This window comes from Leuciscus leuciscus, assembly GCF_965113295.1.
Source record: "Leuciscus leuciscus genome assembly, chromosome: 6".
Taxonomy (NCBI): Eukaryota; Metazoa; Chordata; class Actinopteri; order Cypriniformes; family Leuciscidae; genus Leuciscus; species Leuciscus leuciscus.
The window spans coordinates 16,092,724-16,236,902 of record NC_138730.1 but is presented as its reverse complement, the minus strand read 5'-3'; the positions used below and the strand labels follow the sequence as shown (position 1 = coordinate 16,236,902).

The 144,179-nt window shown below is 38.1% G+C and overlaps 3 protein-coding genes and 1 long non-coding RNA gene across 6 annotated transcripts in view; 2 read left to right on the top strand and 2 right to left on the bottom strand.

Moving 5' to 3' along the window:
- The window catches only part of egfra (epidermal growth factor receptor a (erythroblastic leukemia viral (v-erb-b) oncogene homolog, avian)), a 66,340-nt gene extending 21,726 nt beyond the window's left edge, over window positions 1-44,614 (top strand). The window contains exons 2-28 of one of the 2 annotated variants that reach the window (XM_082173925.1): window positions 10,508-10,659; window positions 10,883-11,069; window positions 11,332-11,466; window positions 11,577-11,645; window positions 13,226-13,344; window positions 14,263-14,404; window positions 14,776-14,892; window positions 15,866-15,992; window positions 17,238-17,311; window positions 17,415-17,505; window positions 20,737-20,936; window positions 22,305-22,437; window positions 24,565-24,655; window positions 24,872-25,029; window positions 25,145-25,186; window positions 27,467-27,608; window positions 27,962-28,084; window positions 29,150-29,248; window positions 32,440-32,625; window positions 34,935-35,090; window positions 36,896-36,971; window positions 37,253-37,399; window positions 37,707-37,804; window positions 37,882-38,046; window positions 40,660-40,698; window positions 41,303-41,396; window positions 42,497-44,614. In XM_082173925.1, the coding sequence (XP_082030051.1) occupies window positions 10,508-10,659; window positions 10,883-11,069; window positions 11,332-11,466; window positions 11,577-11,645; window positions 13,226-13,344; window positions 14,263-14,404; window positions 14,776-14,892; window positions 15,866-15,992; window positions 17,238-17,311; window positions 17,415-17,505; window positions 20,737-20,936; window positions 22,305-22,437; window positions 24,565-24,655; window positions 24,872-25,029; window positions 25,145-25,186; window positions 27,467-27,608; window positions 27,962-28,084; window positions 29,150-29,248; window positions 32,440-32,625; window positions 34,935-35,090; window positions 36,896-36,971; window positions 37,253-37,399; window positions 37,707-37,804; window positions 37,882-38,046; window positions 40,660-40,698; window positions 41,303-41,396; window positions 42,497-42,855 (3,521 nt within the window). In that variant the 3' untranslated portion in view covers window positions 42,856-44,614. Of the gene's footprint in view, window positions 1-10,507; window positions 10,660-10,882; window positions 11,070-11,331; window positions 11,467-11,576; window positions 11,646-13,225; window positions 13,345-14,262; window positions 14,405-14,775; window positions 14,893-15,865; window positions 15,993-17,237; window positions 17,312-17,414; window positions 17,506-20,736; window positions 20,937-22,304; window positions 22,438-24,564; window positions 24,656-24,871; window positions 25,030-25,144; window positions 25,187-27,466; window positions 27,609-27,961; window positions 28,085-29,149; window positions 29,249-32,439; window positions 32,626-34,934; window positions 35,091-36,895; window positions 36,972-37,252; window positions 37,400-37,706; window positions 37,805-37,881; window positions 38,047-40,659; window positions 40,699-41,302; window positions 41,406-42,496 lie in introns of both variants that reach the window. The other variant, XM_082173924.1, reaches the window with a different exon arrangement.
- Window positions 19,111-20,729, bottom strand: LOC309501878. The gene is made up of 2 exons (XR_014207026.1): window positions 20,266-20,729; window positions 19,111-20,193 (listed from the first exon to the last, which is right to left on the bottom strand). It is a non-coding gene; the product is annotated as an uncharacterized lncRNA (long non-coding RNA).
- Window positions 44,615-52,385: 7,771 nt separating the features above from the next.
- On the top strand, window positions 52,386-78,999 carry npc1 (Niemann-Pick disease, type C1). The gene is made up of 25 exons (XM_082173923.1): window positions 52,386-52,544; window positions 56,782-56,910; window positions 58,374-58,480; window positions 58,679-58,842; window positions 61,906-62,073; window positions 62,278-62,527; window positions 63,200-63,285; window positions 63,768-64,135; window positions 65,165-65,391; window positions 65,968-66,068; window positions 66,783-66,885; window positions 67,030-67,219; window positions 68,245-68,427; window positions 68,640-68,754; window positions 68,865-68,992; window positions 70,486-70,620; window positions 70,800-70,889; window positions 70,994-71,184; window positions 71,569-71,684; window positions 72,423-72,552; window positions 73,065-73,265; window positions 75,900-76,131; window positions 76,502-76,615; window positions 76,708-76,870; window positions 77,706-78,999. Exons 1-25 carry the CDS (start codon window positions 52,437-52,439, stop codon window positions 77,783-77,785), a joined length of 3,879 nt encoding a protein of 1,292 aa, XP_082030049.1. The 5' UTR covers window positions 52,386-52,436; the 3' UTR covers window positions 77,786-78,999.
- A 9,891-nt stretch (window positions 79,000-88,890) lies between these two features.
- On the bottom strand, window positions 88,891-120,220 carry cables1 (Cdk5 and Abl enzyme substrate 1). 2 transcript variants are annotated; one of them, XM_082174017.1, is made up of 11 exons: window positions 117,624-120,219; window positions 105,802-105,873; window positions 104,943-105,035; window positions 103,636-103,713; window positions 100,166-100,271; window positions 99,050-99,203; window positions 98,607-98,710; window positions 96,291-96,397; window positions 91,648-91,852; window positions 89,489-91,403; window positions 88,891-89,231 (listed from the first exon to the last, which is right to left on the bottom strand). In XM_082174017.1, exons 1-10 carry the CDS (start codon window positions 118,148-118,150, stop codon window positions 91,263-91,265), a joined length of 1,587 nt encoding a protein of 528 aa, XP_082030143.1. In that variant the 5' UTR covers window positions 118,151-120,219; the 3' UTR covers window positions 88,891-89,231; window positions 89,489-91,262. The 2 variants fall into 2 exon arrangements, with proteins under 2 accessions (XP_082030143.1, XP_082030144.1); XM_082174018.1 differs by lacking the exon at window positions 103,636-103,713 and having other exon boundaries at window positions 117,624-120,220.
- Between the last annotated feature and the right edge of the window lie 23,959 nt (window positions 120,221-144,179).

Here is a 144,179-nt window from a genome sequence, read left to right as displayed (position 1 = left end):
ATGTGAAATGCAGAATGCTACAATGAGTAAATGATGAGTAACGGTTGGGAGCAGCACACAGGAAGCTCATCCCTGTGCTCTCCAATACACTCTCACTCTTTAAATCAGAGCTCCGGCCCCTCGGTCACTCACACACTCCTAATCAAAAACATCACATCTTGTTCTGTATGCCTGAACATCTGTTATAATGATACAAAAATCTAGGTTGTTAGGGCAGCTGAATAAACATATTCATACAAATACATATTGATGTTCATACATATGCCTGATAAGGGCGTTGTTTCATGTTTTTGTCCTAAAGATACATCTGTAGTTTGTGGTTAGCTGTCACCTCTCAGATTCATTGTGTGCTGCTCTGTAGTTTGTGGAAAAGGTTCAGGGCAACAGGGGATTCCCGAAATGCTGCTGCCTCTTTCCGGTTGGAATGATGTGTGAAATGTGTGGGTTATCCAGCAAATGGTGTAGTAGACTCTTTTATTGCAGAGTAGGGCTAGGGGGAAATGGCAAAGTGACCACAATTTTGCCCATGTTGCCCACTCGTTTTCTCTCAGCTCTCGTAACCTTCTTTCCTGTAATGATAAAATGTATTGTAGTGTAAAAGGTATGTGTGTGAAAATTGCTGAGGGCTTAGAGCTGATGTAATAGCAGATATTCCACTTCTCCCGGAAGAGATCGGGAGTCTACTGCATATTGATAGCGGATCCCTGAGGCCCTCAAATTATTTACAATATCCCGGAAATCGAGCGAGACGCCCTATTTACACATGGTATTATGACGCGTCTTCGATGATCCGATCACAAGTGGCCAGCCAAAACACATTACCATTATACCTCGTATTATCAATGGTGATTAAAGATCGTTTCAGTGATGTTCAGATTTCGTTGAGACCCTCACCTCTTATTTCGCCACACTTCGACATCACTTTCCCTTTTGCTGCATGAATACTACTGAATGAGCGAACCTGTGTTACGCAGCTTACACACACACACACACACACACACACACACACACACACACACACATATATATATATATATATAGTGGACCCATGTAGACCCTTATGACTTAGTGTTAAAGGTGCAGTAAGCGATTTCTGAAAAATGTTGAAAGGGGATTGGACCAAGCACCAAAACAAACTTGTAGCCAATCAGCAGTAAGGGGCGGACACACTCATTAGGAGGGAGGTGCCTGTGTTGCATAGCGTGTTCATGAATTTGGGGGTGGAGCTATCAAGATAGGGGTGTGATCCTTTTGGGTAGGGGCGTGTTTACTCTGGTGATTTCAAATATCAACAGCGTTTCTCAGAAATCTCTTACTGCACATTTAAGGTCATTAGGACAAAAGAATTCTACGTAACAATGTGAATGCAAATGTAAATGCTTCTCCGCTCGATTTCACATATTGTTGCATTTGGAAAATGTTCATTATGCGTTGCTTTTTCAGTGTTTCCGCAAAGGGTGCTGCAGCAAACATTAATATAAACTAAAGTCTTCTTCTGTGGTCAGTTTTTTTTTCTTCAGATTAATTACTGTAGAACCAGTGCAAATGTTTGAAACTGTTGCTCTGTTTATAGTTCAGCTACTGGAATAATAGCACATTTTGCTTAATGGCACAAACAATTGAAGGTCCAATAATACCACAATAACTTAAGAACAGGACTGTGCTCTTCTTTTCACTTTCACAGAGTGTTTTGGAATAATAAGTAAACTCGTAAGTTTAAGTTTTAGCACATTCATTAGCCAGCATTGCCTCACACTCAAGAAATAGGGACAAAAGCTAGCCAGGGATTTTGACTCATAAAACAGTTTTCTTCACTTACTTGACATGACACATTTTCTGGAAGTTCACTTTTAAGTTTTCAAAACCCTACTGACCTCACTGGCTCCCTGGTTGCTGTATTAAAATATAATGTCCTTCTCAACTTTGCCTAGTCATCTGATGTTCTAGGGTTATGACAGACTTGATGGCATAATTACGGCCTTGCGGACACTAATGTTGGGTTTCATACACTATTGGGAATGAACTGGCTGGATTTGGGATGGAACATTGTTTTAACTCATATCCAGCCATACACAGCAACAAAAGAGGTTGTACATAATGTTGTTAGTCAGTAAGTGATCTTAACTTGACGCTGATGAGAACAGTGCATCTTTGTTACTATAAAAACACAGATGCAGTGTTTACTTCTTGAGAAGAAAGAGACACAAATCAAATCTGTGGACAGAAAGAAGACAACCAATGAATCAGCTCTTGGCTCCCTCTGGTTCTTCCAAAATTGAATAAAGCCCACGACTGTGTAAGCACCAGTGATCCCATTAGCAACTCAATGGGTAACGGATCTGAGTATCATGAATGGGCACGTTTTGTTCACACGGTCAACATAAGATGAATGTTCTCCAGTTTTGTATCTTTCCAATAGATTAATATGGGTCATTCTGACAATTTGGTGCCATTTAGGTTCCTAATATCTACAAGTTATAATGTTCTACTGATTAAGCCCAAAAGCCACCAAGTTAGGAATGACCTACAGTTGCATGAAATCCTGCAGACGTGATCTCACCGCAACTTGATCACAAGTCCACAAGGAAGATGTGAAATGCTAGCGTGCTAATGTTTCGCTAATGTTACAACTAGGTGCTCAAAAGTCCCTTTCTCCAGCATTCCAGCCCTGGGCCTCAGGATAAACAAAGTCAAAGATTTGCAAAGTGTAACTGGAGATGTACACCGAGTTGTTAGGGAGCGCTTTCCAAGAGAGATAAACATTTGCCTCAGTTTAGGTCCTTATTTGTCTCTCTCAGGAGTTTTCATAGAAAAAAGTGTGATGCTTTGCGAGATGAATGACCTTAAATTGATTATCCATACAGTTATCTCTACAAAACCAATATCTAAGAACACAGTGTCCATCAGATTCAATTTGTATCTCCTGTGTAGATGAAAAAGAGTGGGCAAAATGTTATTTTCTAATGGAGACATTTTGCTAAAATGTTTTGCTAAAATGTTTTTGTTTGAACTCACCATTATGGTGATGAGTGTTCCCTATGGTTGGGCACTTGGAACTTCAATTATATTATTGTAATTTTCCTCGTATTGATGCAGCGATGCAACAATAAATCACAGTTTTATGGTTTTAAAAGAAGGAAAGTAATAAATAGGTTGCTTTTAAGATCTGATCAAATCAATAACTAGTCTATTTTTCATGTCAAATAATGATCTTGCAATTGACCATGCTTGAGTCACAAACAGCATTCATTCATGCATGCCAAACACAACAATGGTAGCTATACTAAATCAAGAGTAAATCTAAAGTAAAGAACTCTTGTGTAAGTAACTACACATTTGTCAGTACAAAATACCATTCCTATGTCACTTTACTTCGTTTTTTACGTCAATTCACAATTGGTTTGCATGCTTTTTTTTAAGTAAGTCTAACTAGATTTTACAGTGTAGCGTTGTTACGTTTGTTACTCCCAACACTGAAGCCTACGTACTCGTGTGCAACAGAGGAAGAAGCTTTACAGCGAGTGAAATGAAATCAACACAGTATCACTTTCTGGTAATAAAGCCAATAATGCATTTAAAGTACACTCTGTGAAATAAAATACATGGCTCTTCTGTGGGTGTTTTGCATCTGGCTCGGTTCAAACACGTGTCTTTCTTCCCAGTTCTCTCAATTCCGCCCTTTCCATCCCTCTTTCTTGCTCCCTCAGCCCTCCCCGGAGGCCACTATAGCATCTGGGTTTGGAGTAACGCAATGACCGACCCCATACAAGGAACTTCCTGAAATGTCAGAAGGGCCATTTTTTTTGGTTTCTCTGCTTTATTGCCATCCACTTTTTTCAAATGGTAGTGGTGTTGATTTTTTGAGTGTGTGAGTGTGTCTCTGTTTGTTCCATCTTCTTCCTGTGTGTTCTTCAAGTCCCTGATCTGGAACACCCCCACATCTCCACAGTTTTGAGTCTATATCCCACTCATTGGATCCACTCCCAGATGGAATCCAGAATTTAGCTTCAAAGACACAGAATATATTATCGTCATCTACACCCTGAGAAACTTTCATTGTGTTTTGATGCTATCTTTGTTTACATTGCGCCATATGTAGCGGAATACACCTCCTCTCCTTAGCCTCAAACAATTCTGTCCTAGCAGGAGAGGGAAGTGTGGGCTTAATGCACAGGAAGACCTGAGGAAATGCTTTATTTTCCTCATTAAAACTGGAAGTGGTCCTGAGAGGTTTAAACTGCTCTTGAAACCTAAAGCCTTGAGCTCTAGATCCAAGAAGGATGATTCAGAGACGTCAAAATTACTTTACAAAAACATCTGCCTTTATTCTTGAAAGAAAAATAATACGCATGTGTTCATTTTTGTGCAATCCGTCTTCCAGATGGACAAATGAAACTTTCAACCAAAGTGGGGAAAAACTTGGGGTCACATGTAATGAAATTGGGGAAATAATCATCTAAATGAATGTTATCGTAATATGTTATTTTATACAGGGAGTTCCTAATTTAACCTGTTAATTTGCCTAATTTAACCTGTAAAATGCAATAAAAATATATTTTAAAAATGAATACATTTTATTATAAAACAATTATCATATTTGTGCAATTTTTGTTTTCTCACCTTCGTGTGATTAATTGTAATTAGTTGTATTCATAAATTGGCATATCATGTAAATTAATAAATAAAAAAATGACTTATACCGACTCGACTGTATGTATGTTCAGTTGAATGCCACACTAAAAAAGCCACACTGAATAAAATACACCGTTTTAATTTAATGTTACAGGTGCCTCCAAAGAATAAATAATGACTTATATAATTGCATTATAAATCATCTATCATTGCTGTTTCCTCATAACAGTGGATTTATTTTCGTGTAACTCAATTACATGATTTGAACAGCTAATGCCATTCCAGGTAATGACACTGCATCAACGGAAAATGATCTGTTCCATTTAGTCTATTTTATGTTGTCTTGGATTGTCTGTCTATTTTGCCTTAAAGATGCATTCAGTAGTTTGGTGCAAATTTTTTATGGAATATTGCAGTATTGATTATAAATGATTTATCCATACACGTCAAAAAAAGAAAATCATGTTCTCTCGTAATCTTGATTCAAAATTACTTCCCCTCCCTCTTGCAGCTCATCTCTTCCCTTCTTTGATGATGTGTTTACTGGCATGAGGGCGGGGCAACCTGTCACTCACATAAGATCGACCAATAGCAAACCACAACCATCCAATCAATTTCCCATGGACAAAATCAAGTCCCGCCCAACATTTTTTCTTGTTCAAGAAGCCGTTTTACGCCGATATACCTCACGACAGGAAAGAAAACACTATCGCAGCTTTTATTTCATGCCACCTACTTCCAACGAGATTCTGAAGTGTACATCTGATTGACACTTTACTATTCTAGGTCACTATTAGTAGGTCACATGACTGTAACAACATGGTGGATATACAGTAGTACGTTCAAATTTCATTCATACTAACCAAATGTAGTACCTATGCGATTTCAATATGTTTTTAATCAGCCATTGAGGAAGAGGGCTAGAATCTCAGATGACCATTTTTAAGCAGGAATTGTGTCATACTAACCACCCAAACAAGCCTTTTTTGAAGAATTTTGTAGTAACATGCTAAAGAAACAAAACACGCTCACACCCTCTTCAAGAAAGATCGTTTATAATGCGTGAGTAGACAGTAAATTACATTTTCTTCCGTATATTGCAACAAAATGTACATGACTAATGTTCTTCTTGGTTTTAACCCTGTAGTATGGATGCATGGGAACACTTAACACACATAATGAAGGACGTCCAGCACACCTACAGCCAGAGGCAAAAAGTAACACTCAAACAGTTACGTCATATGCAGAGAGGAACAGTATACCTACTGAAGTTTAGCCAGCCTAGGTAAAGCCTCACCTTAATATGGCACTGGGCCAGAAGGATTGCGAGAAGGAAGTGAGCTAACTCAATCTTTAACAACAAAACAAGTGACGTTACCTCTGGTCATAATTTCTTCATCACATGATAAAGTATCATCTATGTTAATGGAAAAACATCCTACTGTCTCATAGAGTCATGTGTTTTATGCAACATCCAGTGAAACCAACCAAAGTCATCTGTTCTAGAAGGCCTTCATTCTGCCTGGGACTGACACAGGAAATGAGTAACTCCATATCGGCCATCCTAGATAACACTGTTAAAGACACTGTTTATGAATTTATCTTGTCCGGTGTGTAGGCGATGGGTTGATGGCTTCACTCTGCGCTATGAAATGCACTGTTGCACTCATTGCAATGAGAGTATAGCAGAGCACAGGGAACCTGTTGTCTCACCCTCAGTTTTTCCTACTGAACTGTTTCTTATAACAGAGGCCCTCTTCTGTTCTTCAGAACTACTTGCCTTTCGCCCTTTTGCAACATTATAAAAGTCTTTACTGTCAGCATCCTTGCTGTCTGTATTAATGAATGAATGCTTGCAAAATCTTGATGGGAGCATCCCTATAAATAATGCTACATGATAAAAAGTATCTGCCGATACTGCTTCTTATCGGTATCAGCCGATGCTGCTTCCTGTGATTGGTCTCAGCCGATACTGGTTCTTATCAGTATCAGCCGATACTGCTTCTTATCAGTATCAGCCGATACTGTTTCCTGTGATTGGTATCAGCCGATACTGCTTCTTATCGGTATCAGCCGATACTGCTTCTTATCGGTATCAGCTGATACTGCTTCCTGTGATTGGTCTCAGCCGATACTGCTTCTTATCGGTATCTGCCGATACTGCTTCTTATCGGTATCAGCCGATACTGCTTCCTGTGATTGGTCTCAGCCGATACTGCTTCTTATCGGTATCAGCCGATACTGCTTCTTATCGGTATCAGCCGATACTGCTTCCTGTGATTGGTCTCAGCCGATACTGCTTCTTAGCGGTATCAGCCGATACTGCTTCTTATCGGTATCAGCCGATACTGCTTCTTATCGGTATCAGCCGATACTGCTTCCTGTGATTGGTCTCAGCCGATACTGCTTCTTATCGGTATCAGCCGATACTGCTTCCTGTGATTGGTCTCAGTCGATACTGCTTCTTATCGGTATCAGCCGATACTGCTTCTTATCGGTATCAGCCGATACTGCTTCCTGTGATTGGTCTCAGCCGATACTGCTTCTTATCGGTATCAGCCGATACTGCTTCCTGTGATTGGTCTCAGCCGATACTGCTTCTTATCGGTATCAGCCGATACTGGTTCTTATCGGTATCAGCCGATACTGCTTCTTGTGATTGGTATCAGCCGATACTGCATCCTGTGATCGTTATTGGCTCCAAAAATCCTCTTTGGAGCATCCTTAGAATTTTTTTTGTCCATACCATCAAAGCCAAAGGGTTCCAATGTTGTTTTGGACCCCACTTACTTTCATTGTATGGTCAAACATTCTTTTAAAAACATTTCTTCTGTCTGTGTTCTGCAGAAGAAAGAATGACATGAGGTTGAGTGAATTACAACAGAATTTTTATGCTTGGGTGAACTTTCACTTTTAAATCCTTTTTAAGCAAGATGAAATGTGAGACTTTTGTCGTTCAGTTGTTTACAAGCTTTAGCTTTTCCTTCAAGAACAGACACGTTAAAGAATGCGCCCCAACAACCCAACAATAGCGAGTATCCTCCGTGATAAATCTCACCTGCTACGTCAACACCTCATCTCACGGTACAATACTAGTTTTGCTAAGAAGACTTGGAGGAGGGGTTTCTGTAAATGTGTTGTGCAGTTCATCCATTCAGTGTTTATAGAGAGAGGCTTTTTGCACTTGTGTGACTATAAAGCTCCATTCTTCAGCTCCTGGTCTCCTTGTCTCAAGCTGGCTCCTATAAACTGTCTCAACATACATTTATCTTGAAAGTGGAGTCTAGCTTATCCTAAAACTAGAAACAACTTTGACCTGAGGCTAGTTGAGTTGTTTGGCCTCTCTGTTATCTAAGCCTATTAAAGAACTGAATTGCCACCCACACAACAACCCTTTCTACCACTGACATTGCACCATATATGCCTAACTAATGCAGTGGTTCTCAACTGGTTTGACCATGAACATGTGGTGACCCAGCACAGCACCAAAAGGTCTTTCAAATCCACATCGAAAGTATTAAAATCACCATGAACTTCACATAATAATGTGAATAATAATATGTTTTAATCACATTTTGATTTGTTTTTTTTCCCCCATCAAATCATGAAGCTATGGTCTAAGCTGTATTTTATTTCACCTTTTGTTCACAGTTTTACCCTGCAGTTATTCCTTAAAGGGATAGTTCACCCAGAAATGAATTCTAAAAGTAATTTACTTAGCCTCCCTCAATTATGAATTTCTTTCTTCTGCTCAACACAAAAGAAGATATTTTGAAGAATGTCGGTAACCAGACAGTTGACGGGCCCCATAGTATTTTATTTCCATACTATGGAAGTCAATGGGGTACATCAACTGTCTGGTTACATTCTTCAAAATATCTTCTTTTGTGTCCAGCAGAAGAAATACATTCATGCTTGATTAAAAAGGAAAATTTTCCACCACCACCACAGTTGAAGACCACTGCAATTTAGTATTGTATAGTGATGGAAATATTGAGGATAAAGTAATGAAAGAATTAAGGAGGAAGAAGAGAAAGGACTGTAGTAGAACATACCAGAAGCCATGAACACATCACTGTTGATTCATTGTTTTGTATTTGTATTGAGGTTACTTTTTTCTGTTATATTTGTCTTATCTAACGTTTTGAATGATAATTTCTTTCCAATGAGTGGGAATTCCCATCACCCTTTCCTAATCAAGATGTCTTAGAAAGTCACTTTTGAAATGACTGGATCTGTCTTCTGTTGCACAATAACTTAATTATTACTTATGCAGTAATGCAATTATTCACAATTTTACAGTCTGATGCATCTATTAGTGGAAACTGCCAAGATGTTGGTCTCATAGGGGATATCTTGTGGTGCAAAATAGGGGTTGTTGATACAAATTTTGTCATTAATCATTGATGCCTCACAGTTTTATCAGTTTTGATTGCTGCTTTTTTCATAATGGTGTCTCTGCAGCAATATAGACCAAATGAGGAAATGTAGTAGTTATTTTTTCCCAGATGAGTGTGTGAGAAAGAGTAAGTTCTCGTAGCATTCATACGAGCTCTCTCTTTGCCACAAGCACTATTTTTCTTGGCCCACCGCATAGTATTTCCTTTGCCGCTCAGAGCACTTAAAACAAACGCCCACCTACACTGAATTCTGATTGGTTCATTAGCTGCAAAAGACACCTACATGCCTCAGATTGGCTCTGGCTCTAGCATTTGCATTCACAGATGATTTATTACAATCATTTTAGTCTTTTATTTGTATTTAATAAAGATTTTGGAAATGGCTTGGCCAGAGCCTAGACCTAAATTCAAGTGAAAACCTGTGGTTTGACCTGCAAATTGCAGTCTACAGACACACTCCATCTAATTTGTGTAATTGGAACAAATTTGCATTGCAAAATGGGCTAAAATTCCACAAATGTGAAATAAACAAGAAGGCTGTGTACAGTATAAAGCTTTTTATTCTCAACCAAGACTTACAAAAAAAAAATACAGGAAAAACAGTAATATTGTGAAATATTATTACAAGCAAAAGAACTGTTTTTGACAGTTTAATGTTTTTAAAAATATATATATACTTAATTCCTTTGATGGCAAAGCTGATCATCCTTCAGAAATCATTTTAACATCTCGATTTGGTGCTCAAGAATATGTATCATATACATAATTCACCTGCTATATTGCTAAATATACCTTATTTTCCATATAAACAGACAGATATACCAGTATGGCTTCTCTTGAGACTCCTCTGCTTCAGAGCGGGGTCATAGTTAATGATATGCTAAAGCTCGTCCTGTACGATGTGAAGAAACATTGGAGATTTCAAACCTCATTTTTGAGACCGTCTTTGGTTCACTGCAGTTTTAAAGAGAAAATACTCAGCAATAGTGTTGACTTATGAATTTACACATGGTTTGTCTTAATTCATATTAAAAACGTCACAGACATATAATCAATCAACATTAAAAACTTTGATATATTTGAGGAAACTGTAATTTGTTTAAAGAATTCTTTGATAAATAGAAAGTTAAAAAAACAACAATATTTATTTTGAAATAGAAATATTTTGTAACATAGCCTAATAAAAATCACTTGTGATCAATTTAATGCATCTTTTCTCAATAAAATTATTTTAATTTAATTTAAAATATCTTACTGACCCCATGTCTTACTGTATTATTGAATGAATAAAACTGATTCCAATGTGTTTCAAAGTATGTTCAAAAATAATTTGGTTGGGAGGTTTAATGGATAAACAAATTGCAAAAAGAAACCAAAAGCATTTTTGCTTCTATTGGAATTTGAGTTTTATTATTATGCTTTTTTCCATGAAGGCCTCAGTGGATTGAATTGTTCTTTCTCTCTGTGTGTTTAAGTGTGTCAGGGAGCGAACAACAAACTGACCCTTCTGGGAACAGTGGATGACCATTATCAGATCCTGGTGAAAATGTACAGCAACTGCACCGTGGTTCTGGAAAACCTGGAAATCACATATATGACAGAAAAACACGACTTGTCTTTTCTCAGGGTATGATATATATATGTGTGTTTACAAACACTACGTTCAGTGCTATTTTAGTGTTATCTTACTGTTTGGTTATTGTAAGTCATCTATATACCAATGTTTTATTATATTTTGTATTTTACGACAGATGCCTCAACAATATTTAAATCATGCAGTATAACAACTCTTTATATAGTATTAGTGTTGGATGTTAGTGAGCTTTATGTTTAATGTTTCTGATTTTTAGAGCATCCAAGAAGTTGGTGGGTATGTTCTTATTGGGATCAACTCTGCTCCCAGCATTCCCCTTGAGAATCTGCGCATCATTCGTGGCCACTCCCTTTATGATGAAAAATTTGCCTTGGCCGTCCTACTAAATTCCAACATCAGCATCGGACAAGGCGTGAACCAGTTACCACTGACTAGCTTAACTGGTATGTGGTTATATAAAAGTGTTCTTTGTCCTAGTTTTTTTTTTTCTTCCAAATGAGAATAACACATGCTTCTACTAACTGACCTGTGTGTCTTTTGCACATTTGTTTTGTAGAGGGAATAACATTCATTAATCTCCATGCCTAGTGCTGAAAGTTATATTTGGAAAACAATAATAGACCTAAATTTCAACTGTCACTCTAAGTGAAGTTCGTCACACAGTACATTAATGCATTGTTCAAACACTGTAATTTTCCCTCCTAGAAATACTGAAGGGTGGAATAAAATTTACCAGTAACAGTCATTTATGTAATGTGGAGACCATCCAGTGGACTGATATTCTGAACATGAAGAGCCAGCCTACAATCATAGAGCCGAAACCAAACTTGGCTAGATACTGTAAGTCCCTCAAGATTATTATTATTCTTTTTAAAATATATACACACATATTAAATGGTACTAATTAATTTTGCACGTTGATTAAGAATGTTCTACTCTTCCTCCCGCAGGTGAGAAGTGTGACCCAATCTGTCACAATGGTTCCTGTTGGGGCCCTGGCCCTCAAAACTGCCAAACAAGTAAGTGGTCCTAAACTACTCGAGTATCTGAATTTGAATGTTTTTCCTACTTTCAGGCTTTTTAGTAAATTAGTGAAAACATTCTTTGTAGAAGTGTTTAAAAAAAAAAAGAAACCTTTTAAAAGCTAGCAACTGGGAACACATATACTTACTACATACACACTACTATTCTAAAGTTTGGTTCTGAAAACAGTTTATTTGAAGATTCAATCTCTCTAAACACTGCCTTTCTGATATCCTACTCTGCTCTGATTGGTCAGATGGCTCAGTCTGTTGTGATTGGTCTACTTTGCTCTGATTGGTCAGATGGCCCAGTCTGTTGTGATTGGTCTACTCTGCTCTGATTGTTCAGATGACCCAGTCTGTTGTGATTGGTCTACTCTGCTCTGATTGGTCAGATGACCCAGTCTGTTGTGATTGGTCTACTCTGCTCTGATCGGTCAGATGACCCAGTCTGTTGTGATTGGTCTACTCTGCTCTGATTGGTCAGATGACCCAGTCTGTTGTGATTGGTCTACTCTGCTCTGATTGGTCAGATGACCCAGTCTGTTGTGATTGGTCACTGCTTACAGCTCATGTCAGAAACAAATTGTTTTTGTTTTTTTTGCTCATTATCATATCTGAATTTCATCTCTGGAGGCTTCCTAAACGCTTGATAAACAGTTGTGTGAACAGGAACAATGGAATCCGTTTTTCCGTTTCATCCTTTTTTGGATTTGCTTTTGCAGCGCAGAAAGCAGAAAACTTTTTGACATAATTAACTACATGAAATACAGGGAGTAGACGTTGTTCACGGGCATCCAATGAAGACCATAGACTGGCGTTATTCAAATTTGCTACATTGTTATGTGGGTATGTAACAGGAAGTGAGACAGGAATTGCTGACAACTCGTTTCAGCAGCTCAGAATCGATTGTTGTTTTTATAGGAGACAATAACTTTATTTGTCGTGCACTGTGCTCTTTAAAACTTTGCAGACCTTTTACTGTTGTCACCCTGGGTTATTGCAAGGAACACATACGACAAAGGAGATTAGAACAGGGAACAGACTTTAATGATAAATCCACAAACGCATAGCTTCAACATTTACGTAAACGAGATTGCACGAGTAACTGAAAAAAACAGGGAGTATAATAATTCATATATATGTATATCTATATACAGTACACACATTCACCCAAAATGTTGCATGGTTGAAGCATTTAAAAAAATACAACAAAATCAAAAACAGGAAACTTTTATTAGGCAAGTTATTTAGGCAAGTTATTTAGGCAACTAGAAACACTTTGTGGTTCTTAGACTTTAAATTGTTAACCCAGCACAACATTTAACCCTTGGTTATCTTAAACCTGGGTTATCTTGTTTCATGCTGTACTGGTTAGTAATGCACAATGACACTGCAAAATGCAGTTAATTGACAGTTTTGGGATTTCTGTAAGGATTTCTGCTTTTTGAGTATTTGTTTTTTAAATGCTCCTCTTTAGTTTGTTTAGTTGATCCTTGACTTATATTTCACGACTGCCGAAGAACACTACTTGACCCCTACTTGTCAGTTAGCATTTCTTCTCTCTCTGAATCTAGTGACTAAGGTGATCTGTGCGGAGCAGTGCTCGGGCAGGTGTAAGGGACTCAAACCTATGGACTGCTGCAATGAACATTGTGCTGCTGGCTGCACTGGACCCAAACCAACCGACTGCCTGGTGAGAAACACACGTGTGCAGATGCGTTAGATTCATTTCCCAACCATTTATTGTTTGCTCATTTATCATTTACCACATACTGTATGCTATATGTGAGCGGAAATACAGTTAGTTAATTATTGGTATTTATGAACTGAACTAGTGTGAATAATAATAGCAGTATGACTCAACATGTGAGAAATTCACAGCCACTTGAATGTGTTAATAAAAACTAAAGTAACTGTTTTCTATTTGAATATATATTAAAATGCATTTTATTCCTGTGATCAAAGCTGACTTTTCGGCATCATTTCTCCAGTCTTCAGTGTCACATGATCCTTCAGAAATCATTCAAATATGATGATTTGCTGCTTAAGAAATATTTCTTATAATTATCAATGTTGAAAAAGTTGTGCTGCTATATATTTTTTTAGAAACCGTGATACTTTTGTTGAATAGATATTTAAAGGAGCAGCATTTTTTTTTTTTATAGAAATCTATAGAAATCTTTGTTACAGTCCTGTTTCGCATGTACATACTATGTACTTATTATAGCAATAACTATAACTGGGTTTAACTATAGGTACTAACCTTGAACCTTCCCCTAAACCTAACCTTAACCCATGTAGTTACCTTAAATTACCAGTACTTTCATTTTAAATCTTGTTACTGTCACTTTTGATCAATTTAAAGCATCCTTGCTGAATAATCAAAGTATTCATTTTTTTTTGTTAAAAACTTTTTAACTATAGTGTACTATAACGTATATAAGCCTTTGAAAAAATACAAGAAACCTTTTAGAAGTTATTTAGCGGCTGGAAACATTTGTTACAGTGAAACATTTATTACAGATGAAGTGCACAGCTGCAGTAAATGTAACCTCAAGGGCAATGATTTCGGACTAGTTGCCTCATGGGAAATGCTGTTTGTTTTCTGCAGGCCTGTAAGGACTTCCAGGATGAAGGGACATGCAAGGACGCATGTCCACGGCTCATGCTCTACGACCCCAACACCCACCAGCTCGCTCTCAACCCCCACGGGAAGTACAGCTTTGGGGCAACTTGTATCAACAAATGCCCACGTAAGGCCAGGCTGAAGTCAGAATGAGACACGAATCTTCACTCTGTTATTTATTTAATTTTTTTCACTTGAAACACACAACCAGATTCTAATTATATCTTTCATGCAAATTCAAAGCTGTTAGGTCTTGAATTCTTGCATTCTGGAGATTAATGTTTTAGGTGTTCAGGGTTAAAATATAAACAACACAATCCAGGTAAAGAGAATCACTCTCGTGTGGAGCGTGAGCCTGCAACTCAAACTCTGGTTTCTGAATAACATCTCAGAAAGCAGGATAACTATGACAGAATGATTTGACGCATTAGGATTGTGTTTGCTGGTTGGTTGTGGGTAACGACTCTGGAATGACTGATGGTTTGATGTTTTTCTCAGATAACTATGTCGTGACAGACCATGGGGCATGTGTGAGAACATGCAGCCCTGGCACCTATGAGGTGGATGAGGGTGGAGTTCGGAAATGTAAGAAGTGTGATGGCCTGTGTCCAAAAGGTACAGTTGAGACTGCCGGTCAGGTTCGACAACAAGATGGGTTTTTTTAAGTGGAAAGATTGTTTGTCTGTTTGTTTTCTCTCTCTCTTTTTTTTTTTTTTTTTTAGTTTGACAAACACATTAGTCTTGTTTTAGTTGCATTTACAACTGTATTCTAATATAATTTAAAATATATAATTAAAACTATGTAGAAGGAATAAAAACGACAATCCATTGCAGTGTCTGTTAGTGATCTGTCCTTCCGTAGTATTGCATGCCAACTATTGTAACTAAGCTTTTCCAACAATACAGTCAACATATAGCCATGATGTGTTGTATTTCAATCAAATTAAATAAAAAACACACGTGTGTGTGTGTGTGTACAATATCGTTCAAAGGTTTGGTGTTCTTTTAATGAAAGAAGTCTCTTATGCTTAGCAAGGCTGCATTTATTTAATCAAAAATATTATTACAAGGTAAAACTTATTTAACTTGTAAATCATTTATTCCTATGATGTCAAAGCTGAATTTTCAGCACTATTCCAGTCTTCATGATGTCGCACGAAACATTTATTATCATTATCAGTTTTTAATACAGTTGCACTGCGTAATGTTTTTGTGGAAACGGTACATTTTGTTCAGGATTCTTTGATGAATAGAAAGTTCATGAAAGTTTATGAGAACAGCATTTATTTAAAATATTAATATTTAGTAATTTTATAAATGTCAATTTTAATCAATTTAATATGACCTTGCTAAATAAAAGTTTTATACTGGCTCAACATATTTAATTATTTAATTTCTTTAAATTAAATGTTACCCCAAACCATTTAAACTTGTCATAATTCGATTTTTAAGATAATTCAAAGCATAAATTCAGTCAAGTTTTTACTGGTAGCATAAGTACTGAATTTAGTTTTGCCTTTAGGGCTAGTTATTCACCTAAGAAAGGAGTTGCAGTTAATTTTTAATGTGTGTTCTAACAACCCTTTAGTTTGCAATGGGCTTGGAATGGGGCCTTTGTCCAATGTCCTGTCAATCAATGCCACCAACATCGACTCCTTTGAGAACTGCACAAAAATCAGCGGAGGTGTTGCAATCCTCACCACAACATTCAAAGGGTGAGAATGATATTTTACATTCTCTGATAACAAAGAATGGACTGCACAATGCTGAGTGCCATTGTATGTTGCTTAAAGACATCCTTCAAATATTTTTGGTTACACTTTATTTCGATAGTCCACTTTAGACATTCCTCTAACTATTAGTAACTTTTCAACTACATGTCATCTAAATCTCATTAGAGTATTAGACTGTTAGTTTGGGGATTGAGCTAGTAGAATAAGTTGACATGTAGTTTATAGTTATTGACAAGTTATTTATAGTCAGTAGAATATCTGTAAGGGAGCATTTAGTGTCAGCAGATATTAAGCAGACAGTCTACTAATACTAACTAAATACTAATACTCTAATGACAGGTCTACTTGACAAGTAGTTGCAAAGTTACTTATAGCTAGAGTTGGGTATCATTTGAATATTAGCGATTCTGGTTACTGATTCCGATTCTTAATGATTCTCATTTCGATTAAAATTACAAAAATATTCATTCAAGATCAGTTAGTGATTTTCTTTTTCTTTTGTTCTTTGATTAACATTAATGGCACAGACAGCAGCAGGAATATTAGGCTGCTGTTACTTTAAGAGCTGCATGGATCCATTATGCTGATATTATACAATATACTGTTTTCTTTCTCAACCGTTTATGTTTACAAAAGACAAAACCGACGAAGATATTTTAACATAATTTTGAGTGTATTTGTCTGTTCAAGCGAAAGAAGATGGGAAATAGAACTCAATTCAGTATTCGCACACTGTATGAGAGGCGGGTGCCTGCGCTTTGGATGCGTAACAGCGCACAAGTGCTGAATTGAGTTTCTTTCGCGTCTTCTAGTGCTTGAATGGTTTGAAATCACATTAAAATTTGCACACAGAAATCGATAAGCGGAATCGAAATGCGTGTCTTATTGAATCCCCGGTTCTTGGAAACTTGGTATCGGTTCTCGATATCCAACCCTACTTATAGTCAGTAAAATGTCTGTTGAGGACCATCAGACAGTCTACTAATATTCTAATGAGAGTTAGTTGACATGTAGTTGCAAAGTTTTATTTAGTAGAATGTCTAAAGTGGAAATCGAAATAATGTTACAATATTTTTTTGCCATTTGCTTAGCATTTCGATTGTGTGATTGAGGCAAATTTTCCACAAACTCTTTGATATCAATCTGCTTATGGTGACGTTAGGATTTGACAATCATTTTGTTTTTGATTACCAGAAAGAAAGTAATTTTTATTTTTTATTATTGCAGTGACCAGCATACTAAAACTCCAGGACTGGACCCAGCCAAGCTCAACGTGTTCAGAACTGTAAAAGAAATCACTGGTGAGAATGCAGTGGTTTAATATTGGACATTATAATGGTTAAAATGGTGTATCATGTAGGGGACCTTGAGTGTTCATAAACTTCCTCTTCACCCAACTCAAAGGCTACCTGGTGATTCAGCAGTGGCCGAAAAACATGTCATCCCTCAGCGCCTTTGAAAACCTTGAGGTCATCCGTGGACGGACAAAACAGCAGTAAGTCAATAAAAAATACTGTAGTCCTCAAAAGGGGCTTTCGCACCGGGTAGTTCAAGGTACTTATTTATATGAACTAGCCACCAGGGTGGTTCCCCGAGAACTAATGGTTCCGCTAGGGTCATTTTCCTGGTTGCATTCGCAACGCCCGTAGGCAGTGCCGTCGCAGGTGGGGTGCGAGGCCCTGTGCGAACTTGAAATGCGAGGCCCTGCTCTTTGATGTGTGGATGCACAATTGCGCATGAATAACAGTCACACGGACTTAGCTGTTGTTCTAGTTCTATTGCACGCATAATCTCGCTGCAATACGTTTTTATCAAGTAGAATAATACAGCATAATCATGCACATAGTCTCAGCTATGACTATTATTTATTTCATTGTGCTATTTATTTATAACTGTGCAACGAGTGGCTTTAAATCAAGTCAGCTCGAGAATTTGTGTGAATTCATACATAGATCCGCTTACGACACAGATATCTTAATGGTCCAGGCGTAGAACTTTCGCCAAGCGTGTCAGAGGTTCTGGGTTCAAATCCGCTCTCGTATAGTTTTTTTTTATTTTTTATTTTATTTTTATTCTTTTTTGTTTTTTATCAAAACCGATTATGTTCATCAGTGGTTGTATCAAGCAGGGACACGAGTATCCGCAACGGATTGAAGCGCGCGTCCAAATGAAGACAGTGCGGCGTGTGCGCGAGCCACACGAGAAAACACTGTATCAGCGCCACTGATCGCAGCTGCAACGAGCACTTTGATCACTTAAAAAAACACATTTCAGCGATAGATTTTCTCTTATTTAAAAAAAAACGAACGAAATGAATGCTCTTCCAGTTAACTGGAGATGTTTTATTTATTTGTAGAATTGTTACATTCGTGCCGCGAGATGTTTTAAAAAGTGGTGAGAAAAAAAAGAAAGAAAAAAAAAACCAGCAGGATTGCGAGGTCCCCTATTGGCGCGAGGCCCTGTGCGGTTGCACAGTTCGCACAGTCTATGCGACGGCCCTGCCCGTAGGAACTCTGAAGTGACGTAAGCCGCGCTTGTTGTTGTGACTTTTATTTTGACTGCACTGAGAACGCCAGAGCCTGAGCAAACAGCACTCCCATTCTCCGTCTTCATTAGTTTACGATCAGTTTAACAGTCCTGTCTAATATGTTATTAGATAGATCTGTTATACAAAGAAAGTAGACAGTATATGAAAAAGTATTAGCGTTTGCTGTGTGGTTGATGTCACTAGCTGAGCAGAAATACATAATCATGTTTCACTTGGTCACTTGCGTTGGATTTTCTCCTTAGCGTAAAGGTTGAGAGCTCCATGTTTTCCATGTTCGTAGAGTTAGTTTCTGGAGTAAATATATAGGCTAAAATCTTTGTTTACAAAGCTTTTTTTTAAATGGCAGGTCCTGGTGTTTCACGTGCGTTTGGCCAATCAGCGTACATTTTCATTTACATTTACATTTATTCATTTAGCAGACGCTTTTATCCAAAGCGACTTACAAATGAGAACAAATAGAAGCAGTTAAACTAACAATAGGACAACAATATGCAAGTGCTATGACCCTTCCCAGTTTAATCTAACGCAGTATACAGTATGTACTTAAAAAAAAAAAAAAATAGATATAGAATAGAAGATAAAGTGTTAGTACTAATGGATTGAGTGTTGCCGAAAAAGATGCGTCTTCAGCCGTTTCTTGAAAATGGCCATGGACTCAGCTGCTCTGGTTGAGTTGGGCAGGTCATTCCACCAGCAGGGAATAGACCAGGTAAAGGTCAGAGAAAGAGATTTTGTGCCTCTTTGAAATGGCACCACAAGACGACGTTCACTTGCAGAGCGCAAGTTTCTGGATAGCACGTAAGTCTGAAGTAATGAGTTTAGGTAAAAGGGAGCAAAGCCAGTGGTTGTTCTGTAGGCAAACATCAGTGACTTGAATTTGATGCGAGCGGCAACTGGCAACCAGTGCAATTTTGTGAGGAGAGGAGTGACGTGTGCTCTCTTCGGCTTGTTAAAGACCACTCTAGCTGCAGCATTCTGGATCAGTTGCAGAGGTTTGACAGTGCAAGCTGGAAGACCAGCCAGGAGAGCATTACAATAGTCCAGTCTGGATAGAACAAGCGCTTGGACAAGGAGTTGTGTAGCATGCTCTGATAGGAAGGGCCTGATCCTCCTAATGTTGTATAAGGCAAATCTGCAGGATCGGGCAGTTCTAGCAGTGTGGTCTGTAAAGTTCAATTGATCAACAATCACAACTCCAAGGTTCCTGACTGACCTTGATGGAGTTATGGTTGACGAACCCAGCTGAATGGAGAAGTTGTGGTGTAGTGTTGGGTTGGCCGGTACCACAAGCAGTTCTGTCTTCGCAAGGTTAGTTGAAGGTGGTGGTCCTTCATCCAGCCAGAAATGTCTGTCAGGCAGGCTGATATGCGAGCAGCAACCGTCGGATCATCAGGCTGGAATGAGAGGTAGAGTGTCATCAGCGTAGCAGTGATAGGAAAAGCCATGTTTCTGAATCACAGATCCTAGTTATGACATGTAGATGGAGAAGAGAAGTGGTCCAAGCACTGAGCCCTGAGGCACCCCAGTAGCTAGATGTTGGGTCTTAGACACCTCACCCCTCCACCACACCCTAAAGGACCTACCTGAGAGGTAAGACTTGAACCATTGGAGTGTGGTTCCCGAGATGCCCTTCGTCTTTAGGATTGACAGGAGGATCTGGTGGTTAACTGTGTCATAGGCAGCAGACAGATCCAGCAGGATGAGAACTGAGGATTTGGAAGAGCTTCAATTACCGAGAGCAAGGCAGTCTCAGTTGAGTGTCCGCTTTTGAAACCAGACTGGTTGTTGTCCTGGAAGTTGTTCTGTGTAAGAAAGGAAGATATATGGTTGAAAACAACGTACACGTCACTAACGTCACTGGTAGTTCCTATAGTGCTGGGTTTGACCCAGTAGTAGGAGCTAATTTAGTTCCCCCTAATAAGGCATTCCTAGAACTAAAATCATTCCCAGTTCCTGTGGTGCGAACATGCCAAAAAGCAGTCACTTCCGCCATTAGTTCTAGGAACTACGAAACAGTTCCTCCGGTGCGAAAGCCGAAAGCTTAAATATGTTGGCAGTCTCAGATAATTTTGACGGATTACGACAACTTACATATTAGCCAGCTGCTCCTAAATTAATCACTTTTTTGAGTCTGTTTTGCATATACAGAACCTCCATCTTTCTCTCCTGCTCCCACAGAGGTACATTCAGCTTGGCTGTCACCAAAACTAAAATCACACACATCGGCCTGCGGTCTCTGAGGGAGATCAGTGATGGTGACGTGCATATCTCTACGAATAAGAATCTCTGCTACACCGGCCCTGACCAGTGGGAACGCCTCTTCAAATCTGAATCCCAGACTGCCAAAATATCAGGAAATGCTGATGCTGCCATCTGCGGTAAATTAATTATCACAATAACACCTGTCAAAGAATTTCAGTTTAGTTCACCCCAAAAAATTACAATTCTGTTGAAAGTATACTCACCCTTGTGTCATTCCAAGCTTGCACTGTATGTGGCTGTCTTTATCAGTGAAGCACAAAAAGAGAATTTTTAAAGAATATTCACACAATCCTTTTCCAAATGCTGTTCATACTGATTTGTCAAGCTCAAAAAAGCACACAAAACATAAAAGCAGTCCAGTCAACTTCTGCATTTTATTTTATTCCAAGTCTTCCCTTGTGAAAAACAAGTGCACTTAATTGTATAGATCATACAGAATTAACAAAAATGTGCTTAACATCAAATAATTAATTATGCTATTGATTAATATTGCCATGAATTTCAAAGGCCCAACAATAAACAAATGACATGGAAATAGAATAGAAATAGAAAATGTTGTATTCATATTAGCCAAACCCTTGTGCAAAATAAGTGTGCTTAATTGTATTAAATGTAAATAAAACGTGTGTGGGTGTATGTGTGTGTATATATATATATATATATATATATATATATATATATATATATATATATATATATATATATATATACATATATATATATGCAAAAACTTTTCATTGAAGTAAAATAATTGAAAGTGGGGGGCAAATCACATTATGCTTTCTCCAAAACACGCTGGCCATAATTATTGGCTCTTTTTGCCACCTCTTTTTGCCAGTTTTCTTTTATAATGCCTGATGAGTTTGGAGAACTCCTGACAAGAGATCAGACACCATTACTTCATACAGAATCTCTTTCACATGTTGGTGCTTCTTCTCTTCAGTTCACCCCACTCATTTTCTATAGGGTTCAGTTTAGGGGACTGGGACGGTCATGGCAGAAGCTTCATTTTGTGCTCAGTTACCCATTTTTGTGTTGATTTTGATGTTTGTTTTGGACCGTTGTCCTGATGGAAGATCCAACCATGGCCCATTATAAGATTGGAAATAGGTTCCAAGGTGCAAGCCCTGAAATTTTTTTTTTTTTTTTATCTCTGGTCAAGCTTTAAAAACGCAAACCTGTGAAAACGCTGACGGCGTGCACATGTGTATTACGCATTCAGTCTATAGGTATGCGCGTTTGAAGTGCAGGCGTGTAGTCTTTCTTTACAACTTGACCTCAACAAATGACTTAAAAATGTATGTTATGAAAAAACATATTAAAAAGTACTTTCAAATAATACAATAGTAATTAAATAAAAGGTCACTTAATTGAGTACAATTTCATTACTGGTACTTAACACACTTAAGTACAATTTTAAAAAGTGCACTTTGTAAATGTCAAATCAAGGTACATTTGATATCTTATTTGAATGTGTGTTACAGCGAATCAGAGCAGCACATGTGATGAGATGTGCACGACTGATGGCTGCTGGGGTCCTGGTCCCACTATGTGCTTCATCTGTAAGCATTACAGCCGTAGAAAACACTGTGTGGCTTCCTGTAACCTCCTGGCTGGGTGAGTGAGACTATTATGCCTTCTCAGTTGATACTAGGGGTTGAACGACTTCAGATTTTTTGAAGTCGACTGTTATGACATCAAAGTCGAGTCGACGTTGACTAGTCACTCACGTCATTCATAAAAACACAAGAGATGGGACTGCTTTGCAACATGCCCCAATTTGCTATTTATTAGCAGAAAATGATACAGATGCTGACAGACAGTTCATAATATGTTGCAACTTAACGGTAACAATGCAACAATAACTCCCGTTTTAGTGCAAAATTTTTTTAGTGATGCATTATGCCATTTATGCAAGATGGGCTGTAAGTAAGCTGTCACAGTCCTGCTCATTCACAGTTTTTACTTTTCGATCATGGTTTGCATGTTTAGTGAAGTTTCTAATTGACCGTTCGCAAATACCCTCCCCGTTACTGTTGCTATGTCCGACACAGTGAAATATACATCGCGGAGCAGAGAGGACACTGACGTGCTGACAGACAGGACAGAGCAGGTTACTTTTAATATGTAAACAAAGTCTCAACTTTCATATTTGGTCATTTTATAAAGAAATTTAAACAATAAATACCGTTTTGTGGCTCTTTAATGTGTCTGACAGATCGCTGTAGAACCTCTTAAAGCTGCTCGTGAACCGATCATCTCTTCCTTCTAGTTAATTTATAGCATCAAATAAACATGAATATACATAAGAAGGAATGTTGTTTTAACTTCAGAAAGACGTCAGTATACTCCGTTATTCAAGTTCAAATCCTCCAACGTTAATCTACTAACTCTCCTGACTGCTTTGTCGGACAGAAATGGCGGATTATGATTGGTCAGATCGCCTGTCAATCAAACTCCCTGCAAAGGGTAAATTTACTGCTGTCGAAATGATTTGCATTCCTCACTTAACATTAGCGGATGCCTTTTCAGATGAGTGTGCATTGCACTTGTACTTTTGTTGTACTTCAGGACAGACTTACTTTCCAAGTGACATTTTTACAAGCTTCATCTTTAGTTATTTCCACACACTTGATGGTGACAATCATAGTGTCACATGATCAACGCGACTAGTCGACGTCAAGCTTAAAGGGCATTGCATTAAGGTCGACTAGTCGACTAATCGACTAGTCGGTTCAACCCCTAGTTGATACATGTTCAAACTCGAAATAACAAGTGACCAGGTCTCTTAAAGTCCCCCTGTAGTCTATAATTTATCCCTTAAAACTCATCTTTGATCAACAAAATTACATATTTAAATGCTTGTTCCTTGAGTTTTTTTTATTTATTCATGCCTTAAAATAGCTTGACTGTAACTCTACACCCTTTCCTCATTTAGTATATGCGGTTCTATGAATATGCAAATTAGTCCCGCCTCCACTCACTCACACCAGCTCGGAGATCCACGATCACACGTTGACCTGATTGGTTACAAGGTAGTTTGTGACGTCAGAAACACCAGCGATTTCAAACCGCGTTTTTGAGACTGTCTTTGGTTCACTGCAGTTTTAAGGAGAAAATACTCAACAATGATGTTGACCTATGTACTTGCACATGGTTTGTCTTAAAGCATATTAAAAACACCACATAGACATATAAACAACATTAAAAACATGATTTTCACCAAAGGGGGACTTTAATGCAAACACCTAATTAAAATTCTCTCATCATCTGACATTCCAGATGCGTATTACTTTCCTTCTTCTGCTGAACACAAAGAAAGAGAGAGAAATATTTACACTGTCACAATGCAAGTGAATAGTGACCGAAAATGTGAAGGTCCAAAAATAACATTAAGGCAGCATAAAAGTGTTGTGATTTGTGTGGACGGACAGATAATATAAAAATCTCTATAAAATGATCAACTCAAATCAGGATTGATTAATTGATGGATGGATGGATGGATGGATGGATGGATGGATGGATGGATGGATGGATGGATGGATGATCGATTGTGGCCAGCTTTCTTTTTTTTTGGTCTATTATTGAGAGGATATTATATTTATTGAGAGGAATGTAGAAATAGGACAGGAAATGTTGGGAGAGTATCTGAAAAACTATTTAGTGTATTTGAACTTTTGGTGTTAAGTGATTATTTGGATATATCAATGATGATTTAAACTTAGCACATTTTTGTCAATATAGTGATCCTCGTGAATATGAGGTCAACAAAACGTGTATGGATTGTGACCCTGAATGTCTGGTCAAGAACGAAACTCGGACCTGCACCGGCCCTGTAAGTATCAAACCAAACCTACAGCACCACATGTTCTGCTAGATGCCCGTGAACAGTGTTTATTCTTATATTTGAAATAGCTGATGGCAGCATACCAGTCTCTCAAACCAGTGTTTTGTGTCCCAGTAGTGTCCTGGAGACACATCATTAAATTCACATCACTAGAAGACTGTGGAAAAGTTGCTTGTTTCCATCTAATTTCCAACTTTTGTCCAGGGACCCGACAAATGTACATTCTGTGCCAACTACAAAGATGGGCCGCACTGTGTCCCACGCTGCCCGCAAGGCGTACCTGGAGAGAAAGACATACTCATTTGGAAATATGCTGACGAGAATCGCGTGTGCCAGTCCTGTCATGAGAACTGCACACAGGGGTGAGAGAGGCTTCATATACGATGCTTTCATTTGAATGTAATGACATGAAACGATCATTTGGGACTGCAGAATGTACTAGTTGTGATTTGTTGGATTTTATGTTTTGCATTGCAGATGTACTGGGCCTGATCTGAAAGACTGCAAAGATTTCAAAAGGTAAGATGTAAATCCATCCTATAATGCTTTGGGATATTTCAGAAATGCGTTCATCCGGTAACACATTATTTGGTGGTCCACTTTAGACATTCTACTAACTATAAGTAACTTTGCAACTAAATGTCAACTAACTTAAGGCTGGCCCACACTAAAAGATTTTTTAAATCTTACCAGATTTTCAAAATGTGAGAGACAATAAAAAAATCTGATTTAACAGCTTTGTTCCTGTAGCACCTTATTATACACTTGTCGCAATGCAGCGCCAGGCGCGACGCAAGTGTTTTTGGCTAGTTTCAGCCCGACGCAGTTTTCATTTTCACGTCCTGCGCCATGTTGTTTAAATAGCAAATGCATTTGCGCCCATGGGCGTGCTGGTCTGAAAACGAGGTGTGTTCAGGCGCATTGTTGGCGCGTTGACTTTTTTTGTTATTTAAACAGCGCGTTTGTAATGTGCGCCTATAGGCGGGTGCACAACACACGTACACTTTGTCCCATAGATGGTCTGCTCTTTAACCTCGCGCACAAGCAGATCTGTTTCCTCTCTGGAGAAGCGTTCAGTTTATTCGCTTGCAAATTCCGCCATGTAAATAGCGAATCCGCCATGACGCGAGCGCAACTGTCTTTTAAAGGGTATGGGAGATGAGACTCTAATTGGTTTATTGCATGTTACGTCCAAAACACACCCATTACTCATTAAGAGAATGGGGACAACCCTTTTAGACCAGGCACCGCGTCGTTAAACTAGCAAAAGTCGATTCGGACACAACCTAAGTGCACTTGCGCCCTGCAGTTTAGTCCATGCTCTTAGATCGTTAATAGGGCCCCTAGTGTGTGGAGTGCCACGATGTGACTAAAACATCATATCACACCCTAACAGATTACATTTACAAACAACCAGAGTCCCGACTGTGAACACAGAAAATTGGGTAAAAATTCTTGCGACCAAACGTGACTTAAGAGTAAGCAAACATGGCAGACGATGGGCAAGAAGAAATGGCGATAATAGTGTTTGGACTGTTTTTTACAGAAAATGAAAGAAAAAAAGAAAAAGGTTTGAATGAAGTCATGGAGATGGCGTTAACATGGACTTTATATGTTACAGCGCGAGCTGGAGGTGAGCTCGCTTTCTGATTGGGTATCGTTTCGTTTCACGTGACAATCTACAGAGTGCGTGCGCGTTTGGTTGTTTCTGATCGTTAATGTTCAACACGTTGGATATTTATGATTTGAGATTGGTATAGCTCCGGCATTCTTCCGTGCAGATTCAGTCACCCTTAACACATCTCACACCACAGGAAAATCTGATAAGATAATCTGTAGAACCGTCAAGATTATCGGGACTTTACCTAGGATTGTCGGAAAGGGAGAATTGGGCCCAAAATCACTCCAAATATCTTTCTGTGTGTAACCAGCTTTAGTTGACATGTATAGTTGCAAAGTTTGTAGAGTAGACTGCTTAATATCTGCCCCAACAGACATTCTACTTACTATAAGTAACTTTGCAACTACTTGTCAACTAACTCTCATTAATTTGCAACTACAGTACATGTCAACTACCATGTCAACTACCAGTTAATATACATTAGTAATATCTGCTAACACTTTATATTGATAGTCCACTTAAGACATTCTAATGACTATACGTAACTTTGTAACTACATGTCAACTTATTCTACTAACCCGAAACCTAAAACCTAACCTTAACCCAACATTCTACTAACAGTCTATTACAGTCTAATAATACTCTAATGAGAGTTAGTTGACTTGTAGTTGCAAAGTTACTAATAGTGAGTAGAATGTCTTAAGTGCGCCAGCGAAATAGTTTATGTTGAAAAATAATGAGGCAATACAGAAAAAAAGGGATTCTGAGTTAATTACGTTAAAAAATTGTAGCGTGTTAAACTGAAAAAAAAAAATTACGCCAAGGGTCTAAAATATCATTCATTATTTCAAAAAAAAAACTATTTTACCCTTCACATCTAAATGAATTAATTTAAATACTTAAAATAGACATAAATGTTTTAATGTCCGACATAAAGTAAATCATTTTTATCCAATGACAAAAAAAATATATATTAAACTCAAAACTGTTCAAATGGAATAAATCTCACAAATGCTGATGTTCTAAAGAAAGTTTAGATAAATAAACATCATTAATAAGAGCACAACCACTCAATAAATGTGTTAAGATTTAGTATCCTTGGTCAAGAGAGAAATTGGGGACCATCTTCAACTACATGCATAAGGTCTGTTACTCAATAATGTTCCTTTGGTCTGTAGTTCTGGTTTGCCCATGATTGCCGCTGGTGTGGTTGGAGGTCTGCTGGCGTTTGTAATCCTGGCTCTAGGAGTGGCTGTTCTTTTCCGCAGACGCCACATCAGAAGGAAGAGAACCCTGCGACGACTCCTGCAAGAAAGAGAGGTCAGACCACAAGACAACCAGGATATAAATATTCTGAATATCTACTGTTAAACATCCAAACACTCACAGAAAGCAGAGAGTTGGCAGAGTTTGATGTCTGCGGGAAAGAGCTGAATGATTTATAGCTTCAGAATAGAGTCAGATATAGTAACTTCAGACAAGCTGAAAGAATGTGAGATCAATGCAATAAAGCCGGTTTGCAGCTGTAATGTCAACAGTCTAGTACGAAATCAGTCATTGAGGCAATAGTGTTCGTGAATACAGGCAGATCCGTGTCACCCCGTGCTTGTTGGAGGACAGGATGTGTGTTTGAGTGTGGAGGGGAGGTTTCCTGACTCTGTTTGTCTCTACAGCTAGTGGAGCCTCTGACCCCCAGCGGCGAAGCCCCCAACCAGGCCTTGCTGCGAATCCTCAAAGAGACGGAGTTCAAGAAGATCAAAGTGCTTGGGTCCGGAGCTTTCGGCACTGTGTATAAGGTGACTGACCTCCCTTTAGGGTTGCATATGTGTATGTAAATACTTTTTTGTGTGTTTCCTCTTCTAATGCCTTCTCAGTTTTCTGTACAAAATAAGACCTTAATCGCGCCTTGTTTAATTTTTGACCGTAATGAAAACAAGGCTGTGAGTGATAGAAGTACAATGTATAGCACTGTTGTTTAACAAAATACCGATTGTTCAGCTGATAAAACGTCTTTTCGAAAAAACTTGTGAGTTGTGAAAATTACATAATCTAGGACTTTTATACAGTGCTTGCCATTGTAAAGACTCTAAGTCTTGTTTTCATGTGCTAAATTCATTATGGTGTCTAACCTGACTAAAGCCGGGTCCATGACTGCACGATATCAGACGATTTTTGCACGATCCGTTTGACTTAAGGTGTCGTGGTGGTGATTCGTAAACGACAATTCTTGCGTTGGGATCAAGCGGCAACCTTCCGGTCTCTCTTGATTCCAACACGGAAGTGACTTAAACTGCAATTCATCGACTGGCCGCTAGAGACGGGCTCCAAAAGAGAGTCAATCCCATAAGTCCCCAAAGCTAAAATGCCCAACTTTACAGCAGAAATATTTGGGGGAAATATTTTTTTATAACTCATCCATATAAATTATATTAAGCCTTAAAGTTCTGCATAATTAAGGGCGTGGCCACTTGATTGACAGGTGGATTGTCGCTGATGTCACCTACTAGCCGTTTGTCTGCTGTCTGTTAGCCGTCACGTCACCTCAGCTAATCCCGCCTCTTAGTGTCGCTTGTTCCGCCTTCTCGATGACATCACGCTTGTTGTTAAAGATGCGATGTGTAGTCTGACTTTCTTGTCCACAACAACAATTTAGGAGTGAAAAATCGCATAACCTAAAACACTGACTATCGTAGAAGTCAAAAATATGATGTAGTCTGAAACCGGCATCTAGGTCTATTTGTTGTTGATTTGTAGACATAAACATTATAACTTCATCTCAGGATGATTTCAGCTTTGAAAAGTTGGTTACAAAACACTGGGTGTTACTCATGAAATATTAAGACAAATATACGTTGCTGCAGGGTTTGTGGGTTCCAGAGGGAGAGAGTGTGAAGATCCCCGTCGCCATTAAGGTCTTACGAGAAGCCACGTCTCCCAAAGCAAACAAGGAGATCTTGGACGTGAGTATTAGAGTGTGAATTGAGGTGTTTATGTCATATCTGTTTTTTTCATTGTGACTCATTGTCAGTTTACTGCTGTCAATACTGAATTGATTATTAAAGCCAAATATCTTAATGTCAGCATGAAACGGAAGTTGCGATAGTCTTTTCTTTCCTATCCGATTAAAACGGCTTCTCGAATAAGAAAACATTTAGGGCTGGACTTGATTTTGTCCATTGGGAATTGATTGGATGGTCGTGGTTTGCTATTGGTCAATCTCATGTGATTGACAGGTTGCCCCGCCCTCACGCTAGTAAACACGTCATCAGAGAAGAGAAGAGATGAGCTGCAAGAGGGAGGGGGAGTTATTTTGATTCAAGATTACGAGAGAACATGAATAAAAAAAATAATAATGATGTGCACACCCTAGTAAAAATACAAATAATTAAAATACATTTATTTCATACTAAGTATACTACAATCCATTAACATATTTACTGACTTGTACACTTGAGGCTTACTGAAATAAATATTATAATTAAACTTTATTTGGAGTACTTCTTTATTGCAGAATGCACATTTCTTAATATTAAGCCTAACGTGTTTAATATCACTATTATGATCTCTGTATAATATCAGTGTTTAAATACAAGATATTTAAAGTGTACCTAAAGTATACTTGCAATAGTTCCACTTTAGCGCAATCAAATATATTTAAGTATATCTTTAGTTGGACCTCAGCACTATTTCTGGATAACTAAAGTACATTAAGTACAAAATTTGTTTTTCCAATTTAACAGACTTTATGTATACTAATTTAGTATGCTAAAAGTACAATTGCAGGGTATTTAAGTACATAAATATGTAAATGTATTTTTAGTATACTTAGCATAAAATAAATGTATTTCAAATACATTTTGGTATATTTGTTTTTCACTAGGGCAGATTAATAATTTAATACTGCAATATTCCATTAAAATCAAGAATTGTTAGTTTTGATTGTTATGGTGACTTTAAGGCTGGCTGAAATTGCGCAACAAATGAAAAAGTTGACTGTTTGATTTAGTGTTCAGAAACAAATCTTTGTCACACTGACCCGACAAAACACAACGGGCCCTATTTTAACGATCTGAAACGCAAGTGTCAAAGCGCAAAGCGCAAGTAACTTTGTGGGCGGGTCTCGGCGCTGTTGCTATTTTCCCGGCGGGATAAATGACTCTTGCGCCAGGCGCAAATCTAAAATGGGTTGGTCTGAAGTAGCTTCATTATTCATAGGTGTGGTTTGGGCGTAACGTGAAATAAACCAATCAGAGCGTCATCTCACATTCCCTTTAAGAGCAGATGCGCTTTTTCCATAGCGGATTGCTATTGTAACGGCGGATTTGCCAGGCGCGCGCCAGCAGCGGTTCACAGCCAAGGAGAGCAACGTTCTCGTCACGGCCGTAAAAGAGAGAAGTTACATTGAAATGGAGAAACCCACCCAAATTAACTTCGGTTAATTTGGGTAAATGTGTAAGCTAGATGTATGCTTTTATAATAAATTGTTTATCTATCTATCTATCTATCTATCTATCTATCTATCTATCTATCTATCGTAATAATGTATGATTTGCAAAAATGAAAACTGCTGCTTCTGTGTAGATGAGAGAATCAAAGTGCGCGTTGTGCACACGCTACATTGATTATGGCCAAGCATGCGCCCTTAAAATAGCATATGAATAACATGCGCAACGCGCCACTGACTTTAAACTATTTTTTCCTGGTTAGTGGCGCAATTGTTTTCTAAACCTGCAAAATAGCAAGAAGGAACGTTTGCGCCGGAACACGCCTCCTCTTTGCGCTGAACCGCCCCCGGGAGCGCAAGTGTATTTCTTAGTTAACCGACGTGCTTCTGTGGAGGGAAAAGTCCGCTTTGCGCGGGTGCAAAATAGGAATGATACATGCGTCGGTGTACAAAGTCACTTGCGCTGGGTGCAAGATAGGGCCCAACATCTGCAGGAATTTGTTGTTTGTGAACTAGTGAACAGATAGTTAACCAGAAATTGAATTCTGCCACTTTAAATGTCAAAGTATTATATCAAATACTAATTAATAACCAAATAGTATATAGGCTATAAAAAAAAAAAAAAAAAAAAAAAATAATAATATACTGTTAATGTTTAAATTGAAAAGAAGAATGATTTTTAATCACTTTATGTTTGTCAAATGTTAAAGTCTATACCAGCAATGAACTGACTTCATGCAAAAACATTTTTGGAAATGTTTTATTGTATATTGTTGTATGTGCTAATAATTACTCCTAATTAAGCCTGCTTTAGCTAGTGAATGAAAACATTCTGTAAATTTTATTAACTCTTGACAACATTTGAAAGTTGGCTATGTATTTCACTAAAATCAAACCCTTTTTTCCACACACTCTGCTTATACTGTGATAGTTCATGCATCTGCACTGTGTGATCCAGTTACAGTAATTATCTCAGTAAACACAGACAGTGAAATCTGTTTTGTCATTCTAGTTAAGATAATGATTGTGCAGAAAAGGCCTCAGTCTCCAGTGACAAGCGCAGCTGAAATCTATATAACATAACCTTGAGGGTTGTGTGGAGTTGATACAGAACAGAAAACTTCAACCAGGAGGAGTGTAGCAATGGAGGAATTCCTGCTTTTTGCATTCACCCAGACTCAGAAAGGGTCTTGTTTTTCTGTTTCGAACAGAAAGAATGTAATTTCCTCCAGGATTCTGTTTGGTTTGTGAGGATGTGGCTGAACAGGCCACTTCTCAAGGACACTTTAAAGATAACTCATCTATGGAAACACACAGTATAACCTTTTGAACGTCTGCAGAAACCGAATCCTAACAGATCTGCAGTAGTTTTAATGTTAGAAAAAAATTGAAATAGATATCAGTCACTCCCTCATTATTTGAAAGAAAATGGTTGTTGGGATTGGCAGCTTTAAATCACCTAGGGAAAGCCCTGTGTATTGCCCAGGGTTTGATTTGTTATGTTCCTAGGTTTTTATTTTCCTAAAGCACTTTTCTTCTGAACTCCAGGCCTCCACTCCTGCAAATATTTTCGAATGCGCCCAAGGCACCTCATTTGTTAGTTCTACGGCTTTAGGGACTGTAAACAGCCGCAGGATTTGTCAGTGTTGCTGTATACCATATACAGTGTGTTGCATGGGTTCTGACCTCATTTGTTTGTATCTATAGGAGGCCTATGTGATGGCCAGCGTGGAGCATCCTCACGTGTGTCGTCTGCTCGGCATCTGCCTGACCTCCACCATCCAACTGATCACCCAGTTGATGCCCTACGGCTGTTTGCTGGACTACGTCAGGGAAAACAAGGACAACATCGGCTCACAACACCTGCTCAACTGGTGTGTGCAGATTGCTAAGGTGAATGGATTGTGTCTTTCATTGTTTTTTGAATCACTTCCATTGTGATAACCAATGAGTCATTTCATTTGATGATGAACAGATGGTTTGGGATGTCAGTTCATTGTGTTCAGTACAATTAAATATTACAAATAATTATTTAAATGTATTATTATTATTATTATTTTGAATAATATTTATTATATATATTTGAATAATAAATGAATTATTATTATTTTTAAAAAAGCGCCCACAAAACCTCGCACAATACAACTTTAACATCATAGGATGTCCTGTTACTTTATCCTCTACAGTAAAAGACCTGGGTGTTATACTCGATTGCAACCTGTCTTTTGAAAATCATATTTCATTTGATTCCGATTTTTCCATCACTGCATTGGTTACCTATAAAGTTCCGTATTAATTACAAGGTATTGCTACTGACTTATAAAGCCCTAAACGGCTTAGCTCCAGTCTATTTAACGGATCTTCTATCGCCCTATAATCCATCGCGCTCTTTAAGATCACTAAATTCAAGGCTTTTGGTCATACCTAGGATATCCAGAACCACCAAAGGAGGGAGAGCATTTTCACATTTGGCTCCAAAACTCTGGAATAGTCTTCCTGATACTGTTCGTTGCTCAGACTCGCTCTCCCAGTTTAAAACTAGATTAAAGTCGCATCTCTTCAGCCAGGCATTCATATAATCCTACAGATCAAACTACAATCCGGCCTCTAGCTCATAAATGCCAGAGGAGAACTGGCCCCCGACTGAGCCTGGGTTCTCCCAAGGTTTTTTTTCTCCATTAGGTCACCTGATGGAGTTTTAGGACACCATTAGGTCACTTGATGGAGTTTTTCGGTTCCTTGCCACTGTTGCCTTTGGCTTGCTCAGTTGGGGATATTTTGGGGATATTTAATTTAATTTTATCAATCAATAAATTCCTCTTGAAACAAACTTTGTTGTATTATTTTATTTAATACTGTGAAGCTGCTTTGATACAATCTGTATTGTGAAAAGCGCTATACAAATAAACTTGACTTGACTTGACTTATTTTAATTGTAATAATTTATTTTATTTTAATTTATTGTTTAAGATAAAATTATTAATTAGGCCTACAATTATTTGCAATTCATTTTATTTGTGATTAATTATTAAGTGATGGGGCACCCTCGTTTAATTATTAACATGTTCCACCTCTCTTAATTTCATTTTCATTTCACAACTGTCCTAATATAATAAAAGGAAAATGGGATTTGTTTAATACATCGTGTTTAAAGCGAAACTAGAAGGTATAAGGAGACATTTTTAGATCTGGAATAAATTGATATGCCCATTCAAGCTTCTCTCTGGTGATATTAAACCAAGAATAGGTAATACCACTCACAGATCTGTACCACTTGAAAATATTCAAAATGTGAAGTCATGTCTCTTTTCTGAAGTGCAAATCAGTTACTGTGATGATTTTTTAAGCAGACAGGACTTTTTTTGGTCCTCGCTGCTGAGGGAAGAACATTTCTTTTTTGAGAGAAACTTTGATCCGAATATGACTTGAAAATGTAGTGATATGATGATTGAACATTCTGAGAAAAGCTTGAACAAATATGTTTTCATCTTCTTGAATCCTGACTTTCTTTTTGTTTGAATATCATCAGTTCTCACAGTCATTCTTTCCATATCGGTTGTGTTTCCTATTATTCCCTAATGATCTACACAGTATTTTCCCCTTATCTGTGCACTTTTTTCCATCTGTGTCTCTCATCCATGACTCTGTATGCTGACGTAGTTCTGTTTGGATGTTAAAGTGTCCGTAGGTGGCTCGTAAACACTTTACACTTAGTCTTTTTATGATCGCATTACTATTCAATCACAAAAACTTTAATATGTGTAAAAAAAAAACCTCTATCATTACATTTTCAGAAGCTTTTTGGATGATATAGACATGAAGCCCATATTTATGAGGTTCCATTTTTGCCAAAAATAAGTTGACTTTGTGCTTAGCATTTGTCCTGGTCTACAGTTATTACCTACTAAAACTTAATAAATTATGTTGATGTGTATATTTATATTGTCTTTCTCTGTCCTTACTGTAGTCTAGTTCTGTCATCCTCTTGTTCTCATATGAAAAGAACAGTGACAGACCACATGTGTCTCTGAAAAAGACTGTATTCAGAGAAGTTTTGATGGCATATTACCTCAGTATGAGGACGGCATATTAATGAATTTTCTTTCAACACAGAATTTTCGTTCCAGCTTGAATGAGGACATCGTTATATTAACTCAAGTGGACTAAAATCTTTTGCATCTCTCTCTCCCTGGCTTTATTAGGGAATGAATTACCTGGAAGAGCGCCATCTTGTGCACAGAGACTTGGCTGCTCGTAATGTGCTAGTGAAAACCCCTCAACATGTGAAGATCACCGATTTTGGCCTGGCCAAGCTGTTAAACGCAGACGAGAAGGAGTATCACGCAGATGGCGGAAAGGTCTGTTATTTCTCTTTTGTGAGAAAGTGGATGTTGATAACAGAGTTTTAGCAGTTTTTGATTTTACTAGATGAATAACTGTTCCTAAACTGTCCTAAAAACAAATTAAGTGATGAAAGTGGCCTTATTAGCAGGTAATGCATTATAAGTAATGCGAGTTACGTAATCAGATTACTTTAAGTAACTAGTACTTTAAGTAACTAGTAAAGTAACACATTACTTTTACAGTTAAATATTTTAGTTACTTTTTTCAAATAAGTAACGCTAAATAATTAGTTTTCCCATTTATTGACTGACACCTCTCCTGTCAGTATTCCTCAAAATGAATAAAAACAGTGAAATGCAAAACTCAGAATATTACACAAACCTGTTCTAATTACATGTTAAATTACACAAATATACTTTATGTATTTAAGCTCACTTTATTAACCAATGTCTTTGCTGCTGACCTTCGACGATCCAATTCAACCATACTAATATGCAAAAATGACTTTAGACGTTTGCTGTATCCCAATTTGCATACTATCTGTCCTAAATAGTGTTCAAAATTAGAATTGTTTTGTCCCAAATCATAGTATATTTTATTCCAAAGATACCCGAAAGGATGGTCTACTTTTTCTGGTTAGAATCTGAAGTGCAGATCTGTTCACACACTGGGGATTCGATTAGAACTACAAACGCAAATAAAATGTGTTAAAAAACTACAAACATGGCAGATGTGCGAGTCCTATGGTTAAGTACAGAGTCAAGTCACCTTCAATATAGATTGTTTCAAAGCTGCTTTACAGTGATAATAGGAAATTAAAGGAACAGAGATTGTTTTGGCTTTACAGCAGCTCTAGAATAAAGTTATTAACAGTATGTTTTTGATTGATTCACTTAGTTGTAAAAATCATTAACTTAGGGGCCGCTTACACGACACCGTTTTAATTGAAAACAGAAAACATTTAATGCATTCTGACAACGGTGTTTGGTGGCTCCAGAACGCAAAGGTTTAGATAAAGGGGTTTGAGTGATTAATAATCAGTTTCTAACCTGATGAAAATATATTTATTCAAATTTATCCACATTATATTTCATCTGTAACAGCATTGTGAACTTTTGCAATGATACGTTTGGTCATTAACTTTTAAATGCATCATTATGCAAATTGCAAACGCACAAGGAGAGTTCTCCGAATGAAAGACCCACGACTGGCAGATCAACTACATTTCTCTCCGAAACGCTAGGAAATTAAATGGAATTGAATGTTGAGGATTTCTACTGTGAAAAGATGATTGACAGGGCAGTTTAAACAGTGACAGGATGCATAAATAAGTGACAGAGCTGTCCGTTAAAGACGCAATTATGATTTCATGAATTATGAAGTAGTAGGCCTATGTCCCAAAGCCTGTACAGCCGTGAATTTGCATTTCCTTCAACCTGAGGCATATTCATTTAACTTTTGGTGTGAAAGGGCCTTTACATTTGACAAAAAAATGTAACTTAAAAATAAAAGAATAAAAAAACAAGCAAGCCCAGCCAAGATGAGAAAAGGTAACACAAAAGTAATGTAATGCTTTATCATCCATGTAAAGTAACTAAGGAACACAATTGGTTACTTTTTAGGAGTAACTCAATGTTGTAATGCATTACTTTTCATAGTAACTTTCCCCAACACTGCTTATTAGTGTCCTAATTATACAAGACTAATATTTCTAGCAATCAGAAGTTCATCTTTAGAATGCGTCAAATGTGTTCACTTCCCATTTTGGCACTTAAAATAGAGATTTGATGTTGCCTTGTCCATCTATATCCTTCAACAGGTGCCCATAAAATGGATGGCGCTCGAATCCATCCTCCACAGGACATACACCCACCAGAGTGACGTCTGGAGTTATGGTTAGTAACAGTTCACTGATGGCAGAAGTAAACGCTATTGCTTATTTCAGAAATTAAACTTTTGAAGTCAGTTTTACTTCCATGGACTTCAGTGTGAAAACGAAAATTCAGCAAGAATTTTATAGCAGGATTTATCCATAGGGAATTGCTTGGATCTGGAAAAGTTTTCTTTGGAAAAACATGCCCTAATGAACATGACCAGGAATGTGAATGTAGAAAATGAATTTCTCTCAGTATTACATGAAATTGGCTGTTTTTCAATGAATGATGCACTTCTCTAGGTGTGACAGTCTGGGAGCTGATGACATTTGGAACAAAGCCATACGATGGTATTCCTGCTAGAGAAATCGCCGAAGTTCTCGAGAAAGGAGAAAGACTTCCTCAGCCTCCTATCTGCACCATTGATGTGTACATGATCATGGTCAAATGTAAGTTTGAGTCAAATAGGGTGGGAGTGGCGCAATGGATAAGACACATGCCTTTGGTGTGAGAGACCCGGGTTCGAATCCACTGTGAGACACCAATGTGTCCCTGAGCAAGACACTTAATCCCTAGTTGCTCCAGAGGCGTGCGACCTCTGACATATATAGCAATTGTAAGTCGCTTTGTATAAAAGCGTCAGCTAAATGAATAAATGTAAATGTAAATGAGTCATTGCTGTATTATGAAGTGGACAAGTTCTGAAACTTGAATTCTTTGTCATCATCGCCTTTATCCTTATGTTTTCATATTAAGGTTGGATGATCGATTCGGAGAGCAGACCTCGCTTCAGGGAGCTCATTGCTGAGTTCACCAAAATGGCACGTGACCCGTCACGCTATCTGGTCATTCAGGTGAGAGAAGCAGAACTCTGATTTGTGAAGGCTCACTGGAGCATTGCTCACATCTGATCACTGTCACTGTTTTCCAGGGTGATGATCGGATGCATTTACCCAGTCCTTCCGACTCCAAGTTCTACCGCAGTCTGATGAGCGGAGAGCTGGATGAAGCCGTGGATGCCGACGAGTATTTAGTGCCCAATCAGGGCTTCTTCAGCAGCCCCAGCACGTCCCGTACGCAGCTGCTGCACTCTGTGGTAATGCACACACAAACTCACATTACTGCTGCCACTGACTGCGTATACAGCGCATGAGACCCCTTCCTAACATCCGGGTGGTCATTTAACAACTCATTTATAATGTGCAGGTTCGATCTTATTATAAAAATATATATATAAAATATATATTTTCTCAATTAAAAAGAACTACTTAAAAACATGACATCATCAAACGTGACCGTTAAGATTTTTACATTGTTACAAATATCTATAATTTAATTTGTATTTTTTTTATTCTATTCAACAAAGAATCCTGTAAAAATGCATCATGGTTTCCAAAAATAAAATGAAAAATATAAAAATCTATATATATATAATTTCTTTTAAAATGTTATGTATACATAAATTATTTTTATATAATAATTTTTTGTATACACACACACACACACACACACACATATATTTTTATTTATACAGTATAAAAATCATTATGTCTATGGAAAGTCCCCATAAAACGTAAAAACACAACGTGTGTGTGTGTGTGTGTGTGTGTGTGTGTGTGTGTGTGTGTGTGTGTGTGTGTGTGTGTGTGTGTGTGTGTGTGTGTGTGTGTGTGTGTGTAAAACACTAAAATCTGAAATCCAAAGTTAGAAATTTAGTTCATTTAGGCATCACAACTTCATTAAATACAGTTTGAAAATAAATTACATTTAACATTTTTACATAACATTTTACATTTAAAGAGCATGCACAATTAAATATCCAACACTGGCCAATAATACACTATTATACAACATTGTATTTTGTAATTAAATTACTAGTAGTAATTATTATATTATTTATATTATATATTATTTATATATTGGAGTGGTTTTTGTTTTTAATGACCCTATAAATTAGATTAAACCACCAAAATATTTATAGCATTAATTACGAGGAAAGAACAAAACACTAAACTTGGTTAAGGTGTTTATCGGGCAAAATTATTTGGCAAAAAAGGTAAACTACAGCTACATGTTTTTATTTTAATTTGCAAAAAAAAAAAAAAAGCTCACAGGAAAAAGCATTCATTGACTACAGCGAAATCAGTTATTAATATTTAGTTGGTTCTCTCTTTTTTTTTCTTTTTTTATGTGTTTTATGACAGCCTGGCCAAAAATGATGTCCGTGTTTGGACTGTTTCACTGCGTTATCACAAATAAAACAATTGACTCAACTATTAATTGCACATCTAGGCCAGCTGAGCGCTCCCTGCGGTCCCAGTATCAGATCTGATGACAGTGTTGTGTGCTTGCACTCAGAAGGACACAGAGTTCACGTTGCAGAGGCGTATGTACCTGGCCTGATTCTGGTGGTCTTCTGGCCTGGCCTCCTTCACCCACTTCCCGTTCCTCTGTCCTCCTCCTCTTCTCCCTCGCTTCCTCCTGATTAATGACCGTTCCTCAGCATGAGGACTCGCCAGGCCTCAGCGTTCAGAGCGTGTCCTGGCCGCGCGCCTATACCTCGCTCTAAGTGTGTGCAAAGCTCCTTCAGCGTTTCAAGTCTGATTGCTTTCTCGGGCAACACTTGTTAAAATTTTTTTGGCAGAACGAAGGCCTTGAGCTCAGACGGAGTCTTACATAACACAGGCGCTGAAGCATAGCCATTTAAGGCTGTAGTTTCTCTGGCAGATGGTAGCTTATTTTAGCTTATGTTTCTTTTCGTCGTTCCTTGTGTTTTATGAACGTGTTTTGCAAAAGAAAACATGCGACATGCTTGCGTGAACTGCTGACTGGGGTTTGTTATGGAGCCTTAATTCGTTCAGGCCTGGTTTGGTCACGGTGATTGGTGGTGAATACAAAGATTAATGCAGTCCTCAGTCATCTTCTTTACATGTCAGTTGAATGGATTAACCATTGTACAACAATCAAATAATAAAAAAAAAGTTACAAAAAATATTAAAAAAATCTACACATGTTTTTTTGAAAGAACAAAAGTTCACATAAATGTTTCATTGCCCCTCCCACATTAAAATTGTTCTGTAAAATAAATTAAAGTGCCCCTATTATGCTATTTTAAAGGCTGCTTATTTTGTTTTGGAGGTCTTCTACTATAGTTTTACTTGCATCCAAGGTCAAACTATTTTTTTTCATAATATACATTGCAGCATCACCTCTTTTCTCACAGTGTCTGAAACGGTTCTATTAAGGATTCAGTCTCTCTAAACTCTGCTCTGATTGGTCAGATGGTCCAGTCTGTTGTGATTGGTCTACTGTACTCTGCTCTGATTGGTCAGATGACCCATTCTGATGGATGAGGCCCAATAACTTGTGCACTTTGATCTTTGAAACTTTACATTCACAATCAGCTATATTACACACTGCATGAAAGGTAATATCTGAAAAAGCATAATAGGAGCACTGTCAAACATAATGTAAAATGTAAAGTTTGATGATTTTGTGTATATATATATGCATGTTATTATAGGTTGAGTTTGTAATGATGCTACTCTTAGAATTGCATTGTTAGAATCACCAGTACAATTCAATCAGGAAAATACTCATTTTCACTGCAAAGACAGTTTGTTTGATTAAACTATTTGGTTTGTTACAAATATATACTTTCTTTTTAGGAGTTGATACTAAACATATGACTGCTTTTATTTTGTTTCAGAGTCTCAACAGCAGTATTGGGAACTGTCACAGAAACGGGGTAAGTTACTCATGTCAGACATCAAGACACTGTATCATATTGCTAGCTTGCACCATCAAAAGAAAAATATAAATAGAGAATGTATTTAATAGATTTTAAGATTGCAGTAGCAGTTCACAGTGATTATAACATGTGCATTTCAATTTTAATTTTAATAAACCGTCCTGTTAACTATGGACACTTTTGCCCATCTGGACTTTTGGAACATATATTTCAACCAAAGAATGTTCACAATGGATCTTTTGAGATGTCCTGGAAATCAGATTTGTTTAGAAATGATGCCAACACTGAGGGCAGTCATTTGAGCGAAAATATCAATAAATAAATTATCATAGTTTTAAAACTTAGTGTGTTTATGATTTATTTTCATATTTGGGATTGAAAAACAATGGCATTTTTAATAAAAAATCAACCCATGGAACATTAAAGTTTGCAAGAAACACCTGCAAAATAAAAATGAAATGCAGAACAAAAGGTCCACTTATTACGCAACTGTCCACAGCTGTGCTTTTGCAGTCTTCTATAAGCAGTCACCTATTGTTAATTACAGGAAATGAAACCGGTTTAATCATAATAACACTAATACACGTTTACTTTCTCTCAGAATGGTTTGCCGGCAAGGGAGAACAGCGTGGTTCTGCGTTACATCCCAGACCCGACAGAACGGTTCCACGAGGGAGACTTCCAGCCCGCCCCAGGTTGGAATGGTCAGTCTCTTAAAATTAAATGCTGAATGAGGACCAAAATGACCAAACTTTTTAATTTATGGTGAAATGAGCACCTCTGTTGGTCAGTCTTGGTCTTACATTATTGTGGTATACTCTGATGTTGTACTCTTAAAGGAACAGTTCACCCAAAAATGAATATTCTATAATTTATTCACCCTCATGTAGTTCTAAGGCTGTATGCTTTTTTTTTTTTTTGCACAAAAGGATATATTTTGAAAAATATTCACACTGCTTTTTTCCTATAGAATAAAATTCACATAGTAGGTCACACTACTTGTGGGCTGTATTCCAAGTCTGTGCTTTAGGAACAGCTTGAAATTTAAGTCTCTTTTCAATAAAATGACCTCCAGTAAAGCTTTCAAATCTCAGCGTATTCAAATTGTTCCATTGTAAACAGTTGCGGATCAAACATTTTTCCAAATATCTCCTTTTTTTTCATGGAAGAAAGGAAGTCATACAGGTTTATATGGAGCCTCTACAGTGACATGGTGATGGAAAAAATATGAGATGGGATTTTAATGTTTTAAACGCATCCGTTAGGACATTTTGCATTTGTTCCTAAAAGTTTTGTGTTCCCCCGAGAAAATCCGCATTCATTCGTAAAAGTTTTACGCTTGCCCAAGAAACTTTGTGTTCATTCTCAAAAGTTGTGTGTTGCTGGAGAAACTTTGTGTTCGTTCTTAAAAGTTCTGCGTTCCCCTGAGAAACTTTGAGTCAAATTCTCAAATGTTTTGCGTTCCCCCGAGAAACTTTGCGTACGTTTGCAAATGTTTTGCGTTCCCCTGAGAAACTTTGCATTTATTCACAAAAGTTGCGGAAACATTTTGCAAGAGAGAATGCAAAAGCCTAGGAAAACAAAACTCATATTATTTCTCATCACCATGTCCCTAAAGGGGCTCCATAGGTTTGGAACATCATGGGGTTAAGCATTGCTTTCATAGATGCTAATACCCTTAAGGTATTTTGTATGTAGATGCAGATTTACATCTTAATAAACTGAGAGAATAATTTAAATTTAAATAATTGGCAGAATAAAATGTTTATTTAACCCATGTTGTCCTCTTTCCCAGAATATATGAACCAGAACAACTCACTGATGTCCAACATGAACAAACCGATTTACCAACACCCAGGACCCCCCCGCACGCTTCCGAACACTTCATCAGCGCTCGACGAAACTGAGGAAGAGTACCTCAACTGCTTTAAAAGCCCTGCTCCTGCTGCCGCCCCACCGGAGTATCTGAACACGTCCCACACGCAGCTCCTCTCAAGCCAGCCCTTCTTCAGCATTCGGGGCTTCAACCCCCAGAACAGCATTAACAACCCAGACTACCAGCAGGACTTCTGCCCGCTGGAGCTCAAAACACACACCAACGGCCACTTGCCGGCTGCGGAAAACGCAGAATACATGGGGCTGGAAGTGCACTAGCACATTCTGGAGAAGAGAAACTGTTAAAATGAGCCACTTTTCATTCGGTAAAAGATGGAAGGACATCTATTTATAGTGGATACACAGGCAAACATATCGCTGAATCAAGGACAGAACAAGCTTTTCATAACCTTGAAAAAGCTACCTTTCAAATGTGCTTATTTCGTTCTGAGCTGGACTTGATCGACCGTGGCTCTCTCCAAATCTCACAAGAGACTATGAACGACAACAGGACTTGAATCTATGGATGCCAGTAGAAACATGCTGGTGTGCTGAAATGGCATATCATGGAACAAGCTTGTCGACACACATGCTAAGACTGCTTTTAAGTAATCTGGTTTCAGGCTAGTCGATAATGTTTTTAATGAGCAAACAAATTACCGGGCTCAATAATGTCTGTAATCATAAAACTTGGCAGTGGCCCCAGAAAGTGTTTGAACACTGAAGTCACATGTCTGAATTTCATTGCATTATAGATAGAAAATACCAAACCAAGCAAACAAAAAAACTGAACGTGAGCTAAGTTTGACCACCAGAAAGTATCCAATACTTTTTGTCCTTATTTTGAATAACATACACACACTATTGTTCAAAGGTTTGGGGTCAGTGAGATTTTTTATTAAACAAATACATTTTTCTATTCAGCAAGGATGCATTAAAAATTATAAAAATCTTACATCGTTTCTAAACATTTGTTTCAGATCAATGCTGTTCTTTTGAACTTTCTATTCATCAGAAACCTTAAAAGAATGCAGAATATATATATATATATATGAAATGTTTCTTGTGCAGCAAATCAGCATATTAGAATGATTTCTGAAGGATCATGTGACACTGAAGACTGATGCTGAAGTTTCAGCTTTTATCACATGAATAAACTACAGTCTAAAATATATACAAATAGAAAACAGTACATTTTAAATTGTAATACTATTTCACAATATTGATGGTTTTACTGTATTTTGATCAAATAAATACAGACTTCTGTTAAAAACATTTTAAAAAATCTTACCAGCTCCAAACCCACTCCTTTATATTTGAAAAACCTGTATTTGCGATATATTTATTTAAATGTCCCTTGTTTTGATATTATGCTGTATAGGCTAATGCATAATTTTTTTTAACAGTGATTCAAGTGTGCAGATACTTTCTGTTGGACACTGTGTGTAAGCTGAACTCAGAGGCGGTTTAATGCCTCTCTGCTGTGAATGAAAGTCAAAATAGAGTTAAATTGTAGATTTAACTGTTATGTTTTGCTGGAAACGTTGGCTGTGTGGACAGGGCTACGACGATGATCTGTGTATGGACAGAATCAGCCTCGTCTGAAGGCCCAAAATATGACTGGTACATGTACAGAACTGTAATATAAGGCTGACATTTGCATTATTGTATCTAATAGAGTATTTTATCCATTGTCATAAAAAAACACTCATATGCGGTCACTCATATATTCCATTTCTGTTTGTTCGTCCATGTGTTTTCACCCTCCTGTACCCCGCTTGGCTTTAGTAATATTAACTAATTGAATCTCATATCTCACAGTCAGAACATATCATGATCTTTATGATGTTGCACAAATCAAAGAAAAGTGGTTGGATATCTTAAAGTCACTGTCCTTTTAGCTTTGATCATTCTTTTGAAAACATTTGCTTTTGCTCTCAAAATATGGTGACAACGTCCTTTTTCCTTTTTCCTCTTGGCTTTTGTTATATAAGAAGTAAATTCAATAAAGACTTCTTTTTATAATAGGTGATCTGTACATGATGCAATCAGGTGTGTTTTTCTTGCCATCTAATCAGGGCTAATTCAATCAAAGCTGTTTTAATCATTAATTCTAATCATTTAAAGGGCACCTCTTATGACTCTTTTCACAAGATGTAAAATAAGTATCTGATGTCCCCAGAGTATGTATGTAAAGTTTTAGCTCAAAATACCCAACAGATCATTTTTTACAGCATGTTTAAATTGTAATTTTTTGGGGCTCAGAAAAACGCGCTGTTTTAGTGTGTATCCCTTTAAATGCAAATGAACTGCTGCTGCCGGCACAGGGGGCGGAGCCTCACGAGCTCCCGCTCAGAACCAGGACAATCTCATCTGATAGTATCAGAACAGAAACTCTCAGTTGCGGTGTTCATTTCGACTCGGAGTCGGACAATAATGCCCATAGAGCCAGAGAATATATGTTGTATGGAGATAGAACAGGTATAGTTTCGTTTAATTATGGTTATAACTTATTTGTCATCTGCTTTTATCCACTATATTAATACAAGCCTGCTGTAGCAGACCTCGTCCGAATGATGACCAAAATATACTGATGAGTTCAGTGAAGTTTATTGTACATCACACAAAAGATGAAGCGTTAGTTTTACTCCAGAGAATCACAGTAAGAGCTGAATAAACACAGTATAAGATGTGAGCATTAAAGTCTTATCCATAAACACTCTCTCTCTCTCTCCCTTTCGTTATCAACAACATACACAGCGAAGTACACAAAACGTACTCGGTTACTAACGTAACCTCGGTTCTCTCTAGAAGAGGGAACGAGTACTGCGTAAGATATCTTACGCTAGGGGAAAATCCTTTTTCCGCGAGATATTGAAGCCAAAAATTATCCTTAATTTTGTAATAATGCAAAACGCGTTGCGGCAGCATGCAGACATAGGCGAGGCAGCTCGCGCGCCTATTGGCTGCTCTGCGGCAACTGCAGCAGCCTATTGAGCGAGGCCCGCCGAAATGGGCGTGGTCTAGGCCTATAAATACCGCTCGCAGGCAGCTATTATCTGGTTTTTCATCATCGAAGCAACCAGAGCGTGTGCATGCACGGCAAGATACGCAGTACTCGTTCCCTCTTCTAGAGAGAACCGAGGTTACGTTAGTAACCGAGTACATTCTCTTACGAGAGGTCTCTCGTACTGCGTAAGATATCTTACGCTAGGGGACCCAATGCAAAACGCCGTGCATGCTGAGATCTGACACCAAAGACCCAAGGGCGAAAACCCGGGGTTCATATAGTGCACAATCACTCAGGGAACTCACAGGGAGTCCGGGAAGAGGGAGGGGCGAAGCCGCACTCTTCCACATATGGCAGCGTCGATTAGACGCGAATTTCATCATACAGACAGGGCGGGGTACGGCCTGAACTGATGGGGAAATGTGGGTCTTACACAGTTTGCCCAGGCACATCTCGTGCTGCTGCTTTTCACTGTCGATCATCGAGCTGTGCTCAGTAGACGCAGCATTCTGAGCTGACAGCATCAGGTCAGATAATACTGGTTAACTTAGACCGACAGCAGCCTGGCCTGCAGGGCGGGAACCTCTAGGTTGATGTAGAACCTTATAAATGTAGACGGGGAGGCCCAGCCTGCCGCCGTACAAATATCTTGCAAGGCAATCCCACTCGACCAGGCCCACGAAGAGGCCATGCCTCTCGTGGAGTGCGCTCTAACACCCAACGGGCACTGCATGCCCTTGGAGGCGTATGCCAGCGCTATAGAATCAACTATCCATCTGGATAGGCTCTGTTTCGACGCGGCTAGTCCCTTAGAACGCCCGCTAAACGAAACAAAGAGCTGCTCCGTCTGTCTGAAAACAGACGAGCGAGGCACATAAGCTCGTAATGCCCTGACTGGGCAAAGGAGGCCTGCGTCTCTTTCCTCATCAGGGACCGGTAGGGCTGACAGGGAGATAACCTGCGCCCTAAACGGTGTGTTGAGGGATTTTGGAACATAACCGTGCTTAGGTTTGAGTATAACTTTCGAGTCATTAGGCCCAAACTCCATGGACGTCGCGCTCACAGAGAGCGCGTGTAAGTCCCCTATGCGCTTCACTGAAGCGAGAGCCAGCAGAAACACAGTCTTGAAAGACAGATGTTTCAAATCAATTGACTGTAAAGGCTCGAATGGCGCACCTTTCATGGCTTCCAGAACCGTAGAAAGGTCCCATACGGGGACTGCGGGAGGTCTGGGAGGATCCAGTCTCTTAGCCCCTCTAAGGAAGCGGATGACTAAATCGTTCCTTCCTATTGACTGACCAAGCGTTGTTCCTGAGAACGCTGCTATAGCCGCCACATAAACTTTGAGCGTGGAGGGGCCCTGCCCTTGTCCAACAGCTCTTGTAGGAAGGAAAACACCTCCGTCACTCCACAGTCTGTGGGTGACACGCCACGGGCTGTGCACCAGCCCGAAAACACTGACCATTTCGAGGAGTAGAGCCGTCTCGTAGACGGAGCTCTAGCCTGCGTGATCGTGTTTAATACTCCTTTAGGGAGTCCAACATGTACCCGTTGATGGCCCAGACATGAAGGGACCATAATTCCGGGTGAGGATGCCAGAATGAGCCGTGGGCCTGTGAGAGGAGGTCTCTCCTCACTGGTACTGGCCACGGGGCAGTACTTGCTAACTGCATCACGACTGGGAACCAAGGTTGGTTTTCCCAGAACGGTGCTACCAGCAATACTGAGCATCCTTCTTCCCTGATCCGCTCTATCACTTGAGGCAGGAGAGAGACGGGGGGAAAAGCATAGAGCGGGCGGCGGGGCCACACATGGGCCAGCGCGTCCCTGCTCTTGGAGAAAAATTCCGGACAGTGAGCGTTTTCTTGAGACGCAAACAGGTCTACTTCCGCTCTGCCGAATTTCTTCCAAAGCAGTTGGACTGTCTGTGGGTGTAGAGACCATTCGCCTGCCGGAACATTGTTCCTGGACAGTCTGTCTGGTCCTATATTCAGGAGCCCTGGCACGTGCGCTGCTCTGAGCGAGCGCAGGTTGCGCTGAGCCCATACCAGGAGGCGTTCTGCTAGCCTGTACAGGTTTCTTGGACCTGAGGCCGCCCTGGCGATTTATGTAGGACACCACAGACATGTTGTCCGAACGGACCAGGACGTGGCGTCCTTTTATTTGGGGACAAAAACGCGTCAGCGTGTTGTTTACTGCCAGCATTTCGAGGCAGTTTATGTGCAGGAGCTTCTCCCGTTCCGACCACTGGCCGAAGAATGGTCTGCCCTCGAGCAGCGCTCCCCATCCCGAGGTGGACGTGTCCGTGGACACCACTTTCACCCTCGAGGAAGTCCCCAGGCTTACACCTGACTGGTACCAGTCGTTCGCTCTCCAAGGTTTCAGAGCTGTGACGCACTTCTGATTGACCCTGAGGCGAAGCAAACCGGATGCCCACGCTCGGCGTGGGACTCGCGCTTTCAGCCAAAACTGCAGCGGGCGCATGCGGAGCAGGCCCAGCTGGAGCACTGATGATGCTGAGGCCATGAGACCCAGCATCTTCTGAAAATTTCTTGAGCGGGACAGACGCGCCGCAGCGGAACGAGTTCGCTGTGCGTTGAATGTCTACCGCGCGCTGTGGTGATAGTCGCGCTATCATGGACAGCGAGTCCAATTCTGTGCCCAGGAAAGATATCGAGTAAAACGGTCGTGTGTTCTATGAGCACTGAGCGAGATTGCGCTAGAATCAGCCAATCATCCAAATAGTTCAGTACTCGCATGCCTCTCATTCTGAGGGGTGCGAGTGCCGGATCCATGCACTTCGTAAACGTACGGGGTGCCAGGGACAAACCGAACGGCAGGACTGTGTACTGATATGCCTGGCCCTCGAAGGCGAATCTCAAATATCGCCTGTGACGTGACGCTATCTGTATTTGAAAATACGCGTCTTTCAGATCTATTGACACAAACCAATCTCCTTGGCGAATCTGCACGGGGATTTGTCTGGTCGTGAGCATCCTGAACTGTCGCTTCACAAGCACTCTGTTCAGTTGCCTCAGATCTAGTATGGGTCTGAGACCCCCGTCTTTTTTCGGTACCAGGAAGTATCTGCTGTATAGCCCTCCTTCGCTCTGAACTTGAGAGAGAGGCTCTATGGCCCCTTTGTTCAATAGTTTCGCCACTTCGGCTCGAAGTAAATGTGCTACTTCTGCTTTTACCGTGGTCTCGACGCGCGCCGCATAGCGGCGAGGGCGTCGGCGAAACTGTAGCGAATAGCCTCTTTTTATAATGTCCAGCACCCACTTCGAAACCCCGCAGCTTTGCCCATGCGTCTGCATGAATAGCTAGGGGTTGAATACGAAGCGCGCTCCGCTCGCTCAGCGATGGAGAAGCTTCGGCGTGCTGTAACACAAGCGTCGCGCTCGTGACATTTGAGGCATGGGGCGCGCTGATAACAGCGGGCAGATTGCCCGCGCTCGACTCCTCTGCGGTGGTCAACCGCGAGGGGGAGGGCTGGGCGGTTCCCGTAGGAACTGTCATGTCTATGTGTGGATGTGGGCGCGGGATAGCGGGCACATTTATCACACCGAAAGCATCGTTCGCTTGAGTGAAGCGAATGCACATTGGTTTCGTTTTTACAGAAACCGTGAGACATGCATAACGTGGTGTTAGTGGGCACTGGGTAGTGGGCACATTCACCATGTTTGAAGCGCAATCGATCTGAGTCGATTCATGTGCGCGAGCCCTGTGTGACGGGCTGTGCTTGTGTGTAGAGATGGGCACTGGGCAGTGGGCATTCTTTCTACACATAAAACACCATCGGCCGTGGCCGGGACACCAGAAAATTCACACTTATGGGATTTATCTGGGTAGCCGTAAAAGCGGCGTTTGTGTGCAGGCAAGCGTGCTGCGTCGCCGACTTGTTTACTGCAGAATACACTGGAACAGTCACATTTACTGGAACTGAACGAGCGAGAAGTTGCCATAGAAACAGAGAGCGTCAACATGCTGGCGTTTATTGCAGGCCTGCGTGCATTACAACAGGCTCGTTCACTGCAATATTGACATTTCCAGTCGCCTGAATTTCAGAGGGGAATGGGAAATGTATAGCAAAAAGGAGGTCGGTCCGTCCGCAGCGGGACCAGAAAACTCCCTTTTTTCCTTACGCCAGTGACGCACGGAACACCATAGAAACGGTGTTTGGGTGCAGGCGAGCGGGTTGTACAACGCGCTCGTTGGCTGCAAAATACACATCTGCAGTCGCCTTTTCAGGGAACTGACAGAGCGAGCATTGACGGCATAATTTTATCTGCCAGTAGACCCGGGATCGAACGCGGGTCTCTCGCGCGCAAAAACCTGAGAGTCTGCCACTGGGGGAGACACATTGTAACTCAGTTAGCACGAGTATTATCAGAGAGCGTCAACGTGCTGGCGTTTGTTTGCAGGCATGCGTGTATTACAACAGGGTTGCTCACTGCAATACTGACATTTCCAATCGCCCGAACTTCAGAGGGGAATGAGAAATGTACGAGAAAGAGGAGGTCGGTCCGTCCGCGGCGGGACCAGAAACACTCTCTTTTCTCCTTTCGCCAGTGACGCACGGAAACCATAGAAACGGTGTTTGGGTGCAGGCGAGCGGGTTTTACAACGCGCTCGTTGGCTGCAAAATGCACATCTGCAGTCGCTTTTTAGGGAACTGACAGAGCAAAGCATTGGCGGCATAATTTTAACTGCAGTCTCGGAGAAGGATGCCAGGTGAGTCCTCAGAGTCACCATAGGCAGTAACTAGCTCGCAGTGAGGGCAGTCACCGTCAGCAAGCGCGAGAGCTGCGTGATCAGGAAAAGGGGCGTCTTCAAAAAGACGCCCAGCTCTTTTAGTGCAATGAGAGTGTGTGTCGCGGCGGCGAGCACACACACACATACATAAACACAGTAGCAGAGAAAGGATATAACGCCGGATAGCGCAGCAGGAAGGCAAGGAAGGCGGCGCGGCCAGCGACTTCAGTGACTCGTCCCGCTGAAGGTGCTCTCTTTCAGACGGCGCGGCTTCTTCTCCAGCTCCAGCGATGCGAGTGCTTCGCTTGAAGGATGAAAAATCAGATAATAGCTGCCTGCGAGCGGTATTTATAGGCCTAGACCACGCCCATTTCGGCGGGACGTGACGCAGCGGGCGCGAAGTGCCCTGATTGGGTCTGGCGTCACGCCAGGCCTCGCTCGATAGGCTGCTGCAGTTGCCGCAGAGCAGCCAATAGGCGCGCGAGCTGCCTCGCCTATGTCTGCATGCTGCCGCAACGCGTTTTGCATTATTACAAAATTAAGGATAATTTTTGGCTTCAATATCTCGCGGAAAAAGGATTTTCCCCTAGCGTAAGATATCTTACGCAGTACGAGAGACCTCTCGTAAGAGAACACTCGTTACAACTAACAGCAAACAAATATATACACACTTTTTCGTGCTTAATAAACTGGTAAACCTTATATCCGTAAAATGACTCGATGAGCTGTCATAAAGAGTGCGCTCGTGGTCAGTAACGTTAGGCCTGTCGCTCCGGAGACTGTAAGCTGGATCACGAACAGTACTGATCCATCCATCCACTGATCCTTCAGAGTAAATGAAGACTGCTATGTTCATTCTTACATCCAACAACAAAACACCTCAATCGCTTAGGAGACTTTCTTGTCTACAGTTGCTCAAGCATCCAAACAATGGTGGACTGTGTTTAGCTCACTCAGGGTGGGTCTATGCTCAAACTGTAGTGTCAATCAACAGTCGTGGGAGGGGCCTGTGCAAAGTGGCGTCACATTGCCCCGAATCTGAGAACAGCTTGTTCTGAGACAGTGCTTATGATTTATGGGGATTATAAAAAAAGCACTGGGCGGATTTTTATCATTATAGGGTGGTTGTGTACACACACTGCCAACACACATTTATGTTCAAACACCATGTAAAAGTGATTTTTGCATAATAGGTGCCCTTTAAAAGGTAATGCTTGAACTAAACAGAGACAGTATGCAAATCACCTACTTTTATGATTACAAATGTGTGAACAAGTTAAATGGTTTAGTTCAGCAAAAAAATGAAAAATCTGTCATAATTTAATCACCCTCTAGTTGTTCCAAACATGTATGATTTTTTTCTTCTGCTGAGCACAAAAGAAGATATTTTGAAGAATGTATGACCAAACAGTTGACGGTAGCAATTGATTTCCATAGTATGGGGGGGAAATACTATGGAAGTAGGCTAAATAAGGCCCATCAACTGTTCAAAATATATTATTTTGTGTTCAACAGAAGAAAGAAATGCATACAGGTTTGGAGCACAATGACAGAATTTTCATTTTTGGGTGAAGTGTCCCTTTAAGAGAATAAAATTTTTTTGTGGCTGAGTTGAAAGAAGCAAGTTCATCATGTGACCGTTTGACTGACATTGTGAAAAAGAGAAAGAAAGAAAGAAAAAGTAAAAGTAACCTCAGAAAGCAAAGCACAATTTATTATGATACCTAAAAGAATAAGAAAAAATTATGTAAAGTCAACTAGCAATTTACTTCAGTTATTACATTTTAATTTTAAGGGTGCATACACTCAACCTCTATTTGTCGCCAGTTCATGAATATTAATATGGTCAAGCTCACGCGTTCAGTCGTCACGTTTACCTTTCAGCCAATCAACTTGACGAGCGTCACGTAACTAATGAATATTCATGAGCCACGTCGTCGTCACAACATGAACACGCCCAGCCTTTGTGCTGTGTTACACACTCTCGGCCGGCAGGGGGCAGCAACACTAAACCCCGCGCGCACATACACACACTCAGAGGAAGGCGTTTGATAACAGGAAGGAAATAAGAAAGATTGAGCTTTCAGCCCAACAGATGAGAGTTACTCTAGAGAAGAGCTCTGGAGTCAGAGGAGCAATGCCTCTGCCTGGGGGAAAACAGATTTTCTGTCTTTTATGGGCCATAATTTTATTATCACAGTGGGTAAGTGTGACGACGCGCTGTTTGTTTATGTTATTGTGGTTGTAACTTGTGTACGTAATTTGTAGCCTAGCACAAACTTCAAATAGCCAGACAGTTTCCAAGAGTTGGCAGATCACGTCTGGTCAAATCCCAGAAAGAAATGATGCGTATTGTTGAAGTCAAAAGCCCTGGTTTTACTAGTAGGAAATGTCTTTGTGTCGTTGGAAGAACGAAACGGGCTGTTTTCATCTAGTTAAACTCCATTCTATGGACAGAGGAAATATGATTTGTCTGCATCATAAGAATCATCTGTCAGTCCTTTCAGATTTACACAAGAGCACATGATGATCTAACCTGCAAGATCAGCGTTTAGTTGACTAGAAACGCGGTTATGCTGTTTTTAAAGGAAGGGAAGAGAGCTGTTAAGCTGATTGATGAGTTTGCGTTACGACACACTGGATGATGATGATGATGATGGATGTGTCCCAAAACCTAGAGAGTCACCTGTGTAGGCGGCATTGTTTTGGCCTTCGGATTTACTATATATATCCTGTGATACACGAAAATGCTGTCTAGGTGGGTAGCTCACTAGGTTTTGAGATACAACCTCTCTTTCACGTCGACTAGAAATAGATGCAGAAAGGGGATTACCTGTCTAAGTCCCAAGTTCAAGTGCTCTTGCTTTCATTTAGCATTTCCTTCAAAGAAACATGGGCATTTATTTTCATTTCGAGCTCCCTGCTTGTGTGTTTGTTGGGATGTAGTCCAAAACAACTGTCTAATCTCATGTTGGTTCAAAGGTCGCATTCTCTAGCATGTGCAGCCACTGCTTGTTTTACACAATTCATGTTTCACACCAAATCTGAAACATTCAAATCAACTTTCAAGACTTTTTTTCTTCTTCTTCTTCTTATATCGGATCATTTGACTCATTGACAGTGAGTCAGAAAATAATTTCTCCTTTAGCAACCTGAGACAAACATCACGAGTGTTTGGTAACCAAGTGATCCTAGTTGAGCTCATTTGTCCTATTTCCTAATTCTAATTTTAGGATTTCAATGGTAGGAACACTACATATTACATACATTACATATGCTCTGAGTATTGATTTTGTTTCAAATAATTTTCAGTAAACTGATCATATTCATTCATATTCATGTAGAATACTCAAATAGTGACGTCCTTGTTTCCTTCTGTCTAAATATCAAATATTATCTACTTTCTAGTTGTTTCTCAGTTTGTACAGCTTCAAAGCCAACAGTTTGTGTAACTTCTTCATTCTGACACTTTCGCTTCTTATCTAAAAATACCCATGGTCTGTCAAAATTATACTGAAAGACCTGCGCTAAAATAAGCACTGGACCAACACACACACACACAAAACTCCACGCAAACCTTGGACAGAAACACATGTTTACTGTACACAACACTGAGAATTCAACAAAAATGCAAGTTAGGCTATCAGGGAATCATTTTGTATTAATCTGTGCAACGTGTACTGCTTACATTTTCTTACAAAATGTCAAATACAAAATATGATCTAGTTTGAATTAATGAAAGATTGGATAGTACAGCATAGTTTCAAATTGATTTTCAGCTCATATTTTCAGTGTTGCAGTCGAGAGAGACCAGCTTACTCGAGTCTGAGTCCATGACAAGACCATACAAATATTGTCTCTGATCCCCCTTGTTGGGAAAAAAAAAGACAAGGAGCATCCCCTGTGTAAATCCAGCTTCCCCTTACCATCCCTGTTAGATGAACAGTGCTGTGTATATGCAAAACTTATTCAAATTAAATATTGAAATTATCTACTGATAATGAATGAATTATAAATATCAGCAAATAACCAATCAGACCTCAATATTGTAACGCGCCCGCAGGCTTTCGTCATTTTCCGCGCTGGCGCTGTTCAAGATGACCAAAAATAATTAGTGTGTGTAAGAGAGAGAGAGTCTGATGCTCGGTCATACAATACTACAGGCACATTATTTGATGAATAATGGCAATGCAGATTTATATTATACTCAAATTTTTTTTAATACAAATGTTTTCAAAATAAGAGCTGTCCTCCCATCATAACCATATTTGCATAACGCATGCCTTAAATGTAGCCATTCCTGAAAATCCCAACGTTTTGTTTTGTTTTTCTACTATTGGTGGATTGGAATTGACATTTGTTGACATTATATTTTTAATCAATTTCAGCCACATTAAAAGTAAAAATATAATGTAATTATAGCAAAAATGTGCATTTTTCAAATTATATCAACAGTATTCACTAAAATATTTGCAGATAAACCTATTGTTACTGACAAAAGCACTTGTTAAATTTCAGAGCACTTCAAATTTTGCCAAACTTTTGTTTTTTCAATACCATTAATTTCAAAATGTATAATTATCATGTGACTAATCAGCCTGAGATATATTGGTCCATTACCACTTGTTAGACAAGTAAGGGTTTATTTATGCTCTCTCTAAAGTAAGTTTATTAGTGACCTGGAGGTATTAGATTTGTGAACAATAGAATACTTGGGCTTGGCTGTTATGACGCTTTTTTTTTTATCTCGTATGTCGTATGACTAAGAAGAACAGCGAGGGAAGATTCAGTTCAGTCTGTTGTGTTTCCTATCAGTCACTGATAGTCTGATCAGCTGCATAATCTTAGCCACTATGTCAAGACTGTGTCTTAAAGGAACACTCCACCGTTTTTTGAAATAGGGCTTATTCACCTTCTTTCCTACATTTAGATAGGTGGGCAAATGCATTTTTGTCTCAGTGCATGCATTGTTTTAGTTTGACAGGGTTGGCGCTAGCTTAGCTTAGCATAATGAATGGAATCCTTTGTTGCCAGCTAGCATGTCCTGAGTAAAAGTGATATAAAAAAAAAAAAAAAAAACCCACCTAATTACTTCTTGTAGCCTGCGTATTCACAACAAGTAAAAATAGCGATGCAGATTAACACTAGGCGATTTTCTATGCAGATTTTGACTTGGGACTATATTAGGGGGAAGCACAGGCGAAGCACTGCTACTTGGGCGCAGAGATATCACGCCCAAGTAGCAGTGCTTCGCCTGTGCTTCCCCCTAATATAGTCCTTAATATATAAGTCAATATCTGCCTAGGAAATCGCCTAGTGTTAATGTGCATCGCTATTTGTGCTTGTTGTGAATACGCAGGCCACAAGAAGTAATTAGGTAGGTTTTTTTTTTTTATATATCACTTTTATTCAGGACATGCTAGCTGGCAACAAAGGATTCCATTCATTATGCTAAGCTAAGCTCACGCCAACCCTGTCAAACTAAAACAATGCATGCACTGAGCCAAAAATGCATTTGCCCACCTATCTAAATGTGGGAAAGAAGGTGAATAAGCCCTATTTCAAAAAACGGTGGAGTGTTCCTTTAAGAACTAGTTCGACAAACTAACAGTTAGACAAGAGGTGATCAGAGAATGATCTATCTTTTTATTTAACTGGCTTTAAAAAGTTTGGACCAGTTTTGAAGAACAAACAAACAAACAGACAGACTAGGCTAGCCTTGGTTTTTTGGGAGATCTTTGTTTAGTAGGGGATTTCACATGTAACTTATCTGAATTTCTTAGGCCCAGCCTACTCATAGTTTCATGTCAATAAGCGAGTCATAAGGTTGTCCTTGTCCAGCACAACAGACCAAATGGGGAAAAAGACATGATGACTTGGCTGTCCCAAAGTTTCCTGCGTAAGGGATGGTCCAGCCCTCAGTCACATGCACTGTCAAGTCACGCTCTTTTGTTTCCAGATTCAGCCTCAGCACAACAAAAGCTTGACAGTTCCTCAGTCTAAATGCCAGTATGTCAGTTTGATTATACATCAGTCAGAGTTCAGACTGGGTGGAGACGCGGTTCTGCTGAATTCTAGTCACATGACTGCAAACCTGACGAAATAGCTGAGGAATGCACACCTTCTCTGGTTTCAGTGAGACTCGTTCACGATGAGTGACGTGGTTACAGTCTTGGCGGGTTTATTGGAGGGATTTTTTTTTTTTTCTGCACCAAATAAAGTGAAATATCTTGTTATCTTGAAAGTATCCCCACAAATAAAACTGAAAAGGGGAAGAAACCTGATTTTGAGGAACATTTCATTTTAAACATCAGTGGTTGCATATCATGCCGAACCGATACTCAGAGCAGATGATGATGATCTTAAAGATTAATAAATACTGTGTTTATGACTGTTTATAAATTGTTATTCCTAAACTATTGTTCCCAATGTCCGCCCAGGTGCATGGCCAGCACTGTATCTGGTATGGAGAATGTGGAAACTCCACTGCTGTGCAGGAGAAGAAGTTAAACTGCAATTACACAGGCCCTCCTAAACCTTTACCTGATGAAGGACTGGAACTGCTACAGGTAAGAGGACCATGCTAAAACATGTTAGCAGTGTGTTAGAACATGTTAGCGGTGTGTTAGAACATGTAAGCGGTGTATGTTAGCGGTGTGTTAGAACATGTTAGCGGTGTGTTAGAACATGTTAGCGGTGTGTTAGAACATGTTAGCGGTGTGTTAGAACATGTTAGCGGTGTGTTAGAACATGTTAGCAGAGTTAAGAACGTTAGTAGCTTGGTAAAACATCCTAGAAATGTTTTAGAAAAATGTTAAACATGTTAGCATCATGTTAAAACATTTGTGGAGACAGAAAGAAAAATATAAAAAACACACCTCTGTCTGACTTCATTATAAATGCTAGGCTATATACAAGTTGAACCAAAAGAGATACAGTTTAACTTAAAATATAATTTTCACAGCATTAAAGAAAATCATATGAGCCTATTTAATTGTTTACACACACACACACACACACACACACACACACACACACACACACACACACACACACACACACACACACACACACACACACACACACACACACACATATATATGCTTGCACTGTAAGTGACATGAGCAAAACAGACAATTTAATTGTTCATTGCAATTATTTATTTGACAGTTTGTCAGAACAAAATTCACAATCGTGACACGCCTAACAGAGACTTAAAAATAAAAAAAAAATAAAAAAAATCCGTTTGACATTTCAAAAGGGCTTCTTCCTATTATCTCACATGTCAGACCACACAGTGACACATGCTGTAGGCAGTGTGTGAATGAAGATTGATCAGTCACTGTTCAGACATGGGAGACTGTCACGCTTGGCATTTCCTGTACTTTAAAGCGTAGGAAACCCTAAAGCCCTGTAGACTACAGTAGGCAACGCTTCAGTGGAATTATTAGCTTCCTTTTGCATGAACTATGAGAAGTTTCATTTCTACAACAACATCAGCATTAAGCAAATTGCTAAAAAGAGTGGCTGTTTTTTAGACCAGCGTAAACACTTCTGTCTTCCCTTTCCCGGGCAGTCGGTTAGCAAAGAATCAAATAAAAAATGTAATGGAATTGTCATCAAAAGCAATGATTCATGGTAAATATCACAAAAATATGTCCAGGTCACAAAAAAAAGTGTAAAAAAAAAAAAAAGACCCCCCCCCCAAAAAAAGATCTTAATTTTAGTATTCTATATAGTATAGAACTTTTTGCTGGTGTTCTCGTGATGCGTCAGCATTTTTTCTTTTGCTGTGCTTTTCTTTCTTTTTTTTGCATTGCTTTTCTTTTAGTTGACAAATTTCACTTTTTTTTTCTCATGTTTATCTTTTTCTTTTACCGTTAAAGATCTTATAAAAAAAAGTATGTTTTATTTGTTTTGGAAAAGTTTATTAGATAAAAAAAAAAGAAGAGTCTTTTAAGCATACAGCAAGTTTCGTTTAAAGTTCTACTCTTTTTTTTTTTTTTTACTAATCTTTATATCATTTTTTCAGGAGCTCTGTCCTGGGCTTGTCTATGGGGACAACAGCGTTTGCTGTGACACCCAGCAGCTCACGACTCTGAAGAGCAACATCCAGATCCCCCTTCAGTACCTGTCCAGGTATGGCTGAAATACCTCTGGCAGTTTTGTGAATCGGCCCATTATTGAGTCACAAGCAGGTTATTGATTAATCCAAGTCACATTTTCAGTTGAAACCAAACATGTACTTGCTTGACACAGTTTACATTGGGAGAGTTGCCCAGTTTATGGCAGTAATATAATATGCAGCTTGAACTTGTCCCTGTTTTTGTGTGCCAGGTGTCCAGCATGTTTCTTCAACTTCATGACCCTGTTCTGCGAGCTCACCTGCAGTCCCAGACAGAGCCAGTTCGTCGAGGCCACAGAGTTCTCTCCAGACCCGGAGCAAAACAAAACCAATGTGCTTAAAGTGTCCTATTACATCAGCCAGACCTTTGCCAATGGTGAGGAACAGAAGATGCTTCAGATGCTTGATTCATAACATCAGAACGGGACTGACTTCAGTAAAGCCCCTGATTCAGAAATGGTCCCCAGTCCTGATCAATGAGAACACTTAGTCCTCATCTCTGACAATGGGTCCTAAACTTCTTTTAAAATAGGGATGCACGATATTGCATTTTGGCCGATATTCGATATGCCGATATTTTCAAACTAATTTTGTCCGATGCCGATACCGATACCGATGTATATACACATTTTCCCCCTGATATATTTACACTTTAATTTTACTGAAGAGAAATCCAAGTCTCTCTCCTGTACTACCTTTACCGTATTACACTCATGTGTTGTAGATAAGGCAATACACAAGACAAACAAAACAACATTTGATTCTACCATAAATGTATAATTTTACAAATGTAGACAGACATTCACCCCTGAAAAATAGGTAAATTACTTCACTTGGAGAATAAATGATATGCCAGTGCCACATTTTATTTTTAAGTTCAGACTTCAAACTTCAGTCCTTAGGAGTAAAATAAAAAAATAAAAAATTTCAAATAAAAATAAATTTACATCTTCTCCTACTTGAACAGGTCTACCAAATGCTCCCCTGTTTTCGGTGCTGATGCAGTGGTGACCCGTTCATGTTACATGTAAGGGTGGCGCTGCCAATAAAGCAACTAAAAGCCATCACAAAGAACCGTAAAAGTAATGATTATGTATGTCAAATATAGCATGGAGACATTTTAATTGTTTATTAATAAACAAGTGTTTGTGTCAGCTGCAAAGATGAAGTTGACGATGCTGACTCGCGATCTTCGCAGTAGTGAATGCGCCGGAGAGAAATGCACATTTCGGATTACATAGTTTTCTTTCGTTTTGAATTGTTCTGTTTAAAAATATGATTTCAAGCGTTCTGTAGATAATATATATATTTCTCAGGTCTGTGAGGCAAGTAGGCTATGCCGAGTTTCATTTCATTTATGAGACGAACTCCAGTTCACGCGCCGGAGCCTCCGTGTCGTGATATCTATTATCTGCTTTACTTATTATTTATTAAATCCAGGCAATTGGTTGATGAAACATTGATTAAAATTAAGATACAATTAATACAAAACGAAATTCACTTAGAAAGGCTTTGTGCTTTCTGTTTGAGGTCTCTGTGAAAGTTTTAAAGCAGTCTCTTTTAGTCCCGATTTCAGAGCGGTCACGTCCGTAACCGAGAACTGTCACTGTTTTTCCTCATAAATGCGAATACGAAAAATAAAATAAAATGAATATTTTATGCTCTGTGGAGAGCATAGTAGCTTGGAGAGCTTACATTATTAAGCTACAGGACATCGTCTTTCAAAACATGACCTACACGAAAGAGAAAAAAAAATACTGCGTCATTGTACCCAGCACTTCTGAAAATGCACTTGTGAATGCATCTCTGTCCCCAGCACATTTCAAACCAAACTGACGCCCATGCTCGAAATGCCTCCACATGTTGGAAGTTTAAGTTGCTGGCACTCATGCTACGTTCACGGTCGTCACGTGCACATAGGAAACGCGCCGCCCTATCGGCAAGGCTCATCGGCAGAAATATTCATATCTGCCGATGCCCATGATGGTCATTTAAAGCTTTTATCGGCCGATACCGATGTTGTGCCGATATCATCGTGCATCCCTATTTTAAAACACACATTAGAAAACCATCTACTAACTATTTCTTAATGTTAAGGTTGTACAATATATTGGTTTATTATTATTATTAATAATAATAATAATAATAATTCATTTTGTGCATTTTTTATTATTATTATTATTAATATTAGTAGTAGTATTTCAATAATACCTATTGTGGAAATGATTAGCATTATTATTTGTTAATACAATTAGTAGAAGTATTATTTACATACTACTAAGAATAATGATAATCTTATCAACAATGAATAAGTATTTTTGATGTTATTAATATTAACAGATTATGATTATTATTATTATTATTATTATTATTATAAATAAATACAAATTGTATCCACAATTATTATTATTATTATTATTATTATTATTATTATTATATTTATTAATGTATTAGAATAATTATTATTATTATTTCCATACTACTATTGCTACTACTAATACTAATAATAATAATAATAATAATCCTTTTTCAAAAAAATATTATATTTATTATTTGTGGTAGTAGTAGTAGTTCAATAATACTTATTGTGGAAAATATTATTATTTGTTAATAATAATAATAATTAACTGTGGATACAATTATTATAAGTAGTAGTATTTACATACAGCTACTACTACTACTACTACTACTAATAATGATAATAATTTATAATTATATGTTAATATTAATCATGTCAAATACTTATTGTTGTTATTATTATTATTATTATTATTATTATTAGTACACATTAATAATAATAATTGTGGATAAAATTAGTATTTATATATTAGTATATAATTAGTATTTTTTAATACTACTGATACTACTATTAATAATATATACTATTTATTATAATGCTATTTGATTTAATATTAATAACAAAATAATTAATAATAACAAAATACTTAATTGTGGATAAGATGATGATTCTTCTTCTTATTATTATTATATAATAAATAGGCATCCAGAATAAATAGACATACATGTATATGTGGTGTTCTGATTTGTCCAGTCTTAAAATCAGATCATATCAGGACTTGTTTATTCCAGTTCATTTACATTTCAAAGCATTCTGTGGTCACTCTGGATGTCTATTTCTGCTCGCCGGTGAAAGATGCCTCGCTCGATGCTGACCCGGAGCGAGATAAAACACCAACGCTCTGACTTTGATAAAAACATGCTCTTCGCTTCAGGCAAAAATGCAAAACTCTGCTTTATTTGCACTCTGCATCACTCAATACTCTGTTCTGGGACGCCATGAACGCTAGTGAAGTGATACAAATGTCCCAGTACTGATGTATAAAATTACTCGGCCAATCAAATTAGAGTACTGTAATTAACTGTTTAAAATCTTGTAGGTAACCAATATGATATTCATTTATTTGACGTCTCTCTACAGCCATGTATAACGCCTGCAGTGACGTCCAGGCTCCCTCCACCAATGTCAGAGCCCTCAGTCTGCTGTGCGGGCGAGACGCCAGCGAGTGCACTCCCCAAAACTGGATCGAGTACATGTTCGACATCAACAATGGCCAAGTCCCCTTTGCTATCAAGCCGGTTTTCTCAGGTACAAGCACTTTCAGGATCACAAGATTTCCTAACAAGTTTCAACTCATAAAACCTCTTTATAAGCTTCAGCATTGTTACTTGAAGTAATCCACTCATTTTATTGCTTTCAAACTCATATATTGTTACTCAAAATCTGTTTTGCATCCATGACGCTTATATTCTCGAGATTCATTTCGGTGTTGAAAATGTTTGGTGTTCCCAGATGCACCCATCATGAGCATGACTCCCATGAGCAACAGGACGTTTAACTGCACGCAGTATCTGGATGACGGCTCAGGGCCCTGCTCCTGTCAGGACTGCAGTAAAGCGTGTGGTCCCACACCCGTGCCCCCTCCGCTCCTTCCCCCCTGGACCATCCTCGGCCTGGACGCCATGACCCTCATCATGTGGTGCTCTTATATAGCCTTCCTCTTCATCTTCTTTGGAGTCGTGCTGGGAGCATGGTGTTACAGGCAAGTTACAGATTTGTGAGGGACAGTTCCTCAAAACAATCTGACATTGCAGAAGGGTTTATTTGCATGATAAAACACAAAACCACACACCCAGTGATATTGTTTTAACCAAAACTCCATTGCATAAAGCACCAAAGTCCAATGCTGACAAAAGGGAAACCAGTGAGTAAAAAGTCAACACATCACAGTTTTGTATGCTGCAAACTGAACACAAAAAAATCACAATATAATCATAACCCAGACATATCAGTATGATATAGTGTTGCCAGGTCTCCACTGATTCCCATTCCTGGTAATTATTAGTCACTAACAGTGTCAGTAACGCATTATGAGTAACGCGAGTTACATAATCGGATTACTGTTTCAAGTAACTAGTAAACTAGTAGATGAATTTTGAAAAAAAGTTATTAATTTAGTCAATTTTTATATGATGTTATTGATATTAACAGATAATTATGAATTATTATTATAAATTAATAAATATAATAATATAGTAATGTTTCATTACCGGTGATGTTATTCGGTAATGAAACGCATGACTTTCCATAAAAAGTACCTGCACACCTATCAGTCCAGGTTTGTTTGTTTTGTTGTGTGTATTTGTTTGTTTATTGGTTTATTCATTTATTTATTGGTTCATTTTGTATTTATTTTCTGTTTATCTAATTACAGACGGAGGATGGTCACATCTGAATATGGCCCTATTCTTGACAGCAACCAGCCCTACTCCGTGAACTCTGATGGCACAGATTTTGTGGGTATGTAAATTATTATTTTATGATTTTAAAATAAATTATTTTAATAATTCTAAAGTATTTTATTTATTCTCTAAACTTTATTATTAAAGTCAACTTGACAACTGCCCCACCGTTGTGTTACTCCCAAAACACTTTTATAATTTTTTTTGTGTGTGAATGCTGTTTTACGTGAATAATACGACACTAGAAACACAAAGCGTTTTTTTACTAAATAATTGATAGGTTAGCAATTAAATGTCACATTGCAACCATGGAAACATTTGGATTCGTGTCGAGAGCCCATCAGAGAGCCCATATATTTAAGCCATTAGTCGGCTTTGTATTCTGTTTTGTCACAGCCTATTATTATTATTGCAATTGAATTTTGTGTGTACAAATGGTGCACAAATCACCTTTAACATCCAACAAAATGATCACTTCTCACAAACTAGCACGTTTCCTCCAGTCCTCAGTCCTCACTGAATGTGGTCCTTATTCCTCAGATGAAGCTACTTGCTGCGAGACGTTGGGCGAGCGTTTCGAGAACCTGCTGCGTGTGATCTTCAGCAGGTGGGGCTCACTGTGTGTCCGACAGCCCTTAACTGTGATCCTGACCAGCCTGGTGCTGGTGTCCATCTGCTCAGCAGGACTGTCCTACATGCACATCACCACCAACCCGGTGGAGCTCTGGTCGTCTCCCAGCAGCAGGGCCAGGCAGGAGAAGGACTATTTCGACCAGCACTTTGGGCCATTTTTCCGCACTGAGCAGCTCATCATCACCACCACGTGGGATAATCCGGGCTCCTTTTCACCCCAGTCTGGACCAGACATCTACTTCTCCCCCATGCTGAACATATCACTCCTCCATCAGGCAAGTCAACAAGTAGTACTGTGTAATAGAGCTGCATGATTAATCGTTAAAAGATTGCGATCTCGATTCAAACACTCACGCCGTCTTATTCCTCAATGACGATTCGTCAACTGTGGCTATTAAACCTTTGACGAGTACGATCACAGCGAACATTCAGATTTGCGTCTGCACTTCCGCTGAGCCGGAGAGAGCAGTTGTCATGTTTAGGTATGAAACGGCTTTGCAGAAATCATACAGTATCATAATTGTCTTACAATAATTTAAATGATCACTGAAGTACTGGGGGGGAAATGTATAGTTCAGATATAAACACTGATGTCTACGAAAGCGATCAGAATAGAGAAAATCACCTTTTGAAAGTAACTTGACGCTTCAAATAAAGTGTATGAATTTCATCGTTGCACCAGTAGGTGGCGACAAGTGACTGTTAAAAATGTATTTGTCACTGAATCATTCAAGAGATTCTTTAAAAAAAAAGCTGATTCATCCAGTAATGAAACAAGTGAAAACTGTGAGTGAGTCATTGAATCAAACAGATTTTTTAATAATAATTCAAATAATTTAAATATTTTTAAATGGATTGCAGCAATTAATATTTTGTCAGAACCTATTGTTTAGTCGTCTATTCAGAACTGTGATCTCTATTTTAAACAAAAATTTGTGGTTCTCAATTTATCCAGAATTGTGCGGCTCTAGTGTGTAAGGTATACCATACAGTCCCATTGATGATGAAATATCTGACCAATCAAGTATAACTTGAAAGCCGCTTGATTAGATTTGATATGTTAAAATCTATTGTAGGAGCCTGTCACAGTGACATTGAAGTGTTTTTAAGTGTGGCTTAAGTGTCCAAATGCTTTTAAAAACAGTATTTTTTTATTTATTTTTTATTTAAAAAAATAAAATTTGTGTGTGTGAAATTTGAGCGAGTGCTTTGGAGATTTGATGTTTTGTTAATATTTTTAGTATTTTCGCTCTACCATACTCAACTGTTTTTTCTGTGTTCTCCTCTCCTCTGTTTCCATGTAGGTGTTGGATCTCCAGACAGAAATAACAAATCTAACAGCTGAATATAAAGGAGAGACGGTGACTCTTCAAGACATCTGTGTTTCTCCACTGGCTCCGTACAATGACAACTGTACCATCCTGAGTGTGTTAAACTACTACCAGAACAGCCATGAAGTCCTGGATCATGTGTTTGCTGATGAGTTCTACATCTACTTTGACTACCACACTCATTTTCTGTATTGTGTCAGGTGAGCTTTTCTGGTTTGTTTTTTTGATTGTTGGAGCGCTGCAGTGATGATGTACTTTCGTAGGTCAACTCTGAATAGCATCACCCTGTTTCCCTCGACGAAAACGATAGGCTTTTGGATCATTGCAGAAAATAAGCTCTGTGACCAACAAAAAAGTTGATGATTCTTAATGTTTTGTTCATTATGATAATCTTCACAAATGAACACAACTTTAATGAATTTTGAAGCGTAAATGCAATCGGAAGAAGTAAAAAGCTAAACGTAGGCTATAAACGAACTACAGTGCGGTCACACAACTTCAGCGTCGCCATTAAGCGTCAGACAACTCTTTCAGTCCTTAACATTTTCCCTGAAAGTTTGAGTTGGAATAGTTTGCAAGAGTGCGATTATAAACACAATGAGGCAGTGAAAACCAGAAGTGCTGTAATGCTAACTTGTTTCTGGGATTTCCCCTATGAAATTACGTTATGATTTATAATGCATTTGTTTCCATTAAACTTTGAAATTTTTTTTTGTTTTGCTCTGACGAATTTAGAGTTTTACTCAGGCTTTCGTATCTTTTGCTTTTGGTCCTAGTTCTCCCACGGCCCTGGATGACACGGGCCACTTTCATGACCCCTGCATGGGTACATATGGAGGCCCAGTTTTCCCCTGGCTTGTTCTTGGTGGATTTGAGGGTGAGTTTGACAGGACTGAACATAAAGTCAAAAGAACAAAGACATATTTGTGATCTTAAAGTCCCCCCTGTGGTGAAAATACAGCTTTTAATGTTGTCATATTTTTATGTGGTAAATTATATGTCTATGTGGTGTTTTTAAGACAAACCATGTGCAAATTCACAAGTAACACCATTGAGTATTTTCTCCTTAAAACTGCAGTGAACCAAAGACAGTCTCAAAAAAATACTGGTAAAATTGAACGGTTTTCGGTACCATAGCAACAGCTGTTGTAACTATTGTTTTTATTTTCCTGTTTGAAAATAATAATATTAAATAAATGAAATGAGTTAATTCTTTTAATTGAGTAACACATTAAAACAAGCATGTAGCCTTCAAATATTGTTACATTAAGTAAAAATTGCATTAAAAAGATCAAATAAGTTAATAATGAAAGGAAAAACAAAGGTCTGGCAGGTCTATTGCACATACCCTTTAAGACATAATGCACAGATCTATTTTGACACACCAGATTTTTTTTCGTCCCGTCCATTGCTGTGGTAATCACTATATCAAACATTGCAATTTCAGATTCAGTCCCTCGATTTAATGCTGTTGTCACTAACGAAACTTTGCAGCGTGTACAGCCGAGTGACGCAACGACACCTGCATCTACTGTATGTGCATCTACAGGAGACAATCATTTGTTTCTGTTTTGTCCTTTTTCATATAAAGACAACGCCTACAACAATGCCACAGCTCTAGTGATCACCTTTCCAGTCAACAACTACCTGAACGACACTGAAAAATTAGGCAAAGCTTTGGCGTGGGAGAAAGTGTAAGTGTGTTAAGTTAGTAAATCTTATGAGTAGGTGATTTATTGATGAAAAAAATAAAATAAATTATCTGATCTAGAATGACGACTACTGCTTACAAAAGATATAACAAGCATTTAGGAGTAACTTTATTCATACCTCCACAGGTTTATCGACTTTGTGAAGAATTATAGAAACCCCAACCTGATCATCTCGTTCAGCTCTGAGCGCAGCATCGAGGATGAGATCGACCGCGAGAGCAACAGTGATGTCACCACCATCGTGATCAGCTACGTCATCATGTTCGTCTACGTCTCGCTGGCTCTGGGACACATTAATAACTGCCGGACCCTGCTGGTAAGACCCTCATGACTCTCCATTCTGTGTGTGGCTTTAAGTCTAAAGGCCCCGATATACTTAAACTTTTTTTTTTCATTCTTAGAGGTATAAAGAATTTGAAATAATTTTGCAGAGATGAACTGTTACGCATTGACTTCACGCATTACATAATCACGTTCGAAAGGTCAGGCAGTAAACTGATGTAGGTGGAAACCGTAGGATAGGGCGAAAAACTCGTATTTGATTATTACGTAAAATTTGAAAATTACGTAATGTGGCGCATAACAGCTAGTGCAAGACGAGCATTTGTGGTTAAAGTATATATATATTTTTTTTTTAAATGACAGTTTCGCTAGATAAGACTCTTATTCCTCGGCTGGAATAGTGTAGAGATCTTTAAAGCTGCACTAAAACTGCAGTTTGGACCATTAACCCTTTGGTTCCCATTGAAGTCCACTATATGGAGAAAAATCCTGGAATGTTTTCCTCAAAAACCTTAATTTCTTTTCGATTGAAGAAAGAAAGATTCCAAGAATATCTTGGATGATGTGGGGGTGAATACATTTTTATTCTGAAGTGAACTAATCCTTTAATCCCAGGTTTTCGTTGTTCTTTGCTTTTAACCCCGGGTAGAGAAACGTTTCACACTTTGTGTGGGGGGGTTAAAGCGGGGTTAGCACAGCTTTTTACCTGGTGTTTTATAAACCGGTCAAGTGATCCATTCAATGACACTGACACCACAAAATAAGAATATTAACCCAGGGTTTAGGAATGTACAGTGTGAAACGTCAGTTAATAAATACCCAGGATTAATTGTTAACCCTGGGTTAATTATGAGCAATGTAAAGCATGAAGCAATTTTACCCTGGGTTTAAAATGACCCACGGTTGGCCATTTTAATTTTGAAAACCCTTATTGAAGTACAGATCTATATTTTCTCTTTTCTTTGGCTGTTCTTTCGCTCATGTGAGTGCTGTCATTAGACAGACCTTGCATGTTCTCATCATTTGATTTGAAATACTGCATTTGAACGTGTGGTACAGGTGGACTCCAAGATCTCTCTGGGTATCGCTGGTATCCTGATCGTGTTGAGTTCAGTGGCATGTTCTCTGGGTATCTTCAGCTACATCGGCATCCCCCTCACGCTCATCGTCATCGAGGTCATTCCCTTCCTCGTGTTGGCCGTGGGTGTGGACAACATCTTCATCATTGTGCAAACCTACCAGGTGTGTGGTGGTGTCTTTACAGGTGTTAGCTCAAGCGTGACGCATTCTGAGAAGTCCTGTGGTTGTTTTGTTGATGTCAGTTGACTTCTTGCACTTAAAATATCTCGGGTGAGCATTTTTAGTTCCTAAAAAGTTTGGTTCCACTTCATCATTCGTAAGGTTGTTGAAGGTTGAGATTGTTTGCCTTCATAATAGATTTTTGTTTTCTTCAGAGAGATGAGCGGATGTCGGATGAAGAGCTTCATCAGCAGATTGGCCGTATCCTAGGAGAGGTGGCTCCCAGCATGTTCCTCTCTTCGTTCTCCGAGACAGTTGCTTTCTTTTTAGGTATGTCGACCTGCAAATAACTCCTTTATTACTTACGAATGATCGTTGGATCATTTGATTCTCATTTCCCTTTCCAGATGCCTATAGTTTCTGTGTTTCCATGTCCACAGGTGCTCTGTCCACCATGCCTGCGGTGAGGACGTTCTCTCTGTTCGCTGGTCTGGCCGTCTTCATTGACTTCCTCCTGCAGATCAGCTGCTTTGTGTCTCTGCTGGGCCTGGACATCCAGAGACAAGAGGTGAGTGGTCAAAGGTCACACCAGTTCTAGCTGTGGGAGGATAGAGAATTAAAGGAATAGTTCACCCCAAGACGGTTGAGTTCACGACCTCTCAAGTGACGTTGGAAATGTCACACGTGACATAGGCGGAAAGAACCGCCCCATTGTTTACAAGAGGAGCTTACATCCCGGATACAAACACGAATGGACCATTTTATTTTAACAATAAACTGAAACAAATTCTAATATACAGCAACAACCATTTGTTTTGGTCAGAGCTTCTTATCCACACTTACATACATTACGCGTGACTTTCCCAATGAGTATATGTCAGGTGTCATATACATCTCGGATGCTTTTGGAGTGATTTAAATAATTCGAAAATGTAGATTTGTGTGAACTATTTCTTTAAGGCCTGTTCACCTTAAGAATGATAACTATGAAGATAACTATATTAGCGTCCACACCATCAGACAATATCGTTCTGTTTATTCTACTCGCGCACTGCAGTTTCGTCGCCTGCCTCTTTAAATGCTGGAGCTCTTAAAGCGGGATAGATTCTGATTGGCTGTCAATGTTTTTACCGCTCATGAGCTGGTATCGTTTCAATGATATCGTTTCTCTTGGCTGTTATCATTATAGTTGTGGTGTGAACTCTGCCGTTCTTTTATATTTAGAGCAGTTTTTAGTAGTTATCATCCTTGGTGACTAGAAACAATGTAAAATAATGAAGTGGATTTGAAATTAAAATGCTAATTCACAGCAACCTATTTCATTTGACAAGTAACAAACTTTTTTTGAAAGTAGCATGATTAGCTTTTTATATCGTATTTTTAAGCAGCTTTTTTTGTATCGATATGCGAGTATGAATGGTCTGATAAAGATTTAAAGCTGCCGTCGGCAACATTTTTTTGATCATATTCAGTGTAATCGACACTATAATCCGACAGAACAACATAAATAAGGTGGTTTTAGAAAAAAACCCGAGCTTCTAACTCCACCTGGAGCGTATTATTTGTTTTGCAAAAATCCAGCGCTCCCGCTTCATCCGGTCCAATCAGCGCAGGGGGGTGTGAGATCTGACTGTCAATCACAGGTCGTGCACACGCCACAGATCCCCCCTCACTCGCGCACGTTAATCACATGCACACGCCACGCCTGAAGTTCGCCTGGAGATTGCATGAAGCGTGATGGCTGAGAGAAAATCTACTAACAAGCTTCCAATTCCTCGGTTATTGTTATCTATGGATAGATTAGCCAGGGCAGCCTACCTCCGAGTCCATGGTGTTGATAGATGCTGAAGAGACGGACGCGTTCACAGAAAATCAGGTACACACGCACAGTGACGCACTGACGAGCACGACCTCGATGGGAGGGTGCTCGCTGGTAGTGGGGAGGGGCATGAGAGTTGTAAACATTCAAAATTTTGGCTAATCGACCAATCTGCCAGACTTGCCGACGGCAGCTTTAAGATGCTTTAAGATATTCAACTTATGTTTTTGTTTTTCCCCCAGGCGAATCGGACGGATATATTGTGCTGTGTAAAGTTGTCTGATGGACCGCAAGAGAAATCTGAAGGTTGTCTGTTCCGTTTCTTTAAGAAGATATACGCTCCTTTCATCTTAAAGGATTGGGTGCGCCCGCTGGTGGTAGGTGTAAAGCAACAATATAATATTGTTATATATTATAATGTATACCTTGAACCAAAAGTATGATAATACATTTTATCTGTATGTGTTTTATGGGAATTGAACCCATGACATTGGTCTACCAGTTTAGCTAAACATGGCAATGATGTACAGTTCAGTTTTCTGATTCTCATCTACAGGTTGCTGTGTTTGTGGGAATGCTGTCATTTAGTATAGCCGTTGTCAATAAAGTGGAGATTGGACTTGAGCAGACGTTGTCCATGCCTGATGTACGTATATACACCATTCTTCACATTGTTGACAGACCTTTAGCACACATTTGCATTCTGAAGAACCTGATTGAACATAAATCGTCCCGGTCTCCCTGTCGCAGGACTCCTATATGCTGGATTACTTTAGGAATCTGAGTGAGTACCTTCACACCGGGCCACCCGTTTACTTTGTGGTAGAGGATGGACATGACTACAAAACATTGGAGGGCCAGAACGCGGTGTGTGGAGGAGTCGGCTGCAACAACGACTCTCTAGTCCAGCAAATTTATGCCGCTTCTCTCTTGCATAACTAGTGAGTGACACTTTCTGACTCCTTTTCAGTGAGGAAGAAGTTTCAATACACCACTGTTGTTTTATTATCATTTTATTAATATTTTAGTACATCAAGTTAACCTAAATGCCTGGGCAACAAGCTGAAATATATATACATATATATATGCATACGTACATACACACACACACACACACACACACACACACACACGTACATATATATTGTGTGTATATATGTTTTGTTTGTATTTTTGCTTTATTTATTAATAGTTTTTTGCTTAATTTTTTTAGTCCCTTTAAGTGTAGGAAATTCCCAGAAATTTTCAGAATTTCATAACTGCTTTCAGTTTATGAATCACCTCTGTCAGATCAATATAGTAATATCCTGTGTCGCAATTTTCAGTACTAAGATCAGCAACGTCCCATCGTCCTGGCTGGATGACTACTTTGACTGGGTGAAGCCGCAGTCGTCCTGCTGCAGATATTATAACGCAACAGGAGCTTTCTGCAACGCTTCAGGTAAACCATTATCCAGCGAATCAACAGAGCCTTGACCTCCACTGCACCAGAGGACCTTTATGCTTTTGACATCAGATTCCACTGTACAGATCTCACTGTTCTTGGGTCTTTGAACTCACTCTTTGCAAATAGATTTCGATGGGAATTGTTTGTCATAATATATGTACATATATCCTCACAAGCAAAGCATTTTTAGTATCAAATTGTGATTTTTTTTTTTTTTAATGGATAGTTCACCCTAAAAATTTTAATTTTGTCGTGTGCTGAATTTTAGGGTGTGTTCACACTTGTAGTTCAAGGCATTTGTCGATCGGAAAGAGGTTTTTGCCGTCCTTCCGACGGGATTCGGCAAAAGTTTAATTTATCTGCTGGCCCCGATGGTCACTAAGAAGATTGGGCGCAATGAAAAGCCTGTGGTCATTGTGGTTTCTCCGTTGCTCTGATTGGTTGTAGGTCTATCCAACATTTTCTTTCCTGGTTCGGTTGAAACACGCCCCATAATCACAGCCCAATGGAGCAGTATCAGGCTCATATTCTGACTAGAATCTGAGTATGACGACGTCAGGCTTCACTAACAGAGCAATCGCACCAAACCTGCCAAGTGTGAACTCAGCCTTACTCGCCTTCATGTTGTTCCAAACCTGTATGACTTCTGTGGAACACACAAGGTGGTGACTATTGCTTTTTCACTGTATCTTGATCATGATGTTTTTCTGTTGTTGTTTTTTCCCCTGTCAGTGGTGGATAAGAGCTGCGTTCACTGCAGACCTATGACCTCTAGTGGGAAACAGAGGCCTACTGGTACTGAATTCATGCACTTCCTCCCCATGTTTCTTTTGGACAACCCGAATATCAAGTGTGGAAAAGGGTAAGTTTACATTTTTCTATGAGCTGATTTGCCATCCAGTGCATGTCCACCATCCGTTTAGCGACCATCTGATGTATATTGTACACAAAAACGTACATTTTTGCTGAAATCGCAAGCCGTGCTTGGCTGATTGTATGTGATTTTCAGGGTTTAGGGTGCATTGGGTTTTACCAGTAAGCAGAGTAAAACGTTTTGCACAATTAGCAAATGATTTAAGTGTTTAGTATAGCAGGAAACTGGATTTTCACGTACACAACTGTATATTCACTTCATACTTCTGTGAATTATCCAGTACTTATTATTTTTAAACATTCAGGTGTTTTTGTCCACTGAGACTTCTGCATCTGCAGTATTTGATTCACTGTGAAAAAAGTTCAGTTTTTAATGACCAAAATGAAATGGTCTTTCATTCTTTTTTTGTGAAAGACTTGCATTATTTTAAATTATTCTCTTGAAGAGAAAATCTTTGGAAACCCTGTTGTGAGTAAGAACTCCTTTTCTTTCCTGCGCAGCGGTCATGCTGCGTACAGCACTGCTGTGGATCTGAAAGAGAACGACACTGACGTAGGCGCCACATACTTCATGAGCTATCACACCATCTTAAAAACATCAGCTGACTACATCGACGCCATGAAGATGGTGCGAGAGCTTACGGACAACATCACGCAGGCCATCACACCGCATGACAAGAGTTACCGTGTCTTCCCTTACAGGTAAACACACCTTGAGATGATGTCTTGCTCTGTCATTTAAGTCTACCCAAGCTGCATTGCATTTGTGCTGGTGTGTCACCAGGCTAAACCATCCTTACTGTTGAGCCCTTCAGACAAACTTGAAAAGAGATCCGTGCTGGTCAGAAATAAGGATACATACACTTTAACTATCAAAACAAATGCTTAAAAAGAGCAGCAGAGTCAGAAATAAGGATACATACACTTTAACTATCAAAACAAATGCTTAAAAAGAGCAGCAGAGTCAAAGTCATATGGAAAGTTCAGGAAAGCAAAGATCATCCTTAGTGACCCATAAAGCGTGGTGAAATTGTGCAAATGTATCATAAACCTAAAACTCTGAATGCAAACAGGTGTGTCCTCCTCATGAGGGTCAGTTTTGTACCATTTGTTGGTATTATGTAATAATACTAGGATTGTCAGTTGTCAATCACATTTAGAGCCAGATTTACTAACAGCTTGCGCCAACGCAAACCCTCTTTCAACGCAAACCCTCTTTTGGCGTTAAACTACTGTCAGGATTTACTGAAGACACGCACTGAAAAATTAGTGTTGAAAAGCGTGGACTGTTATTTGTGCATATATGCATTTATAGGAGTTTCCCTTTCAGATGCTACATTTATGGGAGGAGAGTATTTATAGTCCCCCTGTGGTGAAAATCAAGTTTTTAATGTTGTTTATATGTCAGTGTGGTGTTGATGTGTTGTCGGTTTCTGCTGTAAAACATGAACTTGCGATGCCTTGACAGTGGACAATACCGGCTTTTGTGACATAACGTGTTTAGGATTCAGTCAATCTTATCAGCCGTCTATTTCAGATGAGGAGATTAACGTTATAAAGACACCGGCAAACAGTATAGTGAGTAAATGGAAATGCGTAGATTAGTGTTGTCAAAAGACCCGGTACTTCGGTACCAAGTCGGTACAAATTTTTTTTTAAACGTCACAGTACCAGGTTTTCTCAAACCCGGTACTTGATGCGCGTGCATGCCCGAAGCGCATGCAGTTGGTCCTCTTCATAAAAGCGCTGATGGCGATCGGCGGTGCTGCTGCTGATGTGGTGCTGATGTTTTTGCGCGTGCAGATACGTTATTTCAAATGGCGCGCGGCAAGCGCGCTCATAATAGAAGCGGCGCGCTCACTTTTCCATGTGCGTTCATGGATGCATAGCAACGACAGACGCCACGGGAGTACAAACGCTTGTGCGAACTGCGCTCTCCATGACGACGAGGAAGTGTGACATAGGCCTATTAATTGATTTCTAGCCCTTGCATTAGCTTAACTACTAGATATATTTATGGAGATGAGAAATAAAAAGCCGTCATTAATATCAGTCCGTCAGAAAAGTAGTTCTAGTCTTAACCTTGGCTGGATAACTCTTAGCAGGTTTAAAAAGCCCTTTTAAAGTTAAATATGAATACAGTTTTGGATTAAATAAAAGTATAGTCAAGTCAAATAAAACATTTTATCTCATTAACATCACTTAATGCGTTATATAAAAAACAATATATTTTTACAACATTAATTAATGTTTGTGAATGTTATTTAATACAAAACACTTGATTGGTCATGTTTGTTCACTTCATTCATTGTGCATTAAATAATGTTAACAGAAATAATGTTAACTTTTGATTTTAAAAATGTATTTTTAAATTAACCCCTAAAGGAGAATAATTGCGACAGTATATAACTATTGTTTTTTTTTGTTAGGTCATTTTATCTAATGTTATCTAACAAATGGAATCTTATTGTAAAGTGTTTTTAATACTACAGTTTCCATCTTTGTGATATACACTTTAATATAATTATGTACATTTAATCTAAATTAAGCTTTGGTACCGAAATTGGTACCGAGAACCGTGGATTTTCACTGGTATCGGTACCGAATACTGAAATTTTGGTACCGTGACAACACTAGCGTAGATGGTCGTGACGTGAGGATGTGGAGAGTGTCTAAATAAAGGTACCGTATATCGATATTTTACGTGTGGCATCGATTCATCGTATCGTTAGACGTTTCATCGATCCATATCAATGTATTGTTACACCCCTATAACCAATCAGGTCAACGTTTGATCATCAATGAGTGGATCTCTGAACTGGTGTGAGTGGAGGTGGGGCTAATTTGCATATTCATAGAACCGCGTATACTAAATGAGGCAAGGGAAGGGTGTAGAGTTACATTCAAGCTGTTTTAAGGCATGAAGATTTTTTTTTTTTTATAAAGGAAAAATTTTTTTAAATGTCATTTTGGTGATCAAAGATGAGTTTTAAGGGATAAAATAATTGATTAATTGACTACAGGGGGACTTTAAATGAACTTTAAAGGTTTGCGCTAGTCAATTTGCTGGTATTTGTGCCCTTATTTAACAGCCATAAAGCATGTCTTAAACCAGACGCTAATTTACTCTGCTCTTAATAGATTATGTTGGCCATTATGGAAATGATCCGGCTGCGTCTGTGTTCTTCAATTTGTGCGTTGCCAGCCCATCAGCACTTTTTGGGATTGCGCTCTCAGGGCCAGATTTACTAAACAGGACAAATTAGCATAAGTAATTAACTCGATCATCATAGCCCCTGCCTCATTTGTACATTCCTTTTTTTCCCCCATGGACAGTATATTCTACGTCTTCTATGAGCAGTACCTCACTATCGTCCATGACACTGCCTTTAACCTTGGTGTGTCACTGTTGGCCATCTTTGTGGTGTCGACGGTGCTCTTGGGCTTCGAGCTGTGGTCGGGAGTGCTGGTGTCCTTAACCATTGCCATGATCCTGGTCAACATGTTCGGAGTCATGTGGCTGTGGAGCATCAGCCTCAACGCCGTCTCATTGGTCAACCTTGTCATGGTGAGTGAACAAAGAGTATTTTGTGGGATTGTTAATACAATAATGTTGAAGTTTTGTGACTGGAACCCTCTATTGTTACATATGCATAATTTACTGTTATTACTATGGTAAGTACATGTAACATAAGTACATGCAACTAACCCTCAACCTAATCATTCCCTAACCCTATAGTAAGTACATGTAGTTAATTAATATTACTCAGTTACAATGTAATTGCACATTTAAGGACTAACACCTTAAAATATAGTGTAACCCAATATTTGAAGCACTTTATTAGGAATGCTTGTTTTGATTTTCAACAAATACCATTAAAACTCTGCACACGTAATTATTTATGGAGAAATGTCTGGGCTATTGTTGTTTTTTGCAGAGTTGTGGCATATCTGTGGAGTTCTGCAGTCATATAGTGAGGGCTTTCTCTGTCAGTACGAGGAGCTCGAGGGTGGAGCGGGCGGAGGAGGCGCTGGCACACATGGGCAGCTCTGTGAGTCATGTGACCTACTGCTACACAAACATACACAAACTACATAATGAGTGCAATGAAGCACGTTCTAACAGGCTGATCTGGATCCGCAGGTGTTTAGCGGCATCACCCTCACTAAATTTGGTGGGATCCTGATTCTCGCCCTGTCCAAATCCCAGATCTTCCAGATTTTCTACTTCCGCATGTACCTTGCAATAGTCCTGCTAGGAGCCACTCACGGCCTCATCTTCCTGCCCGTGTTACTCAGTTATGCAGGTAAATCACAACGTTTTAACATTCACAATTTGTCGTAAAGGAGTCGTTCACACAATATTGAAACAAACAGAAACTCAAAGACAACCTGTCAAAATAAAAGTTCTGTTTAACTTGAAGAAATTGTGACTATTAATATTGTAACTATTGTACAGAGGATGTACTTCTACAAGTAGTAGTAATAATATTAATAATTATGATGATAATACAATTATTAAAGCTTTAAGGAGTTTTACACAACTTCCATGTTTTAATTGTAACAGTAAACCTCTGTTGTGCATCACTTTGTTTGTTAAATCAAATAAATTTTACAATCCCGTTTTTTTTTTTGCCAATTTGATTTAGTCTTTTAAAATTTAATGTTTATGCCTTGATTTCATTACCACCGTTTTTGAGAATACATTGGTAATAAAACATTTATTAGTGCTATATTATTGTAAAAATAAGTATTACATTTTATTAAATGTTTACAAAATTATATTAAGTATTACATTTTAAAGTGTAAGTGTGTGTGACAAATTTAGGTGGGAAAAGGATTTTAAAACGGTCTTTTAATAATTTGTTAAATTGTAGAAGTTCCATGATTTTAAGTAATTAAACATGCTTTTTGAGTACAAAAAAATAATTTAACCATTTAAACTGAATAGAGAAAAATTCAAATGAAAAATAGCAGAATCCAGAACAAATAAAATGTTGGAAAAATGTATTTTAATAATTTCATAGGGGCCTAGATTTCTGAAGCCTTCTGAACCAAATAAGCTTTGTGTGAATAAAGGGATTAACATGATGTATTTGTTTTGACGAAAGAAGTTCTAAAAAAGGTTCGTTCTTCTCACAGGCCCATCTGTAAATAAAGCGAAAGCAATGGCTGCTCGCAACAGGGTAGTGGGTTCAGAGAGAGAGCGGCTCATCTACTAACGGCTGGGACGCTGAACGACAGCTTTACATTTCCATGTTACACGCATAGCAACACACTTCGGCAGACTGAACTCAGGACTCTCCTCTGGGTGTTCAGAAGCTTTCCCTTTCAACATCCACCAAAGAAAACTAAACTATGAAGGACAGACTTGGGGAGATCCTTTCAGTATTGAAATGATACAGTAAGGAGAGTCGGCATGTGGGAGAGACACCAGTCATTTCCCTAAAATGTGTGTAAACATCCAAAACAAGCTGTAACCACATGTAACGCTGCAGTCATTGTGGTTAACCAACCTAGACAACAAAGGAGACGAAAGTAACAAGAGGGCAACTTTTTTGTTTGTTTGTTTGTACAAATGTGTATAACTAATCATTTTTATTTATTTGTGTGTATTCTTTTTCATTTTTTTTGTTAGCATATTTCATTTAATTAGTCAAATTCACAAATAATGAAAGAACCGTCGACAATGAGCCACGATGGACAATCTCTTGATGTATTGTGATGCTATGACAAGAACATGTTACACAAGCGGCTAGCAGTTCTCTGCTAGCGCTACCAGAACTGGGTGGTTTTCAGGCAGTAAAACAACTTTAGTCTTAGCTAATTAACTAAGTTGGGAAAATGGGTTGCAGTGGTAAATAATAGACATTACTTGTTTTTTTTTAAATGTTTACTTAAAAAGTTCTGCACAGTTAGCATTGACATGCTAAGAAAGGGAGTGCTAGCATTAATGTAGTGACTTGAGCCACTAGGCTAAACTGAGGTTTATTTAACCAAAGCACAAGTGTACACTTTGGCATCACAGTTTGGTTTAAACTCACGTTCCTCAGGATTTGCCTGCTTAATTCTGTTACTAACACGATGTAGCTTCCGAAAAGCTGCTAAACAGGTTTGGTACACCTCATACATGTGGTTGGGAGAACACTATTGAATCAAAGTATATCTGAGGCACAAATGTGTTGGCGTACTAATAAATGGTTATTTTTTTATGAAGATAAGTTGGGCTTGATGTGGACTGTGGGTATGATGTTCCAAGAAACATTTCCACTGGCAGGAGTTTACAGCATTTATGAAAACTTATCCATAGTTAAAAAAAAATAATTAAAAAAAGGATTGTGCTTCATGAATGTAACAGTCTAAAGTGTGTTTTATGGGGGAACAGTCCTTGATTTGAAGAATTTTTGAAATAAAGTATATACTAATTTGTAATAAATGGAGATTGTTTCATTTGTTTGCGCGTATGAAAATGACACAAATTAATACTTTTTCATTTAATTGTAAATAGCATTCAAAGTTTACATTTTTATTAAATTAAATGCCAATAAAGTCACCATGAAATAAAAATGACAATTCGTATTTATTTACAGAAAGATGCAGTTTATTTAATAGGATTTATTAGTGAATATTTTTTTTTTTACATGTGTACTCATAATCTTTAATCAAAAACATTAACCTCCCCTCCGAATGACATCTGCCTCCGTTTAGTCAGCAACGGCCAACTTCCTATGATCCGTTCAGTCCCGCCCTACATTTATTTCCTCTGATAAACGTCACACTAGAGTGGTGCAGGTATGATGTCACTTCGTTGGCCAACCGGCATTTCGCATCACGCTGGTTCCAAGTATAAACAAACTACACCACAGTTGCTCGACTTCAATGTCACAATCATTAGCTTCTGACAACTCACAAAAAACATTTTCCAAGAACGTGAGGTAGAATAGTTTATAAGAGCACAATTTTAAGCATAAGGCTGTAAAAGTGGACTTGGTTTACATGTTCAGCGTGATGACGTTTAATGTCCCCGACAGCCTCTGTAGTCCTATTTAGCCACTTGTTAGAAACCGCCTATTTCAAGACGCATATCAGCTTAAAAAAAATCACAAGGGGGTAATACTGATGTGTTTTATGTCGTAGAATAAAATGTGGAAGTATGAGCTTGTGTTCACCACAAAACCCACTGACTTCGGGAGATGGAACCGGAAGTGCTAAAATGCTAACTCGTTTCCGCGGTTTGGCCTACAGAGTGATGTCATACCTGCACCAAAGACAATCGCAACCTCCATTTCATGCTGACTTTATGTGCTGACATATACTGACAAACATTCACTTTAATGTATTTTCTATTGAATCTTGTATGTCATGTATTTAAACATATAGGCTACTTTTAAAATATATTAACTTTAATTGTAATATAATACAAATAAAAAAAACCACTAGAGGTAAAATAATCACTTTAACTTGTGCTTTAGTTAGTCAAGACATCAAAACAGTTCTTTAAAACATGCCAAAACAATTATTAGAAATCCTGTGTTAAGTCATATCTTGCAGCCAACTCTTATTAAGCACAGCCCTTTTATTTTATTAACATCAGCAAGAGCCGTTTATAAGTAGCCTGATAACATTTTACTTTTAAAATTTGAAGTTCATGACAAGTGTGCAATACAATTAAGCCCGCACTTTTCACAAGAGTCACTAAGAAACATTGCTCATCTGTGATTTTTAAGGAATAAAAAATAGGTTTCTGTGGGAAAATATATGTAATAGAACATCTTTAATGCATGTTTGCGCTTATGTTGAATACATTTCTTTCAGGTGTCAATGGGGCGTTTCTGCAGTAGAGCTGCTTGAACGCTGACAAACAATAGAAGACATTTGCCAAACATTGTCGAATAGCAGGTAAATATCCACCTCATTCAGCGCTGTTTTTGATATCTTTAAGTATCCCGTTACTATTTATTCTAGGGAAAAGCTGTTAACGATTCAGTGTGTGAGTGAACTGAATCATGAACCGTTTTTTAAAAGCCGTTTGACCAAGAATGATCGAATCTGGCATTGCTATTTCTGAATCTAAACATCTGATCAATTTCCAAAATATTACAGAGAAAAAAATATTGTCACTATCAGACAAGGATTTATCAATTTATCAGTCAAATAACGTTATATATATTTGGCCAAACCTGTTGTTTTTATTTGAACCATGCGGTGGCGCCATATACTCTTTAATCGACAAACGGAGACCGGCCTGATGAATCAGTGCCCTTCACAATATCCTGACTGACCTACTTCTCACGGCTGTGGATACATTACAAATGCATTTTTTAACATTTTGTATAGCTTTATAACATGCGTCACATCTTTTTTTACAGTCTATGGTCAGTACAATCCACCTAGTTGTCTTCGTAACACTAAAATTATGTCTGTTGTGCACACAGTCCAAGAGACCATTAAATGGCTTTGGGAAAACAGAATTAGGCCTATGTTAAAACACAAGTATTATGATAATACTGATAAAAGAACAGTATAACAGCTATGGCAGTGTCTGACCTGAGCCGACTGTCTCCTTAGAGTTGTTGTTATTCTAGCTGCCAATTCATCATTTATTAACATGTTTCTTTCTTGCCCCATGTGGTGGAGAGACAATGAAATATTGATTTCCTCTGGTTTAGGCTGGCAGTAAAGATAGGGTTCTCGTTTTTTATGTAAGCATTTTGGATAGTAATTTCTAAGACTCCCACTAGCCAACATTAGTAGACAGAAGGTGAGGTGTGTAGCTTATGTTAAAGGGATAGTTCACCCAAAAATGAAAATTGTGTCATTACTCGCCCTCAAGTTGTTCCAAATCTATATGAGTTTCTTTGTTTTGCTGAACACAAAAGAAGATATTTTGAAGAATGTCGGTATTCAAACAGTTACAGTAGCCATTGACGTCCATATTATTTTTGTTTGTCCTACTATGGAAGTCAATGGACCCCATCAACTGTCCCGTTACCAACATTCTTCAACATATCTACCTTTGTGTTCAGCAGAAGATTGAAATACAGGTTTGGAAGAACTTGAGGGTGAGTAAATGATGACAGAATTTTTATTTTTTGGATGAACTATCCCTTTAACATAGATGTTATATAAATATATGACTTTATATGAATGACTATTGAAAAATAAAAAAATAAATCTATGAGGATTCTTCCATCTGCCTCCCACTATATGACCTTGCCATTTTTTTGACCTTACAGTTTCAAGCCAGCATCCTTTTTTATTTCCTTTATGCATTCTTGCACTCTTTACAAAAAATCTAATTAAATCAACTTTTAATTATAGCACAATTAAAGCAACAGTAGTTGGCTATTATGTACACGTACAACAGGATAATTTTTTTTTTTTTAAAACACACAAAAAACAAGAAAGATTGCAAAACAAATGATAAAGGGAGTTTATATCAAAAACACTAATCAGAAAATTCAACATTAAAAAATGCCAATTATGCTATGATTAAGATTTTTACGAAACCAACATTATCTTATTCTTCTGAAAAATGTTGGCATTGAAATGCACTGTCACTGTGAATGTGGTTATTGGTGTTACATTATGCGTTAAAGGAGAACACAACTTGCGCAATACGGCACCAGAGTAAACACAATTTTAAGTTTCAGTTCTGTCACAAAGGCCCTATAGTTTAAAACAAAGTCAAAATTTAAACCAATCTTAGTCATTGTTTTTTAAAAATAATAATAATAATAAAGCATGAAACCTGCAAATATTAAAGTCCACCTGTAGTCTGTATGGTGCTGTATGTAACTTTTTTACTCTACTAAAGCATAAAAATACCTTAATATGTTTCAGATATTTAGGGAACATGCTAAGTTCACATACTCGTTTATCTGAAAAACACTTCTACATCCAGTTATTTTACTTTGAAATGTGCGTTCCGTGTCGGAATGTCTGTTTTTGTTTTGGTCCAGTTCACCCAATAGTACTTCGCCAGCACAGGTTGCCAGTTGGCAGGGAACACAGCGTATTGCAGCCAATAAACAAACTGGGTCAGAGATTGCAGATTCCACACAACCTAAAAAGCCTCGGTATCCAGATAATAATCTCTATGAACAAGAGCATATTAAAACACGGATAAATCAACTCATTGTCAATTGCGCTCGTTCCTGTTGCGTGTCCTGAAACTGGCAACCCGCGTGAGCGTCTAGTCTGAGCACTCCGATATTTTGAATTTGGACTGCAGTACCAATTTCGACCACTAGCTGTCATTCTTACAGACTGCACCTTTAAAGGAACACTCCACCGTTTTTTCATATTAAACTATGTTATTCCCTTAACTAAGACGGGTTGATACATACCTCTCTCATCTCAGTGCGTGCACTCAATCGCTCTGGCGCGCGGCGACACTTTGATAGCACTTAGCTTAGCCCAGTTCATTCATTAGGGGCCAAACAGAGATGAAGTTAGAAGCGACCAAACACCTCCACGTTTTCCCTATTTAAAAACAGTTACAAGAGTAGTTACACGACCAAGTATGGTGACAGAAAATAAAACGTGGCGCTTTTCTAAGCGGGTAAAAAGGATAACTAATGTATGGTGGAATAGCACTGGGAGCACTTCGACTCGGCGCAGTAAAAAGTCACTCCTGAAAAAGGGAATAACATAGTTTAATATGAAAAAATGGTGGAGTGTTCCTTTAAAACTCATCTTTGATCACCAAAATTACATATTTAAACGTTTTTTTCCTTGAAAAAAATAAAATAAATGCCGTCATGCCTTAAAAATAGCTTGAATTACACCCTTGCTTGATTTAGTATACACAGTTTTATGAATATGCAAATTAGCCCCGCCTCCACTCATTAGCTTCACCAGCTCAGAGATCCACTCGTTGATGATCACACGTTGACTTGATTGGTTACAAGTTTGTGACGTCAGAAACACCAGCGTCTTTGAAAATCATTGACCTTCCCAATACAGTATATAAAATGCCAACAATATTACCCACAATTATTAGGTTTAATCTAGTATTTTTTTTTATTTGTACTTGCTTTTATCTCTATTTTTAACCAGTAATTAAAAATGTGTGTCCTTTTCCAGTTCTTAAATTGAATTGAAGAGAATTAGGCACCTTTAATGTGGGGCCAGTCGATTTCACAGCGCCATTAATAAATCAGCGTCTGGAATTCAGTGTCTTCATTTTGCGTCATTGGCTCACAGTTACTGGGGTCGTTTGACAGGAGAACGGGCCACGAGTGGAGAGAAAGGAACTGGATAGCCAGTACTATAGCCATCTCAAGTGCAGGAGGCCGGGATCAGATTCATCGGCACGACCGCAGCACGTTTTCGTGAAGCGAGTCTGTGTCGTTTCATTCAAAAGCCACCTCTGGCCAAACTTCACAGGGCCACGTTCAATTAGTCCCATTGAGAATGCTTTCAAGCACTTCCTTGTTTACAAACTGCCTTTGAGCGGCACATGGAGCGGAACCAAGAGGGTAAAACTGAGTCACCGCGGGAAGGAGATAAACTGCCATCTCAGCCAAAATTCCGACCATTTGAAAAGGAAGCGAAGGGACGCACGCACGCATACCTTGACTATTTACACATATTTCTCGACAATGAGGGTGACCAATGCGTGTCCAGGAAAGATTCAGGAATTTCAAATCAGGAAAGGGCTTTTATTGCAGGCTGAAGGGGGAATTAGCCGGTGAATGGGGAGGGCTAAGCTACGTACATCGTGTCCGCGGTCAGGCTCATGTCTTTGTTTTTATCACTGCATGAGACTGGTGTGACCGGGCCGTGTTTACCTTGGAACTGTGTCAGAACTCACTCTCCGCTTGAAACCCTTCCTCTCGATTGCATCAGAACTATGGGAACAACATTTTCAGGGCCCGTCTGATGTTTTGGCTGCTGCTCTGAAGTTCTTAGTACAAACTATTAGGGACTCGTGTAATGTTGTGTACATGCATTTTACCAAGAACTGTATTTTGGTCAATATTCGGATGGATATGCCACCAATAGAAACAGCTTTGTAGCATTTTATTAGTGTGTGTCTGGATGAATTAAAATGAAGCCTGGTCTTTCTGGCATATTGAAATCCTTTAAATCAAAACACCTTTGACTAATGTACATGCTTTACTTTTTGCTGTAGTCATCAGTTTATGGGCGAAAGGAAAGCTGTCAGCAGACATTTAGTGCTGATGAAATCGGGCCATAACACTGAACAATGGAGTGTTTGCTCACCTGTCAAATAACAGACCTAATCTCTGCAATATGTGTCAACATCAGCTGGCTACTTGTGATAAACAGGCATTAGGTATACGATCAAAAAATCGTGTATTTTCCTTTCTGAAAAATAAATATTTAGCGATTTATATATATTTTTTAAAAATCTGAGGAAAGCAAAAGTGGAGTTTTGTATTAAAGTTTGTGAGTGAATGAGTGCAGATAAAATGGTGAAGGAAGAGGATGGGTAGTGAGGAAAATGAGGAGGGTGTTCCTGCAATATACTGGAGGCTGCCGCTTCAGAACCGCAGTCCTGGGACCGTTTTATGTACTAGCCCAGATAGCAAATGACATTTGTCCCAGTTGTGGCCCACATCTCCCACATTCTTCTTGCCCACAAACCGCATGGAATGACGGTGATGACTCAACCTGAGTGTGGCTGGCAATAGCATTCATATCTGGGCCTCATCTGGGCTATGGCACATATGGCTCAGTTCTGGCAGCGGCAAAGGTCACATGGGCCACATCTGGCCCACACACATCAGGCCAGATGTGGGCCAGATATGCTGCCAGAACTGAGCCATATGTGCCATAGTTGGCCCAGATGCGGTCCGGATATGTATGCTATCTAGGAGCAGTTTATACTATTTCAGACCATTTACTATTCAATTCTGTATTTGTTTTTATTTTTTAGGAATGTTTTAGTTGTTTATAGTATTGAGGAAAACTTGAAATGTGAGGTTGATAAGATTGTTGTATGTTTGTTTTATATTTTTAAACGCTGTACTTCAACGAACTTCCCACCAGTCTGTTTTTTTAAATTGAACTAACAGACTCAGATGTAGGGCATTCTCCCAAATGGCCCACTTCATGTGCATTTCTTTGGTTTAGAGGAGTTACAATAGCCACCATTTGTGCATGACACAAGCATCCCATTTGCCACCGCTATGTGCCCTCGATGCGCACTTCTGGTGAGCCCAAACTGAGGTGAGCTTTGCAGCAGACTTCTACCAGACATTCAAGCGTCATGAAAGTGTGGATTTGGAGGAAGACCGCAAAGGCTTAGGTCCTGTCCCAAATGGCACCCTAATCGCTCGTTGTCTTCCTCCGAGTCCACATATGTAATGCGGCTTTGACTGCTGGGTTGAAGATATGTAACGGCCACAAAGAGGGCACTCATGAGCACTCTTGAATCTCAACATGACAAATAGGACCCGCTATAGCAGGAGTCTCTAACCCTGCTCCTGGACACCTACCATCCTGCTGAGTCTTGCAGTTCCAACCCCAACCAAAGACCCCTGAACCAGCTAATCACATTGTTCAGAGTTACTTGAAAATGACAAGCAGGTGTGTTGGAGCAGGGCTGGGATTGAAGTTAGCTGGAAGGTAGCTCTCCAAAAGCAGGGTTGGAGACCGCTGCCCTACAGTCTTGTGGACTCCATGGACACATGTATGCGACAGTACTTGTGGTCTTGCGGACTTACAATGGCACATGAAGTGTGCCATTTGGGACAGGGTCTAGCTGGGCTTCATCCAGCATGTATACAGGTTAACTCAGACTTCAAGTGTCCTTGGCATTGTGCAGCCTTACTAGTGACACAATGTGTATTTAATCCTTCAGATATTTGACTACTAATCCTACTGAAGGGCCACTATCCTGCAGAGCTTAGCTTTAATCTTAATTAAACACCAGAACCAGCTGATCAAGGTCTTCAGGATTACTAGAAACTTCCAGGCAGGTGTTTTTGGGGCAGGTCGGAGCTTCTCTGCAGTAGATTGGCCCTCCAGGAGCAAGATTGGACATCCCTGACTGTGGCTCAACTTAGCAAAATCCAGCTATTGCTCGATTACAACTGTGCATGTTAATATATGTAAATGTGCATCCTAAGTCCAAAGTGTACTTTGTGTTCCGCTCTGTTATGCGGACAGTGTGTCTGAATTTTTCAGCATCAGCTCAGTCTGTTGATGTCCGCGCAGATAAAAAAAAAATTGTCCTAAAATAGAAGAGGCCACTATAGTGCACATCCATCTTCTACAAATTAACTTTCTGTAAGGTCAACTACTGTTGTAGCAACATATTCAAGAGAATATTGCTGAGCAAGTTCAACTTTTGACAGGTGTTTAGTCATGCCTGAATAACAACGCTCTATAGCACATACTTTTGAAGGTAACTTTATCTCTCCATTGAGTTCTCAGAGTTTGTTACTGCAACACTAACTTATGTAACCGGACCACACACTTGCAATGCATTGGACTAGCATTCATGTCTGCAGTCACGTACAGTACTTGGGTGTTTTTGATTTTAGTGTGAGTGTGAAATGTGTAACTGGTGAGTCGCTTGTGCTCTGTTATCACCTAGGAGTTCATAGATTAACTGGACCGTCATGTGCACGGACAAATGGGAAAGAGTTGCGAATCGACCCAGAATAACCAGTACATTTACCTGGCTCAGGTGTACGGTTTGATGAAGGATTGGAAGTAGCATTAGGCATGGTCTTGAACTTGATTCTAGCAGTTCCTGGTTGCCAGTGCAGTGCATTTGAGGTACAACATGAGAGAATGTGCAGTGGCCAAACGCAAGTAGTGCAGCATTGTTGAAGATACTCACAGGGAATGTGGCGGATACATGTGAAGAGGGAGTAGAGCTTGTACAGAAGGTCAGTTGAGGAACAGACTATCTCCTTACGCTGTGGAGTGTGAATTAGCATGTCTGAAAGCTTCGAGTCCATGAGACAGAGTGCATTGAGTCTCATTGAGAAAGTGAGTTCAGGGAATCTGCTGATATATTGGAGTCAATTCAAGCAGAGTAAAGTGAAAACAGGTAGAGTAATGGAACATTCTTGAGAAGTTAGAAGCATATGTTCGACAAGCATCTAATGCGTAAAAATTTGCTTTAGTAAGTAAAATTGGTTTACAAGTCATATTAAAGAAAACCACAGTTGACCTTTCTAAAGATCTTTACCTGACAAATTGCTTGTGATGTTCCACATTGGTAAGTTGCTTTGAATAAATGCAACTTAATCAATATTCGTAAATGTTATACAAATAATGCAAAATACAGTTTTATGCCAGGTAAATGTTAATCAGGCAAAGAGCTAAACGTGGTCCCTGGTAGGAGGGAGGAAGAGGAACACCACACTGTGGTATTAGGAAGAACATATCAAGATAAACAGTAAGATAATGAGACTGTAGTGTGTTGTAAACAGAAGCTTGAGTGTTGAAGGACGTTAGATGATGTAAGCTGAAAGTTTCAGTATGAATGTTGAAATTACCAAGAAGGCTATGTTGGTGATTTTTTCTTCTGTAGTTCTCCTTTTTTTCAAAACTTTGTCAGAAAGTAAGGAATGGAGTTCCACAACATTTCCTGTTTAATGAAAATGAACCCTGCACCATGGTTCATGGTTTAAGGCCTATCTATATTTTACAATATCTGTTAATTTAGGGGCAGTTTACACAACACTGTTTTCAACTAAATAAAAACTTGTTATGGGTTTTGGCTGTTAATTTACACGACAACAACATTTTGGGGGCCTGAAAATGCAAACATTTAAAAACGGGATTCAAAGTCCCTTTGTAAACTTTCTTTTCAAAGTGACATCACCATCTACTGGCCTGGCATGAATAATACAGCGGTTTTAGTCGTTTTCACAGAAATTACAATGTTGTCATTTGTATGCGAAAAACTCGAACTAAAAACTTTTCAGTTACAGAGTTGATGTGAAAATTTACCCTAAGCTAGCTTCTAATAATAAACAGGGTAATTTATTTTAATTACTTTAATTATAACCAAGGAATTAAATTAGGCACATGGATCATATAAACATTTAAAAAAAAAAAAAAATTTAAATGCAGAAACCAAAAGGTTTCCTCACAATATTACAAAATAATAATAATAAATAAATAAATACAAATTGTAGTAAAAAACTTAAGTTAAATGCCAGAATTAAAGGGTCAAAGGCTACTACATGCATGTAATGTGACATTTGTTTCTTTTTAAGCAGGTTTAAAATAATTTAAAATGACAGAACGGTCTAACTGAGCACCTAAAAAAATTACAGCATTATATTGCTATACTGAAGCATTCTTCAGAACATACACACTTAAAATGAAAGCATTTCTCAAAATGTAGCTTTTTATTGAACAAGCAAAGCAGCATATTTACACAAATGCATCTGCATCGTACAAATGTTTCATCGGTTTTAGGCATCCATCCTAGTCACTTGCTAGCAATCCTAAAGTGCATTTCACAAGGCCAAATCTTGTTCTTTATATAACTTCACATTCTAGGCATTATTCATTTTACAATTAAGTGGTTAAATGCAAGTTACTGTTCTAAAAAAAGTGTTCGATTCCTTCTGCTATTAGATACTTCTCAACTGATTTTATTTTGCATCAATTTCAAACTGTTGTTTATAACTGATCTATGGAATTGCGTAGTGCATAGTGAACTATGCACTCATTTCATTATAGCACCTTATAACTTTATATATATTTATAATTTATAATCTTTTATTTTTATTTTATTTTTATTTTTTCTATTTTTTTTATTTTATTTATACCTATGTTACTTGTCACTTGTCTTGTCACTTTATATTGTATGTGTACTGGAAGCTACTGTCACCAAGACAAATTCCTCGTATGCGCAAGCATACTTGGCAATAAAGCTCTTTCTGATTCTGATTCTGATTCTGATTCTGATTCTGAACATACACATACAGGATTATGAATGTAGTAACACAATCTGTGCGCTGAGAGATAAAATTCAGCTTACACGCAAAAAAATCTGTACCACCAACGGTGATAGAAAATATCTGGTTCAGCGGAAACGGATTCGAAATAATCATCAAATCAAACTTTTTTTTTTTTTTAAGTAGCGTTTACAAGTCAAACAAACGCAAGTTTAACACTGCTTTGGTGTGCATGCATTAGTCAACACCGTAGCATATTAGTCATACAGATTTCATTCCCGCCACTGCTGAGCCTAGTTAGGCCAAATAGTTAGCAATGATTATCAGCGGTATGACCTGATGTTGCTTCATACAGTGTAGCACTACAAATGTGCTCAGAATACACTCTAACATAGAGCACGGACACAGTAACCATGAGTGCAGCAAGCCACACCACTAAACTGTCAAAGTCAACGCACAAGGGTAGAAAAAACGACAGGGGTACGTAAATGTACCCCTTAAGAACTGTATAAAAGCCCCACTCGAGATGCCACTGCAACATATTTTTGCTTGCTGGTAACACGGACAGGGGGAATGCTGGCTGAAATGAATGTAAATGAGAAATGTGATGAAGACCCCTCCACCTAGAGCTTCTGCAGATGCCATAAAGGTCTGCCATACACAAGACCTGAAAAGTGCACTTGTAGTACATAAGGAAACGTCAGCGAAGAACAGTCACATACTTGCACGAGTTCAGGATCATTTGACTTTTCTTTTTTAAGGCTTTCAACCAAGAGCGATCGAAACTAGTCAGATTTGGCAGAGCGTCAAACTTTGGGATTAAGGAAGATGTGAAGAATGGAAAAATACAGGAATACTGTAATCTGTGGAAAGATTGCAAAATCAAACAGTCCAAACTGGTTCTGCATTAAAAAAAAGACAGTTCTTGTGAAAAGTTCGTCTAAAAATGAAAGTTATGTCATCATTCACTCACCCTCGACTCGTTTTACTCAATGTAATTCCAGCCAGTATGTAGTTCGTGTTTACATGAAACACAACAAAGATTTCAGCAGAGATTTTGAGCAAATAAAGTTTATAGGGATAGTTCACCCAAAAATGAAAATTGTCATCATCTATACTCGCCCTCATGTCAATCCAAACCTTTATGACTTCCCTTCCTCTTTGGAACACGAAGGCTGATATTTTGAAAAAAAAAAAATTCATACAATGTAAGTCAATGTCATATTCCTTGGACCCCACTGACTTTCATTGTTTGGGCAAAAACAGTTCAGAATATCTTCTGTCATAGGTCATACAGGTTTGGAATAGTTTTCCTTTTTGGGTGAACCATCGCTCTGAAATCTTCTGAAGACTTAGAATAGAGCGCAAGTTGAAAGGACCCCCATTTCATGGCGTGTTTCTATAAACTCACTGCATGGAAAAGACAAACATGAAGCTTCTTCAAACGTTCTCCGTTTGTGTTTCATGGAGAATCCAACAGAATACTAGTTTAGAGTAACACGGGGTTGAGCAAATGACGAAAACACTTGTAAGTTGGGAAATAAATGAACGCTTACAATGTCCTCAATGAACGGAGAAATCAACAGTCTAGGAAAAGCCATTCCCTTTAGAAAGTAGCTTCTTAGAGTTAAAACAAAAGTTCGATATAGAGATGTCACTTTGGCTGAAAAGAGAACAGTGGAATAAGTGTCTTCTTTCCAACATCTGGAGATGATAGTGGACGTTGGCGATGTGCATAGGGGGCTTAAGGGGTGAGAAGATCAGGAGAGAAGGACAACTCCCCTGATGGGGGCTTTCGCTAGGAGTTTTGCAGGAGGCGTCTATAATGGGGCATGACCTCGTGCTCTGGGAGATGCAGGTTGAACTCTAGGGCCACCAGAACAGGGAACTCGAAGGCGATCAGCTCTCGACGGTTCACCCTAAACCTCTCCTCCAGTTTCTAGGCGGAAAGAGATCAGGGGTTCTCGTTATGTAATGGCAATCGTTACGCAACATGGAAACATCCAAAAATACACAGTAACAAGTTCATTTTTGTCTATTTTAACCCCAAAGGCCCCATTATAGCTATGTCTGTTATTCAAACAAGCAAAGTCAAGGAATGTTGAGTGAACGCCATCTGTTGATGTAAATCTGTAGTTGCCAAGTAATGAGCTAAAAGAGTCAATGGGCAAAGATAAACTCACATCAATCAGGTGTTTGACTTCGTGTTTCTTTAGGTCTCCTCCGATCTTGGCCGCGAGCAGGACGCAGGCGCCGGCGCAGAGTTTGCGGTTCTGTTTGTTGAGTTTCCCTTGGAGCACCAGCTTCTCGAAGTAAACGAAGGCCATGGCCACCGTGGACTCCTCATAGCCGCACTCCTGAGCTAGTTTACGGATCTCTCGCTTCAGGCTAGAACACAAAACAGAAGGCCACATTCTCATCTGTACTCAAGTTACTCGGATGTTATGTGAGATTGTAAATACTTTTACAATACTTTAGAAACTTTGATACCTTAAAAGGCTTGTCTCTAGTTCCTGTACAAAAGAACAGGGAATGAATCAAAAACAATTTGCTGAAACCCAATTTGCTATCTCCCAAATCAGGGGTCTTCAACCCTGCTCCACATCCCTGCAGAGTTTAGCTTCAACTAGTGGTGTGCGATAATGTAAAAAAAAATATGAATAGATGATATCTAGAGTGTTATTGTGCTGGTACCTTGGCAGGTGTACTAAAGTCTTTGTTATTCTTCAGGTTCTGTGCGGTGGTTAGTTTGCAACAGTGACAGAAATTAAAAATTCAAATAAATTTAAGCAGATTTTTACCTTTTATCTGCTTTTTTTTGGACGAATTATATAATGATTTTAGAATTGAAAAGATACTTAAAAAGTGAAACTAAAACCACCAGTAGGTGGCGGCAAGTCACTGTTAATAAGCAAATCATGGAGTCATTAATGCAACAGATTTGTTCAAATGGCTGATCATTTCAGGAACAAAAGCATTTAGGCTTGTTCGACTTCATGCAGCGCTGCGCAGACCGATCGACAGCTGACTTGTAGTGCATGCTGGTTAGATATTGTGTACGACATGAGACAGAGCCGAGGCCACATGACTGTGACGTAAGCCATCAAAGTACCGTGAGAGCGATTTGAGAGATATGAATATTTCATTCATATTGTTTCATTAAATATGCCCTAGTATCTGAGCTGCACCAATCACATCGGGTTATCTGATATAGGCGGGCCAGAGGCGAGCTAAACAGATAACGACAGCGCTGTGACGTCGAAGTCATTAGTAAACATTGCAAGATGCCTATGGATGAACACCAGTTGTTTGAAACGGCTTTGGCCGCTACAATGAACGAGATAGACTTGGCTTTTTCTCTAAAAGAGGAACAGAAGACGACGCTCGAAACGTTCCTTTGCAAGAAGGGGGTTTTTGCTGTTTTGCCGACCGGATACGGCAAGAGTATAATCTACCAGTTAGCTCCGCTGGTAGCTAAGCGTATGGGGCTTGTTGTGATTGGTCGTAGTGTTATCCAATTGCGTGCAGTGAGATTTTCAAATGCATGCTTGGTGCCGCCCCTCGAGCTGGCCGATTTTCATTAGTCGACGCCAGACCATTAATCTTTCAGATTTAGGTCTGGATTTCCAGGCTAGTATTTTGCGACACCACAAAATAAATGATAGAGCATAATATGAAACGATACTTTTTATTTCGTCCATCCGATATATATCGGAAATCGCACAGCCCTAGTAGACGATATATATCGCTCACACCGAGACTTCAACCCCAATGAAACGCACCTGATCCAGCTAATTAAGTCCTTCAGGCTTATTTGAATACTACAGATGTGTGTGTTGGAGCAGGGTTTTGACTAACCATCTGCAGGATGGTGGTCCTCCAGGAACTGAGTTTGACACCCCTTGTTTAATTTCAACTCTAATTAAACACCTGAAGCAGGTAATCATGTTCTTCAGGATGACTTTAAAACACACAGGCAGGAGAGATAAAGCAGGTTGGAAATAAACTTTGCAGGACATTAGGTCCCCAGAAGCAGAACTGAAGACCTCTGCCCCAATTCATCCTACACTTTCAGCTTAGCAGCCCATCAGAAACAAAGAGATGTTTTATAAAACAACAATCTGCTTTGTTAAAGTTTTTCATGCAGCAATTTTTGGACTTTGTGCATTCATGCTTGCAGCACGTGTATAATGATTTAGCCATTGGTTTGGTTTACTTCCAACCTTTCCTAGAATAAAGACCTGTGTTAAGGATTAAATCTTGATTGAATAACTGAATTATTTCATTTCCTCACTGCTTTCCAAGGATTAGCAATGTAATGTTAGAAAACAAGATTTGGTAAAGTCCCAGATATTGTAGAATATGTAGAAATTATGTAATCTTTATATATCTGCTCCATCATTCTGATCCAGAAAGGCATTGAGTTTTATGTTTTATTCTACACCGAAGCACTGCTAAGATATAATTATTTAAATGCTAGCCGTCATAAAAACGAGAAAATGGATTTGAATGATTTAATCATTATTTGACATGTTTTTTTAAACATTAAAAGGTGCAGTAAGCGATTTCTTAAAAAAGAAATCGAGGTTGGGTTGTTTCTCTATACACGAGTAACATTAGTTGAGTGTGTGCTGCCTGAGACTAACAACGAACTCTTGCTTATAAATACTTTTGTTCTTCCTTGTCGTTCATTCGTCATCTTCGCTTTATTTTTCGCAAAGCTTTATTTTGCTTCACTTCTGCTATGATAAAGAAACATCCACTCTTGCATTCCGTGTTCGTGCATTTTAGGGGCGGAGCAATGAAGGGAGGGGCGGGGTTTTTTCAAACGTCAAGTGTTTCTCAGAAATCGCTTACTGCACCTTTAAATAATTTTAAATATTGTATTGATGACTACAAATAAAATATTATTGACTTCCCTTACACCCCATTAAAGGGATAGTTCACTTTGAAATACATTTTTGGTATGTTTTAGCTTACCTCAAGGGCATCCAAGATGTAGGTGTCTTTTTTTCCGCAGTAGTTTCAATTTTGATATTTTTAGGTCAAACCATTCTTGTCTGTCAGTCATATAATGCAGGTCTATGGTCATTATCTCAAAACACAAGCACAGATTCCACATTAAAACAATTCCCCGTCGTCCAAATTAAACAATTCCCCATCGTAAGTACACATTGATGGCCTAAGACACGAAACGAGCGGTTTGTGTGAGAAAACGAACAGTATTTATATCGTTTTTACCTCTTATACGCAGACATGTCCGAGTGATCTGATCTGACGTGTGTGCAGACTGGTGCATAGATATATACACACTAGATGTCGCCTTGAAGACATTCGTTCCAATCTGTGCTTGTGTTTTGAGATAATGACCATAGACCTGCATTATATGACTGACAGACAAGAATGGTTTGACCTAAAAATATCAAAATTGAAACTACTGCGGAAAAAAAGACACCTACTTGGATGCCCTTGAGGTAAGCTAAAACATACCAAAAATGTATTTCAAAGTGAACTATCCCTTTAAAGAAAATCCAAAAAACATTTGGCCTAAAAAACATTTCTCCATAAATGGCTCTTTGTGACCTCCAGCTCAAAATGATAGCGTACATTTCATATTATTAACTAGATAAAATGTTTTAATGTTATTTGCCTATATTGATGAGAAGTGCAATTCATTTCTGAATTAATTTATTTTTATATATACACATTACATTACACACACACACACACACACACACACACACACACACATATAAATAAGAAGATTATGAAAGCTAATATATATATATATATATATATTTTTTACATTTCTTTGTATATATAATTTACTGGTAACAGCCCTAGTCCCTTATTATTCTAATTTAATTTCTAGATTAAATTTAAGAATTTGACATGCATGATGAGGCATACATTCAATAAGGTTAGAAAAAAATTGCGCCTGGAAAATAAATGTAATGGGGTAAATATTTATTTATTTATTTCCAGGAGCAATTTTTTCTAAAATGTATGGCATGAGATGTGTTTCACTAGCTGCGTTTTCATGAGCACCTTTTGTTTCATAATTAAACTTTAATTCAATCCTGAATAATTCCAATTGATGATTTAGCCTAAGACGTGTGATTAATCACTATCTATGAGCAGCATCTTTGAAATATGCTTTATATTTTAAGCATTTGAATCGTCACGTTCTGCAAAATTAGGAAACACGAATGTGAACTGAATTTGCAGTCGCGTTTCGTAACCATACAGACAAAGAATTGTAAAAAATAAAAAAGTTCAAATAAATCAATGTAGACATAAATACACAGAAATAAACAAATGTGGAAAAATACAATTATACATAAATAAATATATATTTATTGATTTTTTTGCATTTCTTTGTGTATTTCTTTATTGATTATTTTGGCAGACATGGCATTCCATATTTTCAATTAACTGGTTAAATTTTTTTGATCAGTTCCTGATGTCATGCAATGGTGACACTATGCATTTCTTTTCTAACAACTCAGTGTCAAGTTATATCAATAAAACATTCAAATAAAGTAATTTGTGTCAAGGCAAATTGCCGATTATTGTCTTTCATTCGCTTTTCTTTTATGTCGTATACGACAATATTAGTTGGTCAGTAGCCTACATCTTGATACAAGTTTTATGTCAGTATAATTGTCCAAAGTGTGAAAGTAACAGCTCAGTTCTCGCGTTTTGATCTATCATTTGTGCACGTCATTGCCAAATTGTAATACTTGCCTTTACAGGCTCAGCATGTACAGTAGGCTGCTTTACAAGCAATCATCACAATGGTTCGACTCGATACCAACTTCCTTACCTTCTGATCTTGCTCAGTGTTAGACGAATGTGAGGGAACTTCTCCTTAAAAGTCTCATTCATGTCCTTCTTGAGATCGGAGGGTTTGACATACTCAATGACTGTGGTCTGTAAAGAAGTGTGGATATTCATTAAGACTGGCTGTCAAAGACACATATGAGAACACACACATCACATGGGTGAAAGAGACACAGTTTCCTCTGGGTCACTGAAACATTTGCCCTGTTTCAAAGCATGTGGTCTGGTCTGGTTTTGTTCAATAAACAGATTTAAGATTAGGGGTTTTCTTGAGCATGCTCAATCCTGCTCCTAGAGTTACAGTTTAATGCTAATTATAATCATAACATTTATACTTTAGTGAATGTTTATTGTTGTATACACTTATGAGATGATGATAATTGTAAATGTCCAGGGCTAAATACTTTGTTTATACATTCTTGCTGGAAACTTCCCTTCATAGAACACAATAGCGATTGTTACAAGCAATTGAATAACCAATAGAAGGAAGGGAAAGGCTGTCTCCTGAACTGTTGACTTCAAGTGTGTGTGTCTACTATACAATGCAAAAACACAAACAGAGCTGAATAGGAAATGAACAATCTTCTGTTACGTAAACCTGATAAAAATCACCTTTAGCTGCTATTTGAAAAAATATATATATAAAAAATTGTTGTCAAGAACAAATTTAATAATGAAGACGAGCAAAGGCATAACCTGCAGTGAAGCTGGTGCCCATATTCATATCCAGTGTTTGGGAGAAAAAACTATTTTTCAAGGTCACCAGTCTGGAACAAAGTTACAAATTAACTGCCAACTAGGGATTCAAGTTCACACTGCAAATCTGCCTGTAACGTAAAGTGACACTTCTAGCAAGTACTCCATATGAAAGAAAAATCACAAATGACTTATTTATATCTAAGATGTTTCTCATAGAGTGCAGTGAGATTAACAGATTGAGATTTTTTTGTTAAATCTCCTGCTTCTCAAAAAAAAAAAAATATATATATATATATATTTTCTTGAGAAAAAGACTGGGGAATCTTCTGTGTTTCTAGTTTCAGAAGAGATCTCAGCTGTCTCAAACTGAGCTCAGATCTGTTAAGATAAAGGCTGTGATCAAACATCAACCATCCCAATATGAACTTAAATATTTCACATCAAATGTTTCTGATATTTCTATACTCTTAATGTATATCAACATTTGTTTCTTTTTTTCACTTATCCCAATTAATTAATTAAGAAAAACATCTGAAATAAAAATGTAAATAAAAAATAAGGGTAAGTTAAAATATTAAACTTATTAAAAACATCATTAATATTGATAATATATTATTATATAATAATAATTGGGTGTAAAAAAAAAAAAGGACATGCTGTCAATTAAATGCACAGCAATTCTTTTCCTGATAATATTTTACTTTGGCCTTAGTACAATGACAGTATAACAGCCAATTATTTGATTTTGTTTAAAACTAAATGTTAAATGTTTTTCTGCATAATGGCTTGTTATTTCCCCCCAAAACTGTATAATAGTGTATTTTTACATAAAATAAAATAAAAGTTTTTATTATATAAATTGTTATTTTTTTTATTTTTTTTTAGGAAAGAGAATCATCTAGTGCTGTCAAGTCAATTAAAATATATATATTAAATTGCATATTTTTTTGTAAATAATCACGATTAATTGCACCTAACAAAGTTTTTTATATATTGTAATCATTTCAATATATCAATACATTTTGTGTGTTTTTGTCCGTTCAAGCACTGTCTGAAGCGGCTTTCTGTGCGCTCGTGTGTGTGTGTGTGTGTGTGTGTGTGTGTGTGTGTGTGTGTGTGTGTGTGTGTGTGTGTGTGTGTGTGTGTGTGTGTGTGTATATATATATATATATATATGTATGTCACACAGATAGGAGATTCAACTTGATATAACTTGATTTGTGTCTTGAATGATTTAAAAGCATTTGCATAAATAAGAGTGTGATCATATAATGTAACGCTAGCCAAAGGATGACGGAAAAAAACGAATCCTGAAATACTTTCAATGCGTTAAACTGGAATTTTTTTACGAATCTTGCATTGACGCATTAATTTTAACACATGCGATTAATTATTTAACGCAATTTATGCAGCATTTGTTGTTTTTTTCCTGTTACACACACAAATTCTTATGTTAGATGCTATTAATTGATTTGACAGCGCTAGAAACATCATATATTGGGTCCTTGGCATCAAAACAGCAATTTTTCCACTAAATGCATACAGAGTTGGAAAAAATCACATGAGTTGGTCCAGTTTTGCATTGCGTGACATAACTCACCATGTACGAGGGAAAGATAAGCACTCTTTTGTGCTTTCCACATGGCCATTGCGGGTCATCCAGAAGATTTGGGTCATAGTCCCTAAAATCTCCCAGTTCATTCCCTATGAGAAAAGAGAGGGGCAAATAAACAGACCATACATACGCTGAGATTGCTTAATAGTCTAAACAAGTACACAACTTAGTTATGTAGCCAATACATTTAGAACAGCAACATTTCTGATACACACTGAGAGTATGAACAGAGGACGACTATTTTGGTAGGGCACTCAATATGTTTTAATCAAGAAGTTCATGACCTTGCTCATAAAAATAAATAACACATTATTAAACTAAGGTCTTACCAAAATGCTCATTAAACTGAACAAGCAGCCTCTTGTCAGGACACATTAGGGAGATTGAGGGAAAATGAAAGAGCCATGACAAGCTGTTGGCACACGCACCTGTATCAAGGCTACTCTGGTTACTGTTGGCACGTGCCAGGCTGAGGCTGCGGTGGCTGGCATTGCGAGACTGAGAGAAAGACGACGTGGAGTCGATGGTGTTTCGACGACCCAGGACATTGGTTGGATACAGGAACTGTGTGTATGACACTGTCTGCCAAGAGATTTACAGCATCATAAATCTTAATGAATATATGATCAAAGATTAAGAATGTATACTAGCCACAAAAGAGCCCATCAAATGAATATACAAGGAGAAGGGAAGATGAAAACAGTGTTCCTTTAACCACATACCTTACATTTTTTTATTTCAAGATTCGGACAATCTATGTAACTCTTGGCCCTCTAGTGGTTAAATAACAAAACTGCATGCATTTTGTGGACGAACATTGTTTTGGTTGTGCTTCGGCTCTGCGTGACTGTGCGGATGAATATGGTTATTACACTGCTCTTAAAACATTAACTACCAGGCTAAAGAGATATAACCAGTTTAGACTGAAAGGATCTCAAGCTGACTAGCTGAAGACGTAACTGTAGCTGTACACAATAATAGACACGGTACTTCCTTGAAAATAAATTTTAGCACAGCGTAAACAATCATAATGAAATGAACTTTCACAATCCATCATTTTTACAATGAACTCTACACATGGCAATTTATCGGTTGAGTAATAATCTCTGTCGCATTCAAAACATTCCAAATCCCTCAGATTTCCGAAAAGCCAAGACAATGTTGATTCTTGTTTTATTACGAGCTCTGTCATGCTCTCTTTTCCCCAGCAGACTCTCCTCTGTTCGGCTTTTGTTTAAAACGGGAGATTCCCTGAAGATTCGAGATTTAGCAGCTCCATCTCAACCTTTCTCGTCGTGACAACTAACCTATATTTCACTCTCACACCAAACACACGTAAGAGTAGCAACTTTTCTCTATTTACGGATCTGGCGAGACATGCACGGTTTACACAATTTCCCGTGAAAACCATCCCGACAGCACTAAAATCTAATTAATAGGGTCTAATCAGGTCTAAACACTATTAATAGTGGATCAGGGTAAGAAAAAAAAAAAAACGTGTACCTTTAATAACACTTGAAAAAAATGATCATTTGTACACTAACCTTGCCATCTGCACCCAATTCAACCCCCTCCAGGCCGATCACCATCTCCTTGGCACTTATGCCACCCGAGGGGTGTCGCTGGCGCCCGCTTTCTGCCTTCACATCCCTGCTGGGGCAAGAGAACAGCTCAGAGCCCCTCATGCACACACAGCAGTCTGAACTGGCAAACCTGCTACTACATCGGCCACAATAACCCGCACGCCTGCATTATTTTTATTAAGGTTAAAAGGTATTTTAAATTTTAAATGTTGGCTTTAAGAGGATGAAAGAAAACAATATAGTAAAGTGTTATTTTTAAACCAAATTCTGTACACTTAAACTAAACAGTGTTTATTCTATCATCATTTTATACACTTATACAATTAACAATCATTTTGATAAATGTTATTATAAAATAGTATTTACTGAATTAAATGAATAATATAAATCAAACAGTGGCACAACAAAAAAAACAAATCAAGTAAAAAAATGATTGCACTGCATTATTGTTTCATGCCCCAATGATCAAGGTGAATGGATTAATGGATAATATATATTTATAAATATATAAATATTTTGTTTGTCAGGGTCCAGGATTAATAAAAATATATATATAATTATTAATAGCAACTGACATGACTTTTTTTTTTTTTTGCAAAACGAACAGAAATATAAGCTGTTGTTTCAAAATTATCACAGCGGTGTTAAATTCAGGATATTATCGTTAACTAAAACCATAAATAAAATCATTCCTTGAAATGAAATAAACTATACAAAACAATTAAACTTATTTTGTTTCAAAGGAAAAATTTCTCATAAAAAAAAACTTTTTTTTTTAACATGACAAAATTACTAAAACTATATCTACAATTTAAATGAAATGAAATCTAATTCAAACCATTGACAAAAACTACAATAGTAGATCAATGCTATTAAAATAACTGCAGGAGGGTTAGTCAAAACTCTTTAGTGCTCCGTTACCTTTACATACTAAAGGCCTCAAAGGAAAAAACAACAACCAAGTGTCTAGAAAACTGTTAGTAGCGCCCAGAAGACACAGTTACGTCACGGTTAGTCTACTAACATCAAGACTTTGTTTGGCAAACACTAGAAGATTTGATTATTATCTGACATGTGACGATATGAAGCAGAAACATTACATTATCTAAGTAAATAATTTTGACATGTCAACACCTAAAGTATAACTAAAGAAGAGAAACAAAACTCAAGAGACAGACCAACTAACCAGGTGTGATGGCCAAATAAACCAAAAATACTGCATTCATTCACGTGCAGACTTAGAAGCAAAGTCGTATTAGTAGATGCCAGGCAGAACTCGGCGTTAGCACAGTATTTGTGAGATGTTTAGTGATGCATCAATAAACTCAGATCCCGTGAGGATACAGGCAGCAGTTATAGGTAATAAGAGCCCTTCAAACCGCTCAGTCAATGGAAAAGCATTAGGCAGGAACTAATATGAACAGGTGCCCTTGAGAGTTTTTGAATAAATATTTAAAGACAAAACCAGATTTTCAGGAGGAGTCCATGGCAACCTCTAGTCAAGATCCACAGTGTATAAGATACACTCTTGGCCATCCCATAACCCAAATGATCAGTTCACATGACCCGTTCCTTCAGCTTGCTGACATAAACCTTGTGTGTGTTTTAGTGTAACATTCAATCAGGAATACAGGAGGATCTATCGCTCCTCGGCCACTGGTGGCGCTGATGCAAGCACAACATGTCCATTAACTGGCACTACATTCAGGAAACCCCACTTAGACTGCGCTGTCAATACTGTGCACTGTACTGACAAACCGCCAAGCCAAAACATCAATGGACTAAATCATGCTGAATGTAGCATATTCATCATACTGACAGCATAACTGGGTGGTTTCAATTATATAACACTATATACATGGGGGTCCAAATGTATGAGACTACATTGAAAACAAAGAATCATTCTGAATGTCAGAAAATGTCAGATTTATTTTCTTCCATTAGAATATCAAGTGTTTGAGTTCATGTCTGCTCTTATTGCCATTAAAACAAATGAGGGACTAACCAAACGTCATCTTGGTATTGGAATTGGTGGAAACTTTTCAATGAAACTGTTATGCCAATAATACACTTTGCAATGCATAGTGCAAACTAATGCACTTTCAATAGTGGTCTGAGACTTTTGCAAGAGACTGAATTTATCCTTAAACAATATATTATAAAACGCTGAGGCTTTTATCTCTACTAGGCTTTTATCAATTGTCCACTGTACATCGATAAAAGCAAGTGTAGCCATAAACAGAAGGTTTAAAGGGATTTAATGTCACCCTTTGCCCAGTTTCAAATACAGTTTCTCACAAAGTATTCATTCTTTGTCTCACTGTATCTTTTAAAATCATTCATATTAACAGGTTTCTTTCGTAATTTATAGAAACATGATGAATAGTGCAACATCTAGCAGTTCAGTCGTTATTCATTATTGATCAAATAAAAGTATGTGAATAAAATGCAGGACTTGAGGTCATATCAACACAATCCCCCACAGAGCCTAATCTCAGATAGTAATAAATCCAATGACTGTGATGCCCTCAAGTTACAAGAAAACAACTCTTGAGTCTCAATCAACTGCTCAATTCTTCAATTTTTACTCGGGTTAAGAGAAAAATCAAATAGGCTTACACTCTATAAAGCATAAACTGGTTTAAAAATGAACTGTGTAATTATTAGCATCACCAAATGTGAGTGCAAAAGTAACTGTTTTCAAACAGGTTTCCCGAACAACTCCTCCACCTTCTATTGGTCAGTCAAACAGGAAGTCCCTCCTCAAATTTACACCATTGGCTGAGCTGTGCTGGATTGGTCAGGATACTCACAGATAAACAGATTAAAGCACCACCACTAGCTCTCACTTTTCTCAAGGAAATAAACCCATAAATGGCTTAGTTGTTTCTGCATTTCATTACAGCAATAAATGACACACTTCAGCTTAAAACAATGGGAAAGCAGGCAATGCCAAGATGTAGGTAAGAAAAACAACCCAAGAAGTTAAATATCAAAGCAGATGGCAAGATTTATTAAATCTTAAGTAAATAAGCTGAAAAGCAGTAGATTCAGGATTTAAAAAGCCTGTTCTTGAAGAAAAAAAAAGCGGTAAAGTCAAGGGTGAGGTCTAAAGCATGCCCAAGCTTGTTGGTCAATCTCTCTGAATTGAAATTGCACACCTACTACCAAAAATCTGGACAGATATGAAATACTGATACAAACGATCCGTGCACAGAGTCTAAAAACATGAACAAATATATGGAAAAAACTTGAGGTACACTTTCCTTTAAAAGAAGTATGATTATTTAAAAGAAGGACGCTAAACGTTTAATTGTGGACCCATTATTAATGGCCAGGGAAAAAATTATCAAAATGAGAAGATGGGAAAAGTGAAGGGATAAAAAAAGGTTGATGGTGAATAGAAGATTTGCATGCTGAAGAATACATACCCTGTTTGGCTACAATCTCGATAGGGCAGGACAGAAAAAACACTATAGAAGGATCTTCTGCCACTGATAAGGACTATCCTATAAAGACAAAATGATACATAAACTAATTTAAGTGAACTCTGTCAATAAAGAGGTCAGGACCACAGGCAAAGATGGAGAGATACACAGCAAATAAATGATATTTAATAGTATGTCATATATTACGTATACGAATGTATATGAAAAGAATACGCAACAAAGATAAGAAAAAGAAAACAAAAAGAAAGGCAAACACTCTTTGAAGTAAACTTTTTGAGAAGCCACCGAGAAACTGAATATATTTACAAAGAAACAAAGGATTTAAGAATGGAATATTCTGCCAAGGCTTTCAAGTTCTTATATTTCCCTCAGAAGTTCAGGAACTGCTAATAACTGATCTGAAGCACAAAATAAACTAAATAATGGATCAAAGCACAGCTGGAAAAATACTACTTCTTTTTTTTCGCTCTCTCACACATCAAACACTGCAGTTAGCTTTACTAAAACAAAAGTCAAAGTCTGCAAGTGTGTGTATTTGATAGATATTCTCTAAAGCCTTAAGGAAAAACAATGCTGGTCACAACCTCTTGTTTTACAACACACCCATTCACATTCAGAGTCACAGACAAACACTAAACACAAATAATAATAATAAAATACCCACTAATAACATGCCTAAAATGTTTGGGTTTCAGAGAATGTCTGAATCTTAAAAGACCAGAGGGTCAGTTAGGGATAACACACACACACACACACACACACACACACACACACACACACACACGGTGAATGTGATTCCACCAAGTACAACATGTTCCTGGATCAACATCTTTGTTGATCTTGGAAAGACACTTCAGATTTGAGGATTTATGTCAAGTTTAGGCTTACAGCCAGGGTCAGGTGCTTCTACATCAGTGTTATTCACCATCATTTCCTTCTGATTTTAGGGAAAATGTATTGGTAGTTATATAGGGTTGGGACTACATTTTCAGACAGGAATGTTGTTCCAGAATCAACTAAATATGTTGACCCAGGAACATGTATAACTTAATCACTGTGACCCAAATGACGCGACTTTATTAAATTGGAAGAAATATGATGTTTGCATACTTAGTGTCCATGATTATGCCGTGAAAATTCCATTAAAAAGGGAAATAATGTTGTAATCAAATCTGTGAAATCTATGGATAAATTCAGGGGGAGTGTTTCTCTCAAACACTTGGTGCGTGTGGGTGCTGCTCTTGGCGAGATGTGTGTGTGTGTGGGTTGTTGGGTAGATGTAAGAATACCTTCCATTGCGCATATCATGTTGTCTTATGTTTTTGATGAAGTGGACCTTCTTGAAACTCTTTGGTCGGGGTGAACCAGACAAAGTTCGGCATCTAGATGAAACAAAGCAGCATCAACAGTTCATGAAAAAAAATATAGCAAATTTCGGCTGCCTGACTTTATTTTGTCACAATATTTAACTATATTATCGCCCAGCTCTTTATACAAAGTTGGATATATAAGTATGTCCAACTCAATCTGCTTACGTACAGTACACTCACGTAGGGCGATACATAACACATGGCATATCGCAACTGCTCGATTACTGGTATCATTATACAATATTATCACCCATCTCTAATCTGCTAAATGTGACTAAGGCATGAAGATATTAATATATTCTAAATATTAACAATTTTCTGTAAAGCTGCTTTGAAACATGTATATTGTGAAAAGCACTATATAAATAAATTAGACTTGACTTATGACCTTATGATTTTCTTAAACTAACTGTTATTGTACATCGTTTTTTTTCCCTCTTAATGTATTTATTGTTATATAAGCGTTATCCTAGTGTAACTCCCTCCAAACACTTCTAGTAAACCAGAATATGTCTGAAGAAACCAGTTTCGTTAAAGATTAAATAAAATAATTGTGTTAAATATAAACTATGTGCAATGTTTCAAAATCATATTGGACAGCGCTAAAATCCCTTTTAAAAGTAAAGAGATTTATCTAATGTTAACTGAAGGAATAATTAAATGGGTAACCATAGCAATAATTAACCACAATTTGGCAGAATCAAACAATTACCATGTAATGTCTCTAGCTGTTGAGAAGTTTCTGCACAAAACATGAATGTTCCTACTGGTAAAATACCTGCGTAGAGGGGCGTTCTCCTCAATATCCTCAAGAGTCTCCAGTGAAGAACGCTGGGATATTAGTCTCCGCCTGCAAATTAACAACAACGGTGAGATTTTATTTTGCTCCATTCATTAAAATCACAGCCATGAACGTAAAAACTTCACATTTTCATATATTCCTTGAATGACATGAAGGTAAGCACATTTCGCTTCGTTTGATGGAATGGGAATAGTGAATGTTGCCAATAGTAATAACCAAATGTCTCCATTTTGGTGTTATATAGTCGGACTTATAACCGGTACACATTGTACGATTTTTGATTTCTGTGGTCTTGGCTCCTACAATCTAGGCCTACGTCTATTGGCTAGCCAATACAAATATATGGCTGAATAATGAAATGGCGTATTGATCAGCGACATGGCTCTAAAACTTAAAACTACTTACCTCAAGCTCCACTTGCATAATTGGCTCTATAGCCATGTCCGCATATATATTCTCCTCTTTGGCTTCCTCCTTTTTTTAAGCACATAAAAAACACAATTGCCAAAGTGCGATTCATCTTGCTCTATTTGTTTACCACTAGCGCATGCTGATGACGTTTTATTCTTCTATACTAACTTGCGTCGTAGCCTACGATTCAATAGGTGACATCATCGTACAGTCTACGTACATGTCGTACTCAAGTTTATTAGATCCATGTCGTACAGTGTGATTTGTAATGATCTTATAGGATTGTCGTGATCAGAATCAGGCATTACATGTGCCATGATTAGACCTACACACTCAACAAATAATCAATTCATTACAGTTGTTGCCACACAATAGGCTCATGTACAAAAATAGCACAGCATTTCACACACCACCTATTGAGTCAAACATATAACCAACTTACGAATTAGCACACTGCCAGAAAAAGATTAGTTGAGAACAACATTAGAGCATTACTTCAAATCCAGGTTAAAGTTTCCCCATCAGTACCAAACCTTTTGTGTTTGACTTTTTTTTTCCTGATGTAATATGAGATCACACACAGAATGTTCCAGAAACAAGCCCCTGTAAGAGGATAAGTCACAGCTCCAGCACAGATTTCAGTTACATTTTTCACATAACACATTCCTTCTCACAGGCTGAGGTAATGAGGAACATATATTAGTCTGCTGATAAGGTACAACACACATGGGAGATTGAGAAAATGCCTAATAAGCAACACTTGTTTCTATTTCAAGACATTATCATAAGCTGTTTTTCACACACTCCGAGCTTGAGTTCTTGAGTTCTTGATTTTTGCTTTTCAGGGGCAGATAGCAGCTCCTTGTTGCAAAGACCTGTATCTGTAGAAACGTGGGCTGATGAATGTTTGTGTTCCTGCCAAAAGAGCTCTGAATTCAGACCAATAACAGACACCTGATAAGAGTGTGACTACTGTGAAAGTACACTAAGAGTTCATTCAACTCTTCTTTCTATTAACTTCCACATTTAAAGTAATTTCTTCTTTTTTAATTTTTTATTATAATAACTCCAAGATCAAAGAAAAATGCAAAGGTTTGCGAAAATATTTCTCCATTGTGCAACCAAGTGTTGAGAACATTTAAATTTTTGCACTCTGACATAGGCATCTGTTGACCTCACAATCTCAGAGAAATTCAATTTGATGTATAACCAATTTGAAACTGGCTCTTTACACACCCTCAAAATTCCTCTTATATTTTTTTATTCATCAAACACTCCATCAGATCTTCCTCGAGCAGCCTGAGACTTCCACGCACTTGTTACGGTGCATTCCATTTCTCCTCGTAAGTGGGAAATTCCTAGTTTCCAGTAGGAACTTTTAACTGGAACGCCCCTTTAAGTTTGAGTTGCAACAACCCTGACTTCAGAATCCATTATGGCTGCATCAACTGTAGTGAAACAGCAGTACTTTGTTTATTAGCAATTTTGTTTGTCTGTGTCCACACTTGTAGTTTGCTTCGCTTGGTTCGTTTGGTCTGGACCAATTTGTTTCACATCTTGTGACATCATGCGTTTTTAGTTGGTGTACATGTCTTTGGTCCGTGTTGCGTTCATATTTCATTCGAACCGCATCAGAGTTTGTCTGAAAGTGGACAGAGACTCATCTTTTCAGAGGTCTTGATTCACTTGTTTGATGCCACCAGGGTTCAGATGGCAGCGTTCACACTTATTCAAATGAACCGCACTAACAGAGCAATCGCACCAGGGTTCGTTTAAATCGAACCAAACATGGCAAGTGTGAACACACTCAAACTCAGTGGTGCACACAGTACTATCCAACCTCTGTTTGTGGACATGATACTTCAGTGCAAAATACTGCTTTTTAATGAGTTTGTATTCCAAAAAAGCAAGAACAACAAAGATTTGCCTGGATGCGTCCATCTTAATTTTCCGACCCGTTAACAGGAATGCGCTCGTATGTGGAATATGGTCAACTCGTATCATTCCCAGCATCGACATCCCTCTTCCGAGGTAAATGGAAAGCAGCATTAGTGTCACTCTGGGCAATGAGGGTTACATGAACACTTATTGCAAGTGGAATAATCAGTCTGTGATTATTGTTATCAGAGAATAAGGTGCATTAACATATCTGTAAGGTGAGCCTTGACTCTCACAAGATGTTTATGTCTCTCACGGTGTGTTCGTAGAAAGCAACTATACGAGGCCACTTCACCAGCAGTACTTGCCTTGTACAATAACACCAGAGAGCACAGGCTGCCCACAACAACACCTCAAACTTACTCCACATGGCAATCTAAATAGACTTCCCTTTGGTGTATTTCAACCACTGTCCGTTTGGTCACATTCCCAAGGAAACACAACATACTCTAGTCCTAAAAAGCAATGCTTCAAGGCATGCAAGGTATGTTGTTGTGTTCCAAAAAGTGTTCAAAACAACAGCACTTCACGCTGCTTTCTCAGCATTGCTGCCAGGGGGTGCTATTACAGTGTCTACAGTACCTGCGTCCCATTTCATATTTCTCAAAACTAGTCTACGCTGTTTTGTAGTATCTGTAGTGTGAATAATGTGTTCTGAAAAACAGTGAGGCGTAGTGCACTATAAGTGCAACCAAAAAAATGGGAACAGACACTTAAGTTGCAGCTTTTTAATTTTTTTTTATATAAATTACACCTTGTTTTGAAGGAATGATCTTCAGTTTGCAGAAAATCTTTCTGAGATAGTTGAAGTTAGCAAACTGTTTGCATGTTAAAAGCTAGTTACATCAAAAACACATTTGGTTGATCGCACAGTCAAAATAGAGTTTACGCAGAGATGATAACGTTTAAAAAAAATTATAATTTGCACCTTGGAATCTATTTCAGGGTTTGCGTTCTCGAGCCGCCAGGCACTGTTGTTGTGCGGATGAGCGGGCCGGAGCGCGTTAAGGGTTTTCTGTTGGAACGGTGTCGTGTTAGCGGCCCTTAAGTTAATAACTAATGATCTTTGCAACAGAAGTGAATCAATCAAAGCTAACTTTAGCTGGACAATAACTTTTATTCTAGAGCTGCTGTAAAGCCAAAACAATCTATGTTACTTTAATGTCCTCTTATCACTGTAAAGCTGCTTTGAAACAATCCATATTGTTAAAAGCACTATATAAATGAGGGTGACTTGACAACACAGTTAAAAATGTATTTGTCACTGAATTCATTATTCATTCAAGAGCTTCGTTCAGAAACGCTGATTCATCCAGTAATGACACGAGTGAAGTATTTATGAGTGAATCATTGAATCATTCACTCAAACCAATTTTTTTTTATAATTCATTCCAATTAATTAAACATATTAAATAGACTGCTAAATGGAGTTTGTCAAGCCTCTAACCTTTAAGTAAATTAAATGTTATTTATCGTGATCTCTATTTCTGTACTTGTTTCGATCGTTACAATTTGGAATTCAATACAAATACATTTAGATATTTAGAAGTGACATTGTTAAGCTTATTATTTTCAACAAAATAAGCTAATTGCCAGCACAAAATACAGTATAATAGCATTGTAATATAACAATATAATATATATAAATTAAAAACAAAGCAAAACACAACTGATGCACATTATTTTCTAGAAGTAGACTGTAAAAACCTTGCTGTACTTGTGTGTATATTAAGAGAATGTACACCACCATACTGCTCCGACGCAAGTGACTTGAAAACCCATCCTTTATTTCTGCCACATCTGCTTGCCAGTATTACACAACAGCATTTCCTTGAACTCAATCTTTAAAATAGCACCATTCATTGTTTTAAGTGCGGGATTTAATCCTGTAAAAGTCCTCTGTTCCTGAAAATTCTCAGGAAAAAAAGCAATGCAACAAGCCACGACAGCACGTGGTTTTTTTTGTGTGTTTTTTTTAATCATGTCTTGGCGAACATTTGCCTGGTTGCAATTTCCACCACATCCAATACTGGTTTCACGGTTTGGTTTAAAACCTTATTCTAACTCCCTTTATTTCACTGGAAAAAAATGTCAGCATAATCTTTCAGCAATGCCAGCTAACCGCACAATAGAAAGGAAAAGGACACGCTCCATCCAAAACATGGCCTGTTTCAATGGTTATGGAACACATCCAATAATGAGTCTGGAAGAAATGTCAATGTTTGGTTAAGAATAAGTTAGGTGCAATGCTTAAAAGATTTCACAATATGTGGAAAAAGAAAAACCAAAGATCTTTAGGACAAAGTAGATCATAAATGTGTCCCTCTCTGTCCTATTCATGCGCTCTAAAATAAATTCACAGTATTTTCCTGAATATAAAGTTCATGTACTGTAACACTAACTTTTACTGTATAACAAAAACTGACTTCATAGTGAACAAAAGTATGAATTATGTAACTGATGTAACAATAGTTACTGGTGCCTGTATTAAAGTAGTCTTTTAAACTGTGCATATTTGTTTGTTTTTTTGTTTTTTTTGCTGTTGCTTGTTTTGTAATGTTCATTTTATTTTTATCTAAAATGATGTCTGTTGATCTCTCCAAGTCCTGTAACACTGATCCACTATCTGGGACAAAAATAATTAAAAGTAAATTAGGCCTACGTTTCCAGTCAAAGGCTATACTGAATAATAATCCCTATAATGGTAAGACAACAATTTTACACTTATTTTCACAACACTGATTAATTTGTTTTGTTTTTTCGGTAACACTTTACAATAAAGTTCATTAGTTAACATCAGTTAATGTATTAACTAACAATGACCAATGCATTTGTTACAGTATTTATTAATCTTTGTTAATGTTAGTTAATAAAAATACAGCTGTTCATTGTTTGTTCATGTTAGTTCACAGTGCATTGACTAATGTTAACAAATATCACCTTTAATTTGAATAGTGTATTAGTAAATGTTGAAATTAATATTAACTAAGATTAATAAATGCTGAAGAAGTGTTGTTCATTCTAAGGTAGTGAACTAATGAGCCTTATTGTAAAGTGTTACCGTTTTTTCTTCAGTAATTTGATCTGCTAAGGCAGGAAAAGACTTGTCCTGCGTTGATTTCCCAGTAAAACTACGAATACAGAATTATTGTAAATTACTGCTAATCCCTTTCAAATTTTTGGAGCGCTATACTCAGTTGTCTTGGAGAACTATTGTAATCACGAGGCAAGATTTAGTTGGCACCAGAAAGACACCGGCCATTTACACAGATGTATAGCTACCCATTAGAGCGCAAGAATTACGTAACACCACACTCTTCACACAGTGAGACCTGAACGGCTTGCAATAATGCTTTTGTCTGGTTCGCCCAATCAAGGCAGACCGTCTGGTGGCTTAGACAGAAGGCCCTGAAGAACAGGATCGTATAGGGTGTGTGCGCCTACATGTTTTTCGGAGGCATGTGCCAGCACATGAGAGGCACGACTACTCTGCACAGTCTCTCTTCACAGGCTGCTCTTGGCAGCGCATCTAAAGGTTTCGGTCTTCCTGGCGGAAAGTGGCAGCCCATGCAAGGAGGGGGTCTGGGAGAGGAAGTGGAGGTCAGAGGCAGGGAGTGGAGGGAGGAAGAGGGGGAACGGAGTCGGGGCAGAGACTGGGCATCCTGCCTGGAACCAGTGTTTGTTTCCAGCAGCTGCCCATTAAGAACAAGTCCCACACTGTTTAAAGCTCAAGTATGTAATTGTTAAAATACTTTCTCCTATCTGAGCTTAATATGAGGAGACGACTATACACAGTAAAACAAAAAAAATCTGCGAAATTTACGGTAAAAAAAAAAAAAAAAAGCTGTAGTTGCCAGTAAAAGTGAAAAGTGTAAACATGCTCAGGTGAAGAAATGAGTTTAGCTGAACCAATGTTAAACAAGGGGATTGTTTCAGGAAAACTGTTTGAAAACAATCATTGTTTTTACTATTCTTTTTGGTAGCTCAAAAATTACACACTTCACCTTTAAGAAAAAGTACACGCATTTGTGTGAATTATCGAAATCAGCAGGTGAGTGTGAAAACACAACTGTCCTCATAACAAATACGGCTTACTTTAAATTTGGCAACTTCATCTTGAAGCTAAATGAGAAAAGTTGCATATAAGTTGTGCTGCCATTTTCTTTAAGTAATATTTCAAAGTAAAAGTTGTCAAAATTATAACAACAGCAATTCAATTACCACAAAGCTAGTATCACAGCATACAAGGTTACAGGTTTTGAGTAAATAATGGCTTACACTTTGTCTGTTAATCAAAGAAAGCTATCTTATGGCCTCAAAAAACAGAATATGACACGTAATGTGGACTACTTTTATGATACTTTTGTTTTTGTTGTTTTTATTGTTTTTACAGTATGAATAATCTCTAAATTCTGCTAAATATCACATGTTCTCAGTTAAAACATCTAAATATGTTCTAAAAATTATTTTTAAATGATTTAAATTGTTGGGTGAACCATACCTTTAAAGATACATTATGCATCATATTTTGTAAAAAAAACAAAAAAAAATGGTAACACTTTATTTTACAGTATTTTGTTACACGTTACACATATTTACTATAGTAATAACTATAAATTATGCATAATTACATGCAACTAACCCTAAACAAATCCTAACCCTATAGTAAGTACATGAACTTCATTAATATTACTATGTACTTAAATGTATAATTACACTGTAATACTGACACCTTAAAGGAGAAGTTCACTTTTAAAAAAACTTTTGCTGATAATTTACTCACCCCCATGTCATCCAAGATGTCCATGTCTTTCTTTCTTCAGTCGAAAAGAAATTAAGGTTTTTGATGAAAACATTCCAGGATTTTTCCACATATTATGGATTCCATTGGGACCCAAACGGTTCAAGGTCCAAATGACAGTTTCATTGCCGCTTCAAAGGGCTTTAAACGATACCAGACGATGAATAAGGGTCTTATCTAGCGAAACGATCGGTCATTTCAAAAATAAAATAAAAAGTTGACGTTTTATAAGCACAAATGTTCGGCTTGCTCTGTTCTGTGATGCGCGTTCGTGACGTCACGTAATACGCAATTACGTTGAAAAGGTCACGCTTGAAAAATTGAAGAAAATGTTCTTTTTGGCTTTTTAATATTAAAACACTCAGGATGCGCACACGAAATGGGCATTTTAAACGATAAACTGACACAAATACATTTGAAAATGTTTATATGGTCCTCCTTCCGCACATTTGTAAACACATCAAACTTGACCTTTTCAACGTAATTGCGTATTACGTGACGTCACGAACGCGCATCACAGAACAGAGCAAGGCGAACATTTGTGCTTATAAAACGTCAACTTTTTATTTTATTTTTGAAATGACCGATCGTTTCGCTAGATAAGACCCTTATTCATCGTCTGGTATCGTTTAAAGCCCTTTGAAGCGGCAATGAAACTGTCATTTGGACCTTGAACCGTTTGGGTCCCAATGGAATCCATAATATGTGGAAAAATCCTGGAATGTTTTCATCAAAAACCTTAATTTCTTTTCGACTGAAGAAAGAAAGACATGGACATCTTGGATGACATGGGGGTGAGTAAATTATCAGCAAAAGTTTTTTCAAAAGTGAACTTCTCCTTTAAATAAAGTTTAACCCAAAATGTATATAATGAGCGAGTGCATCATCTTTCAAACTGTGAATAACTACGGTACGCCTATAATAAGGGTTTATATTCTGACTATTTAAACAGAAGTAGCTCCGGCTACAGTGTTTTTCTATAAGACAGACACGTGGCAGTTTTGTTTATTAACTGCTGGAGTGCCAAAAGTTACATAAGTGTACCTTTAAGAGGTTTTTCTATCTGATCTGACCTTTAAACATTTTACTGACGAACCCTAGACAGAATGATTCAGACATATTAAATTAGTTTGGAGTAAAACCAGTTCATGTAGATGTTAGGTCATGAAGTGCATTTTGACCCACCTTGCACAACTAAACCAACAGCAGACACACAATCATTAAATGAAGCAAGAATTAGGTTTCAGGTCAGTTCAGTCCCGCAGTGAAGCTCTGAAACAGTTACTGTCCTGAGAAAATAGTTGTGCATTGAATCAAATTTGGTTATGTGTCATTGTTACAGTGTAATTATATATTTAAGTACTGAGTAATATTAAGCAACTACATGTACTTACTCTAGGGTTAGGATAGGATTTGAGGGTTAATTGCATGTAATTATGCATAATTTACTGTTATTACTATGGTAATTGGTAAGTACATGTAACATATGGATACTTTAAACCAAAATAATGTCCTTGTTACGTTACTGTTGTAAATACACTTAATTATAGGTTAGTTGCATGTAATTATGCATAATTTATTGTTATTACTATGGTACATGTAACATATGTAACAAGGACACTGTAAAAAAGTGTTGCCTAACATTTCTGTAATGTGTTGTAGGTCCAATTTCTTATACAAACAAAATATACTACCTATATTCACAAAAACCTTCCCTGCTGTCTCGCTGGCTCAATAACAAAACAACTGAACAAAAGACGCCCAACTCGGAAGCATGGCCTCTAGAGTCTCAGATTACAGCATGTTGATATGTTCAGATTAAAGCACACAAAGCAGGTGCAGAAGTGTGTGTGTGTTGCATGCTAGAAAGAGAAAGTAAGTGAAGAGTGTAGATTTGGCTGTGCTTTGCATGCCTCTGAAGCAACAGTTAGAGCAAAAGACACTGGCTGTTTGGCTGAGATTGAAATGTTGTGGTTATGCTGGTTAGAACCGAAAGTAATGTGCCCTGCAGACACTTCGGTGTCACCACCTGCTCCTCTCCGATTAGACACACTTGTCACTATGACCATGCTAAATATATGATGCCGGGACTTTAAAGATACTGGCTGCAGTGTGTTTTTCTTCAGTGAGGACATTTCGAAGAGAAACATTAGGGATATTCACATCTTAATAGTTCAGAATCAGAATATGAGGATTATTTCTGCTTTTAGAGGGCCATTTGAAGTAAAATTAACCAGATAAACCACAGCTGATTAACTAAAAGTAATTTAATCTGTATTGAAAGATATCTTTTAAATTCTTGTTTAAATGTTTTGGTCCCATTGCGAAAGAGCTGAAGTGAAAAATTCACCCATGCAAACGGTGTCATCAGCTGTATCCACAGAAAGAATGAAGGTCGCTTCAGGATATTAATGAAGGATGTACTGTGGTAAAGTCTGAATGGAGTTTATTGATTGATTGATTTTTCGAGGGACTGTGTTTAATGTGTCTAATGGGGCCATTAGTTCAATGGCAGCAAATCTCCTATTTCAATAAAATCTAGGTAATCCCTCACTTCACAGCTTGTATAATGTGTATTCCTCTAAGAATACACCTGTATCCCACTGACACACACTTCTATCAGTACATTGTATCACACATTTATTTTTACATAAGTACATAGTACTAGTTAAAGACACCTGATATAAAGTGGGACCAACTACACAGGTGTACATTTGCTGTACTGTATTGTCTGGATTTATAAAGTTTGAAAACTATAGACCGTAACCGTTTTTTTACAGATTACAGTATGATGTTGCAATGCAAGTGCGAATGTTAGAACTTTGCAGGTCTGTCACCATTTTATATTATTATTATAGAATTGTGTTTTTCACCAAAAACTATTTAGACACTTATGCCACACTTACAAATGCATGAACGCTATCATATCCAATATATTAAAGGGATAGTTCACCCAAAAATTCATGTCATAAATGTCATTAAATACTCAGTCTCGTGTCATTTCAAACCTGTAAGACTTTCATTCATCTTCCTAACACAAATGAAGATCTTTTTGATGAAATCTGAGAGCTTTCCATCCCTCCATTGACAGCTATGCAACTGCCACTTTGATGCTTCAAAAAGTTCATAAAGAGATCGTAAAACTAATCCATATGAATTGAGTGGTTCACAATCACATTTTCTGAAGAGACACGATTACTTCATATAATGAACAGATTTATTTTTTTGAAGCTCAAACGTGCAGCGTGACACAAGAATGAACCTCATTGGTTCTTGATGAAGCTCAAACATGCTGCGGAACACGAGACTGAACCTCATTGGCTCTTGCAGAAGCTCAAACGGGCTGTGTAACACGAGAATGAATCTCATTGGTTCTTGCGGAAGCTCAAACGTGCTGCATAACACGAGAATTAATCTCATTGGTTCTTGCAGAAGCTCAAACGGGCTGCGTAACACGAGAATGAATCTCATTGGTTCTTGCGGAAGCTCAAACGGGCTGTGTAACACGAGAATGAACCTCATTGGCTCTTGCAGAAGCTCAAACGGGCTGTGTAACACGAGAATGAACCTCATTGGCTCTTGCAGAAGCTGAAGCTCAAACGTGCTGCATAACACGAGAATGAATCTCATTGGTTCTTGCAGAAGCTCAAACGGGCTGCGTAACACGAGAATGAACCTCATTGGTTCTTGCGGAATTTAAAACTTGCTGCGTAACATGAGAATGAATCTCATTGGTTCTTGCTGAAGCTCAAACGTGCTGCGTAACACAAAATGAATCTCATTGGTTCTTGATGAAGCTCAAACGTGCTGTGTAACACGAGAATGAACCTCATTGGTTCTCACACGTCAAGTGAACATGATTGAGCTTCTGTTTACCACAACTGATGTGTGAGTTGATGAATGTTTATGTGAATAAAAGTCTAAATTCAATCTGTTCATCATCATCATCTAAAGCAAACAAGTTTCTACAGAAAATTTGGATTAAACCACTCAACTTATATGGATTAGTTTCACAATCTCTTTATGAACTTTTTGAAGATCCATAGTCGCCCTTCTGAAGCGCCTCAACGGAGGGACAGAAAGAGCTCAGATTTCATCAAAAAGTTTTTCAAAGATGAACGGAAGTCTAACGGGTTTGGAACGACACGAGGTAATTAATGTCAGAATTTTCCTTTTTGGGTCAACTATCCCTTTGAATATGAAACTGAATTAGGCCTACATTTATTTTAAAGAAAGATGATACTCTCTTGTTTTTCACACAAGCAAATTGCCAAACAAAACAAAACAAAAAAAGTTAAAACAATAGGTATACTGATCAAAAAAAGTCGACAGAAATGTTGTGGTAGTCAGATGTTAGTGGAACATGTTCATAGTTTATTTATGTGAGGATCTACCTGTGTGAACTTGAGGACATCAATTGGTTAAAACAAACATCTGTAAAAATGACTAAAAAGTGACGTCAGCACAAATGCCACTTGGTTCCATAACAGAATATTGATGCACAACAATATCAATGCATTCCTACAAGTGAGCTCAGTAAAATGGATTAGATTAGTTGGTATATCTGCAAGTACTGAAAATGAACAACTTGCATGTTAATAACTGCTGTAATTAATGACGTGATCCGCATCTCAATGCACGAGTTTACCTGGATCTCTGCAGCTCCAGAGCAGAGTTGGCAATCTGCCCTCCATCTAGACAGCCGTAGTTCTGGCTGGACTGCCTGGAGTAGGACACGGGCAGGATTCCCTGAGTGTACGTCTGGAGTCTCCCTCTCGTAGCCGGTGGGACAGCTGAGAAAGGGGAGCTGAACACGGCCTGGAGCACCTGAGCACCGCACACATCCCCCTCCGCACCCGCACCGCACGCTGGAGGAGGAGGAGGAGGAGCACCAGAGGCCGGGATCCCAGCCATGAAACCAGCAGCTCGGGCACTGCTGAGAGCCTGGTTCGCAGCCTCGGCCAATGCCTGCTGGCCCACTGCAGAAACCAGGCTCTGTCTAGTCCTCGAGCTGTCCTCGTCCTCGGTCTGACTCTCCCCGTCATCCTGCACTGGTCGTCCGTCCAGAGAGATGTTGCTGAGGAATGAGAGTGCAGCTTGTCTCCGTCGTGGATCTATCGCGCGCTTCCGTGTGTGCTCCAAACTGGAGGGCTTCATCTGCAGCGCGCTCGCCATTACGCGTGGGATAATGCGTGTTTGTCAACGGAGAGGGTTCATGGTGATTGTTTGGATGTGGGGTGAAATTGGTGGTCAAAACGCCATGGCGTTGGCTTTTAAGTGCCTGCTGTGTTTTACTGTGTGTGTATGTATGTGTGTGCAGAAAAGCTGGGTCACGTGTGTGCAGTATTGTGGCAGCAGGAGCTTTGGTCTGACCAATAGGGATTCATTAGAACGAGGCGGTGTCCCAAAACACAGTGAGTCGCCTATCTAGACAGCATTTTGAGCGATTTCGGAATTCAGTTCAAAATTCTAGACCGCAGTCGTTTAGTTAAAGCCGAATGTATTCTGAGCACGACCATGCTAAAAAATGTTGCCTAAGTTAGGCGGCTCACTACATTTTGAAACACAGCCTGCGTGTTTTCACCCATGCCTTCATTTTTTTTGCTCCACCCTTTTGGGCTACTTGGACAGGACATTAAAAAATAAAAATGACATAGAAGTAAACATTTCAGGCACGAACAGTCGATATCTTGCTGCCCTTTAAAATGTAGTTATTGTGCGTTTAAATAGCCTAATATTTCAACTCACCCTTCAAATGTGTTGCACTAGTTCACGTGTGATGATAGTTCATAACCAAAACAACTGGCAAAATACCTTCTCCATTATTCAAACTTTTAGCTAAACATTGAATTTTAACTTGTGTATTTTTTACATAACCTGCTAAAATTCAGTTTAAGATTGTTGCGAGATCTGATTACTAGCTGGCCACTTCATCTGCCCTTGTGGAAAAAGAAGTAGGCCTACACTTTAGCATACTTTTAACTTATTGTTACGTAAATAATATACATTTACTGTGCTAACTGAATTTTTCAACGTGGAGCTGCATGTTAGCTATAGTTGAATGAAAATGTATTGGTAACACTTTACAATAAGGTGCATTTGTTAACATTAGTTAATATATTTAACTAACATGAACTATATGAGCAATGTAGCCTACATTTGTTACAGTATTTATTAATCTTTGTTAATATTAGTTAATAAAAATACAGCTGTTCATTGTTTGTTCATGTTAGTTCACAGTGCATTAACTAATGTTAACAAATATGTTTGATTTTAATAATGTATTAGTAAATGTTGAAATTAATATTAACTAAGATTAATAAATGCTGTTGAAGTATTGTTCATTCTTGGTTCATGTTAACTAAGGTTGTTAACTAATGAACCTTATGTAAAGTGTTACAGATGTATTATAGTTTAAATTCATATGAAAAGTAATTAGTTAGGATTTCCCCACTTAAGTTTACCTGGATATGTATTCATCTATATATGGACTGACAAGCATTCATTGTAAACTGAAATATACTTTGTCATTACACATTTATGATGATGAAGTGGCAATTTAGGCTAGTACATTTAAAATATATTGAGTGTAATATAAAATAACACACTACTGTTAAAATGATAACCAAATACTTTACATGTGCTTTAGTATGTTAGGCAAGACATCATACGTGTAAAGGCAAAGCATGATTATTAAATAGTTTAAAAAAGCATTTTATTTGTGTGTTAAGAAAAATATCATGAAAGTCTCTACACTCTTTAAGTACACTTAAGTGGCCTTTATTTTATTAATATTATATGATCTGCAATACAGACTTTAAAAATAGATAAGATTTGAAGTAGGCTACACTTACAAATGCACTAGTGTTTTTCACAAGTGTAAGTTTGTCGAATCTGTAGACCAGGGATGTCCAAACTCGAGAGCCACTGTCCTGCAGTTTAGCTCCAATTTGTTATTGATCTTCAAGTGAGTATAAAATGTATGTTATTAATGTTTAATGGCATTTTTTTATTATTATTCCTCTTCAACTACCTAAACTGAAATGAATGACGAACTTTCATATGGTGGCAAAATGTATTACAAGAACAAACTTTTACAGACTGACTTTTCTGCACTGAAAGAATGTTTGATAACAGTTGTTTTCAACGTCCCAGCGCCATCTAGTGTTTATAAAGTTAAATGTCTTGAGACTCTCACCGTCTACTTTATGTAGGCTACACTTGTTCAACTGCTCATTAAAGTGATAGTTCACCCAAAAATGAATATTCTGTCATTATTTACTCACCCTCAAGTTGTTCCAAACCTTATGAATTCCTTTCTTCTATTAAACACAAAATAAGATATTTTGAAGAATGTCGGTAATAAAACAGACTTCCATATTTTTTAAAATATTTAAATATATATATATATATATTTTTTTTTTACATAGGCTACTAATTCCATACCATGTCTAATCCTCCAATCACATAAGTGCATTTAGGCATGTAGGCTGCATCTGAAATCGCATACTTCCGTACGAAAAACAGTTTGTGACAAAAGAAGTATATCCAAATTCACAGTAGGCTACTCATAAAGTAGACAAAAAGTACCCGGATGGCCTACATCATCAGGCGAGATTCTGAAGTGTGCATACGATGGACACTTTACTATCCCATGAGGCTACGGGTAAGGGTTTATGAATGAAAGTGAAGTGATGTAATTGACGCTGGTATTTCACATGATAATGACAACATGGCGAATGTAGTACGTCCAGAATACATTCATACTACACACATTCATACTATATAGAAATGATTTTTTAGCGGTCGTGAAGTAGTTACTTATTTAAAGTAGGTCAATTCAGTCAATAGGATCTGCTGAAGTTCAAACTGAGCATCAGAATGGGGAAGAAAGGTGATTTAAGTGACTGAATGTGACATGGTTGTTGATGTCAGACTGGCTGGTCTGAGTATTTCAGAAACTGCTGATCTACTGGGATTTTCACACACAACCATCTCTAGGGTTTACAGAGAATGGGCAGAAAAAGAGAGAATATCCAGTGAGCGGCAGTTCTGTCTGAGAAAATGCCTTGTTGATGCCAAAGATCAGAGGTGAATGACCAACTGGTTCAGCGGCAACAGTAACTCGAATAAACACTCGTTACAACCGAGGTCTGCAGAAGAGCATCTCTGAACGGATAACATGTTGAGGCAGACGAGCTACAGCAGCAGAAGAACACACCGGTCACACTCCCTTCAGCTGAGAACACAAAACTGATGAGTCTTGAATTGGGTGAGAATTTGGTGTAAACAACATGAAAGCATGGATCTGTCCTGCCTTGTATCAGTGGTTCAGGCTGCTACTGGTGTAATGATGTGGAGGATATTTTCTTGGCACACTTTGGGCCACTTAGTACCAATTGATCATCGTTTAAACTCCACAGCCGACCTGAGTAATGTTGCTGGTCGTGTCCATCCCTATGACCACAGTGTGTCATCATCTGATGGCTACTTCCAGCAGGATAAACACAGCATGTCACAAAGCTCAAATCATGTCAGACTGGTTTCATGAGCATGACAGTGAGCCACTAAACTCAAATGGCCTCCACAGTCTCCAGATCTCAATCCAGTAGAGCAGTTTTGAGATGTGAAGAAACGGGAGATTCTCATCATGGATGTGCAGCTGATAAATCTGCAGCAACTGCGTGATGCTTTCATGACAATATGAGCCAAAATCTCTGAGGAATATTTCCAGCATCTTGTTGAATCTGTGCCACAAAGAATTAAGGCTGTTCTGAAGGCAAAAGTGGGTCCAACCCCGGTACTAGCAAACTTAGCAAAGTGCAGCATAAAGTGCACCTAAAGCCCTAAACGGCTTAGCTCCAGTCTATTTAACGGATCTTCTATCGCCCTATAATCCATCGCGCTCTTTAATATCACTAAATTCAAGGCTTTTGGTCATACCTAGGATATTCAGAACCACCAAAGGAGGGAGAGCATTTTCACATTTGGCTCCAAAACTCTGGAATAGTCTTCCTGATACTGTTCGTTGCTCAGACTCGCTCTCCCAGTTTAAAACTAGATTAAAGTCGCATCTCTTCAGCCAGGCATTCATATAATCCCACAGTTCAAACTACAATCCGGCCTCTAGCTCCTAATGCCCCAGTATAGTGACGGGGACACTATACTGTTAAAGAGCACCGTCCTTTGGATGAGACGTTAAACCGAGGCCCTGACTCTCTGTGGTCATTAAAAATCCCAGGATGTCTTTCGAAAGAGTAGGGGTGTAACCCCGGCATCCTGGCCAAATTTGCCCAGTGGCCTCTGTCCATCATGGCCTCCTAATCATCCCCATACTGATTGGCTTCATCACTGTCTCCTCTCCACCAGTAAGCTGGTGTGTGGTGGGCGTTCTGGCGCAATATGGCTGCCGTCGCATCATCCAGGTGGATGCTGCACATTGGTGGTGTTTGAGGAGATCCCCCTTCTATGTAAAGCGCTTTGAGTGCTGAGAAAAGCGCTATATAAATGTAATGAATTATTATTATTATTATTATTATAAATGCCAGAGGAGAACTGGCCCCCGACTGAGCCTGGGTTCTCCCAAGGTTTTTTTTTTCTCCATTAGGTCACCTGATGGAGTTTTAGGACACCATTAGGTCACTTGATGGAGTTTTTCGGTTCCTTGCCACTGTTGCCTTTGGCTTGCTCAGTTGGGGATATTTTGGGGATATTTAATTTAATTTTATCAATCAATAAATTCCTCTTGAAACAAACTTTGTTGTATTATTTAAATTGAATACTGTGAAGCTGCTTTGATACAATCTGTATTGTGAAAAGCGCTATACAAATAAACTTGACTTGACTTGACTTGACCTACACAATAAAATGGCTTGTAAGTGTATATTGCATTAAAAAAAATGGCATACATATTTAGTGGATAAAAAACAAAACGACAAACAAAATAAATAACATTTTAGGATAGTGTGTTAGGTTGCACCTATGAGGACGTTTGGCTAGTTCAGATGGCTCACTCTGTTCTGATCATTTCTTCAAGCTGTTCACTAGGTGGCGCTAGAGTGTCTTCTAAGCGCTCTTAAAAGGATTTATTTCTCCCTGGAAATGCTGTGAGACAGATTCCAGTGATGAAACGAATGAGGGAGGTGATATAAACCAGTGATGAAATATTTGAAATTCAAGTTCATTTGCCGTTTGTAACAGATACTCTGGAATTCTTACTCAATCAGTTCTCTAGCTCACAGGAGGACATTATTGAGGAAATGAGGGGAAAAAAGAGTGTGGTGCAATTTGGGAATATTGCAGTTTTTGTGCAGCATGTGTGTGGTTGACAGCTATACTTCCATCTAAAACAACAACATCGAGTAACACTTTATTTTACAGTGTCCTTGTTACACGTTAAATTATGCATAATTATATGCAATTATAATATATATTACATGTAGTTAATTATTATTACTTAATACTTAAATGCATAATTACACTGTAACACTGACACCTTAAAATAAAAGGTTACACGGTAACACTTCATTTTTCAGTGTCCTTGTTACATTTGTTACATGTAAATATCATAGTAATCACAGTAAATTATGCATAATTACATACAACTAACCCTCAACTAAATCCTAATCCTATTACTCTATAGTAAGTACATGTAGTTGCTTAATATTACTCAGTACTTAAATATATAATTACACTGTAACAATGAAACCTTAAAATAAAGTGTAACCCTTTATTTGAAGGTGTGTTTGTTACATTTAAGTAGTGAGTAATATTAAGTAAATATATGTACTTACTATGGGGTTAGGGTTTGGTCTGGTTAAGGGTTAGTTGCATGTAATTATGCAAGAGTTTGTGTATGCAAAGTGTTACCAAATAAAATGTAACCCAACATTGTTTTAATTATTGTATAATTATTTTACATGGACTTTTATGAGCTCATATTAATTGGGAGGCTACACCGAATATAATTTCTAAACAATTTCCGAGACAGCAACATAGTGTCGGCCTGGATCCGGGCCACATCTGGTTCATGTGGATTCAACGCGTACCAGATGTGAGCCGGATTTGAGCCGACACTATGTTGCTGTCGGGTTTGTCATACCGCACATATACATACATTTGAACCCTAAATTCTTGGTGTCAGAACACAAAAGTTCATGTCCATGTTATATTCAACTACTCATGTGTATATTGTTATGTGTGTATACTGTATATACACTACTGGTCAAAAGTTTAGATTTTTAATGTTTTTAAAAGAAGCCTCTTCTGCTCACCAAGGCAGCATTTATTTGATAAAAAACAATAATAATAAAAACAGTATTACTGTGAAATATTATGACAATTTAAAATGACTGTTTTCTATTTTAATATATTTAAAAATGTAATTTATTCCTCAGATGAAAGCTGAATTTTCAGCATCATTACTCCAGTCTTGAGCATCACATGATCCTTCAGAAATCATTCTAATATGATGATTTTATGCTCAAAAAACATTCATTATTATTTTCAATGTTGAAAACAGTTGTGTAATTTCTTTTTTTCTAAATTCTTTGATGAATAGAAAGTTCAAAAGAACAGCATTTATTTCAAATAGAATATTTTCTAACATTATAAATGGCTTCACTGTAACTTTTGATCAGTTTAACTCATATCCTTGATGAATAAAAGTACTGATTTATTTATTTTTCTTTCCCCCACAAATTTAATTAAAATTCTTACTGATCCCAAACTTTTGAACAGTAGTGTTTAATGTTACAAAAGCTTTCCATTTCAGATAAATGTTGTTCTTTTGAACTTTCTATTCATCATAGCATCATGAAATAAAAATGTAAAAAACTGTTTTCAACATTGATAATAATCATAAATGTTTCTTGAGCATCAAATCATCATATTAGAATTATTTCTGAAGGATCATGTGACACTGAAGACTGGAGTAATGATGCTGAAAATTCAGCTTTGATCACAGGAATAAATTACACTTTACTGTATATTCACATAGAAAACAGCTGTTTTAAATTGTAATAATATTTCACAATATGACTGTTTTTGTTTGTATTTTTAATCAAATAAATGCAGCCTTGGTGAGCAGAAGATACTTAAAAAGTCTTGATGCACACGGTGTGGACACTGCTTAATTCACGCTGATTGGAGGAGAAAGACGTTAAGGGAACAAATGTTTTGTTGATAGTATATATATATATATATATATATATATATATATATAAAGAGAGAGAGAGAGAGAGAGAGAGAGAGAGAGAGAGAGAGAGAGAGAGAGAGAGATTACCACAGACAAGATAAATAGAAGGCAATGAATGAGACCTCTGCAATAATATGAAGCAAAAAAATATATATTTGTCAAAAAATCTAACAAAGAACAACACTGACATATTGCCATTTAAATGGCTAAACAATTTGTTTCTATAATTTTCCACTCTGCTAATTTGGCCAAATCAATGGAGATATTGGAACGAGATAGTTGCAAATGTGGACCACATAACAGCCATGCTCAGTATCGGTGTGTGGTCTCTGTCATCTGCACAGAATTCTTCCCCGCTGATAACCTTCCTCGGTCAGAAGCACTCAGGTCAATGACATTATTCTAACATGCTGAGTTAACCATGTTATGGTAATGACAGATACTCAAGCGAAGAAATACATAAGCTGCAGAAGCCGTCTCGTTTTCCTGGCCGGAATCAGCCACGGTTTTCAAGGGGACGAGAAAAATGGGAAAGACTATTGCGTCAGACAGATCAGCATTAAACATCAATAAAACAAGACCCAGGATCCTTTCACTTTCCACTCTTAATTTGACAGATCCTCAATTGGTTAGACATTCTGTGCTGTTTTATTACTTCCTCAGTCTCATAATGCACCAAAATAACACAACTTTTCACAGCGGGTTTTGAGGGTATGCTGTCACGGGCAACAATAAAGTAACTCTCAGTCAGGTTAATCTTATCCCTAAATCAGTGGAGCAGAGCTGAGACCTCAGACTCTCTGTCCCTGTGTGTGAAATGCAGCACTTCCTGTGTTTGTGTGGGGCTTCCTCCCCCTCAAGTGATTTTGGCACCTCATTGTGAGTCTTGATGCACACAGTGTGGACACTGCTTAATTCACGCTGATTGGAGGAGAAAGACGTTAAGGGAACAAATGATAGTTTTGGAATATGAAGCTGGAATTACTTGAACTGAAAGTGAAAGTGAGTCAATGAGTGAGTCTGTTCTTATCAGAGGGGTTCAGGAAGAAAAATGTGACTCATGTGATGCGACTAAGGTTTATTAATCAAACGTAAAGTTTGAAATGCGGGTAACTCTTTATAATAAGGTCCCGTTTGTTAACATTAGTAGATCCATAATCCATTACTGAACACAACTGACATGAGGAAAATTGTTGTTAGAAATGTAATCCATTACATTACACATTTTAGGGAATGTAATCTGATTACTTTTTGATTGCTTTTAACTTGTTTATCACATTGATTTGAATAGAATAATCATGTTGCATATAAATATGCAAAGAGAAAGAAAATTTATTCTTTTTTTTTTATCAACAACATGAAGTGCATTAAACATTGTGTCAGGGTTTCTCAAACTGGGTTTTTTGTAGGAACTGCAGGTGGTTTGCAAAAGGATGAAAAGCTTATAATTAATAAATTGAAAAAACATATATATATATTTTACTTGTTTGTTATGTGTGGCCTCTCAATTTTTCATATTGCTGCCTATAGTGGCCATTCTTATGTGTGGAATTCCACAAAACTGGAAGACTTTCTGAACCTATTTAGGAAGGAGAATTAGGGAGAATCATTGAATTATGAATAATTTACAGCTATTTTGTGAATATTTAGTAATCATGTAATAAATAAAAAAGTAAATAGTCTGATTACGAGTTTTAAAAAATGTAATATAATCTAATTACAAGTATTTCATTTTAGTAATCTGATTACGTAATCGAGATTACATATAATAAGTTACTACCCAGTACATTAGTTAACATGAACTAATAATGAAAAATACTTCCAACAGTTCATTTCTTAAATTTTAATTTAAATGTTTTAATAATTATTAAAATCAAAAGTTGTATCTGTTAACATTATTGGTAACACTTTACAATAAGGTCCATAACGTTAGTTAATGCATTAACTAACAATGAGCAATACATTTGTTACAGTATTTATTCATCTTTATTGACAGTAGTAATAATAAAAATAAAAAGTACAGCTCAGGTCAATGAAATAATATTAACAGATGGAACTTTTGATTTTATTAATGTATTAGTAATTGTTCCAATTAGCTAAGATTAACTAATGTCAAATGGAAACTTATTGTAAAGTGGGTTATACTTTATTTAAGGGTGTCTGTGTTACAGTGTAATTATACATTTAAGTACTGAGTAATAATAACTACATGTATTTAGGGTTAGGATTAGGGTTTGGTTTAGGTTTAGTTGCATGTATAATTATGCATAATGTGTATTAACTACAGTAACTACATGTAACGTGTAACAAGGACACTATGAAATAAAGTATTACACTTTATTTAACACTTTGTTTTACAGTATCCTTGTTACATATGTTACATGTACTTACCATAGTAATAACAGTAAATTATGCATAATTACATGCAATTAACCCTCAACCAAAACCTAATCCAACCCTAACCCTATAGTAAGTACATGCTGTAAATTATTATTACTCAGTACTTAAATATATAATTACATTGTAACAATGACACCTTAAAATAAAGTGTAACCTTATTTAAGGTGTCATTGTAACAGCGTAATTCACGTAATTATACATTTAAGTACTGAGTAATAATAATTAACTATAAGTATTTAGGGTTAGGATTAGGGCTTGATTTAGGGTTAGTTGCTTGTATAATTATGCATAATTTGTAGTTACTACAGTAATGTAACATGTAACGCTAAGGACACTACAAAATAAATTGTTACCGTAAAGTGTTATCATATTGTTTAATGGACCTGAGCTGATACGAACTAACAATGAACAGTTATATTTTAATTCATATCATTAACAAAGATTAATATACTGTAACAGATGTATCATTCATTGTTAGTTAATGTTAGGCAAGGCATTAACTAATGGAACTGGTTACACTTTATTTTAAAGTGTCATTGTTACAGTGTAAGTAATAATAATTAACTACATGTACTTACTATAGGGTTAGGATTAGGTTTGGTTCAGGGTTAGTTGCATGTAATTATGCATAATTTATAGACATTACTAAATGTAACGTGTAACAAGGACACTGTAAAATAAAGTGTTACCATGGGACCTGATACGTTACCTAAAGTGTTACCAAAATTTGCTTTTGGGTGTGACTAAAATAATTAGGAGCCACATAATGTCAGTCAGTTTTGTTGGAATGGAAATGTATGGAAGTTACCAAATTAGGTGGAGATTTATATACTTTCAGGAGCCAAATCGGAGTGACGGATAGCTGCTTCTGCCCTAACGTCACACAGTCTGACGCTGAGTGTTCTTGTTGTTGCTTCTCTGTGGTCAAGAGGGCAGAGGTGGAGATGAGCGGTCAGAGCGCAGGATTGATGAGCAAGAACTGTGAGGAAGTCCATCTCCAGCCCACCCGTGGGCCACATCAAACGCAGCAGCTCAACTGTGATGTATGAAGGTCCAGCGAGGGATTTATCTCAAGGGAGGATGAAAGGAGGAGCGGAGGCGTCTGCCAAACAAAGGCTCATGGGGGCTAACCGTACGGGTCAGGCCTGGCCCTCAAACTGGAGAGATTTATATCAGCCCACTTCAGCTGAAGACACTATTTGGGTTGATGGAGACCAAATATTGGGGAAATATTGATAACACTTGAAGAACATGTGTGTACAAATACTGTTTCTAGACAAATTATAATGATTATAAAATAATAAATGTGTCATTGATGTTAAGGCACATTAGGCACAAAAATGTTAATGGCCCCTGCAGACCCACATCAATGACTGCTTGGAAAGGTCAATAATTGTCTTGGAATGTGATTTCATTTGATTTGAACAATTTATCTTAAAATCTTTGAAAAGTATGTTTACAGACATTTATGAAAATAATAATTATATGTGTACACTTAATTAGGTAATTCATTAGGTAAATGTTAATTTTACTTTGTTTCCACCACATGACAGTCATGTCATTAAATAGATTTTTTTTTTTAACAATGGTATATATATATTTTTTAAACAACATGAAACTGAATGAATGAATCTGAATATAAAGAATACATTTCTAAGAACTTGACAAATGCATTTTAAACACACGTCTGGTTTACTATCTTTGTGGGGACACACACACACACACACACACACACACACACACACACTCTCACTCACACACGCGCGCACATAAACACACGCACAAACACACACTCACACACAAGCGCACACACACTCTCACTCACGCTCACACACACACACACACACACACACACACACACACACACACACACACACACACACACACACACACACACACACACACACACACACACACACACACACACACACACACACACACACACACACACACACATTCCCGGCATGTGCCTGAATTCCTCAGAAATTAGATTATCAGATCATTTTTAAAAATCGAACTGACAGAAAGAAAGAAGTTTCTCCTAAAGGTTCATATTTTACTTTCAAATATATTTTAATTAAGTTTTGGAAGTACTTTTATTTGCTTATAAAGCCCCCTACAGAAAATAGTTACAATCAGAGTTTGTTTAACAGCAATCAAAAGTTTGTTAAAAAAAAAAAAAAAAAAAAAAAAAAACCTTCTGGAATATTAGCCATATTTTTCTCAATTGCTAAGGCACATTTCTTGAAACCTTCACCCATTTTCTCACAACATTAAACACAAATTCCAAATTTTCTAACTAAACTCACAAAACTCCAACCAAAATCAAACAATACTTTCAGATCAATAAAAGAAGCATTACAGATCATTAATTAGACACTACATCAAAATACAAACAAGCAAACAGACAACACAGCATCTAGAACGTTACAGAATTTTTTTTATATTTTATACAGTAAACGATTTTTGCTATTACATACAAAAGTATAGTAATTAATTGCAACTGAGTAAGGTGAATATATTGTATACTGTATGCACTGCAAGTATAGTATTGTACTGAATATTGAATAGTAGGTCTATTCAATGTCTGTATATTCAGCACAGCACTGTATATAATACTCTAAATTAAAAGTGTGTTACAGTACACTCAAATACTGTAAGTTGAGCAACTGCAAAATCAAGGTCAATGAGAGATTGATTCTGCTTCAACATCATGGGCCCTATTTTAACGATCTGAAACGCAAGTATCAAACACGAAACGCAAGTAACTTTGTGGGCGGGTCTTGGGCGCTGTTGCTATTATACCGGCGGGATAAATGAAACTTGTGCCCGACACAAATCTAAAATGGGTTGGTGTGAAGCAGCTACATTACTCAAAGGTGTGGTTTGGGCATAATGTGAAATAAACCAATCAGAGCATCATCTCACATTCCCTTTAAGAGCAGGCGCGCTTGTTCCATGGCGGTTTGCTATTATAATGGTGGATTTGCCAGGCGTGTACCAGGAGCGGTTCACAGCAGAGGAAACCGACGTTCTCGTCAGGGCCGTAAAACACAGAGAAGTTACATTGGGGATGGAGAAACCCACCCAAATTAGCTTCGGTTAAACGGACATATAATAATTTGGGTAATTGTGTAAGCTAGATTTAGGCCTATTTTTTCACATCTTCATGGACACCACAATGATTTCCCTTGTGTGGTAATATTTTTCCTTGTTATTATGTATGGTTTGCAAAATGGGAACTGCTGCGTCTGTGTAGATGAGAGAAGCAAAGTGTATGTGCGTTGTGGCCAAGCATGCGCCTTTAAAATAGCATCTGAATAACGCGCCACTGACTTTAGACTAGGTTTTTCCTGGTCTGTGGCGGATTTGTTTTCTGAAACTGCAAAATAGCACCAGGGAACATTTGCGCCGGAACAAGCCTCCTCTTTGCGCTGAACCGCCCCCGGGAGCGCAAATTCATTCCCTAATTTACCGACGTGCGTCTGTGGAGAGAAAAGTCTGCTGTGCGTCGGGTGCAAAATAGGAATGATACATGCGTCGGTGTACAAAGTTAATTGCGCTGGGTGCAAGATAGGGCTCTATGTCTTAATCTTGGGTCTGGCCTGAGGACTTTAGTTTGTCCACATCACAGGCAATGTCATCTCTTGCCAGACAAAGGAAAACACCTTCTAGTCAGATCCAGCCTTGACAACACTGTCCACACCTTGCTCTTTCTCATCCTCATCCTCTTCCTCCTCTTCCTCTCCCTCTCTGAACTTGTTTAAGGTTTTGCAGAAATAGTGATTTATTCGACAAATTGGTTTAGGCTATTGAGAATTAAGTTGAGAATGGAGTTGTGTTTTAGCAATTCAACTGTAATATATTCATTATATAAAATATGCATAATTGAACAAAATTAAACAACAATACATTTTCCCATGATAAGTTATTAGTTCAATGATCATGTGTTACATGTGAGGTTATGACCTCTTGAAATGATGGTAACTGAGGCACTTCATAAAGCTGTCAGATGAGAGCTGACCATATTAATCACATCTTCACTCTTGCGCACAACTAGACCATTAAAACAATTTAGTCATAATGGGATGGCATTTTTGAAAACGGTTTGAATCTGTATTTGTTTTCCCTTCTCTTGTATGGAGGAGAGCATGCCTGTGATAACATACTTTACTGTTCAGCTCAAAATGAAAACATTCATTTTAAGAGAATGAGCAAGACAGAGTTTGGTGGGAGACACTGAAGTTGTTCCAAAACAAGAAGAAGTTGCACATGTTCCAAAACCTAGTGAGGAGCCTGGTTACCTACAGCCCAGTGCCTACATAGGCAACTGTCTTCTAAAGCAGCATCCGGACCATTAAGCGACCTCAAAGTGATGTTTAGTAAAGTTTAGAGAAAAATGATTAATAAATGAATAAGTAAACAATAAAAGATTGATATAAATAATAATAATTTGTCACTACTATATAGTGAGTAGAAAAAATTGGTCACACTTTATATCAGGTGTCTTTACTACATGTATGTACTTAAAAATAATTGGTAGGTACTTTTGAGTTCATATAGTTTTGCAAAACACTTTTGCTGCTATATCCAGGTAAGGTTAGGGACCAGTTTGCTGGTATTGTAAGGGTTAATTGTGGGTTAAGGGGTAAAGGAAGGATCAACAGCGTAAGATCCAACCAAACAAAAGCACTTCCTCATTCACATGTTCTTTCCATGAATATTGTCATGAGTCTCTCTCTCACTGATATTCCTGATGATTTGGGGCCCTATTTTACCGATCTAAGCGCATGGTCTAAAGTGCACGGCGCAAGCACACTTAGGTCGTGTCCGAATCCACTTTTGCTAGTTTAATGACAGGAAAAAATGGTCGGCGCGCCCGGCGCTTGGTCTAAAAGGGTTGTCCCTATTCTCTTAATGTAATGGGTGTGTTTTGGGCTTAAAGTGCAATAAACCAATCAGAGTCTCATCTCCCATTCCCTTTAAAAGCCAGTTGCGCTCATGCCATGGCGGATTCGCTATTTACATGGCGGAATTTGCAAGTGGAAAAACTGAACGCTTCTCCAGAGAGGAAACGGATCTGCTCGTGCGCGAGGTTAAAGAGCAGACTATCTACGGGACAAAGTGTACGCGCGTTGTGGACCCGCCTGTAGGTGCACATTACTAAAGCGCTCTTTAAAAAAAAAAAAAATATTGCACCATTGACTTTAGACCAGGTTTTTGTTGGTCAATGGCGCAGTCTATTTCAGTTGCTTAAAAATAGCAACGCACCAACAATGCGCCCGAATACACCCATTTTCAGACCCATGGGCGAACAAATGGGCGCAAATGCATTTGCTATTCAAACAATGTGGTGCAGGACGTGAAAATGATAACTGTGTCGGGCTGAAACTGGCAAAAAACACTTGCTAGTTGCCTGGCGCTGCATTGCGATGAGTGTATGATAGGGCCCTCAGAGTAAATTACTTACAGAAAGCACAAGGTTTTCTATCAGGTTGTTGTGTTGTAACACAAAGTATAATGGTAGAATTGTGCGTATTACGACCCTGTGAAATCCACCAATCAGAGAGGTTCCAGAATCCCAATCGATTGTTTTGACATGTTTTTATGTGGTTGCTCGACCATTTGGCGCCTATGATCCATGGCATGTTAAATATTGAAAACCTCTTTGTACATGTGCGGTTCCACAAGCCCCTTCCCATGCTCCATTAATATCACTCGCTCCACTTCAGTTTTCATATTGGCTGTTTATTCAAGTCATCACCATTAGAAGAGACATTCTGGCGTCTGCCTTCAAGAAAATAATACACTTGTAGAATAAAAACACCTCACACTGGCCCCCATTCTGAAGGAAAAGATCACAACCCAGCCTTAGTAGAATAACTATTTAGAGAATATTTTGATTTCAGGTAAAATGAAGCATGGCAGGATAGGGACACTGGATGAAACAATAAAGGGCCATGAATGGGGCCACATTTGGGTGGCTGAGAGGAAACATGGTGGAGGATTTATGGGGGAAGTTTGAGGTGAAAACAGTAGCAGCTGATTCATTGGGAAGGTTAGTGTATCGACTCCAAGTTTACTGTGACAGCAGCTATAGGAAATCCAAATATGTGAGGAAAATCCCATGCAAGAACAGCAGTCCTTCAATACAAAAGGAAGGAGCATATTATGAGTCAGCAAGTAGAGAGGAAGAAGACCTGTGCATTCCTCAGCCACGGGGATGACTGTACTGTGTGTGTGTGTGTGTGTGTGTGTGTGTGTGTGTGTGTGTGTGTGTGTGTGTGTGTGTGTGTGTGTGTGTGTGTGTGTGTGTGTGTGTGTGTGTGTGTGTGTGTGTGTGTGTGTGTGTGTCAAACATGTTGGTTTAGTGCCTTAAAATATGTGCTCTGTAGAAATCCAAGCAATACGTTCCATTGACGTTTATGCCATAATGACCTTTTCCCCTCAAATACAATCTGTGTATCTGATCAATGATTCATTCATTCCAAATCTGATCAATGATTCATTCATTCCAAATCTCTGTTGAAAGCTGTTTGATCTTAAACGCCCTGTCCTTTACCTGTTACCTGTCATTTGACACAAATATGAGGTGATTTCTAAGGTAAGCATCATTATTAATGCATCATTTTTAATGCTCAAACTTTTTAACTTGTCCTGCTTAAGCTATGGACATAAATGTGTTTCTAGTGACACTTTATGTTCATGTACTTACTATAGTAATAACAGGACATTAGCATATTATAAGTAACTAACACAAAACTCTAACTTTTACCCTATAGTAAGTACATGTACTTAATTAATATCACATATTTGTGCAATTACCCTAAAGTGGGTAACACTTTATTTTAAGGTGTCATTGTTACAGTGTAATTATATATTTGAGTACTGAGTAATATTAAGCAACTACATGTACTTACTATAGGGTTAGGGTAGGATTAGGATTTGGTTTAGGGTTAGTTGCATGTAATTATGCATAATTTACTGTTATTACTATGGTAAGTACATGTAGCATATGTAACAAGGACTCTGTATAATAAAGTGTTACCATAAGGGATAGTTCACCCAAAAATGAAATTTACTCACTCTCAAGTCATAGGTGTATATATACTATATTTTTTTTTCATATAACTCTGATTGTATTCGTCTGAAAGAAGAATGTCATATACACCTATGACTTGAGGGTGAGTAAATCATGGGCTGATTGTTGTTTTTGGGAGAACTATCCCTTTCACACGAAGTTGGATTGAAAGATTATGCCAAACTAGTTTGTTGTTAATGTTTTCATTCTTTTAATAAAGTGTTTTCTCTATTATAGTGTAAGGACATTGACATTTATTGTCAGCCCAATCTCTTGAGAATTTGTAGGTTTTGTACAAGCTGGCAATTTCCTATGAATTTGACTCGAAAACATACAATTTGTAGATATAACATTGCCAGTGTTATGGTTTAACACATTACAAGTAACATAATCAGATTACTTTTCCAAGTAACAAGTAAATATATTACTTTTAAATTTACAGTAAACTTTCTGAGTTACATTTTAAAATAAGTATAATAAGTTACTTGTTTTCCCATGTATTGACTGACAGCTCTCCTGTCCCCATGTTGAGAGGAATCAGGAGTAAGTGTGTGTGAACATGATGGTTATTGTTGTTCTACACTAATGCAAGCATTTACTCATCTGACCAGCACAAAAACAGATTCAGTATTCCTCAAAATGAATAAAAACAGTGAATTGCAAACTTAAAATATTACGCAAACCTGCAATAATTAAATATGTTAAACAATACAAATATACTTTATGTATATTTAATCTCACTTTATTTCTCAATGTCTAAGAGATAGGGATGATAAATCAAATAAAAATGAGGTTTTACGCTTGTGCAGTCAGGTGAATTTAGCGACATTTCAGTGTTAATGAGAAACTTCTGGAAAATGCTTGAAAATGCTAGTGCGGACAGAGAGCGTTTTGAAACGAAAACGCAGTTTTCATATGTATCCAGATTAATGTAGATGTAGCCAAAAGGGCATCACAAATGGGTTCAATAAAGCTTGGCCTTAGCATGATGCTAAGCTAACAATGTGCTATATTTTCATGATTATTGCAAACAGATCGGGCAAAATAAAGCATTTTTAATTGCACTTAGCACTATTTTATGCTTTTCAGTTTTGAGTAGAAGTCATTGCCTTTTAACATCTACCAGCTTTATAGCCTACATGCTAAAAACAATCTCAGAAGTAAGTCCCTGGCAATGTCCTAAAAAACACATTGGGCCCTATTTTAATGATCTAAGCGCATGGTCAAAAGCGCACGGCGCAAGCGCACTTCCGCTTTTGCTATAGTTTAATGACCCGACGCTTGGTCTAAAAGGGTTGTCCCTATTCTCTTAATGAGTAATGGGTGTGTTTTGGGCGTAACATGCAATAAACCAATCAGAGTCTCATCTCCCATTCCCTTTAAAAGCCAGTTGCGCTCGTGCTATGGCGGATTCGCTATTTACATGGCGGAATTTTCAAGCGGAAAAACTGAACGCTTCTCTAGCATGGAAACGGATCTGCTCGTGCACGAGGTTAAAGAGCAGACTATCTACGGGACAAAGTGTACGCACGTTGTGAGGCGGGTCCACAATATAGGCACATATTACTAACGCGCACTTTAAATTACAAAATATATATATATATATATATATATATATATATATATCGCACCATGGCGTCAATGGCGCAGTCTATTTCAGCCTCAAAATAGCAACACACCAACAATGCGCCTGAACACACCTTGTTTTCAGACCAAAAGCCCATGGGCACACAAATGGGCGCAGGACTTGAAAATGATAACTGCGTCGGGCTGAAACTATCAAAATGCACTTGCGCCTCGCCTGGCGCTGCATTGCGACAGGTGTATGATACCAATATGTCAATTACAATTTTAATGAAATACATTATTATTCCTTTTACAGTACAAGCAGAGTATTATCTGATGTCAAGTCTAGGTAAATAAATGAATCCTTGTGGGCTGCTAATGAAATGCCCCGTACTTTCTACAACCCTTTTTCTACATAGAGCCTCTGCGGTTTAGTGGATAAACTTACATCAGGTCACTGTGTTAATCTCGCTGTGTTTGTACACATGTATGCATTTACCGCAAACACTGATAAATAGGAATGTGAGGCTCCAGCCCATTCCAGCTCACGAGGAGGAGGAGAGGATCCATCACGGGCTGGTTGAGGGCGTCCTGGGTCAGCACTGCAGGACTGAAGCCTCTCACCGTGCCTGGCACCTGCTTGAACGGACAGGGGTGGAAACCGCGCAGCACACGCCCCAACTAGCCTTGAGAGAGGCAGCCAGGACAGAATGTACGCTGAGCTCGAGCACCCCCTATTTCATCTGAGCCTCTCCCCCAGATCACGATGCTGAGAAGCAGTGTTTAGGGAATGCATTCTGGAAACACCCCTTGGTTACACTTTAGTTTAATAGTCCACTTTAGATATTCTACTGACTATAAGTAACTTTGCAACTACATGGGTACTTACAGTCAGTCGAATGTCTGTTGGGGAGGATCAAAATAAAGAGTTTGCAGATAAAAAGCAGACAATCTACTAATACTCTAATGAGAGTTAGTTGACATGTACTGTAGTTGCAAAGTTACTTATAGTTAGTAGAATGTCTAAAGTGGACTATCGCAATAAAGTGTGCTTTGTTTGTGAGATATTTTTGAAATGTTAGCAAGTTTACATGGAGTCCTAGCCTACAAGTTCAAGGTGTGAGTAGAGTTATAGATCATCACAATGACTCATAAATTGTGAAGTGGTTTGACGTTTTTATTAAAGCTTCCCCATATTAGATCAAGCCGTGTTTAACGGCCACTATAATTCATGAAACACATTGATGCGGTGAGTGAACAATGTGAGATCTGTTAAACTGAATTTTTGTTGATGTTACGGTGAAAATACTTTTTTTTATGGCTTTGTTTCCATGGAACCATCATAAAACATAGCCGATACAGTACACGCAGGAAAAGTATTCTGAATCAGTTTATTTTGATGGTGCACTTTAGACATTCTTCTAATTTGCATTAACTTCCAAGTACATGTCAACTAACTCTCATTAGAGTATTAGTAGAATGTCTGCTTAATATCTGCTAACTCTTTATTTTGATGCTCCCCAAAAGACATTCTACTGACTATAAGTAACTTTGCAACTACAAGTCAACTTATTCTACTAACTGGCACCCTAAATAACAGTCTGCTATAGTCTACTAATACTAATGAGAGTTAGTTCACATATATTTATAAATTACTTATAGTTAGCGTTAGTTAGTTAGCATTTTCAGTCTTTGTTTGCTTGTTTCTGGTGCAATTTTTTTTTTTATATCACCTTTTCTTTAAAATACAAGTATCAAAAGCAAATTGTTATACCTTAAGAAGCCATTTACATGATCGAACCTTTAAAAACTACTTTCATTTCATTGTGTCATTTCATATTAAATCATATTTTTGGATTGATTAAAACCATTTAACTTAGATTTGACCATATTAAATACATCTGAAGGTTACCTGACATTATCTCTAAAATCATTTCTATGGTTGAAAATGCATTTCTGTCCATTAAGCTTTTGGATTTTTTTTCATTCTGCGTTTTCATTTTTATTTTACTTCTATTCTCCTCTTTAACTTTTGCTTTCTTTCCTTGAAGTCCACACATAACATTTGAACATGTTTGTCTAATTTTATTTATAATATCTCTTCAGTGATATATGACACTGATTAAACATTTGGAGGGTGGTTAACCTGGGTTTGAGTCTGTGAGGCTCAGGAATGACACAAACAGGGTAGAAAAGGTCATTTGTTTCATGTTTCACAATGTGAAATACAAGTTGGATACAGCAGAGGATCAACCTGTGTCAAAAAAGACCACTAACCACAGACTGCCCCACATTTCCTAAAGCCCCTCTGACAAGACACTGTAAAACCTGTAGCACATCACTCACTGCTCATCCTCTGTACACTATTAACCCTTCTTATTACTGAACACCACAAAAAACATCTGCTCTGCTTTGCTTTTTACTTCAGTAGGTCTCATAAACTTTAACCAGTTAGTCTGTGTGCTCTACTTTCAGACAGCTAAAAACCTTTATGATGCACCATATGATCAGACATCAGGTGATAAGGACAGTGCACTGCATGTGATGCTGAAAATGGTTAAATACTTGGTTAAACTTTATTTCGATGGTCCAGTTAAGACATTTTACTCAATTCTATACAAGATTAGTACAAGTAGCATTGGTGATACTGTGAAGATCTATGCCTCACCTCATGGAAACATGCAGCGAAAAAACAAGTGTCATTTTCCAAAGAAGAGGTTTACCATTTTACATTTTGATGACAGTTTTACCTCTTGCAGCTGGTCGTTTCCTGGTTGTACCAGCGTAATTATTTCTTGGAAAACTCAAAATTCTTATAAAACAAATCATTACTTACCGTTGACATTCACAGGAATTTCCCCCCATTCAGTCAGTACACATTAAATATTGAGGCTGATGAGGGTTTGAGAAACACTAGGGCTGGGAATCGAAAATTTATTCCAATTCTTCAGTCGAATACTTAAAGTCAGGAATCAGATACTTTCGGTTCCTCTTATTGATTCCTTTGTGTTTTATTACGATTTTAAACCATTCAAGCGCAAGAAGACCTGTGCTGTTTTCTGTGCAATACACACACCCATAGTGCGCTCACAGAAAAGGCTGTTTTAATGTGATATTAAACAATTCAAGGCTTGTGCGCTGTTTTCTGTGCTGCTAACACATACACAAAACAAGAGCACATAAAGCCACCTCTCATACTATATAGTGCGCTGTATTGAACAAAGTTCTCTTCCGTGTGTTTTTGTTCTTGAATGGACAAATACACACAAAAATATGTCAAAATATCTTCGTAAACACAGTCGGTTATGTCAAAAGTGAATGTAAACAGTTGATAAAAAAACGCATGTGTAACAGTACATTGGATCCGTGCAGCTCTTAAAGTGACAGCAGCCTAATATTCCTGCTACCGTCTATATAATAATGTTAATCAAACAGCAAAAGAAACAGAAAATCCACTTTAAAATAAACTGAATATCTTTTGTAACTATAATTGTAATGTATATATATATATATTACATTTGATTACAGCTTCTGTACCTGAAAATCTTAAAACACTGTTATTTCTGTCGTATCTTTGTTCAGTTGTATTTGTTTGTGCGATTGCTAATTTGTTTTATTTGTTCTTTTTAATTACTGAGTGTTTACGTGTCTTTAATAATGCTTGAAATTTATATTAGTTAGGTATTAGCTCAGCAGGTATCATTAGCAATTAATAATTAGTTAATCAAATCATCAAATAAATCATTTATAAACAATAATTTATATTTCCAGCTCTTTCAGTGTTCTTCATCACAACTTAAGCTTCTTTCTGTTCTCTCCCTCTCTCATATATTATATATATATATATATATATATATATATATATATATATATATATATAAGCTGGCTTTTGATATGCAATGAAAATGAATGAAAAATATGTATAGATGTATTTCTGAATAAATTAATACATAGGACAAAAATAATTAGCATTATGTCACTGGCTTATGCATCTCACAATGTATGTGTTAAAAACTCGCCCCAAAAACCAGCAGTTTGAACCAAAACCGCTTCCTAAAAAAGAAGAGACTCAAACCATGCCTTTCACAGCGCTCCTCCCATCAGATAGCGCGCTCTTGGCCATTCATCATCTCCTAATTCTCTCGTCTGGGTTCAGGTTAGCCAGACAAGGTTTTGGCAGGTAGAATTCACTGCACTCCATCAACACCGCTTACAATCATTTGTTTTCTCACTCTCCGCTCAATCCAAACCCTTCTAATGAAGTTGTCATTTTCTCCTGGGCAGACGCAGCCTTGCTCTGCTGAGGAAAGGGTGGGAGTTGAATAAAAAAAAAAGAAAGAAAGAAAGAAAGAGAAAGAAGAAAACATTAACTTCAGTTCCAAGGCATTCTACAATGCATTAGGTCATGAGAATTTAATCATACGCCGCTCAAATGATGAAATAAGTCACTGAAAGGGCCAGGGTTGAGCTTCACCATTGGTCACTCAAAGGTCATCTCCATCTGTGGAGAGAAGAATGATAAATAACTGGGGCAAAACAGTATTATTAAGTTTCTTCCTCGCTTGTAACAGTAGAGCAAATTAGCAGTCCTCAAAGACAGTGCAGGTTCCAGAATGAGTTTGCTCAGCTTCTGGGAATTCTGGCTGACAGATCGAAAAAAAAAAAGTGCACTTCGCTTGAGGAATGGCCGTATCCAGTCGCCCGAGTTATTTTTGTTTGTCGAAATTCAGAAGTGGGCCTGTTACCCTGGAGGCAGCTCGTGTTTTCCATGTAGCTCAGCGACTTGGCAGGGTCTAGATCCTTCGTTTTTCCCATTCTGTCCCCCCCTCTCCCTCTCTCTGTCACTCTCCACAAGCGAAGTATCCCCCAACCTCCCCCTGCAGGAAAGAGAGCGCAGGAGACAGACTGACTGCGCAGGCGGCCCGGCAGATGCACGGAAGATAAGTTTGTGTTCGTAAGCTGGGCCGTGACCCTCAGCGGCAGGACACTGACCAGATCCTGTCAGCGAGAGGGCAGAAGAGACCCTCCCCCAGAGCTACGGCCCTCCTGCCACCCAGCCTATCGCGGGCCCGCGGGGAGGAGGGAACCCCCTGTGGAGCCGGCGCTTTCCTTTACGGCAGCACCGCAAGGCTCCCTAACACCTCCTCCGGCCCCGCAATCTCTCTCAGGCTCTGCCGACACACAATGATGGGCCGCACCTCTCCCTGCCCGACTAATGGACGGAGACGTGCGACGGCGACGCCAGTGTATGAAAACACTCCATCAGCAGTTTCTCATGGCTTTTACTCCTAAAGTAACCCAAGGAAGCTTTTGCATTAAAAACTCGTGTCTGGAAAAAGAAGCGATAAAATGTTTCAATTGTGCGTTTTCTTAAAAGCTGCAAACACGCTACAGTACACAGAGAAAGCTGTTTGTTTTTTTTATACCTAAAATCATACTTTGGGAAAAGTACTTGAGGGAAGGGGAGTGGGTGGCCACTTTTTGAAATATTTGATCAACTTTTTTCATGTAAAATAAACAAAAATTCTATTTGTGCTTCATTTAAAGGTTCATATCAGCCTTTTGTTTTCAATATTAAAGACTTTTCAACACACTCTCATAGTGGCTAATTTGTATGAATTCATATAATCTCATTCATGCTTTTCTGGGTTTATGCCCTACTGGCGATTAGCTTTAGAGATGGGGAGAGACGTGGATCTTCATGCTTGCTTTTTATTTTTCTAAATATTCTATGCTTACTTAAAGTCCCCCTGTAGTGAAAATCAAGTTTTTAATGTTGTTTATGTGTCTATGTGGTGTTTTTAATATGCTTTAAAACAAACCATGTGCAAATTCATAAGTCAACACCATTGCTGAGTATTTTCTCCTTAAAACTGCAGTGAACCAAAGACAATCTCAAGTTTGAAATCGCTGGTGTTTCTGACGCCACAAACTACCTTGTAACCAATCAGGTCAACGTGTGATCGTCAACGAGCGGATCTCTGAGCTGGTGTGAGTGAGTGGAGGCGGGGCTAATTTACATATTCAAAGAACAGCATATACTAAATGAGGCAAGGGTGTAGAGTTACATTCAAGCTATTTTAAGGCATGACGAATTCTTTTTTCCAAGGAATTTTTATTTTTTTAATATGTCATTTTGGTGATCAAAGATGAGTTTTAAGGGATACAATTATTTACTACATGGGGACTTTAAATCACATCATACGAATTCATATGATATCACCACCTCATGCAATTTCTCATGAGACCGGGTTTGACTTTAGGGGTCTTATCTGAGATTTAGGGGTCTTTGGATCCTCTTCCCAGGCTACTGAGATACTAAGCACATTCACTCCATCACTGGAACATTCATGCGACAGGCGTTCCCGATGACTTCCTGACTCTGTCTATGAGCTGAGATCATTTGGGCACACAGGACAAGATGAAAGCACTGGGCACAACTTGATATGCCAACGGGAAGTATTGAAAACACTGCTTTGATGTGAACCTAATTGGGCTTTCAGCGGTTACATCTGCTTGATAGAGTTTATTTAAAGCACTATACGGCCTGAGTCACAATGCAATGGAGCTCTACTGACTGGACTGTATCTTACCTTGCCTTTCAAAAGGGATTTAGCTCAAAAGGGAGTTCATCTTGAAGCCAGAAAATGTGCATTCCAAGAAAACAGTGGGACTAAAATAGTAGCTTTATCAGAGGTGGCTGTATTTCATGTACTCTTCTGACCACATGGAATAAAGTCTTATTCAAAAAGTGACAACACAAAGGAAGAGCCTTGTAATAGTTTATTCCTTAATGTTATATGTGAGCTGAACTGTGTTCTGGGGGAGATTATTGACTTGTCCCTAATGATTGCAGAGTATTTTGAAGAACGTGGGAAATTAACAAGCTGAAATTAAATGAGAAGGTCCAACAAGAGAACAAATCACCATTTGGCAATGTGACAGCTTTGACAGTTTTTGGAAATGTTGTACTGTGCACTCTCAGTACCGGGGTGTGAGTATTGTTTTTAAAGAGGTCCCAGAAGTCCAACAGCATTTCTAAAAGCAACACGAAAGACAAAGTATAATCTTTGCAGGGACACAGACCATTATAGAAACTTACAGTCAACTATTTTTATGGCTCTGCTGTAATATGACTCACGGCAAAAGCTTTTTTAGCCAATGTGTATATAACCTGGTATTTTAAACGACTTCTTGATCTTGACAGACAGTTATGAGGGTGTGCACGGGTCATTTCATTTCCTTAATTTATGTTTTAGTTTCCTGCATTTTTTTTGCACCACATGAGTTTAAGAATTTCGTTGTGAGTCTTCATTACGTTTTCATCAAATTTTTACTTTATGCGATTACTTGAGAAAGCCTCCCCATAAATGTTGATCAGACTTATCTGAAAACTCACAATGGATAGAAAATAAAGAGCAACTGAAATACTAATAGAAGATTTACCCTTAGGCCCTGTTAACATCTGGTATTAAAATGCATTTTCATCAATCTGATCTAAACACAGGTGTAAACAGGATCTAAGACATTTTGAGCTTGTTCACTTTTGACCACTTCCAGAGGTAGTCGAAGGCCCTGTTTACATCTGGTATTAAGATGCACTGTGGTCGATCGGATCACAAGTAGACGAGGGAGATATATTCCAGTTTACACCTGGTGTTTTAATCCGTCTTTTTTGTCCATTTTCAACCACTTCTGTTTCTGTTCTGATAGCCGCAAGATCACTCGAATGCTGTGAGTGTGTGTTAGAAAACAGGAATGGTGAGAGAACATCGTGCTTGGTACATTTTTCATCTTCAAACCACACTTGGGTCTTTAGACGATAAAGTGTAAAGTGTCTGGATAGTTCGCTTCCCATACTGTTTGTTTACACATTAAGAGTAGACGGTCTTTTGTGGCTGTTCGAACGCATTCGATCACATAAGCGTTTACACTATAAAAGCAATCCGGTCGATGCGTTT

Excerpts from the sequence above, each read along its gene's own strand:
- cables1 (XM_082174017.1), bottom strand. The coding sequence starts at position 118,150 with ATGGCGAGCGCGCTGCAGATGAAGCCCTCCAGTTTGGAGCACACACGG. Across the intron at positions 99,204-100,165 it reads AATTGGGTGCAGATGGCAAG|ACAGTGTCATACACACAGTT; the intron begins GTTAGTGTACAA and ends ATCTCTTGGCAG. Across the intron at positions 91,404-91,647 it reads AAGTCAAACACCTGATTGAT|AAACTGGAGGAGAGGTTTAG; the intron begins GTGAGTTTATCT and ends CTTTCCGCCTAG.
- npc1 (XM_082173923.1), top strand. The coding sequence starts at position 52,437 with ATGAGAGTTACTCTAGAGAAGAGCTCTGGAGTCAGAGGAGCAATGCCT. Across the intron at positions 68,755-68,864 it reads GACAGTTGCTTTCTTTTTAG|GTGCTCTGTCCACCATGCCT; the intron begins GTATGTCGACCT and ends CCATGTCCACAG. Across the intron at positions 71,185-71,568 it reads GCTTCTCTCTTGCATAACTA|TACTAAGATCAGCAACGTCC; the intron begins GTGAGTGACACT and ends CGCAATTTTCAG.